At 36.8% G+C, this 144179-nt stretch overlaps 4 protein-coding genes and 2 long non-coding RNA genes across 6 annotated transcripts; 2 read left to right on the top strand and 4 right to left on the bottom strand.

The window, feature by feature from the left end:
- Positions 1 to 2346: 2346 nt before the first annotated feature.
- LOC753843 lies at positions 2347 to 4766 on the top strand. Its single transcript, XM_030993583.1, has 4 exons — positions 2347 to 2446; positions 3431 to 3602; positions 3969 to 4117; positions 4574 to 4766. Exons 1-4 carry the CDS (start codon positions 2437 to 2439, stop codon positions 4750 to 4752), a joined length of 510 nt encoding a protein of 169 aa, XP_030849443.1. The 5' UTR covers positions 2347 to 2436; the 3' UTR covers positions 4753 to 4766.
- A 1187-nt stretch (positions 4767 to 5953) lies between these two features.
- LOC115927544 lies at positions 5954 to 8316 on the bottom strand. Its single transcript, XM_030993582.1, has 3 exons — positions 7881 to 8316; positions 6889 to 7122; positions 5954 to 6406 (listed from the first exon to the last, which is right to left on the bottom strand). The coding sequence occupies exons 1-3, from the start codon at positions 8180 to 8182 to the stop codon at positions 6241 to 6243; spliced, it is 702 nt and encodes a 233-aa protein (XP_030849442.1). The 5' UTR covers positions 8183 to 8316; the 3' UTR covers positions 5954 to 6240.
- A 38613-nt stretch (positions 8317 to 46929) lies between these two features.
- LOC105442401 (MAM and LDL-receptor class A domain-containing protein 1-like) lies at positions 46930 to 124032 on the bottom strand. The gene is made up of 62 exons (XM_030994060.1): positions 124003 to 124032; positions 122665 to 122791; positions 121874 to 122002; positions 120396 to 120667; positions 119750 to 119834; positions 113731 to 113904; positions 112428 to 112705; positions 111662 to 111752; positions 110919 to 111053; positions 109909 to 110171; positions 109485 to 109575; positions 108305 to 108445; positions 106979 to 107098; positions 105151 to 105369; positions 103971 to 104114; positions 102401 to 102675; positions 101640 to 101721; positions 100130 to 100279; positions 99532 to 99686; positions 98702 to 98774; positions 97345 to 97458; positions 96341 to 96478; positions 95375 to 95528; positions 94198 to 94309; positions 92702 to 92786; positions 91761 to 91829; positions 90086 to 90229; positions 88391 to 88902; positions 88139 to 88318; positions 86914 to 86998; positions 85486 to 85632; positions 78970 to 79124; positions 76791 to 76983; positions 75831 to 75968; positions 74358 to 74632; positions 73443 to 73524; positions 73031 to 73204; positions 71925 to 72190; positions 71410 to 71500; positions 71123 to 71217; positions 70552 to 70741; positions 69792 to 70057; positions 68843 to 68933; positions 67802 to 67945; positions 66985 to 67104; positions 64898 to 65119; positions 63128 to 63271; positions 61073 to 61338; positions 59841 to 59925; positions 58892 to 59038; positions 57930 to 58084; positions 56810 to 56996; positions 56071 to 56208; positions 54930 to 55086; positions 53415 to 53520; positions 52489 to 52573; positions 51740 to 51922; positions 51360 to 51389; positions 51105 to 51198; positions 50070 to 50145; positions 48982 to 49041; positions 46930 to 47549 (listed from the first exon to the last, which is right to left on the bottom strand). Exons 1-62 carry the CDS (start codon positions 124030 to 124032, stop codon positions 47469 to 47471), a joined length of 9270 nt encoding a protein of 3089 aa, XP_030849920.1. The 3' UTR covers positions 46930 to 47468.
- On the top strand, positions 80277 to 84327 carry LOC115927543. Its single transcript, XR_004065717.1, has 2 exons — positions 80277 to 80722; positions 82043 to 84327. It is a non-coding gene; the product is annotated as an uncharacterized LOC115927543 (long non-coding RNA).
- A 306-nt stretch (positions 124033 to 124338) lies between the features above and the next one.
- LOC105442403 (MAM and LDL-receptor class A domain-containing protein 1-like) lies at positions 124339 to 136065 on the bottom strand. Its single transcript, XM_030994059.1, has 13 exons — positions 136048 to 136065; positions 135481 to 135667; positions 134697 to 134840; positions 134157 to 134310; positions 132927 to 133041; positions 131868 to 131952; positions 130782 to 130844; positions 129580 to 129723; positions 128396 to 128652; positions 127432 to 127516; positions 126283 to 126429; positions 125227 to 125390; positions 124339 to 124440 (listed from the first exon to the last, which is right to left on the bottom strand). Exons 1-13 carry the CDS (start codon positions 136063 to 136065, stop codon positions 124339 to 124341), a joined length of 1665 nt encoding a protein of 554 aa, XP_030849919.1.
- A 1574-nt stretch (positions 136066 to 137639) lies between these two features.
- LOC115927542 lies at positions 137640 to 140532 on the bottom strand. Its single transcript, XR_004065716.1, has 3 exons — positions 140449 to 140532; positions 139476 to 139622; positions 137640 to 137768 (listed from the first exon to the last, which is right to left on the bottom strand). It is a non-coding gene; the product is annotated as an uncharacterized LOC115927542 (long non-coding RNA).
- Positions 140533 to 144179: the final 3647 nt, after the last annotated feature.

Below are 144179 nucleotides of genomic sequence, written 5' to 3'. Positions count from 1 at the left end.
TCTCGATACACTCTGCTTCTCTGATGGGAGTGTGTCCGGTGCTGTAAGGGTGATGCGTGTGAGCTGCTGTCCTCCGGACCAACGAAGACCAGCCGTGATCTGAGCTATGTCTCTTTCTGCATCATCGATAGTGATATCGATCTTTCTCAAGCCAGGAAGCGATGAGAGCAGACCGTCATAGCTTTGTGACGTCACTCTCTCGGATGATAGCTTTGTGACGGATGGAAGCTCAGGGTGAGATGGAGGGAAACTGAGAGAGGAGTCTGAGATGGTGAGAGAGTTCAGTGAGGTGAAGGATCTGAGACAGGACCACAACTTTGTGGTCATCTCAGTAGACAGCTGGCATTGCTTTATCTCAAGCCTAGTATTCTGCAATAAATATAAACAGACAAACTTGTCACTTTTATTTACATCGATCTAAATATTGAGAATAAGCATGTGCACATACCGAATCCCACGTCAGTGAAGCTGAAATTACAAGCAGTAATATAGTAATATAGTAATATAGTATTAATATTCCGAGAATTAATTGAGTTATTTCAACAACAAAAATGCAACTGTTTTGCAATTCCCTTTAATAACAAAATTTAGAGGATATCCCTTTGTTAAATATTTCAAAGTAAAATGCATGCACCCGTATAGCAAAAGTCACTCACCTGGACGTTGTTCTTTTTTAATAGAGTACCACCTCTACTCCTACAAAGAATATTTGAAAAGGAATGGGGGAAATAATGTGATTCTTGAAAGCAAATCTTGTAAAATGATATTACATTAATAAAGAATGCAAGTGAATTATGCATCCCCTCTTAACAGAGGTAAATGAAAGCAACAATACTAACAATAACAATAATGATAATAATCATATTATATGGTAATATATATAGTAATATAATATATAATAATAGTAATAATAGTAACAAATATAATCATGATAATGATATCAATACTAAAAAAAAAATCCATAACATACAATTTCAATACATTTGTGTTCATGCCGTCTTAAAATCAAAAAGCAAAATGAAGACATAGATCTGCAGTGACACAAGTTCGCAGAGTTTTTTGAAAATATTAGAACATTTGATATTTGATCCATGATTTCCCATATTTTACTCAAATTTATTTATTTCAATTATTAGCACATGGACGGCAAAGTTTTTAACTACAAATTGGTGCTACTACAAAAAAAAAATCGTCAAAGGATTCCGGAGATATCGCGATCTAAAATTCGATGTCGGATTGGCGTGCGCGCTGCAACTCATGAAATGGTCATACAAACAACGAGACCTTAATACTTTGTGCACGGAGGTTTACATCTGATTTATCTAAAAATTCAATCGTTAAAATGTAAGATAGTCTAATTGGATATTTTGCAATGAAAAATATCATACAATCAGTTACTACCAGGGGCGGCAATGTTTAGGGGGATGGGATCGTCCCCCCCCCCCCCCCTCCCCGAAAAATTTGAAAAAGTACACACACAAAAATGTTTGGCAAATGCTGACTACAGACTGAATTTTTTTTTTTCTTTGTTAGGCTCTGGAGGGCCAAGACGGAGTGCATTGTTTGGACTAGGCCTAGAAATCTAGGTCTAATAAAAATGCAAAAATCTTCTCGCTCGGTCACTAGCTACAATCCCTCGCATATGTCCTTCACAATGTAGAAGTAAATATTGCGGAAATTTTGTATTTCGTTGGTATCACGTAAGCCCAGTTCACAGATCACACTGTAAGTTTACAAGATTAAGAGTTAGTCTATAGACCTAGAATTTAGAAATAGATCAGTGCTAACAAAATTAATATTCCGCTCGCTCATTTTAATTTTTATTAGTCTAGATCTAAGTTTTATTTTTTAGGAGTCCCTTCCAACCTGGTTATACAAATATTGTCGCTTGACTTTCTAAAGGGAAATGGAGTCTAGATCTAGATCTAGTGTACATCTTTCTAAAAAATAGTATTATTAAGTCAAACTCAAGGTCCTTCATTACATGACTAGATCTAGACCTAGAGCTTGACAGACTCTAATTAAAGTTTACTAAAAGGTAGACCTACCTAGATTTAGATCTAGAAACCCTTCGCCTCGGACTGCACACTAATTACCGGCAATGTAAAAGTGAATTGTGAAAAAAGCATATTGCTTGTTTGTATACTTTAATACTGTAATGTTTTAAAGACCTTGACCGGAGCAGAGCATTATATAGACAAATTATATACCTACGGACTCGTGAATATTTACTGAATATGATAATGCAAACTTCTCGAGATTCCACGGCCTCTGAAAGAAGTATTTAGCATACGAACCCCAGGATTCACGGATTTGAGAGGGGCACCCCGGAGATTTAGTTTCGGCTGCGCTAGCCGGTGGCCGTTTCTACCCGTTTCTGATGACGTCATAACGTGTAGGTTATTTGGCCACTCGGTATAGCAGCTGGTTCTTCGCATGGTGGTCGGTATGTGAAGTTTTCTTCTCTCTTTTTTTGTTGTTGTAAATATCAATGTCGAAGCTGTATTTGGACATTTTACGATTAGAATGTTGACATTTTATATCTGTATTAATTTCACGCTACGTAATATGGAATATCAACCCCAAATTTCCACTAAATTAGATTGAAACGAATCATTTGCCCGCGCTGCTGGCTGCCTGCCTCGGTCTGCGATTGCACAACTTTCAGCAATCTATCGCTGAGCCTCGCGAGAGCACTCGGGCCGCGGCCGGCCCGGCCTGACTTGCCGCGCCGTGTCATGCTGGTGGTCGTGGAATATTTCTCGAACAAAACTAAGTTTCGCTCGCTTTTAATCGCACAGATAGCCTTTCCTTTTGCATGGTTTACCAGCATTAAATCAAAGAATTATTTAGATCTACATTGTTTTATTGTCTAGAATATAGTCTGTAAACAATGAAAAATAAGAAGAAGATGAAATGGAGATTTTGAAGAAGAATTGGGCCTAAAAAAAAAGAAAAAGAAAACTAGGTAGTTGGTAGAATCTAGGCCTTGGACTCGTGCCGCCCAGTGGCAGTGCACTGCAGTACAGTGAAGCCAGGAACTAAATTATTTTGAATTGATGTCAGAAATCACATGGGTGCCTCTTCTTGATACTTTCTTGTGATGAAAACACTGTTTTTATTCAAATCAAAATGGTCTAGATCTAGTGTTGTTGCCAGGGATGATTATTAAAACAAAATCATCGGTCATTTGTTGTTGACTTTGCTTCTTTTTTTTTTATCCGACTACAGATTAACTTTGCTTTTTTTTTCTATGAAACTAAGTTTAACTAATTTTTGTCTAACTTTAATAGCAATGTTAATGTTATAGATCATTTATTATTTTGTCATTTTATCTTGATCTTGAAATGCCGAGATCATGATTGCTAACTATTTAAATGAACTCTCCTTCACCTTTACCGCATATATTATATTCCCAATCTTATTACAGGTACAAAGGTGTACGACAAGCTTCGAGAGGAATGGCTGAGGACCAGACTGGTGAACGACATTGGGATGATGTCCCCACATGCCCAAACCAGCAAGGTTGAATCATTCCACAACATCCTCCTTCACTTTTGCCCCAAGTTGCTTGTATACTCATATCAAGGGATGAAGTGCAGGTAAATTAGGCAATTAATTCATCAACATTATGCTCCCCTAATATAAATTTAACAAGAACGTCACAGAGGGCAGTGTTGTTTCTTCTTCTTCTTCTTTTGAATTTGATTTTATTGGTTTTATCTTTTAAAGTTATTATTTTCTTTTTGTTATAGCCAGGTTCTTTCTATTTCATATTTTGTTGGGTTTTTTATTTTTTATTTATTTATTATTTGTAACACATGTTTTTTACACTAACTCTTGCCTTCACTTATTGGAGAGTAGGTAACGAGTTTATGATGATAGACATTACATTACCAAAAAGATAAAATCAACTGTCACAAGTATGTTGTTCATGTGACCTTTATTTTTAACTTCACTCTTTTCAGATTATATTTGGCTGTCCTACATTGGAACGAAAATTGTGATAGAGCCCAGGCTGTTGATGCCGAAGGGAACCCAGTGTACAGGTTGAAGTATCCACGCTCGAAGGAAGGAGGCCACACAGTGGAGAGAGTGCTGACAGCTGGCACATGTGGTAAGTAGCCACATGTCTAGTGAATGATATCAATATTCAACAAAAGATCTCAATTATATATAGAAATCTTTTATTACTTCATGATCAATAGAATTCAAATTAGTAGATTCTTGTGGCCTATATGCCCTTAATTTAATCTGTTGATTAAATTGATAATTATAAACATGTATTGGGTTACTTTCTGCAAATGTGTAATATTGAATAGCAAGCAGAAACAGGCATATATGTCAGTCCCCAAGTCAGTGAACTACCTATTCAGCAAAGAACATGTGCATGCCATTGGTATTTGATTGGTCATAGTGTGTAAAATTAGGTAATTCAATATTTGTGAGAAAAAGAGTTTTCTCTTCTTATGTACTTATTTTTCTCTTTTTCTTTTTTCCTCTTATCAAAGTGTATTTTTTTAATACCGTATAGATGAATTTTCAAGGTATAGTTTTGGATTTTATCTTGTAGGTTATGTGAAAGCCCTGATGAGAGTTGTCGTAGAACTGGTGGAAAACAGGGAGCAGCTCAGAGACAACATGGAGGAGCTACAGCCTCAACCAGCACGGAGTGCCTCTCATCATCACCCCGACAATGGAGAAGCCGTGCAAGCTTTTGAACAACATCATCGCTTTGGCGATAGAAACTAGTTCTTTTGGTGATAGAAACTATGATGAATGTGTCAGCTACCTGAACATCCTTGCAGATATAATAAAAATAGTCATCTATCCTGTAAACTTTACATAAAATAAGGATGAATGTAATGTACATGTTGCATCAAAGTTTTTGTTCCAATGGTGCATCATTTTGAAATATATTGCACAAACAGAGAAGAAAATGATTGGGGGGAAAAACCGTCAATGGGATGTTCTGAGAATATTTTGAGCAAAGGTAAACAAAAATTCATCTAAAGGAACACAAATCTTGTTTGTTTATTTCTATTATAGGTGTCTTGTAGGAAGCTTCATAATTTAAAGATGGAAATTGCTGTGAAAATGAGAGTGAGATAGAGAATGTGAAGGAAGAAGAGGGATAAAGATAGATACCAATAGGGATAGAGTGAGAGATGTGAATGTGATGGATGGAAGAGGAAAAAGAGAGATTGTGAAAGAGTGAGAGATGGGAATGTGATGGATGGAAGAGGAGAAAGAGAGATTGTGAAAGAGTGAGAGATGGGAATGTGGAGGGTGGAGGAGGAAAAGAGAGGCAGAGGGAGAGAGTGAGAGATGGGAATGTGGAGGAAGAGGAGGAGGGACAGAGTGAGAGATGGGAATGTGGAGGGTGGAAGAGGAGAAGGAGGGACAGAGTGAGAGATAGGAATGTGGAGGGTGGAAGAGGAGAAGGAGGGACAGAGTGAGAGATAGGAATGTGGAGGAGGAGAAAGAGAGGAGCGACAGAGTGAGAGATGGAAATATGGAAGAGGAAACAGAGAGAGGAAGTGGGATAGAGAGATGGGAATGTGGAGGGTGGAAGAGGAGAAAGAGAGAGGAAGAGAGACAGAGTGGGAGATAGGGTTAAGGTTTATCCTTTTTGGGAGGATAGATTTGATGTAAAATAAAGGATTTCCTGGATTTATTACGATGCTTACCATTTATCACACATTTGAAATTTCGTCAACCGCAATTCCCTTCTCTTACTCTCATTATTCCTCTGTCTATCTTTGTTGTGTCCATGCTGTTATTTCTCTTTCTCTCAATTTCGTTTTCTCTTTCAATTTCATTTTCTCTTTCTCTCCCCTTTTCTGACTCGGCAGGTTGACTGTATATGAAATGCTCAAATTATTAAAACAAATTACATTGCAGGGTGTATAACAAAAGAGAAGGAACAAGGCATGTTGTGTTGTTTTTTTGGTTTTTTTGTTGCTTGTTTATATAGATTTCAACATTCTTCCTCATAAGAAATCGTTGCTTGATCACAGTTTTGCAAAAGTTCGAATATCTGCTCTTGGAAATTAGAATCAAATGTCGAGATCAAAGTTCATAGCAACCATACCATCATGAGAAGTTCAAACAATAGTATTTGTGATGAATATGAAGATTAAAGCCGATGATCACAAATAACGTACAGAAGATGGCTGACAATCACATAGAAGATGACAGTCATTCAAAGTTCGCAAGACAATAGTTGATGTTACATCCTCATCTCAACCGACGCAGGATGGTCCCTTTGTACTGACCACGTCCATCAGGATACGCTTCCATTATTGAGGCATGGACACATGCTGGCAGTTGCACCCTGATGTCCTTCCCGAGCCAGCCCCAACACCATCTCACGACTTTCCTGTAGGCCACATACCTGTATTTTCTGTAAAATAAAAAGCAATAAAAAAAAAAATCATTATTTTTCTTAGGATAGATGATTTGATGTCAAAATATTAATTCTTTATTAATTAATTCAGGAAAATAAAAATGATTAAAAAAACTAAAATGACCAAGGGTTAGTCATTGTTTGTCGGGCGGTGGGGGGCAACATTCAAAATCGCATATAAAGTTTGTGTTTCATAACTACAGATTATTGGGGGGGGGGGGGGGTAACATGCTAAAACTCACAAATCGGTGGTCATTCTTGCCTATTTGTATACATTTCCTGAAAAAGTGCCCCGAAGCACCTGCAGATAAGGCAGCTAGTACACCAGTGGTCACCAGGCAAGAATTTTGGTCAAAACTAGTAATTCATCTTGCGGTGACTCAATTCGTTTTGAAAAGTTTCACCCAATAAACTTTCAAAATCAATCCATTTATTTGTTTGCCCTTGCCAAAATGATGAAAAGGAGAAACATAACTTACTCATTGTTCCTGTCCCCAAATGCTTTGGCTGCTCGGCGCCACCTATCTGTGTACTCCATCCATCCGATGTACAATGTTGTCGCATTTAAGATGGCCGGCTCAAACTCCTCAGAATCCACCAGACAACTTGAACCCTGTCGATTAGCCTCTGCCTTGACCTCTGCAATTTCCTGACAACAGACACAATCACCTTCATTGAAAGATGGAGGCACACGACATCTTCCACATGTACACCTTGAAATACAGAAAGATTCAAACAAAAATCAATACACCTACTATAATTTTATAAATATTTTATTACAGCTTCCTGATAAATATAAAAATGACATCGTTCTCGTAGTCGTAGTATGGTAAGAGTGCCCAAGGCAGTGCCTATGTCTGCGCACCCACGTAAATGCGCGATATTTATAGAACAAAACATCAAACTGACACCAATTTTCAATCTTAACCTCAACAATTCATTTAGATACCAAAATTTGTGAAAATAATTGGGAAGATTAAAAATGAGTTTTAGCAAGTTTCATTTGCCACCCTGAAAATTTCAATCATTGTCAAAAAAGAAAAGTCTGAACAGGGGGTTGTCCTATGAAACTTCACTGTGCTTGATTGAATTGCGTGCAAAATAGTGAGTGCGCAGACATGGGCACTTTTCAGTTTTGCTACACAAAATGACGAGCCCGTCTGAAATTCGTTAAAAAAAATTGTTCTTGTGAATAATTTGTCGAGTTTTTTTGTTTCAGTAATCATTAGAATATGAAGAACGGAATAACAATGATGATTCTAAAAATAATATCTTACTGTGTAATGAAATCGAGGTCGAATTTTAGGTGCGCAGACATAGATCTAGAGAATCATTCTAACAAGTTAACTTTAGAATTAGACATGCCATTTATGACCGAGTCTAGAGATCTACGGTATTTGATTTCAATTTTTGGGGGGAATAAATATTTAGAATGCACAACAAATTCAATAAGCTTATAAGTCTTAATTACCAATCCTCGACATTTTCATGAAGCCGATTTGCGTTGTTGGCCCTTCCAGCATCGCCAACATTTTGCCCAGGTTCACCACGAGGTAAAGGCTCATACTCCCACTCGACGATACGCCCGTGTTCTCCGGCGTCTGCATCACTTGCATCTCTGTCGGTATCACTGCTGCTGCCACTGTCCGGACTGTCACTACTACCACTGACACTGTCATTTTCACCGCTTTCCCCGCAACTGCCATCCTCCTCACACTCAAATTCCATAACTAAATCATCTTGTGCATCTGCCCTGACGACTGGGGTAGCCATTCTCTTTAGAAAGACTTCTCAAAACTTCTCAAACTTCAATCGATAAAAAGCAGAAAGGATTCACGGTACGCAAAATCAATGTAGATCTCGAACATCGCGCGGCGAAGAATTATAGCAAACAATTCGAGTCTACACGGAATGACGTCACCCAAGTCCGTGCGGCGCTGGGGCTCTTGACCGAGGCGAATTTGGGAGGGGGCGGCAGTTGTACTGTAATTTTCATTTTTCTCAGTAATGAAAGGGTATTTAATTTTTTCTTTCTTGTATTTGTATTTTGTGTTTTATTAGCCGTCTGTGGATGTATGGTTGTGTACGCTCCGGTCAAGGTCTTTAATACAACAAAAGTTCAAATAGATCTAGATCTAGATCTACATGTGAAAGTGTAAGGGGGTAGATCTAGTCACTTCCGTCACCTTCACCCCTCTCGTTCACTCGTCTAGATCTACGCCTATGCTCCCTCGCACTTTGTCGCACCGGTCATGAAAAAAAAATCGCCGCCCCTGGTTGGTACCACTTTTTATTTCAAATTTGTAGACATAGTCTACTGTCTAGGTCTATGCTCTCAAAATAAAGTTTTACAAACCCTTGTCGGCAAGTTCATGTTTTTCGGAACGGACGCAAAAACCAAAAGACTACAAAATTTGCCGATCTGTTGTCAATTTCACCTCCAATTAGGCCTAGGATCTAGGCCTAGATCTACACAATTTCGTCTCTCGGTAATTTTAGGTTTCTCTTTCCATTAGTGATATCAGACTTTCGAAATCTTACCGATTTTTTTGACATATCGAACTATGGTCACACCATCATACATCAATAAAGATCTAGACCTAGAGCTAGATCTAATATAGGCCCTAGGCCTAGGCCTAGTAGTAGTACTAGGTCTAGTAATATGCCTACTAGTAGTAGGCCTAGATCTAGTAGTAGACCTACTTTACCTACCCCGAATCCATGTACGTTAGTTGTTTAGTCTTGACAAACAGGTCCACCAAGGCTTCTTCGTCTCTGCCCCTCACCCCAGACACATGCAGCCGTTGTTGGTTTTTGGTTTGGTCTTCAAATAGAAGACTAAGCTCTCCAATTGTCTCTCCTGATTCAATTTTCCTGTCTGTGGTGCGTCCTGTCAAGGCGTGTAGGCCTAGTCTGATATGAACAAAGAACTGTTCATCCATAGCCCTAGTCTGATTCTTAGGCCTGGATGCGGTGGTGATCTGAAAAGTGTTGCTCGTCTCTGCAACATCGATAGAGACATCGATATCTCTCACTCCGGGTATCGTTGAGAGCACTCCTTCGTAGCTTTGTGACGTCACTCTCTCAGCTGATAGCTTTGTGACTGATAGAAGCTCCTGAGGAGATGGAGGAAAGCTGAGAGACGAGTCTGAGATGATGAGAGTATCTAACATCAAAAAGTCTTTGAGGCAGGTCCATAGTCCACTCGTCACGTCGGTAGTTAGAGTAGACCCCTGAAAATTTACTGTCCTTACCTTAAACAGAGAGAGAGAGAGAGAGAAGGTGAGGGGGGGGGGGTGAAGAGAAAAAGAGATAAAGACAAAATGTAATAGTCAGAACATCGATAAGTTGATGAAGATTTCTATTTCAGCTCTAGCCCATAATCTCGCCGGTTATTATATTTCATCTCTATCATATTCTCTGCACTTACTTCGAGCCGCCCAAGATGGCGGTATCATGTCATGTCATGACCCCCAAAGTCTCCTAAATACAATTAACTCGGAATTTTTGGTTCAGAGTTGGATACAAGCCAACAAACTATCATTGAATATTAAAAAGACAAATTATATGATATTTAGCAACACTATTGATCATCTTCCTGGTCCTATTCAAATAAATGGTATCGAACTATAATGTGTTCAAAGTAAAACCAAAAAAAATCCTTGGAATTTATGTTGATCGCAAATTGACATGGAAAGTGCACATTAATTATTTATGTAAATTATTATCAAGAAACATTGGTGTCATAAATCATGTTAAAAATACACTTCCTTTACCGGTTTTATCATCACTGTACACAACCCTTATTTCGCCTTACCTCAATTATGGGATTTTAGCATGGGGAAATCCTTCTAAGACCCTAACTGACCGAATATTAATTTTACAGAAGCGTGCATTAAGAATAATTCATAATGTCTACTTTCGTTCCCACACTAACCACATATTTTTTACAAGACAAAATTCTGAAAATTAAAGACTCGTATTCTTGGTACCTCGGTATCTTTATGTTCCAGCTGATTAATAACGAGTTACCTCTCCCGATTTCCTCCATTTTCCAAAAAATAACGAGATACATTCATACCCCACAAGACAGTCGAACCACTTCCACACTCCTCGAATGAGAACAGCTTTCGCACAAAAGACAATTATTTACACCGGTCCAGTATATTGGAATAACATAGATCCATCTCTTAAACAAAGTATTAGTCTATGCATTTAAAAAAAAAAGTTAAAGACTAAACTTGTAGACACATATAGATGTACATGAAAGAATCTCGGTTTGTTTGACTCTCGACTCAATCTCTTTCTCAATCTCCCTTTTCTAGAGCTTTTGTTTTTGTCTTCTACTATGTTCCTCCATTCATTTCTTTTTCTTTTCTTTTTCTTCCTCATTTTTTCTTCTTTTTTCCTTCTTCTTACTAGCTAAATATTGTTTATTTATTGATCTATAAGCATACTTTGTTTATGTTTTATTGTAAAATTTGCATCTAAAGGAACTAACACTTCAACAAACTCTGCTTCAAGTTAGTTCCTCTTTTCTCGTGCTATTTCCATTATATTTATCGTTTCATTACATATTTGTTGTGATATAATTATTTTTTTGTATTATAAAAATCAATCAAATCAAATCAAATCAATGAACTAGTACACCCTGCCTTTTCGCCGGGCGTAGAAGTCCAAATGTCACGTCATCTTCGGCTTGCAGCACGCAGGGGGAGGTCGCGATTGTGGAGATTATTTTTAATTAAATCGGCCAGATTATGAACTATCTAATGTCCTGTTTTGGTGGTAATCATTAAAGCAAACGAGACTGCGGCTTGATCTTAACTGAGAATATTATTCGCTTAAGTACTGGACGCTCCCTTCCCTACTCATTTACATTAATAAGTTATAGATGTATTTATTCCATGTTAAATCTACAGATCTTATACAGGGGCGGATCCAGGAGGGGTGTGGGCGGCGCATGCCCACCATTTAACCTTTAACAGAAAATATTCACATAAATGTTTAGTTTACTCATTTAGAATGCCTAAGAATGTACCATAGAGCATCTTAATGTTCAACATTTTCCAGGGCCCTTAGGCAGGCCCCCACGCCGTAAAGGCTTCGCGCTCGCAACTTCGTACATTTCACCCCCCCCCCCCCCTTGGAAAAATCCTGGCTTCGCCCCTGCTTTGTTTTACATAGGCATCTTGCTCTTACTGACTCAGTCTCATCATTTTCCCTGTAGGAATAGGCCCTATATGACATAGTATTTTTTGTTTGCATTATTTTTCTCGTCTCTGGAATGAAGTACCTTGATTAAGGTCATAATTGGTCAAACATGCAAAAATTATGGTGATGAATCATACTACTCTTCATCCTTTTATCTTGCATTATTATTTATTAAGATGCCGTCAATTTCAATCAATTGTCTATTAAAACAATGTCAACCCTTTGACTTATAGTTATAGCGGAGGGATGGAAACTTTTTCAATTTTTATGAAATTATTATTGTAAACATATTTTGCGAAATGAAAATGTGCATACCTTGTTTTTTAGTTCCATTGGAAGATTTAGCATCCCAACGACGGTGTAGACAGTCGGTGACTTTAGAACAATACTCTGTGCAGTTACACATCTTTGAACCAACGAAGACACGTTTCCTCCAGTACCCTTGGTCTCTGATGAGCAGTCAAGAAGAATGCGATATCGCTCGCTCTCATCCAAAAAGCGGTTTGACAGGAGTGCCTCCATTATTCGTATGCAAAGTCTATTATCCGTGCCGGCAGCGAATCGGATGAGATTCTCATAGTCACCGATGTTTGCTTTTATTTTGTGCAGCAGTCTGTCCAACTTAGAAATCTTCAGTCGTAACATATATTTCTTCGTTTTAGCAGCGAGGTATTTCCCAGCCGAGTGTTCCTGAGCGAGTTTGTGATAAAACTCAATGGTCGTGGATGTGGTCTCGTTGGGCTGAGGAAGGCCGGTGATTAAATCATTCGTCTTGGATACTATCCCAAGCTCTAATGCCCTATCCAGGATTGCAGGAACTCTACGGAAATCATGAGGCGTGAAGACTAGTTTTTTAGCATCGTCGAGCAGACCAGTAAGGGCAACTTGACCTACTTGAGAAATTGTTTTCCCTAACTCATCGGTTGTGATTGTTACTCTTGACTTTGCTCGGGCGTTCGCATGGTGCGTTAAAAAAACATTCACGCTGTCCAATAATTCTGTGTGAGTAGTAATACACCTGTCCAGTAGGCCCTCGCTCCATAGGTGACACACCATGAGACAAAATAAAGGTGTTTTAATAAGTTCATTAATCAGTGGTTGGTCATCAAGGTAAACCTTCAGACTATGTCCATGACCACCACAAGGATTCGAAGTTGAAGCAAAGAACTTGTCGATGTACTCTCGTGAGCTCTCTTGCGAGAATCCTTCGATCCACATCTTTGTGTATACCCTTGGAAGTTCCGCTTGATTAAAGAAGTTCTCTAGATGAGGGCGCGTTGTTACAAGAACTCTACACTCTGGAAATTCCTCCCAGCGGATGACACTGACAATGTTGCTCCGTAAGCTCCGGTTTGAAGAAGAAATACCCGCATATTCATCTAGTCCGTCTAGTATGATGTGACAGATTCCCTGATTCTCTCTAATAAAACTCTCCAGACCCTCTGGTGTGAGATCATCAACATCACTCAAAAGCTGGGATTTGATAGCTTCTCCGATCGATGTAAGCTGACTTGTGTTTCGGAATTTCACAACAAACAGAAGTGGCAGTAGTTCTAATGCTGACCCCTTTTCCCTGTGAACCCAGTCGTAAGCCATCTTAGCGACAGCCGTGGTCTTTCCTCTTCCAGCGGGGGCCGAAATGAGGATTCGAGCTGGCAGTTCTCCGTTTACTTTCGTTGAAAATATTTCAGCAACAGAACCCTGGAGTATTTCCTTCTTTTTCGTGTCTTGTCCACGAGCGTCCTTCTGCACCATCGTGACAACCGTGTGCATATCTTTTAACTCAGCATAATCAGTTTGATCCCACGGTTTCATTTGAATTTTGCACAATTGATTTCGGTACCTATTCTCCAACTTTTCGCGACATCGCTGAACAGTCAATGATGCCGAGATCTTCTTACTGTAGATATCTGGAATGATAGAATCATATATAAAACCGAATATTATTATACTCCCATGCTCTATAAACCCCTTCGCAATTCTTTTTTTTTTTTTTTTTTTTTTATAGATTCTCGTTGAAACTCCTACGATTTGCCTGTCTTCCATGAAGCAAAGGCCTAGAAACGCACTTTAATAACGCTGCTGTTATCTTTGATACGACTGTATAGATCAGTCAGGAAAACTTTCTCCAAATCGGTATTGAAAATCATGGATTTATTTTCTCCTTTTTTCTTAAAGATCTTTTTCAAACAAAAAAAAGAGGGCAGAGATAAACGGGGTGAAGGAATATGAAATAAAGCAATCCTTTCATATACCATCTTCAAATTTGGTACCATTGTCTCGTCATTTCCTGGATCCTCGCTTCCCAAAGGACAAATTGATGTTGTCTTAAATTTTACGTTGTTAAAACAAATAACGGGAGAAGGAAGTGATTGATAGACCCACCTGGATCACCTGATATCCCCTTATTTGGTGTCACCCTGAGATGTGTATCAGCAAGCGTTACTAGCTTAGCGTCAATGAGAGCTTGTTCCAGTCTATGATGCTGGTCGCAAGGCTTCACGGTCTGTCTCCAGTCAAACAGCATCGCACGTGTTCCCTTGCAAGTCACTAGTCCTTCTATTCTGTTGGTCTCTGTGTATCTATTTATTTCTGCGACCTTGAATCCGAGTGTTCGTCCTAAGGCCTCCATCTGCTCACCCGTCTCGATGTCTTCAGCCAACGTGAAGAGAAGATCATCGGAAATACCTCCATGAACGGCCATACCTAAGAGGAAAATAAACGAAAGTAAAGATTAAGAAACTTATTATAAACATGAATGAATTGCTCCTTATTTAACAAAATGATCGTGCTTGTTTCCATTGATATCAAGTTCCCCTTTTATTGATAAGTCACTGTAACTTAATTCGTAGAATCCATGACACATGCTCCGCCGACGATTGCTCCGCCGACAGTTACTCCGCACTATTGCTCCGTGACATTTGCTACGTGACATTTGCTCCGACATTTGCTTCTCCGACAGTTGCTCTGCCGGCATTTGCTCCGCCGACAATAATATTGCTCCTCCGACAATTTCTCCGCCGACAATTGCTCCTCCGACATTTGCTCCGCCGACAATTGCTCCTCCGACATTTGCTCTGCCGTCAATAGGTCCTCAAAAAAGAAAATTGCCCAGTGGATATGTTCCTACGACGAATGCTTTGTCGACAATATTTCTTCCATGGGTTATTTATTTTTTTTAATTTTTTTATTTGACTTGTTTTGTTGTTGTTAATCAGGGCCGTAGCCAGCATTTTGAGAAAGGGGATGCGTTTTAATTCCCCAATAAGGAGACACAGATGGAAAAAAGTGATAAACGTTTGTGAAAGATGCAATCCTTCTTTTTTTTTTGGGGGGGGGGGGAGGAGGTGCAGAAGCTTTCAGGGATTAATCGATAAAATTTTCTCAACCTTGAGTCGACCTTCTTTAACAATTTTTTGTTTCTTCTTGGGCACAATTATATTTAAGGTAATATTTATTCCGTTTTGGTAAGCGATGGTTTATAGCGAGATAGAGATAGAGAGAGCTCAAATGTAGACTTAATATTAATATTGAATAGCATCTTCCTGCTTAATTTCCCTCCTTAATTCAATGTTTATACCGTAATCTGGGGAGCGAGCGAATTAAACGAAATCATTATTTTCAACAATAATGAGTATCAAACAGAGTTTTCTTGCTGCGGGACGGGTCGGGTACATACATAGTTAAAGGTAAAGACCAATATTGGAAACGCCCAAATTTCAAAAAATGAAATGGAAGCTCTTATTACCAATCATGTGAAAGAATATGTTTTGAATAATACATGATGATAACAATTTTGCCGGGAAATCACCTACTAATTGATATATTTGGTAAATTAGATTATCTATTGGGATGTGAGAGATAAAAACGCACGTGTCGCGCACGTGTGCGTAGTCCCATATACATATTTCTGTGTACAGTGCTTGTAACTTTATGAAGACTGCATGGGCCAAATTTCTTATCATTTTGATGATTCCAGAACCTTGCAGTACATTTTTGCTAGATGATCAACCTTTTCTGATCGATTTCACAACGTTTCTTTCGCAATGCAATCGCATGACCATAACTGGCCTTTATCTCTAAGGCGATGTCATCTTCATTTTAACGAGCGGTTGTAAGCTTATTTTATATTGTATATAGCATTTACCTGCCTTCCGCCCTTCTTCGTCAAATGAAAATGTTTAAATTTATATAAATTTATAATCGCGAGTGAGCTTAGCAAGTGAGCGATTTTTTAACACTTCTCTTTTAATAAATGAGTATAGGCATTTTTCCCCATTGTGTCCTATTGCCCCGTGAAAGGGAGGGCACAAACACATTTAAGGGGACACTGTTTGTTTGTTTTTTGACTAACAAGGAAGGTAAAAATCAAAGTTTATAATATTGAATGGAATCTTCCTACATTACGCCCCTTTTTAGTAAAATGGGCAAGTATTATTTCAGGGTTATTGTTTATTCCTTGTTGGCGAGCGAGCCTGGCGAATGGTCGAAATTCTTTGGCTTGCCATTTCATATTGAAAATCTTCTGCGTGCCTAGCATCACTTATTAATCAGGGATGTACAAAACGTATTACGAACATTATTAAGCTAGTGTAGCGAGCAAGCGAATTTTCATCCTTTTCATATAATAACTGAACAACTATCTGCCTGCCTACCACCCCTTTGCTTAATCAATGATTATTGCATGAGCATGTAGGCTTTCATTTCATACTCCATTTTATTTCTCCCTTTATTTCTCACTTTCCCCGACGTGTCGCGACACCGGCACAATTTACCGACATTTATTATACCAATAACGTTTTTTACACAAAGTTTAATATAGGCCAATGCAAAAATATGGAAAATAAATCTTCCTATTGTCTTTTTTGTGTTTTTCCCCCTTGTCTTTACCCTTTTCTTTTCTCTTTTGTTTTCGCTCCAAAAGGAAGCATTCGTCTTTTACGGGGCATTCCTGATAGTCTGATACGTCAGCAGAGACTTTGTCTTCAACAGTGTACTTTTGGGGTGAAACGATTATTGTCGTAGGAGCATTTTGGGGGCGGAGCAATTGTCGGAGGAGAAAATGTCGGAGGAGCAAATGTTGGGGGAGCAATTGTCGGAGGAGAAAATGTCGGCGCAGCAAATGTCGGCGGAGCATTTGACGTCGGAGCAAATGTAGCGGAGCAAATGTCGCTGGAGCATGTGTCGGGTCACCAATATATATATATATATATATATATATATATAATACTCTTTTAACGCTCAAACGTAAGCCCCTTTAAACATCTTCCAACCTATGAATTATCGTCCTTTAATTCTATACCCTTTTTAAACTAAAGAATGGCAAGGTAATCGTTTTCCACTTTGTCTAAGAACGTAAAGGTGTAAGCAGTGAGGGACTTTTACAAATCAAGGCAGCTTCGCGGGATATGTAAATCGCTTAAAAGGAGACAAAAACCACAATTCGTTCCAAGTCAAGTTGTTTTGCTATGCTCCTCTCACGAAACAAAAATATTTATCATAACCTACGTACGTCCTTTTACTTCAAAGTAACTGAGGGCATTTTTTCTAGACTTTTCTTAAAGTTACCTCGTTACGCTAACTCGGAATAGATATAAGTGTTTAAAATATAGGATTATATATATCAATGTCCCATTTCATATTTTCCACTTCGAGATTACCCTATATGTAGGTGCCTATTTTCCCGAAGGTGACCCTTTTTGTTGGTGCACTCTCCCCACTTTTAAAGATGTTCCGCCGCCCCTGTGCATTGTACATAGATAATAATAAACTTATCAATAATTAAATAATGCATTACCTGAGAGAGCAAGGACAGGAGTAAAGCCAAATGGTAAAAAAGAGAAATCATGTGTAAATCGAACAATAACAAAAATCACATTATTATAGGAGCCATTATTCATATAGTAAGGGTTTCTAGCTCTTTTTTGTTGAATTAAAACTTTATAAACATTGATTTTAGTATTAATACTATATATTTTTGGTCAATTAGAAATTTCAGTTATATTAACTGTTCTTGACACAATAGAAGTCAATGTGCCCCTTTTATAAGGTCATTACTTAGTTAATGTTCCGGGACGATGTAGCATGTACAAATGATAATTTCCCGAATGTGAATCCATCAATATGAAGTCATTACAGGTAAACGAAACAAATGCATTTTCTTTACAGCCAGATATTTTCTAGGTGGGTAACTATATTTCGGACAAAATAGGGTCTATGTACTATATGGAAAACATGAGCCCAATTATTAGGGGCGTTTAACAACTACATCCCAACAGAAAGCAGCGTTATGTATGTAAAGGGGGTGTGTATGTATGTGCGATGAACGTATCGTTTCTAGGTAGCTGAGATCCGCCCAACTACTACCGTGACTGCAATAATGTCGTAGATCATTTCCGCTGCGACTTGAAGCATTGGGGTGTTGGGGAGGGGGGGGGGGCAGCGAGGTGTACGCCGGCGCCATGCACAACATGCTGGACGGGGCGGATGCAGAGAGATATTTACAAGGGTGTGTGAGTCGGTGGAAGACAGAGAGAGGGGGCGGGAATGAATTTGTAAGAAATTGAATCTATAGACGTGAAAGAAAGACAATAATATACATGTATTTTAACAACATCAAACAAACGGTAATCTTGTAATAACTTTAGCTGACCGTTTGATTCAAATCGAACTTGACTAAAGTCATATTAAGTCATTCGTTAAGATATCATATCATCACCTTCCATACCTGAATCACATCTTGAACTTTTGTATAAGGAACTATCGATTATGTTTTTAAAGTATTCATTTCCTTTTCATTATAAAATCTTACACTATTATATATATTTTTTTCAATTTTCGCGCAATTATGAAAGTAATATTTTGAGTTTTCATTTCATTTCCGGAACATAAAGGAGAATAACAATAGCAAACAATACAAGAAAACGAAATACAATAATAAATACAATGACAGGAAGAAAATCAATTAATGCCTGAGGATTACCAAAAGAAACTTAGTTTTTGTAGGAGGCTTTCCTCATTTATACAGTTTGTGGTAGATCTATAAATACAAATAAATACACAGCATGATGTGAGGGCATTAGTAAGAATTACCCTCACAAGATATGCCTACCTCTTGGAACAGTAAACAAGCACTGTTCAGTGACCCAGAAATTTTCTGATATGAATAGACCTAAGGATTAGAATGGTGGGGTATTCTCTCGGGGGCCTTTATTCCGGGACCAGGACATTTTCTAAAAGTTTTGAATGAATTAAATTCCGTTTTAGTATTATAATTCATTCAAATTGATACATTCGGGCGGCATGGAGGTAATCTCGCTATTCATAAGGACCGCTATTCATAACGTGGAACTTCCTATCCCTGAAGGACCGCTATTCATAACACAGAAAGGCGTTCACTATTCGTAAAGGCATATAGACAGTTAGTCATAAGGACCGCTATTCAAAATGTGAGATGAGAGTCACTATTCATAATTCACATTGGGGGTCATTACGCATAAGGACCGCTATTTATAATTCGAAATCGGGGTTGCTATTCATACACATGGGGAAAGAGCGCTATTCATAATTCATGTTGGAGTTCACTTCTCATAAGGGCCGCTATTCATTATACGAAATGAGGGTCGCTATTCATTATACGTGAAGAGGGTTGCTATTCATAATACGAGAAAACGGTCGCTTTTCATAATGCGGAATGAGGGTCGCTATAAATAATACGAGGAGAGTTTCGCTATTCACAACACGAAATAAGGGTCATTGTTCATTTAAAAAAAATAAACACCCCCACGGATGTGGCGTAGCATTGAGGGGGGGGGGGGGGGGTAACACATGTCCCTGAATATTTTTTGAAAACATTTATTGAAAACAAACATTTAACAAACTAAAACAACACTGAACAAATAAAGAAAAAAAGGCGTGCCACACTAATGTACGCGAAGAATAACATAGGCTAGTTAAAGGTTTTGATTGGTCAAAAATAATCATCTCCCTTATTAATTAAAAAGCATGCGGAAACTGTATGATTGTAGTCATATCCGAATTCGGATACTTTGCGCAAACGATTTTCACTTTCATTTAGGTCCTTTATATCACCCATCATTCGGAAGAATCGAGCAATGATATTGCTATATGACTGACATCTCAAATATCACATTGTAAGAATCTTATATGGATCACTGTTATCGGAATAAGTAAAAACGAAATAGTTATAATCATTCCGTATTATGAATTGCTACGAGGGCTAGATATCCCACCCCCAAAATGAAATCAAAAACAAAATTTCACGACATTTTTAATTGTTTTTTTTGTGTGTACTAGACCTTACCAGACCTCCTTACCAACTACCATCACCACCACCACCACCACCATCACCACCACCACCACCACCACCACCACCACCCCTAGCAAAAAAGATAGTAAATGTTTGGTTCATATTCGGGTCGCATTACCTCTTTGTATACGTTATATACATGACGCGAAATCCTTCCAGGTCCAACCGATAGTGTTCAAGCCCCATATCCCCCAAACAAAACACAATTTTAAAGTGCTCCCTCCCCATCCCTCTCTGGGCAGTAACTAGGCTTATGGTACGGTCCAACTCCGTTTGTTTTCGGTAATAGGAAAGTTTCAAGAAATCAAGATTGTGGATTAATGAAGTTAGGTTAATTAATATGATTACAAGTATCCTGAGGTAGGACAATTCCTGGAAAAACGAAAATCGTGAAACTCTTCATTCCCGGCTAAAATTGAAGAGGGGCCTGGTCCTTGACTTCTGGCACTGGATATGGCTAAGGCTATATAATGTGTAGGTCCATAGGTCCGAAGAGTGATAGAGAGAAACAGAGAAAGAGAGAGAGAGAGAAAGAGAGGAAGAGAGAGAGAAAGGAAAAAATGAGGTTGTGTAATAGATGGGATGAGTGTGAGTGTATATCAAGAGCTTGCAACCAAAAAGAACTAAATCCATTTCAGATTTCAACCAAAAGGCGCTATATCCATTCGGCAAACCATTCGGCTAAAACGGTTGCAGTGGAACACAACATACTCAGAAATATGAAGAGCGCCGTCTAGCGCTGATGAATGAAATCTAAAATAAAGTGAATTATAATGATGATAATAATAATGTTTTAAAGTCCACTCCAAATTGTATTAAGTTAAACCGAAAATGGAAATTCTTTTTGCCCAATTGATCGTGAGCCTGGCAGCCACTGAGCAGCGCCAGATCGACGTTGCTCTTTCCCTTTATTGTTGACCATGCCTCCCATCCTTTTAACACATCAGTCACGACGCCAAACCGAGTCCAAACCGACTGACTTTGTTGCCAATGGGTGTAAAATAATTGTTTGATCGATCTTTTGTCGGCCTGTCGGCGGTCTCGTTAGTGTGAATGGGGTTAGCGAGATTTTGTAAGCATATGTATTATTTATCATGGATGAGAATCACTTGTTCTGTGGAGTGGTGAGTATCAAACATCACCTTTAGCATCAGTTTAGTTTAGATTTATTTATTTTCCTTTCTTAGACAAACAACAGTAATAACTGTATAAACTGTTAGTAATTCCATGAATCATACAATTATTATACCAATATACAAAGTTGTGTAGCTCTATTTGCAAATGCAATCATTGTCGATAAATACACAAACATGCAGAATGAATAACGATTCATGTTTTTAAGGGAGTTTGAGCGCCCCCTTCGATTCGCAGTTCAAGTGATCTTCAACAAGGTTGACTCTACTTTCACATAAGTTCTTATTTTCTTAATCAATTGTTTTCAAGTGATTCCATAGTGTTAGTCACAATGTAATTACATGATCACTACTAAAATTTATCTTGAAGACGTACATTATGATAGAGTCGTTCTTATTGATTGCAAGCAAAACTGTTAAAGGACTTCGAGCCCCCTCCTCATTCCTTCAACCCCTCGAAACAAAACTGCTCCTCTTCCAATATTCCAATATTCCATCCCACCCAAATTTAAAATTCTAAAATATATTGGGTGCAAGTAGTTGATGAATAACAGAATTATCAAAAATACAGCCAGCCCCTATTTGCATTATACCTGATAAACAAATATCAATAAGAATGTAAATATCATTTCGTGCCATCCCGCGTCGTTTCTGAGTGACCTTTACGCTTTGCGTAAGATGATTAAGGGTCTACATGTAAATATCATTTCGTGCCATCCCGCGTCGTTTCTGAGTGACCTTTACGCTTTGCGTAAGATGATTAAGGGTCTACATCTCTTACTATCATTGTAAAATCGTAAGTTAAAAGCATTATGACAAATGTTTTCCAGTAGAAGAAGCTAGCTCTCTTTAAATACATGCATCAAACATATGAGAAAAAACGACAAAATGGGATCCATACCGGAATGTGTAAATGTGTTGTTTAGCAAGCCATCCAAATCTTTGTTATTGGAGGTTGAGGGGGTGGGGGAGGAAAAATAAATCATGCCGAAATCGTCCGAATCTTTATTCAAATTTAACCAAGGCAATTCTAATGAAACCATTATGACCATGGTCTAAATGGTTTTAACCATGGATTAAGCTAAACCTCCGACATGAAGTTGTGCCTTGAGATGAAAATTATATGGAGTGCATATCCTTTTATAAAACTGTTGCAGGATGTGAATGGAAGGCCCTCTTAGGCTTCACCCCTCCCCCGAGCTTGCAGTCTCTGTAATTCACCTCATATATAGGTTTAATCTTAGAAAAAAAGGCACGAATTGTCCGACTTCTACTAACGTTCCTAGAAAAGTTTACGACGTGGACAAGGTAGTTCGTCGAACCCCAAGTCCAAAGACATAAGTTGCTATTAATTTCCTTTCACTGGTTAATGTAGAAAGATGTATCACTGTAATAAACATCGTCTGTTGAGAGCCAGGAGGAAGTTATCAAAAGCGCTGTCAGATAATGCATTAAGTTACAGCAGAATATGGGAAAGGGCGTTCAAACATTTGAGCCGTTTATTTTAATCTTTGTAAAATCTTTAAAAATACGTTTTTGCTTTCGTCATTTAATTCACATCTTTTTAAAAAAACACCAATTTTATGTAATTTCGTTAATTTCAAACAATACAAAAAAATTATTATTGATTTGTTCGTTTTCCCCCTTTTTTCTTGTGATTTTTTAATTCATGTTTTTAGATATAGCGGTAACGACAACGGGACATACGGACGGACGCACAGACGGATAACCCGCAAATATAATACCTCTGCGGCACCACCTTCAATGGGAAGAGGCATAACAAACTTTCACCAAACTTGTTATGCTTGTGTACATGAATGTAGTCTCAAATACCACTATCGATTCGCAGCGCATGTGATTGTTAACAAGATTGATTCTAATATTTTCTTCATTATTCCAAAAACTTCATAGTACAAATCAATTATTTTTTTCTTAATCATGGTACTCAATGTTTATGTTTGAGACGTTAATTAGGTTTCAAAGTCGTTCTAGTTGATAGCAAGCAAAGTTTTCGATGGAGTTTGAGCGCCCCTCCTTATTCCTTCAATCCCCCCCCCCCCCCAACAAAAAAATTAAAAATAAAATAAAATAAAAATAAAATAAATAAATAAATAAAATAAATAAATAATAATAATAAAAAAATAAATAATAATAATAATCTTCTTGATTGGCGGCTTGTTTTTATAAGTCTATCCCTCCTCAACAAACAAGTCTATGTTTATTAGGTGATTGCACTTTGTAGTTGATGAATAACACAATTATCACAAATATTTGCAGATTTTATTTGCGTTAAAGCTGATAAAGAATATCAGAATAAATGTAATAATTATTTCGTGCAATTCCACGACGTTTCCGAAGGACCTTTGTAGTTTGCGTAAGATAAGCAAGGTAGTACATCCCTTGGTATCATGTTAAAATTACGAGTTAGAGGCACTATATTATAACTAAATTTTCTTCAAACGAAGTAACCCCTCATTGAACACATGCACCACTCGCATAACGTCCTCATTTTCAGGACCATGTAAATTATTTAAAGTTTGATGACCTTTCAGATATCGTGTACGTTTGTCTAAGATGCTTCGTTCGCAAGAAATAATAAAAAAATAAATACTACGTCTTTGGTTAAGTAGTATATTTGTATATCGCTAACAAAAATGTTATATTGAGACAAGCATAATGCCTTTGAACATGTAATAAAGTGCAGATTTGTACATAATGAGTCCTTTATTTACCCCAGAAACGTGTATACCCACGTGTGTGTGTGTGTGCTTGTGTGTGTTTGTGGGTATGTGAGGTTACAGGGGGGGGGATCAAATAAATTATGAACATTATTCTGAATGTGTTGTCAAAACTAAAGAAAGCGGTTATAATTAGACCATGGTCTAAATTGCAGTTTAAATCTTTACAGTGGACCAAACAAAGTGTAAATGCATTAAGAAACGAACATTACTAACACGTATTAGACATAAAGAAAGAAGCGTATACAAGTTCATAGTAGACGAACACATTCGTGATTTTGTTTTAAAACTTTGAACGGCAGTTTTAGGTAATGCATGGCATCCATCCAAAACCCTTTTAATAATGTCGGTGTGTAGAAGAGGTAAAACGTTTAATTTGAACCAAAAGTGGCCGGGAAGGCCTTTTAAGATGGAAACCCAATTGAATAACAAGTTTTACTTCCAGGCCATAATAACTACTAAAGGGTAATAATTTATCCGAGTTCAAGTACCACGTCAAGGCAGGCTACCTGGTTAATCATGGACAACTGACAAATATATGCATATTGGGTGCTTGTAGTTAATAAATAACAGAGTTATCTAAAATATATGCCGATTTTATTCGCGTTATGATTGATAAAAAGATATATTTATAAATGTAAATACAATTTCGTGCAATCACCGGGTCGTTTCTGAGGGACCTTTGTAGTTTGCGTAAGATAAGTAAGTATATGCATCTCTTACAGCATATTGTTCAGAAACACAGTATTAATTATAATATGTATGCAGATGACTTACAGCTTTATTTTATTTGCAAACCTGTCCAGAAAATGTGAAGAAACTGGATGATTGAGAGCCGCTTAAAACTAAATGATGCACAAACAGAATTCATTTTGCTTGGCAACAGTAGACAGCTCGGGTTAAATTAGGGTTTATTATGTTCAAGTTTGTTCTGCCCCTGTATCTCCTGTACATCATTCTAGGAATCTTGGTGTAATATTTGATTATGCCATTTCACTTGAAACCCATTTTTCAAATTGTGTTAAACTGGCCAATTGTAATCTACGTAATATCCGGGCAATTAAGCGATATCTCTCACCTCAATCCACCCAACAGTTAGTACATGCTTTTGTTACATCGCATCTTGACAATTGCAATTCATTACTTTTTCGACTACTCGCCAACCAAATTAACCGATTGCAAAAAGTTCAGAATGCTGCTGCTCGCCTTTTTAACTTAACTCTAGAAGATCATCACATATCACTCCTATAATCTCAGCACTGGCTCCCTGTTCAACAGCGTGTGAGCTATAAAATTCTACTCTTAACCTATCGTGCTCTAAATAATCTAGCTCCAGAATATATTTAACCCCTTCTATTACCCCACTTTACAGGTCTTTCTGGTTTATGTTTAACACATAATATTAGGCTTAAAGAAATACGTACCCAAAAAAAAATTGGGAGGGGGGGATAGAGCATTTCCATCAGCAGCTCCTTCTTTGTAAAAAAAAGTTACCTTTCTCTATTCAGACGGCCAACACTCTTTCTACTTTCAAAACTGGGCTTAAAACTCACCTGATGCTCAAAGCATGTTGTTAAATGCCAATGTTCTTTTTATACAATGCATGCAGAACGAATAATCACACTGTGTCACATTGTAATTACCATGGCACCATGAAGTGATGTGATCTAACATAACTTTACATTTAATATTTCTTTAATCTTATGTTGAATATTAATTTCAATTATTTATATGCGCCTTGAGCATCTCTAGAGATGGATATGTTGCGATTTATAGATAATGTTATTATTATTGTTATCATTATTATTATTATTATTATTATTATTATTATTATTATTATTATTATTATTATTATTATTATTATTATTATTATTGTATCATGTTAAAATCGTGAGTTTAAAGCGTCCCGACCATTGTTTTCTTTTTAGAAGAAGTTACCTCGCTTTAAATACATGCATGAAACACATGCGAGAAAACAAAGAAATAAGATCCATACTGAGATATGTACAGGTGATGTTTTAAATAACACCATCTGGTTTTCGCTTGTTAGAGGTTGAGCGATTGGTGGAGGCAAATCAAATAATGCGAAATGTTCTTAATCTTCTTTCAAATTTCACGAACGTGGTGCTATTGAAACCATCATTATGTCCTGATATAGAACACATTTGTCACTGTAAAACACTACTTCCCCCAAATATGCATTTTGTGTGTATAAATCTTAATAAGAAAAGCTGACATGTTGAGTAGTAGAGTTGCCTATGTTTATTATGGTGTGAGCTAGGATCTGTAATATTGAACTTGGAAATATGAAGAAATCAAGAGTTTCGAGACCGTAAGGACCTCGACGGAATAGTTAGGGTCACGTTATTTCTTTGGTTGATCTTAACATCATGATATTTTTTTTAATTAAGTGATCATATTTATCTTATATTCGATCTTAACACATACTGGATGTAAACAAGGGGCCTTGTACAAAGCAGGTTTTGAATTGAAAATGCCTCCCTGACTTGGAATAACACGCAATTCGTTTCATCAATGAATACATGACCATTCTACATGCTTGCCGATTAGTTTTCAAATTTGCATCTAGCCTGAACCACAAACATGCTATTCCTGCCTGAAAATGATAAATTTACACCCAAAGAATAACAGTACTTGATGAGAAAAAGAATCTGTAGATTCTGTTTGCATATTATATAGTAAACAATATGAAGACGAATGTAGATGTCACGTTTATGTCCCTTAGGTCAAATCCATTTCCGTAAAGCACTTATAGGTCAAGTCCAATCCAATAATAACATACCTTCAATAGAAGCAGAAAAATCAGACAGACCTATACAAACAAAGTTTGAGCAAAATCGGACAACTAATAAGAAAGTTATGCATTTTTAATGACATGAACAACTTTGAAAATCACAAGACAAATTGACAACTCACTGGTGAGTCTTCTACCTACAAGTATAAGGGACTTTTAGATTTGCGTGGACTGATGCATGTGACGTCCATTCAAGGCAGTGCATTAAAAGGACGTCGATCGTAGCAATCCCCATTGTCTTCGTGCGAATCTAAAAGTCCCTAATATTTCCTCACATCAGCGGTTGATACAGTTATGTTTTCGTGTGAATGCACTAATATAGAATTTTTTAATTTTAATTTTAAATCATAACACATTTGTATTTTAATAAACTATTCATATGCAAATTGATAATTATGAATATTTTTATTTATTTAGGGGAGCCTTCCAAAGTTGCGACTGTGCCGCGATGCGTCGGGGCGCAGAGCAGGATATGAGAACAAAGGAGGCGCCTTTTTGCGCCCATTTGCGCCTTTTTGCGTCGGATACAAGAGGACTTCAGTTGGTTTCCAGCTCATTAAAATCTGGCTATTGTTTGGAGTCTCATTGTTACGAAATTACCCCGCCGGGGCGCGCCCCGGTGAAGCACTTGACATTTGTGAATGGGAGCTTAAACTTTGAATAGCTTTCGCGCCCTTTCGCGCCCGGTCCGGCGCATTAGTTATTCATGTAGTGCCCGCTTGTGTGTCGTTCTTGTCTTGCGAGATTTGACTCTGAAAAACATTACTTTGGCTACTGATTTGTTTTAATATTATTTTACGTACATGACATTGGTTACAATGTTTGTTCTGATTGTTTATTTTCTTCTCAACATCGGCATGAGTTCTGTAGGCGTAAACGTTGGCATGATTGTTTTTTTGTTTTTTTATCTCCTCCTGTTCTGTTCATGATTGTGTTCACTATATCAATTTTAATAGAAATTGATTTGTTCACGAAAAAAACAACTTTATTTTATAGTTACCCTACTCTCTCTGACATTGTCTTCCTCGTGCATGTTTTGACACTTTATTTGTTTCATATTACATTAAAATTGTGTATATTTCCTCCAGCGAAGTTATCGCATGTTTCGGTTTTCTTGTTTTGTTTTCTTTAATTTTCGTTGCATCTTGTAAACAGTTCTGTCGTATGATCATATAAATTATATAATTATATCATCAGTCAGTTATTTCAATACATAGATCCTTTGAATCTTCTTAAAATTAGAGAACGTATTTTTAAATCCGTGATGTTGAAAATGATACTTAATCAAGAATGTCGTAGTTTCTCCTTGAATTGGATTTAAAAAGCGTTTTATCTGTATTACGGGTTTTTTTTAATGCAAATGATATCCGTATTGTCGGGAACATCATCAATATGTTTCGTTAGAAGGAAGACGCTCATTTTCAGAATGTTCTTTCTTTGCAAAACACTAATGTTACGAAAAAAAAATTAAATACACTAGCGCTGTACCCGTATCATCGGGGATATCGCAAAACTCCCAGGGAGTTTATCAATTGCAAATCAACATAGTAAATTATGCCTAAATCGTAAGAATAGAGCATGCATTAAAAAAGAAGAGAGTTACCAGGAAAATGTTTGAAATTTCATCTCGAACATATCTCAAGAAGAAATTAGTTTATAATTCTGTTCCAAAGAATTTTATCGAATATTTCTTTGCGAAGAAGGGGGGAGGGGGTTACATCCGCGGCCAGTTTTAGATCTAGGTCATTGTTGAGAAGAACTAAAATACGTATACAGGGCGTATCATAATAAAGGATATTGAAGTTTAATGACGATTTATATGAAAACTACTGATTTCATAATCAAGCATTTTATGTCTGTTGTAAAGGACAGAATGTCCTCTTTTTAATGACACCCCGATCATACTACTACTGTCACAGTTGACTGAATAACAAAGCATTGCTGTCCACCATGTGAAAGGTGCACTGTGCCAAGTTTGATAACATTTCCTTCTTAGACACATAATCCACTCATTGTTCAGCATTTCAATATGTCTGGGCTGACACAAGCACTAATCTTTATAATTTATCTGTGAATGCTAACTTGTCACAGTGCACCTTTCACATGGTGGACAGCAATGCTTTGTTATTCAGTCAACTGTGACAGTAGTAGTATGATCGGGGTGTCATCAAAAAGAGGACATTCTGTCCTTTACAACAGACATAAAATGCTTGATTATAAATTAGTAGTTTTCATATAAATCGTCATTAAACTTCAATATCCTTTATTATGATACGCCCTGTATATTGTGCTGAATTGGGGCCTCGTGGTATCGAAAGAGCGTAGTGCGTTCTAGAACAAATACAAGCCATGGCAATTGAATTGCTTCTCGTAACAGAACTGTCTCACTGTCTAAATAAGGATCCATCCGGGGGATCCATCATGCACGTGTTGGTATCAAGTAGTAAACGGAATTAATAATGATTGCGTTTTTTGGGGCCATTTTTTTTTTGGGGGGGGGGGGGGGGTGTCTAGCCCTTATTCTTCTTCTACTGGGTCATCAAGACACACAAATAGTGTTGAAATTTTTCGCAATCCCTTTAGCGCCGAGGGTAGAAAAGCCTATAGAAAAATCAGCTGGACAATAGCAATTTAATGTTGGTCAAACAATCAGGGAGCAATACTGGGCAAACAGATATTAGCCCACGTCTTCAATATAATCAGGGAATCCCGATAACTAAGCACATGCTCACAATATGAATATCAAATCTGGCTATTGTTTGGAGACTCATTGTTACTGTCTAGTAAAGGGGTACTTTTCACGCACCAAAGTCCGGCTCGTCTAGTACACACAAATCCGGCCTGTATACACACCGGACTTAGGGGACTGTTTTCAAAAGGAGGGAAAATGCATATGCGTACCCTACATAACACTCATAGTGGGGTGGGGGCGGTGCGCTTAACGGCGAAGCGCCTTTTGTGAATTGTGAATTTGTGAATGGGAGCTTAAAGAAAAGCTTTCGCGCCCGTTCCTACTCACTAGTTATTTATGTAATCCCCGCGTGTGTGTCCGCTCTCGTCTTGAAAGATTTGACTCTAAAATGTTCACTTTGGATAATGTTTTATTATTATTTTACGTACAAGACATTGATTTAAATTGTTGTTCTGATTGTTTATTTCCCTCCCAAACATCGAAGTTGTGTGGGCGTTTACGTTGGCATGATTGTTCATTTCTGTTCATTAATGTGTTCAATACTTGTATTATATTAATTTGTTCACGAACAAAACAAAAACGATATGTATAATTGTATTCCTTCTGTATGTTTTGACACATTATTTGTTTCATATTACATTTATTTTGTTCTGTCATCCGATCAAAATAGGTCATATATCTATATCATCAATCTGTTCTTTCTCATGCAATATCGATTTAAAGAATAGAAACATAGGTTCTAAATCTTCGCAAAATCAGCTATTGTATTTCAAAACCCGTGATTTAAAAATGATACTTATAATCAAAGAGATTGAAAGATTCTACTTGAAATAAGATTATAGGGCGTTTATAAATATCTCATACGAAACAAACAAACATCTGCAAATTAAAGATATTACAAAAATGATAGTCGTATTGTCGGGAGCCTGCATCATCAAAACGTTTCGGTAGATGCAACAATTCGAAATCGCCTATCTGTTCCAAAAATGAAATTCGATCGAATATTTCTTCGCGAAGAAATTATATTGGTGGTGGCATTTGTCGTAACAATTTGTTGTCGTCAATTGTTCGTGACGTTTTGACGTTTCATATTTGTTAGCTAGCGCTAGTAAAGCCTTTTTTTTTTTTTTTTAACGCGCACTGTATATAGTTATAAGGCCTGAACACGTTATGTTCACATTGGGTGTTATAGCATACGGATATTATAGTACATGTAACTTTTACAAGCTCTTAGTTATTGCAATGCAATGACAAAAAGACAGCTCTTTGAGCAGCTAATAGTTGTTGCGCCCATTGTTCCGCTCATAGGCGGCTATTCCCAATTACCGGGCATTATTTGTTATTGTATCATTAGTTTAGTTTATAAATCTATTCATGTTTTTTATCTATTTATTTAGTTTTGGGGAGGGAGGATGTCGTATTACGAATTCATGACCCTGACATAATGACCATGTTCTCAAATTACGAATAGCGGTCTTCATGAATAGTTGTCCAATGAATAGCGGTCCTTATAATTAGCGAGCGGAGCCCTCCTGATGGGCCTCTGCCATTTTGGTCCGGCCGTTCACTTCGCCCCCCCCCTCCCTCACACACACACATAATACGCAGCCTTATTGTAGCTAAACAAGAATCTATAGCAAGTCGGACAATTATAGCGATCAAACAATAGCTTTGCTCGGCCACGTGAAATCCTGCCACGGCATTCTATGTTTTTACCTTTAGAGCGAACTTTTCTTTTGTATTCGCTCCATAGAAGTCTACTTTATCTTACAGCGAAGTGAAATGAAAAGAGCGTCATCATGAGTAGATCTTTTGTTTGATGTTATCCTTCTTCTCCATAGTTAAGCCAAACCTTGAATTTAGGCCTATCCATAAAAGGTAGCTTCCTGGGGACAAACAGGGGACCTGCGCGCGGGTGTAAGACCTCTCCGAACGAAATGTAACGTTGAGTTATGCCTTACCATAGTATATCGACTTGGTTTCTAACCAAGGAGCTCCCGGTTACGAGCTGCTCTACCACTGGGCTATAGCGCCTCCCTCCTTTTAAAAAGATTTTTTTAAAATTTGCCGTTTTTTTTTTTAGAATAAGAATCAAAACATGTTTGGTATGTTTTTGTATCTGTGCGTTATGATTTCAAAATTTCACTTTCGCCACTTAATTATACAAATCTACGAATAAATTATTCAAATGTTAGAGCAGAAATCAATGTTTGTATTTGTGTCCCTGCCCGTTTTGCGATCATTTAGTACATATAGCGCAAAGTAGAAGTCGAATGATAAATTATCACCATGAACTGATTAATGTTTTGTATTGCATTTCCAATTGCTGCTCAACTTTATCACCATCAGGCTACGCTTTTTTTAACATCTTCATGACACACATGTTTTATAATCTCGATATAGTTCCCGGACTCTTTTTTTCTTCTATTTATTCCACTTTTAAAAAGAGCTTTGGAATTATTATGTTTTAAATCGCCTTTTGGACGGGCAATTTTCAAAGGCAATTCTTGGGCGTGAAATCCTGCCACGGCATTTTATGTTTTTTCCCTGAGGCCACTTAACAAAATATACATGTTTAGCGTCCCCGCCCGCTTCCTTTTTGGGGCCGCCTCCTATTTTTTATTTTTGGGGAATTTTCTTGGAATTTTTTTTTTGTATTTAATTTTTTTTTAATAATTTTTTTTTTTTTTCTTCAAAACATGAAAAACACTGCTAAAATGGATCTATTACTGATTTAAAAAAATAAAAAATAAAAAAATCGGCGGCCATCTTGAAAAATAGCCCGACTGTCAGGGAAAATGTACCGAGCGGCCATTTTGAGCGGCCATTTTGAAAGAAAAAAGAGGGCCTCCTCCTTCCTATTTTTCGAAAAAACAGGACGCTAATAAAACATTTTTTAATTTTTTATTTGGCCTTAGAGCGAACTTTTCTTTTGTATTTGCTCCGTAGAACTCTACTTTATCAAACAGCGAGGTGAAATGAAAAGAGCGTCATCTTGAGTAGATCGTTTGTTTGATGTTATCCTTCTTATCCCTAATAAGCAAACCTTCAATTTATTAGAACCAAGTCATGGGAGGAGAAAAAAAAAAGATTTGACTGACAAGATATAAATTCTTCCAAGCTCAGGCTGTGGCGATGTGCAACGCGTAGCGTGAATATGAATGACGAGAGAGAAAGATAATTCCTTTGTCCATTATTACGACGCTAGAATCATATCGCGATTTGAGAATTATACAAATATGTTGATAATCATTCAAATTACAAACATACACAAGCGACCCAAACAGTAATCAATTTGCCGACTATAACCGCAAACATGTAGTCATTCACATCATTCGTCTTTTATTTTTTGTTGTTGGGGACAATTAAGCTCGCAATTAAACAACCATTTATCGTACATAGTCATCTTTATTTCACATTTCATACAGTCGTCACAATAATTAAATTTATTCTGATCAAGATGAACGAGTGTGTTGATTGCCCCCCCCCGAAACAAAGACCATCCCACCAGACAAGCTCATGCTGTGCTGTAGCAATGTACATCGCAAAGCTTCGCCACTATGATTGGAAAGATAATACCCCGCCCGTTACGACGCAAAACGGCGCGAGAAGAATACGTCGCGACGCGTGAAGAATACATAATTTTTTTTTACAAACAATGGAATGTTTATCAGAACGAAAACCGGAAGAGGGGAAGACAGGCTTTGGCCGACAAATACTTTCTGTATATCAAGTTTAAGCTGTACCGCGCATCACGAGCGAGAACAATGACGGGACAGATAATCTTCCATCGCCTGGTGGGGCGCAAAAGGGCGCAAGAAGAATAGAGCGGGTTTATACCAACAATAGACAGTTTCTTTTCATATGCAAGAATCAGGTGAGGGTGACTATTGCGCCCCTTCGCGCCCCTTTGCGCCTCAATGCGTCTCTTGGGACGCGACTGTTCTATTCATCGCGCCCCGACGCGTCCGGGCACAGTCGCAACTTTGGAAGGCTCCCCATACAATATTCCAAAAATTATATCAATTTTCAAAGTTCATTTGAGAATGTGACATGCAATATGATATTTGATAAAAATCATATGACCTAGGCAAAGGCATGCGGAAATCAAGTTCTTTATGATAAAATGGGAAATTAATGGGACTAAAAAAAGTAAATGTATGTATTTAAAAGCAAGTGAGGCAATGACGTCACAAACTAATAACCAGGTAAGCAATTTGTGTAGTGATTTTCAATGCTCCAAAGTTTGTCATACTTTACCCCAAAATCATAACTTCCTTATTTGTGATCCAATTTTCCTCAAACTTAATCTACTCTGTTTCTCATGTTTTTCTGCATCTATTGAAAGCAAGTTATTTTTGGAGTGGATTTAGCCTTTTTACTATGATAGTTTTCATTTCCTTCTGTAACCCTATTTTGTGCAGTACTATGCCTGGTGCCAGCAATTCAACCCCACAAGGTCAATTTACCTACAAAACCGCGAGTATTTGAACAAACCGTTTACGCTGGAATTCAATTTAAAAAAACGTGGAATTTGGCTGCAAAAAGAACTTCGCAGTTGTTGAGGACATACTGTGCGCATGCGCATTATGTCTTCCTGAAAATGTTCGTCCCTGGTGGCGTGCAGAAAAAAAATCCTCCTTGTTTTGCTTTGCAAAACTCTTTATGAGTTAAACCTAAAAAGGCCGGGCTATTATGCACCCCCCCCCCCCTAAGATCTTAGCTATGAAACCGCCGATCGTCGCGAAAATGTGTACGCATGTCAAGTGAAGTCTATAGAATACTATGGTCAATTTATTTTTTTGAAAAATTCACCGATTTGCATATTTATGGTAATTTATTCAAATAAGGTCACAAAATCCACCTTTTTACCCATCAATCCTATATTCCTTATATTTAAGCATTTTTTTTTCACTACATGTATTCGTTGGACCATTTTAAACAATAATACGACCACAAAATTGGGAGAGCTAGTTTATTCCTTATGTTATCTCCTGTTTTGATAATTTGTTATGTATTTCAGTTTGTTTTTTAAAATGTTATCTCCTTTTCTTTTAAATTTCTTATGTATTTCAGTGTTTTTAAAACGTATGTATTTTATTTGTTTTGTTGTTTTATTTCATTTCTTACTACAATTTAACTATTTTGACTCCCAAAACAATCACCTAAACTTTAAACCAGACCAAATAACCAATGTTTTATCTCTTTTTATGAAAATGGCATTTCCATATGTTTTGTACACAAATTACGAACATGAGCGACTGTCGAGCTGACATGCAAAAACAAAAGCATAATTGTCTTTGTTACTGTACGTCCGATTTTCAAGAAAAATTAAAAGGATGCGCAAGAATCGAATGAAAAAAGTCAGCGAGCGGCAAACGCCATCCGTATGCGCTCCCGTGGAATCCGAGCGTTTGGCACTCGGATAACCCGTCACACGTGGGAAGATTTGTATCAAATCATTGACCCGTCGGATATGTGTCATTTATTTTATAATGTTGTGCGAGAACATATTGATCAGTCCCTACCTACTAAGACTATCAAATTTCATGAAAGTGATAAACCTTGGATATCTAGTGAGATAAAATCGTTAATTAAACGAAGACAGCAAGCTTGGCACTCTGGTAATAAAGAGCTGTGGAAATATTTTAGAGACAAAGTTATAGATGCAATAATATTAGCTAAGGACTCATTTTATAATAAAAAAATTCATACACTTAAAATAAATAATCCCGCTGATTGGTATCGTCATATAAAACTCATAACTCAAGGACCTCAAGATCAACCATCCATCGACATACCAGGTATTGCAACTGATCAGCCTGAACATTTTAAGGAAGCAGCCGATTGCATTAACGATAAGTTTTTATCTGTGGCAGCAGACCTACCGAAACTTGATAAAACAAAGTTACCAGCATATATACCTTCACCTGTGGATTGCCCAATAATAGAACCGAAAGAAGTGTATGATCTGTTACGTAAACTTAATTTACAAAAATCGACTATTTTAGGCGACTTACCTGTCCGAATATTACGTGAATTTGCTTATGAGTTATCTTTTCCATTACGTTATATTCTTAATTTTGCATTTAAGCAAGGGGTGTTTCCACAAGTATGGAAGTATGCTGAGATAGTACCAGTACCCAAATCATATCCACCAACTCTACTTGAATTACGGCCCATAGCCCTAACTTCTTACTTTGCTAAAATAGCTGAAACTTTCATTACTAAGTGGTTGTGTGAGGATATTGGTGATATTATTGATAAAAACCAGTATGGAAATCGTCGTGGTCTTTCTACTTGCCATTATTTAATTGCAATGTTACATAATTTATAAAAAAATGCAGATAAACAAAAAACAATTTCAACAATAGTTTTAACCGATTTTTCTAAAGCGTTTGACCGGATTGATCATAATATTTTAATTTGTCAACTTGTTAAATTGGATGTACGACCATGTGTCATTTCATTAATAGTAGATTTTTTAGAATGCCGCCAACAAGTAGTAAGGTATAAAGGTCGTATTTCAAATGTAAAAAATAACAATGTAGGAGTTCCTCAAGGTACAAAATTGGGGCCTATATTATTTTTAATTATGGTTAACGATGCGTGTCATGATTGTTTACTCCCTTTTTTATAAGTATGTGGATGATTTAACTATAGTAGAAAGCCGGACTTGTACACAAATATCAAAATTGCAATCGGAATTATTGTTATTAGAAAATTGGTCTTTACTTAATAATATGAAACTTAACCCAACTAAATGCATTGGTATGACAGTCTCTTTTATGAAAAATCAAACTAACCAACTGTTGTATATTGATGAGACACTTTTAGATGAAGAAAATGTAATCAAAGTTCTTGGAGTTCAATGTGATTTAAAATGGAATACTCAAGTAAAGGAAATGTTAAAGAAGTGCAATAGAAAGTTATATATGTTACGTACCTTGAAACGTTTTAATTTACCTATTATTGATCTCGTTATTGTTTATACTGGATACATAAGACCAATTTTAGAGTATTGTGCACCACTTTTTCATTCCAACCTAACACGTATACAAACAGATAATATTGAACGAATACAAAAACGGGCATGTAGAATTATTTTGGGACTTAATTATGAAACATATAATCATGCTCTAGAACTGTGCAATTTGTTAACGTTGGAAGAACGTAGGAATAAACTTTGTTTTGATTTCGCCATTAAATTAGAAAAGCATGATTTGTGTTCGTTATGGCTACCAAGTCAAAGAATTGTCAAATTTAATTTACGAAATGTACAGAAATATTCTCAATTTATTTGTAAAACTAGTCGCTTTAATAACAGCTCTATTCCCTATTTTGTTCGTATCTTAAACGATTATTATTCAAAAAAGTAAGCTTCATATATTTTTGTATATGTTTATGTTTAATGATGTTGCCTATTATGTGTATGAATGTGTCCAGTATTTTTATCCTTTTATATGTCATTAATTTTATTTTATGTCAACATGTATAATGCTCAGTGTATTTTAAATATCATGATGTTTTTACCTTGTACAAATGATCTGCAATTCAGCTTCGGCTGCCAGAACATCATACGAATAAACCCTTATTGAATTGAATTGAATGAATTGAATTTGAAAAAATTGAATGAATTGCATTGAATTGAATTTGAATTGCATTGAATGAAAATGAACAATTAGAAAAATCGCGGAGGGGGGGGGGGCACAATTGCTCCGGCCTTATTAGGGTTAAAGTGTTTGCCAAGAACTCGGAATTTAAACATAATTTTCTCCATATTAAGAATGTATTTTCTCCTCTCCTTTTTATTGGCTGAGGAACATCTGACTATAATGTGTTACATGTACATACAATGTTAAGGGTTAGTATCTCTTAGATTTAGACTTAAACATCGTCTCTCATTTTTTGGAAACCAAACATGGATTTACTCTGATGAGTGCTTGCCAAAAATATTTACTATGTCTGTGCGTGTTGCTATTCTTCGATTTTGTAGCACCAATCTTTTCTATGTACATGCATATTCATTTAAGTATTTATTTACACTTTTCATTTATTTGAAATACAATCCGAAGTGATTTTGGTTATCTGTTTAGTTTTGTATAAACTGAAATCACAGACCTCTGACATAATGTTTTTAATTTCGGAGTTGATAGAAACATTAAAGTTGTTTGTCACACTTCAAGTTTAATGTGCTCACTGAGTAAACAAGTTTACTGGCAGGAATGCATGTATATCTAACGTCAGAAGTAGGGTAGTGGGATGCAGTACCTCCCTCACTTTTAAAGTACCCCAAGCGTGCCTTTTTTTTTTACTTTGGAAAAGCGCAAACATTTAGTTTGTGATATGTTCACCCTTTTTACACTTGCCCCCGTTGCCCTAAAATAAGTGCTCCTATTGCAAGCTAATAATTGCGCCATTTTTTTTTTAACTCATAATTTATTATGCTCACCAGCCCAGTTCGCCGGGCGGCGTCATTTTTTTCTGCGGCACAGATTGGGGCTTTTTTTAAGAGGTCTTGATTTAACCCTAACCCTAACCCTAAACTTTCCCATTGGCTCAACACGCACCTAACCCCAATCTGTGCTGCCGAAAAAATTAACGCCGCCGGGCGGCACGTCCTTATTTAATGATCACGCTCTCATCGGCTGGCGGTACGTAAGTAGGGAGAGGTAGCATTGAAAAAGGAACTAAAAAGCGTTGGTGTGGTGGAGATCAAAATTAAATAGGCCAGATTCTGGACTACTCCTTGGAGTCTCAATTCAAATCTGATAATTGCTAACTTTTACTCTGACAAGTGCCTTTTTAAAATTTTCGTAAGAGTCCCTTTTTCTTCAGATAGATGATATTTTCCAAATCTAATGTGTCATTTTTCAAATTTGATGAATGCACCTTTAATATTAAATGTGTTATGTGTTCATTTTCAACTACCAAATGTCAGCCTAGTTCCTTTTTGAAAGTTGCCCTCGTCTTTCCTTTCTAAATTTGTTCATTGGATCTTCCCCAAGCCCAGACGTTGACTACAGCAGATTCCACTCATATCTGTTATCTGCCATTCTAGTAAATTCCTGCATTATTATTTTATTCTGGGTATTACGTCTTTCTCCAAGGTGTTCTATTCTGTTGTATCTCCTACTTTTTCTTCCACCGAATATTTCAAGAGACAATGTTGTATTTTAATGTTACCAAAAATTTTTTTTTCTTCTTTCTTTAAATATTCCTACAAGGATATTCTGTTTAAGAACCTGACTTTATGAGTTAATTTTGTGCTGGGTTATTGCAATTATTGACCGGCTCAATTAAATGGCCATCTAACTGTCCACATAGTATTGGCTGTTCCTCTGCCTTACTCAAAAACGTAGACGTGACGTTCCTATAATTCATATTCAGGCAAAACTCTTCACTTGTTTGAGTATTCAGAAATTATTGAATATGTTCCCCCACTTCGGCACAACAGCGCAAATCACTGATGTTCACAACTCTAGCACTGACACTCTTTATATCCGAAATTTCCCTGAAATATCAACTCTGTGCACGGGTTGAGCCGAGTTGGGGATAATAATCTTCTTTTGAAATTTGTAAAGCTGGTGATGTCATCATTGATTTTGATTGGAGCTGTTTGCTCCCAACGCAGTTAGGAGATGCGATGTATATTCGAATCCAAAGTTATCATTTGTGAGTGACTCGTCCCCCTTCTTATTGGTGCCTCCCCCTCCTTGGAAAGGTGCGCCACCCCCCCCCCCCCCCCCCCCCCCACCCCCCACCATACTCTGCCAGTTATTTTGTATGTCAAAGAAGAGAAAACCACATACATCCTTTTGCCTCCCAGAAAAAACAAAATAAAAAATAATGGATGTTTTATCATAACTTAATCACAATTAAAATTAATAAATGACACATATTTGTAAAGCTTAGATCCCCTTCTTTCATTTAAACAACTCATATGATGTATATGTAACGCATAAGTGATACAAAATAATTTGAAGAGGGGGTACCAACAAGTCATTTGGCGGGCCGTATCTGAATTTCAAAAAAGAAAATCACTTTTCTAAAAAGTTCATTTTCTGCCCTTTCATATGACACCTCATTCAAGAAAAATGAGCCAGGAATACCAAAGTTATGTTTGTCTATAAAAGTAAAGCAGCATTTCCATAATTTGATTAAACGAATTCCTTTTCACTGGCTGCCTGCCGTAGCAACAAACACAGTTGACAAATCTTTCATCAAGTCTTTCATCTAAGCTTTACAAATGTGTGTCATTTATTAATTATAATTGAGATAAAGTTATGATAAAACATCGTTAATTCTCGGTTCATTTCTTCTGGGACGCACTGTATAATGTCTAAACTCATGCAAATACTCATTTGCTCATACTTATGAAAATGAGTGTCTATTCAACATTCCTTTCTGTCTCTCTCTGTCTCTCTCTCTCTCTTTCTGACTTTCAGCTCTCTTTCTCCTCACTTTAATTTCCCTTATTCTCACACAGATTAAAAAACATCAATCATTAAATTCACTGTGTCGGTCTACTCCCCTTTTCCCCCTCTCTCTCTTTCTCTTTTTCCCTTTTTTCGATTATCTCTCTCTCTCTGTACCCTTTCTTTCAATATTTCTTTGATATTACGCGCATATGTCTACTGATTGAAAGCTCTTTATTGTATATTCTATTTGTTTTCTACTTCATGACACTATTGTCAAAATCAATTTTGTATATTGTTTTACACATAGCTGTGGCGTACACCCAGTAAATATGATCGATTGATCTGTAATTGAAAAACGAGTCAGAACAAAATCTTGGAACCAAGAAGCATTACATTTATAAACAAAATGAATATGTTGACTCATTTAGTATACACAAATAAATCAAGGAATAAATAAATATTTAAAAAAGTATATAATTATCAGCATCATCATTATTATTACTTTCAGTTTATAGTCAACTCTTTTACTGTAACAGTCTCTTTCTATTAAATACAAATAATTGCTTTTTTCTTCTAAAATATGAAACAATAAATTAACTACTACTCACCTTCCGTGTATATCAGTAGGCCTTTGAATGCAGATGAATGACGTCTTTCACCGCCTTTAGTTTAGATGATCTGAACGACGAGGTGTTTCGATGTAATAATAATTGATGATTAATGATCTACGAACTAATGTTAACACGTCTAATGATATAGTCCGTAATGACAGTCTGTGTAGAAAAATCCTTGCTTAATAACACGGCGGTACCTGCGGCTCAAGTATATGTCAACTGGGAGAATGATGAGACGAATTATGTTAACAAGAGTCTCCTGAAACAATTTCTGTATTTTGATACTATGAAAGTCATGTTTGACTGTCCGGGTGCGATTGCATTTGAATCATCTAATGTGTTCAATTATCCTGCTTGATAAAATTAAAATCAACAAGTTCTCAAATTGCGGTACCCAGCTCCAAGCAAACCACTTATTATGGCGGTCCACGAGGAAGAAATAACATGCATCGTCAGCAAGTCGAACCGAACGGGATCAAGTCAAAGTTTGTGACTGGTTTAACTTTTGCACGTGATGGTGATGTCATAAAACTCGTAACCCAGACAGTATTGTGATTGCGTGGGTTGGGGGGGGGGGGTGGTAATGTATTTTGGCAGCCCTTCATAGGTAGATCCACGGAAATTTTAAAGATCATTTCCCCTGGAACTTCAAACGCTTCAGTTTAAGGAAATCAAGCGAATAAAATGTAAAAAAAACGAAAGACTTCATGCATGGCTGATAGTCAACGAAACGGAGTTAAGTCTTTTATCAACTTTGTTCGTTGCTACAGCACAGCCAGTGAAAACGAATTCGTTTAATCAAATTATGGAAATGCAAGCATTACTGTAGACAAACAGAACTTTGTTATTCACATCACCGGTGGGCATTCCGGTGGGCAGAGGCATAACAGAGCTCAAAAGCTTTCACCAAATGTAGTCTTATATACCCACTGTCGATTTGCAGTGCATGTGATTTTCATCAAAATTGATTCTGATATTTTCTTCATTATTCCAAAACTTCACAGTACACATCAAATCTTATTTTCTTATTTAGTACTCATCTTTATTTTTGAGACCAACATTAGGCTGTACAGTCGTTCTAGTTGATTGCAAGCAAACTTTTTAAGGGAGTTTGAGCGTCCCTCCTCATTTCTTCAACCCCCGAAAAAACCCGTTCTTCTTGATTGGCGCCTTGTTTCTAATTCCATCCCGCCTCAACAAACAAGGATATGTTTATTGGGTGATTGCACTTTGTAGTTGATGAATAACAGAATTATCACAAAATTTGCAGATTTTAATTGCATCATAGCTGATAAAGAATACTAAAACAAATATAAAAATCATTTCGTGCAAACCCACGACGTTTCTGGAGGACCTTTTTAGTTTGCGTGAGATAAGCACATTTTATCGTGTTAAAATCACGAGTTAGAGGCATTATAATAATTACTAATTTTCCTTCAAATGAACTTACCCTTCATTAAACACATTTGAATGGGGACAATGGGATCCATGCCAAAACATGTGAGTTTAATGTTCTACGAGCCATCCCGAATCTTGGATAGGGTGTGTGTACGGTATTAAACCGAGGACACCCATAAGATTTATACACTCACCTCCATGACCACTCGCTAAACGTCCATCTAAAATATTCAAAGTTTGATGACCTTTCAGATATCGGATACGTTTATTTAGATCCTCCGTTCGCATGCTGAAAAAGTTTTTTTTCTTCAATTACTAGATCCTTGGCTATGGGGTTATCTTTCAAATCGTTATTAGAATGTTATATTCAGACCAAAAAAAAAATGTTTTCGAACATGTTGAACATAAAGATGTGTACTACTTCTGGCATGCAGAAACGCATGTGTGTGTGTGTTTGCATGGGGGTGTGTGTTTGTCTATTTGGCTGTCTCTGTTCAAAACACTATTTTATTCCTCACCCAGCAACTTGGCACAAGTGAGATCTGGCAGTCTTGTAAAGATTGTCTGATGTTCAGTCATGCATGCAGGGATTCAAATTACTGGGAGGATCAAGACATAACTATGTACTCTATCAAGACATATCATGAAAACCATGATTACATATTCATACTTCAAACAATACATTTTTTTTTAATTGGGACATTTTTTTCTTACTCACTCTGTATATCTATATCATGATGGATGTAAATACAATGGTTACATCGGAAGCATTTAAACAAAATGTAAAGAAATATATTTTAACGTGAAAAATACAAATATATGATACATGTTACTTCCACGCCATAATTAGGACAAAAGGTCGATAAATCATACAGCTTCAACTAACATTTCAAAGCAGGTTACCTGATTAAGACATGGACAACTGAAAAGTCTATATATATTGAGTGATTGTAGTAAATGAATAACAGAGTTATCAAAAGTATATGTAGATTATAATTATTTACGTTATGCCTGATAACAAATATCAAAACCATGTAAATATAATTTCTTGCAATCCCGCGTCGTGTCTGAGTGACCTTTGTAGTTTGCGTAAAATAAGTAAAATATATATTTCGGTATTGTGCTAAAATATATAGTTAAAAGCATTATGACCATAATTTATATTTTCTGTAGAAGTAGTTATCCCTCTTGAAAAACATGCTTCAAACACATTGAGAGAAAGACAAATGAGGTCCATACTGGAATAGGTAAATGTGATGTTCAACAAGCCATCCAAATCTTCGTTTTGCTTATTGGAGGTTGAGGAGTAGGGGGAGGCAAAAGAAAATCATGAGAAATGTTCTGAATCTTCTTTTGAATTTCACAAAGGTGTCTCTATTGAAACCATCATAAATTCCCTAATATAGAGACAAGATTTCTTACTGTAAAACACTACTTCCCCCAAAATGCATTAATAATAATAAATAAGAATAATTGCATTTATAGGGCGCTTAATACGGCCGCGGCCGGCCGTTTCTAAGCACACAGGTGGTATTGTCTAACTCAGTATAATTATTCAACATGTTCAATAGCTTAAAAGCAACAAAATGAAATAAAATATTACTAATACAATACAATTCAGTTAAATTAAATTAACTACTTGTGTGCGCCTTCAGTATAGTATAACTGTACAAATCTAAATAAAAGATGTTCACATATTGGGTTTTAGAGTTGCCAATATTGAGCTTGAAGAAATCAAGAGATTTGAGAGCGTAAAGATCTCGACGGAATAGTTAGGGTTGGGTTTTATTTTGTAGGTCTTAAAACCACCTTATCTTTTATTATACCCTCTCTTATTTATCACTGTAGTATGTTGAGAGCCAGAAGTGTTAACTCTGTGTTAAAGTATGAGTTAACGCCCTTCTGGCTCCAAACAGAATTACAGTACGTACTCTTTCTCTAGTTATTTACCTTTTTTTCTCTCTCTCTCTCTCTTTCTCTCTATGTCTCCCTCACACTCTCTCTCTCTCTCTCTCTCTCTCACACACACACACTCTCTTACTCGTGTCAAACATAATTATGAAGACAACCATGCACACTTATATATGCTCATGTAAAGGCTGGCATCTGTCTGCCACCATTTACAACTTAGATTTAAGTTGTATTTTGCGAGCTGTTGCTGCGGACAACCAATAACATGTACATGATGAATTGAATGTAACATGAAATTCACACCACTTTCTTAAAACAAGAAAAACAGAACTAACCAAAACCACGTGTATCTTCATTTAAGTATACGAAGAGTATATTTATTTATAATCCTTGTTGTACTTTTCCTTCAATTCAAGTCTATTACCAAACAAAAACAAAGGAGGGAGGGTTATAGGGCCTATGGAAAATTTAGAATTGGAAGGGCGTCCTGGATTAAAAATGTTAACGTCTGGTGGAGAGGGGCCAGGCAAATGTAAACAAAATCAGTGGCGTCGAATGTGAACAGAACAAGGCAACATTGAAATTTAATTGAAGAGGGGCACAATATGAAACATCATTGAAGACGAGGCTAGAATGATTAATTAATCGAACACTAAAAATATGAAAATATTACTTGTTAAGTGGACTAACTGATATCTGCAATATGAATAATAACCATTGATAAACGAAAGAATTAAACATACAAAAAACAAAAGGTCCAAAATAGATTAAGATAAACGATGAAATGGGGTCATTATTTTTGCCTTCATATACTGAACTGAAATTTGTTGGTGTATTTTCCATCCTGGTGACAGTTTCTATCCCTCAAGTTTACCGTTTTAAATTTTATATACCCCTCCCCCTAACTCTGACCTTTGTTCTAAACTTTTAGTTCAGATCGATCATAACGCATGCGCATTGTCTATTAAATCAGCTAAGAAGAGCCCTTGAAGTATGCCCTCAGCCTAGTCTCACTGTGCAGACACTGTTACGCACAGTGACTTACAGGATATATGCCTAGTACAAGTTAGCCTTTAAACAAGGCCACTTGTCTGATAGACGCCGAGCGACTAAAACGAGACTAATCGCGAAAACCCAAGTGAACGCGAGAGCGAGGAGCCCATCCTAGTGGCCTTTATCAATCTGATTTGGATTTCTTATGTTAACACTTGTTTCCGACTGGAATTCGCTCCAGAAAATAGAGCGTCCAATCAGCGAACGTATCCTCGCACGACGTCAGCATATAGTATCCATCACACACACACACACACACACACACACACACAGTAAACTCTACGTAGTGCGAACATGGACCTACATGCTATGAACTATTACGTACGTGCTAAGACCACTGACCTCTACATGGAACGAATCAAGAACGAAGCCAACTGGGAGATCGCCGTTCTGATTGGTCAATAAATCCAAAGTAGGCGTATTGGCATGTTAATATGTATCTATGAATAATTCATGCGCAGCAGTGAAACCCACTTTTCAAAAGGCCTCGTGACGTTCCGTCACTCGGTCGCGCGTTCACTCCGGGTATCTAGACTCATCTCAGCCGCTTAGAGTCACGAGGCCTTGTCAAAAGGCTAAGTACAAGTATGCCTGCAGCAAATATAGTACACTTTGTTTGCGAGATCATGGTTTGTGAATTCCCCCATATTTTCACAATGTAGGCATAATTATGCCGAATACCAGGTCGGTGTTATTTCCTGTTATTTTAATCTCTCATGATCTTTCTTCCCTCATCCGGAAGAAGTCACTTCAGATGATCTAGGGGTGAACAGAGTCTACAAAAGATCCAGAGAACTATTAAAAAGGTATATGAAAACCAAAGAGAGAGAGAGAGATTGAGAGAGAGATATTGAGAGAGGGAGGGTGGAGAGAAAAAGTGAGAGTGAGAGAGGGGGATATATAGAGAGAGAGAAAGAGAGAGAGAGAGAGAGAGAGTAAGGAATTATTGCCTGACAAAGTCTACGTAGTCAGAACAAATTAATAAAAGATTGGAATAAGAAAGAGAAGAAAAAGGTAACATAATTTTCATATACACGTCAATGTATACCGCTTTGTTTTGCCTTGTGAAGAGTTATTTTGTAATACTTGGTGCTTTTAAATGTAAATGAAACTCATTATAACTGTCTCTTAAAACCACCTTATCTTTCATCATACCCTCTCTTATATATCATTATAGTCTGTTGAGAGCCAGAAGGGTGTTAACTCTGTGTTGAAGTATACGAGTTAACGCCCTTCTGGCTCCAAACAGAATTACCGTACGTACTCTTTCTCTAGTAATTGCCACCCCCAATCTCTCTCTCTCTCTCTCTCTCTCTTTCTATCTCTCTCTCACACACTCTCTCTTTCTCTTTGTCTCTCTCTCACACTCCGGCTTTCTAGTGTGAAACATAATAATGAACACAACCATGGACACTTATATACGTTCATGTAAAGGCTGCCATCTGCCTGCCACCATTTACAACTCGGAATTAAATTGTATTTTGCGAGCTGTTGCTACGGACAACCAATAACATGTACGTGATGAATGTAATGTAAGAAGAAAAACACTATGAACCAAAACGATGTTAATATTCATTTTAGTATATAAAGAGTATATATATTTCTAATCAATTTTGTTTACTTCCCTTTCAATTCAAGTATATCCCCCCCCCAAAAAAAAAAAACACAACAACAACAACAACAAAACACACCAAAACATCAACAACAGACATGAAGTAGAAAAATGGACAGCAATGCAAATTTAAACGGCATTTGGATATAATCGCTGAAGAAAATTGATATAAAACAGCCATTATTCAAGAGCGGGAAAACAACACAAAATACATTTCAACATAGAGAAATGATATCACTTCATTAAAAACTTACTTATTTGGCGGTTCCATCCAACTTTCTCTGACTCTGAATATAGGCCTTTTATTGGAAAACCTAGATTTAAGGCCTAGTCAAAGAGTAATCAATACTCTAATCAATGCAACTTATCAATGTTTGCACTTTTTGCAACGTATTATATCTGTTATGTTATAAAACAAAGCTTCCGTGTGCTATTTATCATTACATTAATTAGCATTGGTTCAGTATAAGTATGATAACAACAGTGGCAAATGATTTCTAAACGGAGATTAATCTAGATAGACAAAAAGCAAGAAAGTACACATGTATAAACCTAGTGGAAGTGTCGTTTATAACACCTGACTGGACATTTTATCTGCATCGCTTCTTTAGCTCCACTGAGGTTTATTTGGTGGAATTTCTTTCTAAGTTTCGAAACAAGAGACCCCTATGCGATAAGCACAACTAATGCGTTTTTAAAATTGTTCTTAATGAGTGTAATTGGTTCTACGACCGACTTTGAGGCAATTATACTCCCACTTTGATGATTTTTGCTCAGTTGTATAGTGAAAAGGCGATTGATTGTGCTTTACACATTACCCAAGTCTGCAATGTGAATCGCCTAAAGTTGGTCATCCATATATTAATTTCCCTCGATTGGGCTTTATTTTCATCTGATACTTTGAATGATGTCCTGTTCTCATGAGACATGTAAGAGGTGAGGATATGACGTCACATTGTTACAGAAGAAGAAAATCATATGATCCCTGGTGGACTATGTTTATAATGACGTCATTTATATATCGGTGTCACCTGCTGACCTCATGTAAGAGGCAAGGATATGACGTCACATTGTTACAGAAGATGAAAATCATACGATCCCTAGTGGACCATGTTTATTATGACGTCATTTATATGTCGGTGTCATCTGGTGACGTCATACGTGCGTAGGTAGGGTTCTCAAATCCCTCATCCGTATGGACTACGGGAGCCTGTAATAAAAAATACAAAAGAGAAAAACAGATAGCTAATAAATTGTGGAGTATAAAATGAATATGATGTGATGTAACAGCATACAACTTTGCTATGTATCACTCTTACATGGACCTAGGCTCTAAGAATGCTTACTCATCGTGTGTATACTCTGTTTCTTAATATTTATTATAGAGAGGTCAAAATGAATGTCCAGTTTACTGGCTTTTATCGACCCATGGAATAAACAGGCGGACTCTTTTGAAATACTATACTTCATATGATATTACACTCTACTGAGTGTTTCGATCCATATCAATTTTGTTTTAAATATGACAACATGAATGCAGAAGTATTATTTTCAATATCTTTAAACGAACATAAGAATTGGCGTATGTCAATGGTTTAAAATACAAATGAAGTATACTGTTTATCAATATTGGTTTGAAATCTCAATACATGGATTAAGTTGTTGTTGTGTTTTGGCTTATTGGCGATTGGTCAGTAATTTGACTATTGTCACCAAAATACTTTACGGCACGTGTTATATCTCTCATTTTTGTATTTAAAAAAAATATATTTATTTCGTTTTATATTTATCTATCTTTTAAGATAGTATCGAAAAATAATATCGTAAGCAAAACATTCATGGGCTTTGTTAGTTATATTAAGGCTGAATTATGGGATGGAGAAATCGCGGGTGAGCAGGGAAATAACTGAAATGTGACTGTAATCATAGTTATATTAATTTGTAACAAGCATTTGATATCCTTTAAAATCATTCTAATGTTGTGACAAAGGAGAATGGGGCGTGGCCTCCTCACATCAACACTATTCTTCAACCTATAACACGATCGCAAATACTTTTGTGAAAATCAACCTGTTTTCAATAGCTGATGACGTCACCTATTAGAATGCGTGAACATGATAATGACGTATTACGTAACCTGAACATTATTTATATGGGTGGTATTCTCGAAAGAGGACTAACTTTAGTCCATGGTTTGTTCCCCCGGTGTACATGGGTGGTATTCTCGAAAGAGGACTAACTTTAGTCCATGGTTTAATCCCCCGGTGTACGTGGGTGGTATTCTCCAAAGAGGACTAACTTTAGTCCATGGTTTAATCCCCCGGTTTACATGGGTGGTATTCTCCAAAGAGGACTAACTTTAGTCCATGGTTTAATCCCCCGGTGTACATGGGTGGTATTCTCCAAAGAGGACTAACTTAATCCATGGTTTTATCGCCAGACTAAGTATGGAATGCCAAGTGTCCATATGAATATATTTTTGAATAATTTTATATGTCCCTAAATTACCATGATAACATAATTATTTCTTAGTTATATTGTCGTTCATTAATTATGTTATTACATTTTATTGTAATTTAGTGACAGATTTTTTCGAAAATAGTTTTCAATAATTCTTGAGCAAGAGCAGAAACGAAACTTACAAAGGACTGGTAACGTGGTTCTATTTCTACCGGACTTTTCTCCATGTCTCTCAACACAATCTAAACAAATGAAAACATCAAAGATCGTTTGGCAACATTTTTTGGAAAAGTAAGAAATAAATATGACTTAGAAGACGGAACAAGGGAGTTAGTTAAACAAAATTGCACAAAGTCATCATTATTATCATTAATAGCAAAAAGTAGTAGTAGTAGTAGTAGTAGCAGCAGCAGCAGTAGTAGTAGTAGTAGTACTAGTAGTATTAGTAGTAGTAGTAGAAGTAGTAGTAGTAGAAGAAGAATTAGTAGTAGTAGTAGTAGTAGTAGTAGTAGTAGTAGTAGTAGTAGTAGTAATAGGACTAGTAATAGTAGTAATGTTAATGGCCGCGGTAGTAGTAGTGGTAGTAGTAACAGTAGTAGTAGTGGTAGTAGTATTAGTAGTAGTAGTAGTAGTAGTAGTAGTAGTAGTAGTAGAAGTAGTAGTAGTAGAAGTAGAAGTAGTAGTAGTCGTAGAAGTAGTATTAGTAGAAGTAGTAGTAGTGGTAGTAGTCAGGGGCGGATCCAGCCGGCGACAAGAGGGAGGGGGGGGGGGGCGAATCGTAAGAACAAAATAAGCAGCGGATCAGCTAACCGGTGGGGGGGGGGGGGGTTAGAGCACGCATATATTTTTTGTCAGTTCAGTCCGGCCGGTGAATAAGCGGCGGGGGTGGGGGGGGGGGGGAAATACTATTTTTTTGCGGGTGAAATTTGTTTGTTTGTTTGTTGTTGCTGTTGTGTGTGTTTTTTTTGTTGGGGGGGCGATTTTCTTTTTTGTTAAAAAAAGGGTAACATTTCAGATACTATCCCATTTTTTAAGAACCGTTTGGGGGTATAGCGGGGGTGGGGGGGGGGGAGGCTGGGCCTCTACAATCGGCCCGTGGATCCGCGCCTGGTAGTTGTAGTAGTAGTAGTAGTAGAATAATTACGATAAATATTATCATTACTTTGTTGTACTTGGTGTTGTTATTATTATTTTTATTTTTTTGCCGTTACTGTTGTTGTCAATACTATTGATAATATAGTTTATTGTGAATGTTTATATTAATACTTACATCTCCCCCGAGCCCGTCAGGGTCATATGTGGGGTTTTCCATGTTAGTATGAAGGGTTTCTATCTCCAGTTTATAACTACACAACAAAGAAAGAAACACTTGTTGAAGTATAACCTTAACTCTTTCTTGTTAATAGACCATTTTCTTAATGTAACCACATTAACGCACCATTCTTTCTTTGTTAAGTGCCTCGTTACAAATTATTCCATTCGACTTTTAAGAAAACAATTGTATTTCAATATATTGCATACATATTGTTGATGCTAGGTCGGACAAACAGTATGGCTTGTCCTACTAGAAAACAATTATTTCTAACAGGTGAATGAAAGTTGGTTACATTACAAAAATGGCCCATTGGAACAAGAAAATTCACAATCGTCACAAATAACAACATGCCACAAAAGTTTGGCAGCAGTTTAATTACACAATATTGTCATTACAGCCCGTTTCGGTATCTCTCCTTGTTGGGTGTTAATGGCCACTATTTGAGAACAATATTTTCCAATAGTACAGAATTATGCAACCTTTCTTCTTTATCTAAAATTATGTAACATTCAAATTTATTGTACATGTAATTTCATTAAACTTACAATTTCTAATAAGCAGACTAGTGAACTAATTCTGCAGCTGTAAAATGCTTTTTAAATATACCGGGCCAAGAACAAAAAAAAAATCTTGCATTTCCATTTAAAAAAAAGATCAATATCACGACGTAGCAAAGATAACATTATTGCAGGTAAGAGACGGTCATAATCGACTCCTAGAGCCCTGAATAAAACTAACCTTGAGCCTCTTTTAGTAATGAACCAAGCAACGATCACCAGTAAGATGACGGCTAAACTAACCTTGAGCGTCTTTTAGTAATGAACCAAGCAACGATCACCACTAAGATGACGGCTAAACTAACCTTGAGCGTCTTTTAGTAATGAACCAAGCAACGATCACCACTAAGATGACGGCTAAACTAACCTTGAGCATCTTTTAGTAATGAACCAAGAAACGATCACCAGTATTAAAGATGACGGCTAAACTAACCTTGAGCGTCTTTTAGTAATAAACCAAGCAACGATCACCAGTAAGATGACGGCTACGATCCCGCCAGTCACCCCAAGGGCTATAGCTAGAGGCTCTGTAACACACAAAAAAAGGGTGTGGATATATGGCGTTATCTGTGCATGAACGGTTTTTCTTTCCCCACACAAAGAATAGCAAAGGGGTTATTAGCGTACAGACGTGTTCGCTTAATTAAAAAAGATAAGAAACTAAACATATTATGTACAACATACATACCAGCTCCCTTTTGGCCTTCTGTTCGCATCACTGAAATATGAGGGAAAATGAAATAAATGAAACATGTAAACTATATAAACAACAACAAGAAACAGTATCATAATTATAATTACCATGATCTTAACGCAAGAGCTTTAAAAGATAAAAATATATTTATATTTGTACTGATAACAAATGGTAGGCATAGTCTACCATACCTTATTACAGGCGCTTACGCAAGGGGGGGGGGGGGTGTGTTTTTTCATTTTTGCAAAAGGGTGCAACAAAGTAAACAAAGTATTCCTTACAAAACATTAAATAATGATACAAATATTAATCAAACATTGTAAATATATACATTTTATACAAATTCAACTGCTTGCAACAAAAGAATTACTAACCATTGGTCACAGTTGTCTCTGTCTTGGGCTGCTCTGTCTGACCCGATGTGGTGAACGTTGGCAGAGGTGCGCCCTCTGTTGCCTTGGGAGTTCCAGTCCCAGAGCGTGTTACTGACGTAATAGTTGTACGGGGCATTATGGGTGATGTGCTGGGGAGTTCAACCCTTGCCGCAGGTGGAGTTACTACAAAGTAAAATCAGAATGATTAGTCAGGTTTATTAATCTTTCTCCTTATTTGGAGCTGGTTCGACACGAGGTTCGCATGGGTTTATAGGCAAAATTGAGTGATAGTAAAAGTTACAGAATCAAATTTACCAAGGACCATGAAAGAAAATATAATAAGTCTTGGCATAGTTTTAAATCAAAGGTGTACGACAATATTCAAGCAGTTTTGTTCCGGTTAACGGTTGGTAATACTTGTTTATTCAAATGTATAAACAGGGCATTCTTACCGTCACATGTTCGTATGAACAGGGCATTCTTACCGCCACATGTTCGTATGAACAGGGCATTCTTACCATCACATGTTCGTATGAACAGGGATTTCTTACCATCACATGTTTGTATCAACAGGGCATCCTTACCATCACATGTTCGTATGAACAGGGCTTTCTTATCATCACTTGTTGGTATGAACAGGGTATTCTGACCATCACATTTTGGTATGAACAGGGCATTCTTACCATCATATGTTCGTATGAACAGGGCATTCTTACCATCACATGTTGGTATGAACAGGGCATTCTTACCATCACATGTTCCTGATACAGGGTTCAGATCATCTAATCCAATATCACTTCGGTTTCCATTACCAACGATACCTTGGAACTCAAACTGTGGATCAAAACAAGAATAGGAGGAAGGAAATGTGTTTGATATGAATACGGAGCGACAGGGTAGAAAGGGTTGTATCGTAGAGGGCAGTATAAAGAAGATCAGCCTAGAGAGGCTCAAGACACATAGAGGATAAGCACTTTGCTGATCTAAATATCCAAATCTGTATCGAATGCTGTCATATTCTTTTTAATGAATCCATTTATCATCTGCATCTTATCAAATGTACAATTGGGCATTTTCAAAGGGCTAAGATTGAAACATTACACTCGAATCTTGAGATAATGTAATTGTTATGACTATCATCTTTGACAACGGACTGACAAAATACAAATAAATCACATTACATCACTTCTAAAACATTTAAGGAAAATTTTCAGAAAAGATGACGGCTTATAAAAATAGTCAAAATCTATCGCCAGCCATTATGTTTTTATTTATTTTGTAGAAACTGACGAATCATTGCCTTAATATCATATATAAAGTACTTTAAGTGATTGATTTATAAACGGCCATTAATGTTGGCGTTACTGGATGAATTACATCATTGAAATAACTTCCTAGGAAAGGTCAGACACACACGTCTAACACGTTCATACCGTTTACATGATAAATAACCTTGAATCATGTCAGGGTGAGCTTTACATGTACAAGTGTAACTGACTAGAGTGAGGCATTTGTGTTGTGCTGTTTTGTGTTGTATTGTCCTATGTTGTACTGTGCTCTGTATACATCCATTTGATTTAATGATATGTTATTACTGTATGCGATGTCGTTGAGTTTTATTTTTCGATTACAAAAAAATTACCCCAAAAAAGAAGAAGAAAAAAATCGTTCATACCGTCGCAGCTTTGCTGTAAGGTACGGTAGCTTGCAACCAACCGGAAGAGCTCTGTTGACCTCTCAGCCTCCAGATTAACGTCTTACTACCACCTTCCATTTCATCTCTACAGGGAAAGATATGAAGACACAATGATAGGAAGAGAGTGAGAGAGCGTGTGTGTGTGAGAAAGAGAGAGAGAGAGAGAGAGGGAAAGGAGGGGATGAAAAGAAAGAGAAATAAAGAAATAAAGAAAGAGAGAGGGAGAGAAATACCACAGAGTGGGGGAGGGAGAGGGGGGGGGGGGGGGTTGGTAGATTAAAAAAAACCCAAACACATTGTTTGAGATGAAGGGGGAATTGTCGAAGATCACATGAACATACATTTGTAAAAGAGTGAAAGAAGGGAAGTAAAGAAAGAGAGAGAAAGAGAGAGAGAGAGAGAGAGAGAGAGGGGGGGGGTGAGGGTAAGGGGAGGAAGAGACATCAACATCATCATCATCATAATCATCATCATCAACATCAACATCATCCTCATCATCATCATCATCATCATCATCAACATCAAAATAATCATCAGCATCATCATTATAATCATTAACATCAACATCAACATCATCATCACCATCATCATCATCATCATCTTCATCATAATCATCTTCATCATCATCTTCATCATCATCTTCATCATCATCTTCATCATAATCATCATCAACATCAACATCATCATCATCATCATAATCATCATCATCAACATCAACATCAACATCATCCTCATCATCATCATCAACATCATCAGCATTATCATTATAATCATTAACATCATCAACATCTTCATCATCATCATCATCAACATCAACATCAACATCATCATCAGCTTCATCATTATAATCATTAACATCATCATCAACATCAACATCATCATTATCATCATCAACATAATCATCAGCATCATCATTATAATCATTAACATCAACATCAACATCATCATCTTCATCATCATCATCATCATCATCTTCATCATAATCATCTTCATCATCATCTTCATCATCATCTTCATCATCATCTTCATCATCATCTTCATTATAATCATCATCAACATCATCATCATCATCATAATCATCATCATCAACATCAACATCATCCTCACCATCATCATCATCATCAACATAAACATCACCATCAGCATTATCATTAAACATCAACATCTTCTTCATCATCATCATCAACATCAACATCAACATCATCATCAGCTTCATCATTATAATCATTAACATCATCATCAACATCAACATTATCATTATCATCATCAACATAATCATCAGCATCATCATTATATAATCATTAACATCAACATCAACATCATCATCTTCATTATCATCATCATCATTATCATCATCTTCATCTTAATCATCTTCATCATCATCTTCATCATCATCTTCATCATCATCTTCATCATCATCATTATCGTCATCATCATCATCATCAAATGCCTCCTCCCAATAAGGGGAAACCCTGATGGATTAGAAGGACGTACCTGAAGAGTTGGAGCGTTCCTGTGTCGCTTCCAGTCATACTGTACCAGAACGTAAGACACATATCTTGAGCCTCGGTGGAAGGAGAGAACGTTGTCCAGAGCTTGGCAGACTGACCAAACTCATGCGGATCAGCAGAATTCATTAGAAGATAAAAACCTATTAACACAATTAATATAGAAAGCTTACATCTGTCAGTGCCAAATGGGTTATTTGATGATGCAGATCCAAATCAAATGATTGGTTGAGAGTTGACACGTGACCAGCTATTTTTTTCACCCGATGCGTAACCGGACAAGAGATTCATACTAGCATTCATCAGTCGTTGTCAAATAGGCGATATTAGGGACTTTTAGATTTGTACAACGACAACGTGGATTGCTACGATCGACGTCCTAATAATACACTGCCTTGAATGGACGTCACACGTATCAGTTCACGCAAATCTAAAAGTCCCTAATATTAAACGTGATGACGTAAAACCATAATGAAATGATTGATTGAGAGTGGACACATAAGCGAGCATTTACTTTTTTTGTGATTTCGTAGAAAATTTTAATATAATTAGTCATTAGAATTAACGACTTGCCAGTCATTCGATAAGAATGCATGTCAGTTGACTCTTGATCTGTGACATTATGGTAGAGAGTGATTTATCTCATGACAAGGATCCTTCTGGAGTAAGAAGAATTATCCACCCTTCGTACCTTTGAAACATTCTCACCCACCCTCGGCTTACTTCTCGAGTGCCAGGCTGATCTACAGATGCTCTAGACAATCCCTACTAATTAACACCCAGACCTCGCCTCGCCTCGGGGTCATATCATGATGTAACGTACCCTTGAGCCTATATAAACAGCCATGCCTCTCATAGCAGTCAATATATCATCTATACTAGATAATCTAGAGTTATAACAACATATATATTTGTTGAACGGAAGGAGAGTCGCCGAAAGTACCCCACCCCTTCCTCCCCGTACAATTTGCGACCTGTGATATCATGGAGTCTCGATATACCTGTTTCATGAGACTTGTCATCAATAGCGAGACAACATTTATTATAAACTACTGACATTATTTTATGTTATAGATATGGGTAAGGTCTTGTATCATGAAACAGAGTCTTTAGGTTTCCATATTCACCTTCAGGTGTTCTAAGGGTGTGGTCCGTATCTGGTCCTGTTCCAGGGGTGGTAGTTGGTCCTTTCCATCGGATCCAATTAAAGTCACTGCCCTCTACGTTCTCCCAGCTACAGAAGCTCTCCTCAAAGTCACAGCTCACTACAGATGGAAAGGGAAAATGTACATTTTTAAAAACAGGCGTTAAAGGCATCGTTTAACAATATTACATCTGACATGCATGGCCCCAATGTGTTACTGAGTTTGTGATATGGTGTAATATTGAAGCAATAAAGAAATTGCGCCTCAACATGATCAAGAAGTGCCTCAATAAAAGTAAAAAATCTTTGAGTGACCAGTTTTACCACAATAGACTGCAATGTTATATTAAGAACTGTTAGGAAAACGGAAAATGAAATTTTGATTTCCACTCATAAATATCTTGATAATCAGACAGGCGATCGGCTTGTAAAAGTCATGGGATTCCTGACTGACCTACAGGTTTATAATTATGATTGCAGCATGTCTGAGCTAAATCCAGGATTTTGTTTCAGAATCTGAGGCAATGTTACCGAGTTACTTTAAGACTTGCGAATGTTGTCTCCTGGTTTCATTGGTGACAAAGATGCAACATATTACAAAGCCAAAGTATGTGGACTAATATCATTGAATCGGAATATTACACGCATTGGGTATTCAAAATAAAATATATTTTCCGAACAAACTGGAGTCACTGGAGTAATTAACTCGAGACGAGACTTACAACAACTTCTTTCGACGGCATCTACGGAGTCAATAGCGATGTCGCCCTCTGTTCCATTCCCGACCACGCCCCGAAAGATGATTTCATATCCATTAGAATGAACCTCAATCGATTCCCTCTTCCAGTACGGTCCCTGGTTCCCAGATACAGTCATCAGTGTGGAGGGGACGGCGGAATTAGCGTTCAGCTGGAAAAAAAGAGTGATAAAAAAGCATATATCCAGTCCAATCCGGTAATTTTTGAGAGCGCTATATCAAAGGCATTACCAACGGTGCTGATAAGAAAGAACAAAATACTGTCAACGATTAACCCGAGAATAGTATGGGGTATTTGCTAGTTGTAAGCAATATGAAATAGGTAAGTCTTAAGTTGACGTTTGAAAGCAGACAACGTATTACAAGTAATCATACAAATATATAAGCCCGAATGTTTTACAGTAAAGTAAAAGTAAATCATTGTGTTTCGAGGACTTCGCACGTAGAGCAACTCAGTTTGTTATCAGACTCGCAGAGTTTCAATAGATTGAACGGACAAGAGAAGTCAAGTGAGAAGGATATCCCACCGCTGCCACTAGAATGTAAATGAAGTAAAAGATAAGGCCTTTTTCCGCAAGAAATCCAGTTTTTGATAAAGGATTTATCATTAAATCATTGATAAAATCAAATTAAAAATAAGACAACAGCCAGACAATGTTAGTATGTTTCCCTGCTACCACCAAATTTTAAGTCACATCTTTAATAAAGGTTCATAACCATGAGCGCGTATACGGGGATGGAGGGCTTATGGGGCGTCCGGGTTCTAGCTTTCACATTCTACATATGCCTTGCGAATATTAGGAGAGGACGGTTTGATTTTGATTTGTATTTACTTATTTATTTATATGTTTATTTATTTATTTTTTTATTTTTTTTTATTTATTTGTTTGTTTGTTGGTTGGTTATTGTTGTTTTTTTTTTTTTTAATTTATTTATTTATGTATTTATTTATTTTTTGTATTTTCTTGTATTTTTGGTATATTTGTTTGGGGGAGGGGAGGAGGGGGGGGGGTCTCCATTCCCCTCCTAACCCTTTTAAAACCCCTCCTATTCATAACTTTCAGAACAGACAGGTGGATTCCTACCAGGATTTCGAGACTGCCAATGTTCTTCCCGTTCATGTAATAGTAAAACGACCAGCATGATGACGTATCTGAGTCATGTGACATGTGTGGACCAATCAGACGAGCCGTATCACCCTCAAGTTGAGGCGGATCAGCTTCAATATACATGTAGTGACCTGGAAGTGAAAAAGTAATAACACGTGATAATCCATTTATGTTAACGAATAGGCAGTTACTAAAAAATGACAATTTAATGACATAATTTCGTCGCTCAAATGCGAAGGAAAAGTTTTGAATACCATACAAAATATTATACAGCTTTCATTTATTTTTCCATCAATTGGATTTTCACTAAATCTATGAGACATTGTTGAATTAAAACAACGACAATTAAGACATTAGAAAAGTGCGCAAAACTTCATACCGTCATAACGAGTTTTGATATTGTGCCACTTTTTAGATCTTTCCAGCAAGAAACCATTTACTTGGGTATAGTTATTGTTTCATTGTCAATTCACGTGTCGACCTGCATCACTATAATAAACGTTTAATCCTTGGTGGGAATACTAGTTAGGTAGCTGGTCAATCATTAATAGGGACTTTTAGATTTGCACAACGACAACGGGATTGCTACGATCGACGTCCTTTTAATGCACTGCCTTGAATGGACGTCACACGTATCAGTCCACGCAAATATAAAAGTCCCTAATAATGTATTGGTTAGCTTCCCCTGCATTATCCTTCCAAAAGAGGGATAATTTTGCCGGTGAACGCGTCGCATCTCTCCCGGGCATTATCCGGATAATGCCGGAGAAAGTCAGTTTTTATTAGGACAAATTTATCCCTTATCGGCCATTAACCGGATAATGGTTTCGAATAGAAACACGCTGTATGTTTGGAGGCAGGAGGGCTTTCACTCTGAATATGATAATATGAGTTATTGCTCTTCGGGTTCCAAACAGACTGAATATTTAACTTCCTACCGTATTGTGTGTTATACGTCACATCCTCTGAGGGTCCTGTATTGTCTGTGGGCGTGGCCCCAGACCATCGCAACCAATCGAAATCATCGGTTTGGTCGTTACGGTAACCACATATACTTGGGCTTTCAAACTCACAGGTCGATGTTGCTGATGAGGAAAAGATTTCAAGATTCAAGATTCAATATTTCAAGATTTATTCATTCCATTCAATAACAAACATATATGTATATAAAAGATAATACAAGTGCAAAAAATGAAAGAAATACAAGTTATACAAACATCAGAAGGTCACTGATCAGTACATTTAAAGGCAAAGAAATTAAATGGAATTTGGGTCACTGTAAAAGTTCAAATAAATTTGAACTTGTCGAGGCTGTGCCAAAGGTTTGAATTAAAATAAAGAGAAATGAGGATGAAATCATGTTATACAACAGTTATTCAACCATACAAACAGTTAGAGGGATTGTGACGTTTCAATACGATATACAGTAAATATCATCGGCTTTAAAGCCTATCTGCACTAGTTTGGCCAGGCGGGGTTAGACCTTCCTGCGTGGTCACTGACAGGTGGTTATCTAAAAAAAATCAGCTCTCAATTACCGTAAGAAAAAGGGGACCATGGGGACCAACGGGTACCTCTTTGGCATTGTTTGCTATATAAAGGGCGTAAGTAGCTATTAGTAGTACAGTGGGGTTTTAATATAAAGGGAACTTCCGCGATGTTTAGCCAATGACTAAACTATCATTCTAGCGGTGAGGTGACGATACTTCCAAAGTCCAACGAGCCATTATATATTAACCTCGGCATCGAGCCAGGGTGGAATATGACGTCACTCGATTGCCAGTTCATATACCTTCATTTTAATCCTAGGTAAGGTACATTTTATATGAAAACATTTATAATTATCAAGGTGATATTAAACATCAATAAAATATTAATAGTAATTACCTGGACATTGTCCATCGTATATACTAACATCATCCAGGGCTATATCCCCGAAGTAGATCTGACCAACCACTCCTTCGAAAACCACCTGATCAGACAACATGCAAGGATAACAAAGTATGAATGTTTATGAGTTCAATAGAACATTTTTTTTTATCAACGAATGAAAATATTCCCAATTTTGACTAACTAAACAAATATATTTTTGTTTTATATAACATCTAATAGAAATGCACGCTGGATAAAACAAAAATGCACGGCGAATATAACCAAAAATGGATACTCAATGACGTAGTAGTTCAATAGGTTATTTCTTGAATATCACGTGATCAACAATCCTCCAATCAAATGACAAGGATCTAATTAGATGTTATATAATTCTTACTATTACATGCGATATATTGAATAGAGGTGTGCTTGAAGACTTATTTCGGGCTGTGATGTTTAAAGAAAAAAAAAAAAAATATATATATATATATATATCTATTACATCTCTAAACAAATGAGATATCGGAGAGATACTAAATTACACAATAATAGGACAGCAGTTTGGGCGGAAGGAGTGCTTCTTGATTCTTAGCGAGCTCGGGCAGCAAAGAGAGACAACTGGGTGTTACTTAAATTGCGGTATATCTTTAAAATGCCTACTTTATATGACTGAGGAGACAGTAGTACAAACACTTTCCTGAAACTTTTCAAATGTTTTTCGCATCAATAAACTGGACAATCTAATTACCGCTTGACTTTTATGAAGGCATATACTAGTTGGAATTTACATTATAATTACATTGCAAATAATATGATAGGATGATCGCCAACTGTGAAATAGAAAAGTTGATCCTTCAAATTGATTTTAATAGGTGTTCTACTACGCATTGATTTATTCAGCAAAAAAAACAATTATGTTATGTGTGTAAAACTGAAAGGCAATAATGGATGGAAAAAGAAAATATGAAGAGAAGAAGAAGAAAAAAACATGGACGGAGCTGCAATATTCCGTGTTTATGATGTACTTACATACACGTATACAAGAGATTCATGGTACAGTCAAACCTGATTTAGTGACCACCTGTCTACAAAGACCACATTTTTTGTTTTCCCTGAAATTGGTTTTTAATCGAAACATGTACTAAAGTAACCTGTCTACAACTACCACTTGTTTTGTTTCCCTTGGGCGTTCGCTACAGACAGGTTTGACTACAATACATTTATAATACATTCTGAAATAAACTGACCTGATATCTGATTGGTTCATTGAGCTGCACGTTACCTAGCAACCAATCACCAGACCGCTCCCCTACCATGGTCCATACAAGTCTAAGCTGCGGCTGACCATCATTGCGTCGGGTATAGACATTGAGGGCGTCCACTGCCATACCATACATGTGATACCAAAACGTCACACATTGACTCGCTGAGGATTGAACCATGGGCGTGGTCAGACGAGCCTTGTTATTAGCCTGGCGTCCAGAGGTTTCAATGAACACATAATAACCATCCGCTGCATTCAGGTGGAAAATCATGTAAGAAGAAATATAATACACTGTTTCACGATTTAAAGAGTGCGTATGCGCGTACATGGGCGCCATTTTAAATTGCGAGTAACTTTTATTTGATGCAGCATGCACAACTCGTGTCTATGTGATGTGAGCGCGCAGCCCAGGCAGTGACGCAACAAAAAATGCTCGTCTGAAAATATTGATGACGCAATGTTAACTCGCAAAATAAAATTGCGGCTTTAACCGTGAAAGGGTGTATAAATTGTTAATGATATAAGAACTGCAATGTGATTGAAAAATAATGATGTCACATTGTATGTTGATAGCAGGACGGGCATTAGGGCCAATATATTAACACAGATTGAATGCACTTCTGGTAATAACAATAAGCGATATCTACAGCTCCATCTACGGTAAAAATAAGAAAACACTCAGAACTATTTGACGGCAACAAATGAATTCCATGCAAATGAAACTGAATGGTTTATATAATGGGTTCATACAATTCTTAATTAATGGCCTAATGAGTCACCACCATTCGAATGATAAACGTTTGCCAATGTGCATTCCTTAATGAATTATGTTTAAATGTTACGAGACTATTTGAATATTTATGTTATTAATACATCTCTTGTATACAAGCGTTAAAAGGTATTATTTAGGAAGCTAAACGAGAAGGAAATGATTTTGTGTTGCACAAAGCAGCTCTTCTGTTAATTGGTGCCAACATGTTTTGTGCCAATCAACACTCAGCACAATCGACACTCATGAGAAACGAGCGACTGTGCCTATTGTTACATGTGTTAAGTAAAAAGTTAAAGTCAATTCTAATAATAATATTGGGATCTTGTATATCGCTCATATCTGTCAGAATTAAAACTCCTGCCGCTCCAGATTATTATTACCCTGGCTTGAGCATGGCTGCTATTGCGGCGCTCTAGCATTTCAAGGAAATAAATTCTGCCGGGTACCTATCGGTAATGTCGCCTGGGTTGTGTGTGGCGAATGTAAATCAATATTTCGCCAAAGGACATGAGTGCAGCAGCGGCATTCGAACCACGGATCTTGTGATAATAATAATATTTAGCTTTTATATAGCGCTTAATACAAACATCTCTAAGCGCTTTACAAAAATACTATTACCCCGGTCATTGGATTCAGTGTTTGCCCACATAAACTATGTGCACTATCTCCACTCCCTGGGGAGCATTCCACAGTGATCCACAGTCCGGTGACGTATCAACCCAACCACGTCACAATAAGGGAGTTTACAGATACAATCTGCGCATGGGCAGATAAAGGTCATTTGTACCAAAATGGTAAAACCCGCAGAGATGAATACTCGATATGCGCTCATGAAAGTTATGTAACATTATTCATTTAGGTGACACGACATTTGCTCCTGCGACAATTGCTCCGGGCTTTATTTCGTCTAAGATGTAGGGTTAGGGTTAGGGTTTCAATAGGGTTTTATGTTAGGTTTAGGGTTAGGTTTAGGGTAGGGTATAGTGTTGAATCCAGGGTTGAAGTTAGCCATTCGATTAGTGTATGAAATTTACAGCGGAGCAATTGTCGCCAGAGCAAATGTCATGGAATCTTCATTTATGCACCAACGGTACTTTCTATGATACGCAGGTGGAAGTATTCTTTTCAAAAGGTCAAACAAAAGGTATTCACGAGGCACATCTAGGACTTTGGCAGTTATCATTCTAAGATGCTCAAAGTGGAACTTCTCCATGTGTAAAAGATCTGTGGATATTTTGGGTCATTTGTACCATCTGCTATTCTCACCTGTCTCTGTAGTATGGTCAACCGAAGGACCAGTCTCCTGTGTGGGTGTGGCTCCACTCCATCTAGTCCAATCAAATTCATCATCAGTCTCTTGAGTGTACCCACACATACCAGCCTCAAAGTCACAAGCGATGGCACCAGTATCTGCACCGTCAATGACAAGTCAGATTAGGAAGAATCTTACGTTCAGTATAATTACAATAAACTTAAAAACCACTACTACTACTACGACTACTACTACTACTACTACTTCTATTACTACTACTACTACTACAACTACTATTACTACTACTACTACTACTACTACTACTACTACTACTACTACTACTATACTACTACTATTACTTGTATTACTACTAATACTACTAATATTACTACTACTATTACTTGTATTACTACTACTACTACTACTACAAATATTACTATTATTACTACTACTACTACTACTACTACTACTTCTACTATTACTACTACTATTACTTGTATTACTACTACTACTACTAATATTACTATTAATACTACTACTACTACTACTACTATTATTATTATTATTACTACTACTACTTTTACTTCTACTACTATTATTACTTCTACTACTACTTTGTGCTACTAATATTATCATTATTATTACTACTACTACTACTACTACTACTACTACTCCTACTACTACTACTACTACTACTCCTACTACTACTACTACTGCTACTACTACTAGCCTACTACTACTTCTACTACTACTCCTACTACTACTCCTCCTACTACTTCTATTACTACTACTACTACCACTACTACTACTACTACTACTACTACTTCTATCACTACTACTACTACTACTACTACTACTACTACTCATACTACTACTACTACTACTTTTACTACTACTTAAACTAATATTACTTATACAGTCTACTTCTGCTCCTTCCTCTTGTTGTTGTTTTTTCTTCTTCTTAGGAAGTATCTTTCTTTCAGTATAAATTGTAATTACTACTACTATTACTACTTCTACTACTCTCTCTTCTCCCTCTTCTTTTTCTTCGTTATATTTGTCTTCTCCTTCTTGTTCTTCTTATTTATGATGAGTAACAGAAATCAGCGAGCCAATTTATTTGTCAGCTCAAAAAGGAGATCGACATTCCCAATTGCAGAATTGTTTTAATGATTAACCAAATTATCTTGTTGAGGCTGAATATTAGCAAAAGACAAATAAAAATAAAAATAAACATTATGCTGTTGACTGGCAGCTAATTCCAACCCAAGAATCTTGTCCGTTAAAAAAAGACTATGGTACTGACCTCGAATTAGATGCTCGCATACCGTATTGCTATTTTAAGGTAAAGTGGATAGTTTTGTTTATAGACGCAAAATCTTAACCAGAAAAAATTGCTTACAATCACATTCTCTGAAAAGCGCAACTCATATCTGCAGATTTAATGACACCATTGCGTAACGACGTTTTGTCGAGACGACGTCTTCCATATTCTAATTTTACTCTCATATCTAACTCCGTTTTCTCTCTAAAAAAATGTCTTTGGATAATTACCCTGGCTGCACCCTGTCCTGGTTATCATTCGAAGCATTCAAGAAAATTACATAGACTGTATACAGATATGTAAACGTGGATAAATGTCCAGCAAAATACACATAACATAATACGCATTTTCTTCTAGTTGAGTACCGGCCTCTTTATAAATAGAGTATATTTGTACTTTGTGCTGTGCTTTTGTTCCATTTGCGGCGTTTGGCTGCAAACCATGTCGATTATAAGCTCACCATTGCACAGCCCTGTCTGTGTTATAAAGGTATCATCTAAGGCCACATCTCCCGCAAAACTGCCTCCGAATGTTGCCTCCATGATGATATTGAAGGAGTTCTGGCTGGACAGAGAGATCTGACCCTCCAACCAACGATCTCCATGGTCAGCGCTCTCTGACCATTCTAACGCCATCTCTTGGTTGACTTGGTCTCTAGTGTAGACGTTGAGGGAACCCGTACCTAAATTGATGATATTAATCAGTTCAGGGGGGTGTTTCACAAAGATCCTTAGTTGAACTTATCTCTAAGTTGGACTTAAAAATTATGGAAAGCCGATAGCGTCTTTGAAAATGTTTTGTAAAAATTATTTTTAAAGGCATAAAATGTTGATTCAATTCATTCATATTTTCTAGTATCTTGGGAGAATTCATGTTCTTGATGTGGAATTAATGAAAAGTCTAAAATACTTGAATTTTGCTTTTGAATGTATTTCATTATAAGGCTACAAATGGCTATCCATAATATTTAAGTCCAACTTAGAGTAAAGTTCGACTTAGAATCTTTGTGAAACATCCTTCCCCCCTCCCAGTTTTCAGTTTCAGTTTAAGTTATTTCTCGTCAAGAGATCAACAGATAAAAATACATATATAAACAGACAAATGTATGACAATACGTGAGATGAAATATAAAAGTGAGGAAGGCAGTGGCCAAAAAGGAAACAAACCTTGTAAGAGGCCAACCCTTTAAGTAACTAGATATACAATATAACATAAAAACACATACAAAAAGGAACATAAAATAAGATAAGTAACTAACCTAATAAACAAACTAACACAAGGGCCTAATACTGAATCTAATATTTAGATAATCAAAATGCTTTGTATTTCCTTCTAAAAACAGATACTGATAGAGAGAATCCATATCAAACACAGCACAAAGTACCAAGCCCTTCGGCAACATTGAGGGTACTCTCTGCCTTCGGGAACATTGAGGGATAAACCATCCATCCTCGAGGGAACTTCTTTGACACAATTAATCTTCCCCCGGCTCAGGGTGAGTAATGTTCTCTGACCTCATGTATGTTGATCTCACTCTTATTTTTATTATTATATATGCATGATTTATTGAATAAAGAGCTGATGTATAAGTTGTGTGTTTATTATAAGTTTTGGTGAATATTTTTTTAGTCAGACTATGGTGCGCTTAGAGACACCAATATTAAGCGCCTAATAAATATTGTGTACCATTATTATTATCTCTAAATAATGTTCCATATGATTTCGAATCGTTGCTGATTGTCGTTGAACCTGCATGAATTCCCCAGGTCCTACGTGAGAGATTTTTTTTTTTTTTTTTTTTTTTTGGGGGGGGGGGGTGTTTCACAAAACTTGTCATCAGTGACAAATCACAGTTATTGTTATAAGCTACTGAAATGCTTGTTTCTGATTGGTTATCAGCAGATTTGTCACTGATATTTGGCATTTGTTATTGAAAAAAGGCTTTGTGAAACGGGAACCTGGTGAGAGCACTGGTTAACAACCTTGAATCTCATCAGGTTCGACCCTTCCTCTGAGCTATCATCCTTGAACAAGGTGTTCTACAAACATTCCACCGGCTGCCTAAAAGATGGCCTTAAGATATGTGTATGTGGCAGTATCGACCTTCTTGCGATCGAGCAGCTGACAATTTGTTCTTAATCCCGCCCTCATCATGATGGGGGTAATAATTATCATTGTGCCCTCAGACTGATGAGTGTGTGTGTGTGTGTGTGTGTGTGTATTTGGGGTTTTACAGACGTGTATCAATCAGATATAATTAGTTACGTATGGGGACCGACCTTTAAACGTCACCATCCGAAAGACGTGACTCAGTTTCGAACCTGTGTCCTCATTAAAGGCGCACGCCATAACGCCTAGTTTAACAATTGTAATAACATCATTATTAGTATTATCATTGTTATTGTGGTAAGGGTTAGTGAATTATGCCGGTGTAATAATAAGCACAGCTCCCTCAGACTGATGAGACAACACTGGATATATATATGTAAGTACATATTATACGCAACTCCTGCAATGCCAACTTCAGTTCCTATTATGACGTCATACCTTTGCCAAACATGTGGTACCAATACTTGAAGCAAGTATCTGCTGAAGGGAGTGTCTCACTCTCAAGCCAGGCAGTGTCACCTTGTCTGAAATCGGTAGCATCAATATAAACGTAGTGTCCTGCATAAATAAACAAGAAAACAAGCAAAAATCTCAGTTACTATGGAAACCAAACATAATAATGCTTTGAATTAGGCCAACTTACATATGATCAGATTCTTTTCATAAAAACATGTCAGCATTTAGTCCGGGTTTTTAGTCTCTCTTGAAAATAACTCATTCTCAAAATATCATTGACAAAATGGCCGTCATCAGTTTAAATCTCATCCAACTTTCTGTCCATACCATTTATTGCCCTATTGTCGCCCTTGATATAAATATTTTAATCCAGGGGTTGAAGGTACGAGTCCCCACCTTGCACTTACGCAATACAGTAGTACACGTTTGCCACTCTCTACCCAGGTGTATATACTAAGAGCATTAATATAAATGGCCGCACGGCTGTATTATGACCAGCGATGTAATGTTGAGCGCAAGGCGCTTCACAGAGTGACGCACATGAACGCTTTCCCTTACCCCAATGACAATGCTAAGAATAACAATAATTATATAAATAAAATAATAATAGTAAAAACAATAATAACAATATCTGTAAAGCGCGTAGAGAGGGTATTAAGTGCTATACACATTCCGTATCATTATATTTCATTATTATTATTAACATTTTGCATTGTCAGAAATAAATAAATGTGAATGTCAGTCAATTAAAAAAAATACGGCCAACATCAATTAAAATGTCGCCCTCCTTAGTTAATACCTTGATTAGTGCCTGTAGTATGATCTTTGCTTGGTCCTGTGTCGTCACTTCCTGTAGATCCACGATTCAGCTCCCAATCTCTCTCATCTCCTTTCTTCGTATTGGACCAGTAACAGTAGTCATTGTCCTCAAAATCGCAAAAACCTATTCATAGAATAAAACATAATGAACTATGTATCGTATCTGTACAACTAAACCTTGTATTTCTTTACCCCCTGCTTAAGTAAATCCATTGTAGTGGGCCATATATGCTATATAAAATGAAACATAATGGACTATGTATCGTATCTGTACAACTATACATTTTTGGTTTAAACACACGCTTAGGAAATCCATTGTAGTAGGCCATTATATGCTACAATTATTGTGATTTATCTTCGTATGCGATCTATTTGTACAAATGTCTATGTTGTTAAAGTGACTCGGTATTACATTGTTGAAAAAATGGTGCGTGAAAAGTACTTTTTTACCGGACATTTTGTGAACACGCATGCGGTCATTCCGACCCCGGAGTGGGGGGGGGGGGGGGGGGGGCAAGTAATACAAAAAAATGAAAATAATTTTCTGTAAATGATAACTGATCAAGTGGTTTGCTATGAATAATCCATACACGTTATACCTGCGAAGAAACTCAACCATGGCAAAGTACTGTTTGTTATATAAGTCGACCACAGCGAGTACAGACTTAAAGATGGTTTGTCCCCTTTGCAGACCTAAAAACATGAAGCTCCATGAAGTCAGTGGTATGTTGAAGAGGTATTTTATAAGGAATCTCCCACTAAACAATGTAAAAAATGGAAGCTGGCTTTCAACGAATATATTTTGGATGTTTTATTTCAGATTTTTTTTTTGTAGACTCGAAAAATTATTCAAACGTAATTCAAATTAATTTGTCTGTTACGTATGTTGATTTGGAAAAAACCTTCCTCTTCCTCAGCACACACGAAATCTCAAAGATATTTCTTTAACACTCGCCAAGTTTCATGGAGTTTGCACAAATCTGCAGAGAGATTAGGCTACTGCCTTTAAAAGGTTACGTACCCGGATGCGGACAAGGCTCGCTATCAATTATGACGTCATCAACGGCCAGCCATTGGTCGGTGCTGTCACTCAATTGGGCTTCTAAAACAACCTGTTGCAAAATAAAAAGAGGCAAACTTCTTCTTGTTCAGAATTTACAGTTGGTCTATGGTTTATATGCATGTCCAAGACCGATTTGCAGTTGTTCCTAATTCTAACGGATCAATACTATTTTTAAGAGATCTGCACTGACTACCAGTAAGCCAAAGCATATTATTTAAGATTATGTTGATTGTCAATAAAGCACTTATCAGTCAAGCCCTTATTTATATTGTAGAACTGTTGAAACTCAAGTCTCACAAACATGCTCATAACCTGCGCAGCTTCCAAGATACCCTATCATTGCACACTCCATCACAACAAAACAAAACAATAACATTGGAAGATAGAGCATTTACATGCGCAGGTCTAGAACAGTGAAATAACTTTTTATTATAAATTATGAAAACACCATTGTTAAGTACTTTTAAATCACAACTAAACTCACATCTTTTCATTTACCAGGACATCTTATAGCGCAGTAGAATATATTTGCATGTTGTCTGCCCCTAACAAATGTATATTATGATCATTATATTCTATGATGATAATACATTTTATTACACTTTTTATTATGAAAAAAAAATGAAATGAAAACGGTTGTAAAAAGTGTTCTGAGTTCTCTCTCTCTCTCTCTCTCTCTCTCTCTCACTCTCTCTCTCCCCTTGGTCACTTTACATGTATGTAGATGCATCAATATTATGTTCATTTCGGTAGGTTAAACAGATAATACAAAAAACAAGAACTATTATGATAACATTAAGAATGATAACAATTATTATAATAATGATAATCATAATAAGGATTTAAAAAAGTAATAACAATCATCATCATAATCATGATAATAATAATAAAAATACAATGTATTTACCTCAAAAGCAGAGGTGGCCTTGACATTGGTCTTCGCCTGCATCCAGAAGTTAGTCTGAACACCAGACCCTGACATCCAGTATGGCCCAACAAGCTTGCCTTCGATCAGCTCCCATACCCGTATGCTACCCACTGACCTATCTGCACTGGCTACATGATACCAGAACGTCATACAGTCGCCTACAGGTGTGGCATCGAAGGGTCCGCTGTAGAGAAGGGCTCTGTCTCCTGCCGTACCAAGAGACTGGTCCGCATAGATGAAATGACCTGATACAACAAAATATTACAGTGTGCTCCTGTTATAATGAGACTCCCCAAAACCTCAGCTCAAAATTCGTTATTATTAAACTTTCTCGAATGGCCAGTAATTGTTAGTTTGTAGACAGACTTTTTTTTACTTTTAATGAGGGAAATGTTGTCCAATCCATCTGCTTTTTTCGAGGGGATGGGCCTAAAAACACACACATAGTTTAATTAAATAATGGGCAACTGATCTCAAGATTAAAATAATTGTACACAGCTTTCAATTACAAATAGCATTAACATGTTAACTTTTTCTTTTTCTGGACCCTGGCTGGAATTTTTGTTTAAAGTATGTTAGATCCGGGCCCTATTTCATAAAACTTGTTATCAATAACGAATGATAAATTTCTATGACAAATCTGCTCTTAGCCAATCAAATGTCACCGTTTCAGTAGCTTATAACAGTTGCTCTAACTTGTTATTGATAATAAGTTTGATGATTCAGGGCACTGACTGACCTGTGTCTGAGCCTGTAGTATGATCAATGAAAGGATCGTTTCCATGAGGTACGTCACTTCCGGCATCTCTAGACCAATCAAAATCATCCGTAGAGGGCTCCTGCCGCCATCCACACAATCCAAGCTCAAAATCACATGTTCCTAGAAAATATACAAAAGAAAAGACAGAGATAGAATCATAGACAACCATCTGTTTTCATTTTAATTGGAATATACCAAACCTGCTTAGATGATCAGCTGCATAACCATACCTATGAAGACCATATCATTTGTTTCCCTTTAACAGTAATTCAATAGCATCATAATACATAATCATGTGCTTGTCAATATTGCTTTTTGTCTTCCTGCAGGTTTCTTTATGCAGGTAATTAAAGTTCTATAAATGGACTTCAGACATTTTAATCTTTTTTTCACTACTTCGTTATTATACATTGTTAGTAGTCGTAGTAGTAGTAATAGTAGTCGTAGAAGTAGAAGTAGTAGTAGTAGTAGTAGTAGCAGTAGTAGTAGTATTAGTGTTAGTGGTAGTAGTAGTAGTAGTAGTAGTAGTGGTGGTAGTAGTAATAGTAGTAGTAGTAGTAGTAGTAGTAGTAGTGGTAGTGGTAGTAGTAGTAGTAGTAGTAGTAGTAGTAGTCGTCGTCGTCGTCGTAGTAGTAGTAGCAGATTACTTTGGATAACATGGTATCTAATGTTAATTACAAGGCTAATCTTAACTGATAACACGTCTACTTGTTTTATTTTTGCTTTATATTCCAGGATTCTGGACAGGTAAAGTACATCATCGTTTCAAACTCCGAGCTATTCTATAATAATTAGCAATCAATCAAATGTCATGGTAATTACAATCGTGATACTAACTTGTAGGTGGACAGAACCCATCACTAACAGTAATGCCATCAACAGCTAAATCACCGGCACTAGTCGATCCTCGAACGCCTTCAAACACTAACTGCAATCATAAATAGATGATCAAACATAATACTTTCAGTCGTAGAAAAGAGCAATATTAAACTTCCTAGAATAAGCCTCTTTCCTGCTTTTAATCATCGATTTCATCATCAAACCACTTGTGTATAGCAATTTTATTTGAATGGTTCATTAATACATCAAAATATTATTCTTCATATTTCACCAGACTAACAATAAATGATTTGGGAATAAATGAAATAGAATTGCGCTTTGTTGCTCAATTTAGGAAATATATCACAATAATTATTTCCTCCTTTTCTACGATTAACATTCCCTGATATAAGCTATAAACAAATCCATCTCATTTTATTATGTCTAGCACTGCGAACTAAAAAAAATCAATTAATTTTGTAATCGGAATATCCATTAAACAAATAATACTAATAAAGGGGTGAATTACTTACATGAAACTCGACATCGTTCGGTATAACATTCACAAAGGCCTCGTTCCACATATCGCCCATGTCACTCCCCCCTTTGGTGAAAATGGTCTCGCCCGTGCCGCCTGCGCCCACCGATCTTACATTCAGTGTCCCCATGCCATTACCATACATATGGAAATAAAACTGAAGACACAGCACCGATTCACCCGTAGTGTCACGTGCCGGTGATAGGAGCCTTGTGACGTCACCTTCAGTTTGCTGTGAAGCATCGACATAGATGTAATACCCTAAAGGAGAATGTTAGGGTTAAAGTGAGAATTTGAAATCATTTAATTTATTGAGAAGATGTGTCGTAGTGGAGTGATTTAAACAGCCAATACAATAGCCTAATAATCAAATTCCGCTTATATAGCGCCTGATACAATGTCTCTAAGCGCTTTACAGATATACCATTACCCCGGACATTAGATTCAGTGCTTGCCCGCACACACTGTGTGCAAAATCTCCACTCCCTAGGGAGCATCCACGCCAGGTGTTACTTAACGCACACAAAACTGTTTGACCAATAACGACGGTCGCATCCTACCGGGTACCCATTTAACACCTGAGAGGAGAGTAGCAAGTGAAGTTTAATATCTTGCTAAAGGATATTAGTGCAGTGTCGGGATTCGAACCCTCGACCCTCGCATCTAGCATCTAGCCTAGCTAGTCATTGATCCGAACACTCCATACCAAGTAGGTATCGGTATGAGTTGAATACTAGCTTTTTGCACTGAACCCGACAGCCTAGCTATGTGATCCTAATCATGATTGGTTGAAAGCGTACACGTGACCAGGTATTTGTTTTACCTAACGCATAATTTGAATATTGACCGGTCATTATCAAAATCATTTCATAAAACACAATTTTATAAAACAAATAAAACATAATCTTATAAAACAAATAATACGCCTCATTTTGTTTAGGCATTCGTAAAATAACCCACACTCGCTACCTTCAAAACACCCTCGGCTACCGCTTCGGGTGTGTTAGACTGTTCCAAAGGTACCTCGTGTGGGAAATTCTTAGTAATGCCCTCACTGTTGTGTATTATTTGTATATTATTTTGGAGGAGGGGTATATTAACCTGTTCCTGATTGGTCCCTCTCTGGTCCTGTCTGAGATGTGTCTGTATCTTCACTGTTTAAGATCCAGTTAAAATCATCTTCACGGTCTTGAGTCCAGCTGCATAGATTGTTATCATCGAAGTCACATGACATGGGTTGTATGCCTGTCGATGGGTCTGCTTCAGGAGGTTGTACTAAGAACAAGAAAACAAAATATATGACGAATAGAAGAATAGAATATTATTAATATTGTTATCATTATTATTAATATTATTGTTTGTGTTATTATTCATTATTATTAATATGTTTTATTATTAGTAGTATTATTATTATTATTATTATTATTATTATTATTGTTATCATTAGTGTTTTTATTATAATAATTGTTGTTATCATTATTAATTTAGACCTACTCGGTGTGGAAATACTCACTGTCACACATGCCTCCATCAATAGAGATATCATCTAAAGCCATATCTGATTTGCTAGACCCAACAACACCAACAAAATAAATCTGAAATACCAAACAAAGCCAAAGGCAAAGATTAGGATAATATGAGATGAAGATACACCAGAACGTTCAAAACATAGATGACAATACTCTTACAATACGTCTCTTATTTCGAAAGATCTTTTCATATATTAAATATATGAGTGTGGAATAGATTTAGGCAACTGTTACCTGTTTAGCAAATTGTATTGATTTATATAAAGATGTAAACTGATTTATTTAGAATATTCATTCACTGTGTGATATGTCTTAATACGAATTTAAGATAATTTTACTATAGTTTATTTATGTTTGTATAATTATTTATGTGATTATACGCTAGGTACACAATTCTGCAATTTAGTCATCTGGCTGCAATTTTTTTCTTCAATCAAACCATTACCATAAAGGCAAACAAACGGAGCAAACATCTCTCAAACTTTGACTACTTTTAAATTCATGAATTGTTATCACTATCAAATTACCTATTATTATCGTTATTTGTATGAGGGTGATAATTGATGGTGATGGCGATTATGGTTTTAGTAGGTATTACTCACTGGCGTACTAATAGGGGAGGGGTATCGGGAAGGGGGAAAGGGGCAGTCCCCCCCCCCCCCCCACCCCCAATACAATTAAAACGTGGTATATTTCTAGTTCGATATACCAGTGATTTACAAAATATATTGCTGAAATGACATGATTGTCCAGGTATGTACATGAGGTTTTATCCTCTTCTATTCCACTACGAAAATAAAATTATTGTAATAACTGAAAACCCTTCTATCTATCTATATATTTATGTACGTACGCCATCCTAAATATCACCATCATGGGTATCGATTAAACTGACTTACTTGACTTGCAAAATCAAAGTCGACAGCGACCTGTCCATGAAGCCAGGTATACTGATCCTCCGATTGGCTACCGACCAGTCGCCACATATCCCGACCGGTTGGAACCAGTATGGAGGAGTTAGACGTGTACACCAGGAGTTCACCCATACCACTGCCTAGCATATGGAACCAGAATCGAAGGCATTGTATACCAGTCACATCCGGGATACCGAGGTAGAGAAGGGCCTCGTCGCCTGGTCCCTGGGGTGAGCTGGACTCCGTGTAGACGTAGAAACCTGGAGGTGTTTCACAAAACATGTCATCAGTGACGAATGACAGTCATTGTTATAAGCTACTATAATCCTTGCTTCTGATTGGTTATCAGCAGATTTGTCACTGGTTTTTGTCATTTGTCATTAAAACAAGGATTTGTAAAACGTGTCCCTGGTCAGAAACATCATGTTAGTCACGATTCATGAATGTTAGTTTAAAAATGAAGTCATTTTACTTTTATATTTTCTGTACAGCTATATCGTTTTTTTTAATTAAATCGAGCATAAATGTATTACCTATGAATATAAATTGAGGAAAGTACCTTTTAAGTCATCAAAGTTAACATTTCTGTGTAACATTTGTCGTTATACCAATTCTTAATGTGCCTCGAACCAGTTTTTAAGGCTTTGAAACATTCAGTGAATTCCTTCATAGCAAACAAATTGTGGAAAATGAGTATAATGTCTCGGCGATCGATTTGCATTGCATTTGATCCCGCGACTTAACCGACGAACATAATTGCCTGTATAAAACAATTAACCAGGTGACTTCTGATTTCTCACATTCCCTATACGCTAAATACAGAATACCACCCTATAACAGTAGCCGATGGGTTAACGATATGCTTGAGTTCTGGTAAAGACATACAATAAATTCTCACATAATCCAAACAAGGAATGTTCAAGATTACAAATAAATGTTATGTGCAAAGAGATTTTAGTAGAAAATGTATAGGGAGTGAATAAAGAGCATAGAAAGATAAGGAATCTAGGTAAATAGGCCCGACACCATGTGCCCCTATGTGCAAATGACAGTTGTGGTTTTTTATTGAAGATGATTTCCAGCAAAGTTTATTGTGATGTATTTGTTATTTTACTGGTTCAAACAATCAATCTACTGCAGGATAACAATCCAGACATTGTAGCCATGATCTCTTGACATATAACTCCCATACCAGAACTCAATATTAGCGTTAAAGCCCGTCTGTACTAGTTTGGCCAGGAGGGATTAGACCTCCTAGAGAGGATCATGGGGGACCAACAGGCACCGATTAGGCATTGTTTGCTAAATAGAGGAAGCAAGTAGCTATAATTAGTGCAGTGGGACTTTAAGCTATCGACTAGTGAAACTCTTATTCTGGGGGGCTCCCAAAAGTTCTTGAGGGGCTTTAAAATTAGGTAATGGGTTGAAAGTATGTGACTCTATATGTTCTTTACTTACCTTCAACAGTATTTTTGGTATGATCCACATTGGGACCGGTTCCAGAGTCTGAAGTAGATCCCTGTTTCCTTTGCCAGTCAAAGTCGTCTCCTGGGATATTCTGCCAAGCGCACATCCCATCTTCAAAATCACACGTCCCTGTTTAACAAATAAATAGCAACTTGTTAAGAAAAAATTCAACTCAAAGGCAAGTTAATACCCTATTGTACGTCCCTCAGACAATGATAGATATCATATAGGATAATGTTATACGACATTTTTATTTTCTCTCGTTTCAATATGTGACGCATAATCAATTAAGGCTATTGAATTGCGGCAGGTGGATTTTTCGAGAGTAGTTTTGTTGGAAATTAAGGGACCGATTATAGGCCGAAACATATAGATATAGATGTGATTCCATATTCATAATATATCATTTCCATTCATAAATATAAGTGTGTATTGTGTAAAGAAAATGCGTGCATAATATGAATGAACCTTACTGCACATTCCCTACTTAAGTTCTTGGAGAACGCTGCTTCTATATAATGTGTTTTGGTACGTTCTCTTATTTCTCCTGTCGATAACTCTCTTGTCAATGTGTGTCCATTTCTCCAACTTTGTGGAATGCATCCGACTGTCACTGATTCAACATAAACCAAGCACCATGTTACAGTGTATTAGTTTAAATCTTAGCTGGCAGATTTAATGGGAGGGCACAACCAGCCAGTGCGCCCCTTCTTGTAATTTCAATGTAAGACTCTTAGAGTAGGCAAAATACTTCAATATTCGTTTGTTTGTCAGTTTTATCTGCTAAATTTGCTTTTCAGAGGATTTCTCATCTTCAATGTCCAATACGATATCAGACATGCACGTAACTAGCAATGATAACAAATAAGACTTATACAATAAATGGTGGGAGGATTTCTAGAACAATTTTGAGAATGGTTAAAAGCAGTTAAAGGGGCGTATACAAACTACCTCTTGGATCGCAGGAGCCCTTCTTGAAGTCAATGTCATCGATGGCAATATCACCGGCTGACCCTTGACCTACGACCCCCTCAAAGGTCAAAGTATAGGTCACGAAGCTAGTGACGTTGAACACTCCGTAGAACCAGGCATCACCTAGGTTGCTTCCACCGAGTGACCAGATAGGGGTGTCATCTCCATCGACCTGGGAGGGACAAAATGTGGTTGAAAATGTTTACTCATGATATAACTGATCAGCTGTATATACCTGCATAATTATACGTATAAACAGGTGATTAAAAAACACCTGTTTCGGGAAACTGCCTATTCAAAATGCACCCCTACATACACAAACATACACCTCCTCTACAGCTCATAGTCTCAATGAACCCCGGTATGATGAAAAATCTTGGAGACTTACAGATTTATAACTTTATTGTTATACCAAAACGATGAGGGATCACGTGACCTTTTCCATCTCAGCCTCAGCATCGATGAGGCTTTATCCATCACAAAGCTAGCCTATAATCTAGGCGGAGTGCCGAGCTTTTTTCTTTGCTGCTAGACTAACCTTAAGCAGAACGTCTGATACGGCGAGACTACGAACCGTCTATAATCACTGGTCTAGCTTTAGTCGTTGTTTTTTTTATTATCGACCATGAATCCGTGGCAGTTTTTCGTACGAAAAAACCTCATGAATACGAAATGAACTCAACCAATCAGAAACACGTATGGAGAAGAGTCTATGCATATGCATATTATAAATCACGTGACATTACGTCATTTTCTTCATCCAAGATGGCGGGTAGTTCATGCGACGACGATCTTCTGCGAGAAAGTTTATCATATGCGGCCAACAAACTAGGCATTCCTAATAGAAAATTCAGAGAACTGCAGGAAGCTATTCGTAGCGTTATTGAAGCCGGCAGGGATATTTTTGTTGCATTACCTACTGGTTTTGGAAAGAGTGCAATATACCAAGCAATCCCCTTTTGTGCTGTGATTTTCTACGCGACCGCGCAATCTTTTTTCGTTGCGGTTTCTTACATCTGATTGGTCGAACGTAACATAGGTGTACCTTATTTGGTAGGGCTGTTGAATGATTCATAGATCCGCCATTTTGAATATATATGAATATTGATTAGCTAGACCAGTGATTATAGGCGGTGAGCCGCTTCGCGACTCACGGTTCGTAGTCTCGCCGTATCAGACGTTCTGCTTAGGGTTAGTCTAGCAGCAAAGAAAAAAGCTCGGCACTCCGCCTAGATTATAGGCTATCACAAAGCATGTCTCCTGGCCTTAACCATGTAACCCTATAACTCTGATATCATTAGAAACTTAACTATTAAAGTAAAGGCAAAACCGAACTTATTACCCTGACATTAGTATAAACTGAACTAAGGAAAGGGAAAAACTAACTTGTTTATGATACTGGGAAGTTCCATTAGGTAGGCCTACTTACAAAGACATCGAGCCGAACAATATACTTACTTATACAACTTCCAGGAATGTTCTGTAATGTGATTGGTTCAAATCGGGTCACGTGACATTCAGTGGACTGTATTGTAGCATGCAAATGTACTATACCTGCACTCGTCGGAGTGCAGGTAAAGCGCTTTTGGTATAGCACATTTCCTGCAGTAAGTCGCATGCAATGACAGGGCGTGTCAAAAATTCAAAGTGTACGCGCAATGATGCTCGGATAACCAATCAAACTCAGGAATGCCGTGCGCGTACTAAGCGCTAAACGTAAAGTCCTAAGTTTTGCGGTATATCTAGGTATGGTAGCGAGTCCAGCATGACAATACAATTTGTTATTACTGTTGGTGTTGCATCTCAGATTTTAAATGACTGAAATTGGATAGACTTTGCATCACTTTCTAGTCAACGGTAAAGACCGAAGCGTGAGCGTAAAGGTAAGAATGAAATGAAATTATTTATTTATTGGATTTTGAGGGGCAGCTCAGTAAAAACGGGAAGTTAAAACAAGCATTGCACGTTTGCTTGTGCATTTGTGGGCCGAAGTAATGCACTCTGTGCTCGACTTGCCACCTGGATACCGCACTTGGTCCTGCGGACCTCGAAGCGGTATATCAAGGGGCTCTTCTCGCACATCGCGCATTATTTAGCCCTGAATGCACTTGCTATCGTGCGTTATCTGTAGGCCCTAAAGGCCGACCAATATACTTACAAAGACATTGAGCTGACCAATATCATCTCCGAACATATGATAGTAGAAGCTCCAGCACAGATCTGTTTTAGCATCAGAGGGGTCTAGATCTGGTGTTCTCATTCTGGTTACGTCTCCTGTAGACTGTTCGCTGGCATCGATGTACAAATAGTGACCTATTACAAAGATATATTACAACAAATATATATATATACAACAATCACGAAGATATATTACAAATATATATTAGAACAAATATATATACAACAATCACGAAGATATATTACAAATATATATTAGAACAAATATATATACAATAAACACATATCTAAGGTTTAAGAATCATATTCGGTCTCTATTACAAAGATGTATGATATATAGCTATCATAAATATTTCTATATTTTACCATGTATATTCGGTTTTATATTATAAATAGTACCCATATTTTTATCTTAAAGCTTATCTGTACTAGTTTATAGGAGGGATAAGACCATTCAGTAAGGTCATTGGATAGGTGGCTATTTCATCAACTCAGCTCTCAATTAACATGAGAAACAGAGGATCATGGGGGACCAATGGTCACCGATTAGGCATTGTTTTCTATATAGAGGGAGCAAGTAGCTACAAGTGGGACAGTGTGGCTTTAAATCTACAATCTTATTTTCATATTTGGATTCTCTAACAAATAAATATTATCATAAATATACATATTACCGTCGAATGTCTGGGGTTTACCGTAGTTATTTCTTGTTTGTATCATGTTATTCATATATTCTCATATACAAAGATATATTATAACAATCATAATGTATTACCACCATATATTTCAAATTTTTATATTGTAACATATAATACAAATAAACATGCAATATTTGAAACTTTTATGTTAAGACATGCTACATGACGTGTTAGAAGAAGGAGGCGATTATTGCAATGATGTCTTAAGGTAAAATCATGTACAATTATAGATTCTATAAAAGTACAATAAGCAGGACCGACCAGCTGAAGCTCTCCACATGGCCAATCAAATACTTTCTTCTTCTTCTTCTTCTTAGTCTTCTTTTTCCCAGTCTTCTTCTCCTTGTTCTTCTTTTTTTCTATCTCTTCTTCTTCTTGTTATCATTAAAATAAATGATTATTATTATATATTATGGTCACTATCGACATCACCATTCGTTTTATAACAAATATCATGATTATTAGTAGTTTAGATTATGATTATTTTATTATTTGTATCATTGTTATCAAACTATTATTGTAAGCATTATTATCATCGAAACAGGTGGTTGGAGTAATAGTAGTGGCAATATAAGACATATTAGTACACTGTAAAAATTTGCTGTAACTCATGCAGTAAAATACTGTGATTTACAACAGTAATATGTTGTAATAACGATTTTACGATAATTAACTGTATAAGTACGTTGCTGTACAGTATATTGCTGTAAACATCAGTGTCGTAGAGCATGGGAACAAATATCTACAGTAAGCTAGTGTAAAGGAGCGTGCAAAAAGCATTGTGGGATACAGCGCACATGCGCATTAGGCGGATCGGCTGCATATATGCGCGTATGCGTTGCACGTGATTGGCTCCCGCGCTAGCCCGCCACGCCGCGCCGCCATTTTTAATTTTCTGCAAAGATTTGAGCTGAAATATATAGCTGAGCTGGCCGGCCTGATCCTGAGCAACGAATCTGAATCTGTTCTGTTCCTGGTCCTGATCCTCGAGCTGGGATATTGATGACCAATAAGTCAATTCCAAGGGGATCCGAGGTAAGTTACAGATTGCCAATTATCAGAGTCATGATTTGATTTGTATCCCGCTGAAGTGAAGAATTGTCAGACTGTGGAAAGTATAGGGATTGTGTTTGTAATTGTTCCGTCTACGGTATATGTGTACTGTACGTGCTGTGCTGTGGTGTGTGGGACAGAGTCGGTAGTGTTAGTGCAGCACATGACACTGTACTGCAGTACCAGCGTACAGTGTCACTGTCAATGCGATGCCATTGCACATGGATATGCATGCTCACGTTAAATTGGAAATGTCTAACGTCAAGACCATCAAGACTTATAACTTATAGGACACCGCACACACTACGATCGACTACAGCATCAGTCCATCATGAGCACACTGCGTGATCAGTTGAATACGCACAAGTCTAAGCTCATGTAGATCTAGACATCTAGTGTAGTCTACAGCACGTTACTGAAGAAATTACAGCAAAGTACTGGCAATCCTGCTGCATAGTGTAATTTTACTTAAAAGTTAAAATATGAAATAAAATTACAGTAAGTTACTGTAAAATTACTTAGTATTTTACTGTTACTTAGTAATTTACAGTAAGTTACTTTAAAATTACTGTAATTTACTGTAAAATTACTGTAATTTACTTTTTTGAAGGTCGCAGCGTTGTCATAGCAACCAAATAGGCCATTCCGTAACTGGCAGTAAGTTACTGTAAAATTACTGAGTAATTACTGTAAAATTACTGTAATTTACAGTAACTTACTGCTAGTTTACAGTAAATTACAGTAATTTTATTTCATATTAATTTTGAGTACTTGTCTACTGTAATTCACTGTAATTTTAATTTACAGTAACTGTAGGTTATATCTACAGTAAGTTACCATCAATTTTTACTCAAAGTATCTGCCTGTAAACTTTCCTACAGTAAATCACTGCATTTCTTAGAGTAAATTGCTGTTACCGTAGGTTCTTCAAATACTAACAGTAAATTACAGTAATTTTTGTCTTTAAGGATTGTAAATTTGTTTTACAGAAATCTATTGTAGTTTCATTTACCGCAAATGAATGTTAATTTCACTTATGTAGTAACATTCATAGCCGTGAAATCAAATGTTTTTTTGCTGAAGGTTTCGCATACAGTCATCATCAGGAGGCTCGTGACAACTGGTTATATTTGATGAATTTATGTTTTTCTTTCGATTTTCTTTTGTATTTTTTGTCCTTTATCTTTTTTTTTATTATTCATTTATCATTTAAATAACTTTTAATCTGTCAATGCTGTACATAAAAAGTTATGTGTACGTATGCATATTAAAGGTATTGTTTTCCGCTCTTCTTTCTTGCAGTATGCCATGGATTACTGCTGAAGTCACACAGTGTGCATGCTGAAACACTAATCAGACGGATGCTCTACATGGACATCATATACCCATGTACGTTTGTAAGCTATGTAATCATTCTTCTGGATCATTGAAGCGGTTTTCTGAACACTTTTCAGTCCATAGAAATGTGGTGAATTTCGATTTCCCGTGTGGTGTTCCTGGCTGCAATCGAACATTCAGAAATTATTCATCCTTCAAAACCCATGTGCATAGGGATCATCAACCATTTTCAAGAAAAAAAGATGCCCAGTTTTTCTGCGTTTCTACCTGGAATTGTCCACTCTGTGCTGTAAAATGTGAGGAAATCCATGACATACTTTCTCATCTTAGAGTTCATATCAAACACGGAGTTGAAATACGCTGTCCTTTTGCCAATTGCAAAAAACGTTTTTCAGTGAGGTCGTCTTTTGCGTCACATATATCAAGAGTTCACAATAAGTTAGACCAGATTCAGTTAGACTCAACTTCAAGTGAAACTGGTACTGTGTTAACTGAATCCGCCCAAGAAAATAATCAGGAGTTTCCTGGAAGACTGCACTCAAGTGACGAGGAAAGTGTGACAGATGATGAAGTAGATGTATCCGCTGACTCATTCAAACACAGCTTATCCTTGTTTTATCTGAAGTTGGAGGCAAAATTACTACTGCCCAACTCTACAATTCAGGAAATAATTGACACAGTTCAGGATATTCATGCATTAAGCCAACAAAATTTGATACCAAAATTAAAAAAGAAACTTTAAGGAATAGGAATTACCGATGATGAGGTTACCAACGTTTTAACTTTATTTAAATCTGAGGATTTGTTCAGTGCTTCAAATTGTAAAGAATTTCGATCAGAGTCTACAAGAAAATCACATTTTAAAGCAGTTTTTGATTATGTTTCCCCAACTGAGATATATTTAGGAGAAGATCAGTTTGGCAAACAGCGATTTTGCCAATACATTAAAATTCAAGACACACTAAGAGCATTATTCAAGCAGAACTCATTTATCAAAGATTACAAAGAGACTCATAAAGCTCAACCTGCTTTACAAAGGACCATTCTATGTGATGTTTATGATGGCAGAGCATTCCCAAAAGATGAGCCTTTGCATAAAAACTCAGCAGTAACACTCATATTGTACCAAGATTCTTTCGAAGTAGTAAATCCACTAGGCAGTGGGAAAAAAAAACATAAAATTCTAGCTGTGTATGCTACCCTCGCTGATATACAGCCCTACAATAGATCAAACATTGATCATATTTTCTATTTTCTTTGTTCATTGTGCACATTGGTAATTCTATTTCATTAATTTCTGTATATCATGTATATTTTCTTATTGTCAAGTATGTTTTACGGTTTTTGTTATTTTGCACAGCCCCTTTGTAAACCAGCCGAGTAGCTGAATAGGGCTTTTACCGTCAATAAATCAATCAATCAATCAATTGAATGACAGCTCATGAAGTTGAAACAAGTTTCTGTGCAGAATTGGCATGTAAATGAGACAAAAATACAGAAGAATATGAAACACGTATTAAAGATTACAAGTTTAATATAACAGAGCAACTCAAATTAAATGGGGTATTAGTTCAAAAGATAAATTAAACAAAAATAAAGTGAGTAATGTCTTTTGGAGAGATTCTACCAGGTATAGAGAGTTTTCCTTGATTCTGCCAGGTATATGGAGACTTTTCATTGATTGTATTCTGATAGTAGTTGTCGTTTAATAGTGGCTTTAAAGGAAGATAAAAGTGTATAAAATATGTCTTGTTTACAATTGAAGATAATTCTTTACAATAGTTTTTTACAATTCAGAATTTTAAAGTGAACATATTGTTGTCTGTTCGACAAATAATTTTTGACCCAAGAAAGTGCAGTGCCCCTAAGCCATACGTTGTGATTTAGCATATCAATGCCTTAAAGCCGCTATGTCTGCACAATTGCATGTGTTATTCTGTCGTATAATTAAATTAATGCTAGGTCGGGTGAATGATTTTTTTTAAAGCCATATTGGTTGGGATTAAGCAAGTTATGTGTATTTCAGAATTGGTATAATCTAAACAATTTTTTCAAGAATTTTTGAGATACTGGAAGGATGACTATGGGTCTGTAGATTCTTGAGTACTTGAACTTTTGCAGTTTTTAGTGGTTTTACTTGTTTTAATGTTTTACTTGATAGTTTCTTTGCAAGCATTTTCATAATGTTACACTATTTGAGAAACTTGTTTTATGGAGCGTTGATTACCCAATAAAGACTTTAATAATGATTTTTGTGTTCAGAAAGCTTGTTTTTTCCTCAAATTAACAGGATGATGCTGCTAATGTCAAGTTAGAATACTGTACTTATTACATTAACTTAATGTAAATGAGAGAAATAGATTAAAAAAAATAACAGGATGATACTGCTAATGTCACAGTAGAATACTGTACTTAATACATTAACTTAATGTAAATGAGAGAAATAGATAACAAAATAACAGGATGATACTGCTAATGTCACAGTAGAATACTGTACTTATTACATTGACTTAATGTAAATGAGAGAAATAGATACAAAATTAACAGGATGATACTGCTAAAGTCACAGTAGAAAAGCTGTACTTATAACATTAACTTAATGTAAATGAGAGAAATAGATACAAAATTAACAGGATGATACTGCTAAAGTCACAGTAGAAAAGCTGTACTTATTACATTAACTTAATGTAAATGAGAGAAATAACATTAATTTACTGTAGAGAAAAACTTACAGTACATAACTGTAAATACATTTAAATTACTGTGAATAAAATTACATTAATTAACTGTAAGAAGAACTTACAATAAATACTGTAACCTTATACATGAAAATTTCTTTACAGTAAGCTTACAGTATTTTAATGTCTTACAGCAAGTTACTGTTGAAAAACTTACAGGAAGTTACTGTAATGTCAAAGTTACAGTAATTTACTGTGCAACAAAGTTGCCAGTAATTTACTGTAATTTCTACAGTGAAATTTTTAACAGTGTATCATTATCATTATCATAATTATTGTGATTATGATAAGGCCTAGACAAAGATTTTGTATTGCTCTTAGCGATCGACCCAAAAATTGTGGAATCTACGGTCGGCTTTTTTTCTAAACCGTTTTTTAGAAGAAAAAATGTTTAATGAATAACAAAATAAATATTGAAGCAAAAAAATGAGAAATGTCAGCCCAAAGAGGAAGAAAACAAAAAGTATTTATAAGAAGAACATGTTAAATGAATAACAAAATAAGCATTGAAGCAAAAAAAATGAGAAATATCAGCCCAAAGAGGAAAAAAAAAAAGTATTAAACAAAAAAGTTTCCGACCGACTGACCCATGTTTTGGAAACTATATGTCAAGGGCAATACAACAATATTTAGTTAGGCCTTATGCTATTATCTGATTTGGATTCCTACCTTCCATTGTGCCAGTAGAGACGTCTTTAGAAGGTCCGGTATAAGGGGTCGCAGTGGAACCGCTGCCCCAGGTCCAATCAAAGTCATCAGACGTTAGCTGCACATACCCACATAGGTCCTCATACTCGAAGGTGCATTCATGGATTCCTATAATATTTGTATTAATAATAATAATAATAATAACAACATTTATAATGCGCACATATCCACCCCAAGAGATGCTCAAGGCGCCTAACAAGGTAAGTACATTAAACTTAAGAGAACGAAAATAATTTAACATAATTAAATATAATTCAACAACGTTAATTACATCAGATTGTGAAATACACTACGTCTTAACTAAGGAATTCAGACATTAGATAGGTTTTCAATTTTTTGGGGAACAAATTTTGATTGGCTGACATTTATATTTATATTTATATTTATTGACATTTATTTCCTAGGTTTGTGTACGCGTTTTGACGCGTTTTTTGACACACCTGGTTTGTAAAAAAAACGTCGAAACGCGTCATATGTCGCACGAAAACCTAGGTTTGTCGACAAACCTCCTTTGTAAATTCGGGCCAATGTTTATATAAATTATATATGTAACAATGATTTTAACATAGAGTATGCAGTAAATGATTCAGATAATAGAAGGAGGCGAAAACCCGACAGCATAGCTTGAGTTGGGAACGCCCATAATAATATGAAAATGAATTGAAACCTAGATATCTTTGACTGGCTATAATCACGAAGGTCTCCATTGTGGGAAGTATATTCACCATGATTACAAAGGCTCCTGAGAGATCAATTAAAGGGTAATTTACCCCTACAACCCCATTGCATGCCCCTTATAAATAATGTTCAGGGGCCCGTTTCATAAAACTTTTTATCTATAACAACTGCTAAATTTATATGACAAATTTGCTCTCAGCCAATCAGATGCCATGATTCAGTAGCTTATAACAGTAGCTTGTAACTTGTTATTGATAAAAAGTTTTATGAAACAGGGCCCAGATTACGTAATATGTTATTGCAACGTTCGCACATTTCTAAAGGTGATGTACAATGCCCATTGCCTCAGGTTCAATATTCAGATGTACATATAGTTGTAATCGGGATATTTGAAAATTTCCTAGGGTATAAAAATCACTGAGATCTGCAGGTCTACAAGTTGTACCCACAGCGATCTTCTAACTCCAAAGTAAATGGACTCGTACATAGTGTGAAAGTACATTGCAACGTTGAGTGTCTTCATCATATGGAACTTTATAAGAGGGCTTGCGTTAAGAAAAGAATGTCAGATACACTATCTTTCGTCTTCAATTGCAACAGTATGAGTATGCTCTTTCATTGTAATCGAAAAGTGAAAGAATAAACTAGATCCATGAGATTCAGCTCGATAAAGATACAATTAAGAGACAAAGAGAAAAGAATCATTCGTACCTTGGCATTCACCAGCGTATATTGTGACGTCATCTAAAGCCATGTCGCTGTAATAGTCCTTACCAATGACACCTTCAAACACAATCTGAAGGAAAAACAACAACAACATAGGATTGGAATATCTAAGAATTATCAGCCATAAAGGATGTACAATTATAATTGAAAAGGGGCCACGTAGGAGTAAGCAATACAGTTACAGGGAGAAGTATAAACGAAATTCGTTAAGAATAAGCAAAATGATTTGTTTTAATTGTATTTATTCTATCATTTTGATTTACGGTTTATATCAAAGATAAATATTAAGTATAGTTTCCAGAAAGAAGTAAAATTAATAGCAATTAAAAAAACGAACATAGCAAGCCATTGCAAAAATGCACGGAAACAAGAGAGGCAAAGACAGAGAGAAAACATAATACAAGAGTGCAATGACGACAGGAAGAGGAATGCAAAGTTGACGGGAATGGGAGGAAGAGGAAACAAAGAAAACAAAATAAGCACGAAAAATACATGTTCTTAGTTTAATACAAAGAATAACACATTTGGTGCAGTCAGATTCTTTGTTCAAAGTAAGTATAAGAAAGCCTTCAACATATTTTCGTTTCGAAATGCAGAAACAAAGTGAAGCGAGAATAAATTTCTTGTTATTCGCACTCCCTCCTCCTTCATTTTCCGGTACGCCTAACACAAAATGTTTTAATATAATAGTTTTACAATCAAATAATACAGAATAAGAGAACATCTAGGAGGTGAGGTGACAATAATCATGAATTTACACATGAACCTTGTTTTGAGGTTCTGGAGTGCATGTAAACTCTAAATAACATTACGAAAACTGAGGTGTTTCACAAAGACTAATATAGACTAAAGTTGGACTTGAACTATGGAATGCCATTCATGCCACCAGTTGCTCTCATCATTATGATCTTTAGATAACATTTTTTTCAATAATGAAGTATCAAAAAATGTAAAATTCTGTAGATTTGTGACCACAATGTGTACGTCCCTTGAACAATGAACAATGCAAGTATGGTGAGAGAAAACAGTGGCATGAACGGCCTGCCATAGTTTAAGTCCAACTTAAGTCGATCTTAGTCTTTGTGAAACACTCCCAGGAAAAATATTTAAAAATGAATAAAAAATGTAATAGAGATCCCTCCTAGTAAAAAAGAAAGAGGTAATGAGAAAAAAGGAATTGATTTTGCTTGGCGTTAGATATTCTTCTTACCTTGAAGTCTTGAGTTGAGTGGTAATCAGCTTGTCCATGGAACCATTTATCAGACTGATCATCAGACCTGGTCCAGATAGAACCCATCAGATCATCTCCAATCTTAGATATTCTATAGATTCTAACCTTGAAGTCTTGAGTTGACTGGTAATCAGCTTGTCCATGGAACCATTTATCAGACTGATCATCAGACCTGGTCCAGATAGAACCCATCAGATCATCTCCAATCTTAGATATTCTCTAGATTCTAACCTTGAAGTCTTGAGTTGACTGGTAATCAGCTTGTCCATGGAACCATTTATCAGACTGATCATCAGACCTGGTCCAGATAGAACCCATCAGATCATCTCCAATCTTAGATATTCTATAGATTCTTACCTTGAAGTCTTGAGTTGACTGGTAATCAGCTTGTCCATAGAACCATTTATCAGGCTGATCACCAGACCTGGTCCAGAAGGCTCCTTTCAGACCATCACCAATCTTAGATATTTTATATATTCTTACCTTGAAGTCTTGAGTTGACTGGTAATCAGCTTGTCCATGGAACCATTTATCAGGCTGATCACCAGACCTGGTCCAGAAAGCCCCTTTCAGATCATCACCGATCCTGGCCTTGATATTAAGCGTTCCCATGTTTGCACCGTACATATGGAACCAGAAATCAACACAGACCCTTGACATACTGGCAGTGGGAACGATGCCTGACTCCAGATGGGCTATGCTGCCCGGTGCAACCTGTGTTGCCTCCGTGTATATATAATAACCTGTGGAACATGTAAATGGTAGGCCTGTGATTGTGAGAAGGATTTCGTCAGATTTGGGATAATGGTTCGTTTGTTTGTTTCTTCCACATTCTAAAGAAGTCTCATAGTAGAGTTCAGATGAGAATGCATAAACTTATTATAATGACATGGAAATTAATTATAGAACGCATGATAGGTAGTTAAATTCTCTATACGCTTTATATGTTGGACGTAAATTAATACATTGACGTACATTGTACTACTTCAGAACACTATTATTTGTTGGTATTATATATATTTGTCCACAACTTTTATTTTCATAACAGGTTTCAATATTATAAGGAGAAGTAGCAGCAAAAGCAGCTACAGCAGCAGCAGTAGTATAAGTCGTAGTTGTTGCAATATTATTTTAATAATTATCATCAGTAGTAATAGTAGTAATATCACTCGTAGTATTAGTGGTATTACTGCTAGTAGTAGTATTATTATTAGCTGTTGTCGTATAGTATGAGGAGTAGTAGAAGTAGTGGTCGTATATTATTATCATTGTTATTAGTAGCAGTAGTAGTAGTAGTAGTAGTAGTAGTAGTAGTAGTAATAGTAGCTAGTTGCAGTAATATTATTAGGAGAAGTAGTAGTAGTAATAGTAGTAGTAGTCGTAGTAGTAGTAGTAGCTAGTCGTAGTAGTAGTAGTAGTAGTAGTAGCTAGTCGTAGTCGTAGTAGTAGTAGTAGTAGTAGTAGTAGTAGAAGCTAGTCGTAGTAGCTAGTCGTAGTAGCTAGTCGTAGTAGCTAGACGTAGTAGATAGTCGTAGTAGCTAGTCGTAGTAGTAGTCGTAGTAGTAGTAGTAGTAGTATTAGTATTAGTATTAGTAGTATTAGTAGTAGTAGTAGCTAGTCGTAGTAGCTAGTCGTAGTAGATAGTCGTAGTAGCTAGTCGTAGTAGTAGTCGTAGGAGTAGTAGTAGTAGTAGTCGTAGTATTAGTAGTAGCTAGTGGTAGTATTAGTAGTATTAGTAGTAGTAGTAGCTAGTCGTAGTAGCTAGTCGTAGTAATAGTAGTATTAGTAGTATCTAGTCGTAGTAGTAGTCGTAGTAGTAGTTAGTCGTAGTAGTAGCAGTAGTAGTAGTAGTAGTAGTAGTAGTAGAAGTAGTAGTGGTAGTAGTAGTAGCAGTAGTAGTAGTAGTAGTAGTAGTAGTAATCTCACCTGCTCCAGTAGTATGATCCTGGGATGGGCCTGTATCATATGAACCGGTTGGACCTTTTTTTCTCGTCCAATTCATATCATCGTCTACTGATTGTGAGTAGATGCAGAAATCCGCTTCAAAATCACAGCTGTATGGATTGGGAGCTGAGCAAAGGGATTCCAAAAGATTATCATTAATACTTTTATATGTGAGTCACGGATTAAACTCGATTCCTTCAAATTCATTGACAGTCTATGTTTGATTTTGTTTCAGCAGTTTTAGAACACGTTGTTGTTTTACTGACTATATTTGTAGCTGCAAGACATGACCTTTTGGAATTGCATGATAAATGTCATGATAAAATTCTTCTATAACCTTATTTCATTAAAACGTACTCTACCATACTCTACTAGACAGTCCAACCACATTCGAATTCCAAAATATAAGTATGAATTTTCCCGTACCACAATCAAATTTAGTGGTTATAAATTGTGGAATAACATTGGGTCGGATATTTAAAAAAAAAAACGCCCTTCCTTATCTAGTTTTAAAAGAATATATACATCTGATCTTGTTTAATCATACACCCTCTGAGTCTGCAAAGCGGTACGTTTGCCTTGTTTTTTTTTCTTCCTGTTGTACCACTTAATTTATACTTAATTATTTATATAGTTTGGGGACAAGCCTTTGATAGGCCTTTGGCCTTTGTTTGTCCCCCCTACACATTTTGATTATTCTATTCTGTTGTGGTATTTGTTTGAATTGACTTTGTATTGTAAATGTTTGTTATTGTGATTTTTATCATAGTGTGAAATTAAAAAAAAAAAAAAAATGAAACGTGTGAACTTTATATTCCAACAAAGGTAAATCATTAATGGCTTATATCTGGGTAATATACATTTTACAAATATGTTAAATATAACGCTCATTAAAGAGAACAAAATATTTTAATTTGCTATTGTCTCTGCTTTATCTAATATACTATACATTACATCTCTCTCGGTAATTTCCTCTTTATGTCTCGAAAATGTGTACATCTTATTATCTTCTGTCTCTTCTTCTTTAAACCTTCTTGGAATATACATCAGATTGTGTCAGTAACAGTAAATGGTGGAGTTCGCCCACCGCCTCTCATTTTAAGCCCCCCCCCCCCCCCCACACCACACCACAAAAATAATAATAATAAGCGAGGCACAATTAGAAAATAAATGCGAGAACCCCCATGCCCCCATTCTCACCGCTCCCCCTCCCCCCCCCCCCAAAAAAAAAAGCTTTCTCGAACCACTTCTAGGTCATACTTCATAAAACCTAATATCAAGTTACGATAATTGTTTGAAGCTACTGAAATCATTGCATTTTATATGCTATGAGCAGATTTGTCATATATCTGGGCCTTCACTATGGAATACTCTCCCTCAATGGATTAAGAATAGCGGTTCTGCTGAAGTGTTAAAAAACAAGCTTAAGAAATATCTGTTTAATTTAGCTTATAACTGATTACCATAACCGTTCATGTTTGTACCTTTCCTATGTATCGTGAATTTCATCTTGTTTGCACAAGCTGCGCCTTGAGCATTTGACTGTCAAGTTGATTTGGCGCCTTATAAATCTTATGTATTATTATTATTATTATTATTATTATTTGTTTTTGATAACAAGTTTTATGAAACTTGGCTCTGGATTGGCTGATCTTACCGGGTGTGGGTGTCGTTGAAGGAATGGGCGTGGTCTTAGGGGGTAGTAGATCAGCTTCCCTGGGTAACACTAAAATGAGATACAAATAAATCAAAGCATATATTTTGTATACATGTTAATGGCACATACATAAATACAAAAAGTGTCATTGCTTTAATAAGCAAGGTGAATAGCATTTCAAGGTACAGAGAAGAGCAAGAGAAATGGATATATTACAATTTCAAAACAGATGGCACTCTGTTTATCTTAATTACCCACTCCATCAGAAATCTGCTTTTATAAACATTATACATGAAGAAGAATATAAGACAAATTTGAAGCAAACACAGATACTTGAAAAGGCGCAAAACAATTACTATTATTACCAAAAAGGATATAGACAAATAAGAAAACAAATACACTAAAATATTTAAAATAATGTCCGTGGCAAATTGTGAATCAGGCAGATTGAATAAGCAGTTAGGAACTTTTAATTACAAATTAAATATCAAATGCAAAATATATCTGGTGATCATAATACTCTGTAGCTAAAAATCTGTGATGATTATGATTGGGTATCTTTGCCTCAGATTCTATAAAAAAAATCCTTGATTTAGCTCACGCGGCATTCATTATTATAAACATTTGGGTTAGTCAAGAATCCCATGACTCTTACGAGCCGATCGCCTGTCTGATTATCAAAATATCTATGATTGCAAATCAGAAAAAAAAAAAACGTTTTCCCAATGGTTTTTATAACACTAAAGTCTATTGGAGGAAATAAGTATGGTAAAGCCGGTCACTCAAACATGTTTGCTTTGTGAGGCACTTCATGACCATTTTGAAGCACGATTTGTTAAGGGCTTCAATATTAGACCATATCACAGACACTGATAATACGTAGGGCCATGCATCTCAGGCGTAATATTGTTAAACGATGCCTCTTAGAAGACGTCTCTTACCTATACAGTCTCCTGGTACAAACAGGAAGTCATCCAAAGCAATATCACCACGATACCCAGGACCAACAGTTCCGGTAAAAGCGAGCTAGAATATGAAATAGAAATATAAATATACTATGAATATAAAAATAGTAATGACGGTGATGATGACGATAACTACGACTATATCCATTAAAACATCTCAATAAAGAGGCGCTGCAAAGGGCAATACAAGTAAATAAGAGGGAGCTTGACATATAAAGGAGTTACTAAAAAGATAAGCCGGACATTAAGAGGAGGTGTGGGCTACAGAAGATATTACTTGAAGGAATGATAGAAGGGAAACCTTGCTTTCGAGAGGTAAGAACAAAATCTCTTGATAAAGACGATGCAAATCTGCACATCTGCAAAACCGCAAATCTCATCCTGGGACAGTGCCATAATAATAAAAGAATTATCCCTGACTATGTTCAAGATGCCTTCAAAATAATTGTTATTATTCTATTCTTCTGTTATCCAAGCTACATACACACATTCTTCATCCACAAGTATCTAATTTTGCATAGTTCATTGGAAGAGGTATTATCGAATATCAAGGGGGGGGGGGGTATTGCTCCTTCGTTCCCGTAAGAGTCGGCCCATTTTTTACAATGTTATTACAGATAGATTGCCTTGCTCAGATATGCAAAACCACGGTGCTATATTTTAGTTTAGTGACGTATAATATATGTATCTTATAACACGGAACTTATTTCTTACGCGTAAGACCTTTGTTTTGCGTGATTGCCATTCATTTACACACAACAACAACAAACTGCGACGGTGTTTCTCGGCGGTTTACCGCGTAATGTCTGAGCGGGCCTTTAAAGCTAATCTTGAGCTCTGGAATGGGAATCGCATGTCGAGAGAACATTGGTTATCCTGCAGATAAAAAACCTCACACAAACTTGCTGGAAATTATCTCCAATAAAAACCACAACTCTCATTTGCACATATTGACCTTTGTTAAGCACACATGTCGGGCCTACTTACCTTGATTTTCTATGCTCATTACTCAGCCCCTATACATTTTCTACAAAAATCTTTGGCACATGTCATTTATTTGTAATCTTGAACATTCAGTGTAAGTTTTGCTGTATTATGTGAGAATTGATTTGCTATCATTACCAGAACTCAAGCTTATCTTGAATGTGTATCCTTTTTAATAGTAAGAACGTGAACACACGTGGGGAGTTTTTCACAAAGACTAAGATCGACTTTGAGTTTGACTTAACTATGGCAGGTCATTTATGCCAATGGTTGCTCTCACCATTGGTCTCTCAATTATGATCTTTAGGAAATATTTGTTTCCTCCAAGAATAAACTCTAAAAAAGGTAGATTCTGAAGATTTGTGACTACAATTTGTAATTCTCTTCAGAAACCAATACTAGGAATGGTTAGAAGAACTAGTGGCATGAACGGCCTGCCATAGTTAAGTCAAACATAAATTTAATCTTAGTCTTTGTGACACACCCACCAGGTTGCTTCCTTGGATTGGGATCTGTCCTTGAAGCCAGGTTGTTTGGTCTGCATTCTGACTCCCTCTCAACCTCCACACGAACTCTACAATCCCAGTAGCACTAGGTGACCTGTTTAACATTTCAAAGCAAAAAGGAGTCCAAATATAAATCATTTCATATTTCGTTCGACTTTAAGTGTTGTTATCCGTTTCCGAGATTTTTTAAACAATATAAAAACATTTTTATGCTTACTTCTAAAGTTTTATAATGAGTTTGTATCACCATAAGAAATATTCAAAATAAATGGGAACAATATATATTAAAGCCTAATTTGAAATAACAAAATGATGTACCTTCTTTTATAATAATTCTTACCTAATCAATTCCAGCTCCGCAACCTCGTCTCCAAACATAATTATGAAACCAGGAAGGTATCATATTACAAAAGGAAGTCCTAATACTCCTTACCTAATCAATTCCAGTTCCACAACCTCGTCTCCACACATATTGAATCAGGAAAGTATCATATTACAAAAGGAAGTCATAATACTCCTTACCTAATCAATTCCAGCTCCGCAACCTCGTCTCCACACATATACTCCTTACCTGATCAAGTCCAGCTCCGCAACATCGTCTCAACGCATGTACCCCTTACCTAATCAATTCCAGCTCCGCAAACTCGTCTTCACACATATAATCCTTACCTAATCAATTCCAGTTCCGCTACCTCGTCTCCACACATATAATCCTAACCTAATCAATTCCAGTTCCGCAACCTCGTCTCCACACATATAATCCTAACCTAATCAATTCCAGTTCCACAACCTCGTCTCCACACATGTAATCCTTACCTAATCAATTCCAGTTCCGCAACGTCGTCTCCAAACATATAATCCTTACCTAATTAATTCCAGCTCCGCAACCTCGTCTCCACACATATAATCCTTACCTAATTGATTCCAGCTCCGCAAACTCGTCTCCACACATATAATCCTTACCTAATTAATTCCAGCTCCGCAACCTCGTCTCCAAACATATAATCCTTACCTAATTAATTCCAGCTCCGCAATCTCGTCTCCACACATATAATCCTTACCTAATCAATTCCAGCTCCGCAATCTCGTCTCCACACATATAATCCTTACCTATTCAATTCCAGTTCCGCAACCTCGTCTCCACACGTATAATCCTTACCTAATCAATTCCAGTTCCGCAACGTCGTCTCCAAACATATGAAACCAGAAGGTGAAGCAAGCCATTTCATTATCAGCTGTTTCAAACACGTTATAGACGTGCGCTAATTCACCCAGTACTCTAGGTGCACTCGTATCGAAAAGGAGGTAGTGGCCTGACAAAGGAACAATACAAAACATGAACCAGAGATGCTAAATTCATTTGTTATCATGATAATTCTTCTTTGGGTATCTATTTGCATTTCCAAAAACAATAAATTGGCCTTAGTCAAATATTTTGTTCCCACTTAAAAAAGAAAAAAGAAAAAAGGTGTTCAATCTGTTCACTCTAGCCGCAGATTTACATATATTTGCACTGGGCCCTTGGTATCGGGGGGGGGGGGGTAGGCTACTATAGTGTAAACTCCAAAATGTAAAATGTATACGTAATCAACCCATGCTTTTTTTAATAATATTTTTCCTAAATTATCATTAAAATTATAATTATGATACTGTAATGTTTATTCCGAAATTCAGACTCTTATCTACCGAAAACCGTTATACAGAAGTTGTTCGAAAACATGAAACAATGTCTCACTTTCCATAAGAGAATTAATCTGTGTGTGCAGCGTTTTGTAATTGCAGTGAAAAGGCGATATATCTTTATCTTTTGGATTGCATCAGATTGGATTGGATTGGATTGAATTGAATTAGATTGGATTGAATTCGATTGAATTCGATTGGATTGGATTTGATTGAATTGGATTGGATTGGATTGATTTGAATTGGATTGGATTGAATTCGATTGGATTGGATTGAATTGAATTGGATTGGACTGAATTGGATTGGATTGAATTGAATTGGATTGGACTGAATTGGATTGGATTGAATTGGATTGGATTGGATAAGATAGGATTGGATTGGATTGAATTGGATTGGATTGGATTGAATTGGATTGGATGGGATTTGTTTGGATTGGATAACCTACCGGCTTCTGTCTGTCTGGTATGATCATAGGCCGGACCGGTGGCTGATGTAGAAGCTTGACCTCTCCATCTGACCCAGTCAAAATCATCTCCTTCTGAGTTGACCCAACCACACCAGCTACTCTCAAAGTCACAATCAACTGCAAAGAAATGTCAACCATATTAAAAGGAGTGGGTAAGTTTGCCTCAATTTCTTAAATAAAATCCTTGATTTAGCTCATGCTGCAATCATAATTATAAACCTTTAGGTTTTTCAGGAATCCCATGACTTTTACAAGCCGATCGCCTGTCTGATTATTATCAAGATATTTCTCGACTTTATACTCATATTGTTGCCCAGGCGAGTACGCAGGGGGGGGGGGGTATTTTTTTATTACTCCCTCCCTTGAGGTGAAAAATGAGGGAGGGGGTTAACCCTCAAAACATCCCCAACCCACCCCAGCGTACGCGCTTGGGCTACAATATGAGTGTTAAGTCGAGAAATTGACGGTTGCTATCATCAAAATGCCCTCCCCGTGCATATATGTATTCATTTTTCTTTTTTTTAATGGTTTATTTCATTCGAAAACATTCGCGGCCCGAGAGCCGAATTGCAATTTCTTTTACAATGTATACGTCAGTTACAAAGTAAAAATACGGGTAAAACATATGCATGGTAACATTATGGTAGTAAAATTGCAATTCTTCTTGTACATACATTATATAATTGTGCTTATGGTAAAAGTCAATTCACGCACACGTGATCCATTTAGATGCTTCTCATTGGCTCCATTCGTCAACGCATTTTATCATACACTTTATGTCATCATATCATGAGGCGTTTTAGAACGCAGCTTTACTTTTCAATTCGGAATTGGATTCAGTTAGCATTTGATAATACGTGAACAAAAATGTAAGTTCTTCAATTTAAATTAACCTTAATATTACATTCCTGGTATTAGGAAATGTAGAACCTTTTTCGGCAGACAATATTATTTCAAAGGTCAGAGTAGCAAAGGTCACTCACCACATCGTCCTGGTGTCATGGAAACCGAGTCGAGAGCTAAATCGCCTTCATCTCCGCTGGTATAGTAACCAGTAAAGTACATCTCATAGCCATTGGCAGTGACCTCCACTTGACCTGCATAGTCAAATCCATTCAATTAGTTCAATTAAATTTAATTTAATTCAAGTCTATTCAATTAAATTTAATTCAATTAAATTTAATTCATTTCAAGTCAATTCAATACTTTTCATTTGAGTTCATTTCAATTTAATTTCCTCCGCTTAATTTCAGTTCAATTCAATTCAATTTAATTAAGCTAAATTCAATTAAAATCAAATGTGCTCTATTTCGTTCGATTAAAATCAAGTCAATATTAAATGTTTTCCATTCTGAATTAACAGGATTGCAAAAGCTTTCGAGTACATAGAATATGGCATTTTCAATAACTTTGTCGATTAGTCCACATTTCAGTGAGGTATTCAGTAATCTGAACTTGAAAAAACTTTGAAAATGCTCTTGAAATTATTTCTCGGAAATCTTTGCGATAAAGTAATTTTTACAATTTTAAAGAGCACTCAAATGACATGTAGATATTAAGGTCTCGACAGCAATTTCTTCCATGTTCTTTTACTCATTCAACAAATCTCGAATATTTCTTCTTTTTTTTTCTTCATTTTGCTTCAGAGCAGTTCTTTCACAATGTAATACTCATCTTCAATTATAATAATATAAATAAAAATAATGATAATGATAATTATAATATTATTTACTATACAACAAGAAATCTAGGATTATCCCTCGTCACCTTCAACTCAACAAACTTGATAATAATAATAATAACAATGATAATACAGAAATCACCTACTACGTTTCTAAGCGCTTAATAACATTGAAATTACTATAACCCTGGTCATCGGATAAAAATGCTAATCAGGCCAAGTGCTTTTTTACAGGCGCACACGTACCAGCCCTACCACACCAACGTCCATATCATACTGGCTACCCATTTCACACCTGGGTGGAGAGTGGCAAATGGAGATTAACATCTTGCCAAAGTAAATTAGTGCCTCGGAAGGACTCGAACAATGAACCATGTGATCCATGTGGAGAGCCATTTGTAGCCTTAAATGAAATATATTCAACAACAAAAAAAAACTAGTATTTTAGACTTTTCTTAAATTCCACATCAAGAACATGAAATCTCTCTGATGATAGAAAATATGAAAGATTTGAATCAACATTTTATGTCTTTTAAATTAATTTTTACCAAATATTTTCAATGATGCTAACGGCTTTCCATACTTTTTAAGTCCAACTTAGAGTTAAGTTGGACTTAGAATCTTTGTGAAACACCCCCTAGCATTGCAATGTAGCTTACCTTCCTTCCATTCGTTGCCCTGATTCCCTGATAAAGTCGCTAACGTGTTTTGAACGAAATTCATATCACGGTACTACATAGGAAATATAAAACAACAAAACAGACAGAAATGATACAGCAAAAAAAAAATCGTCTCTTGAGAGGCGGAATGGCTTTAACTCAGTATACTTTAACCTATATATTATTGCCCTCCTGTCTCTCAACATGCGAGGTACATTTATAAAGCGCTTAATAGAAGGTTTATTAGCGCTTAACAAAACATATACAAGTAATACTAACCTACAAATTACAACAGTATTATACATGGTATATAATGACAAGTTCCTATTAAATAACAATCATATAATAATAATAATAATTAAAACGATAACAATATTATATTTGTTTACCCAATGTTATTATTCCTGAGAGCAGACAATTATCACTACCCCAGCAAGTTCTACTTACACCTGGGTGGAGAGTGGTAAATGTGAATTAATTTCTTGTCGAAGGACATTAGTGCCAGGCTTGAATTCAACTCCTTAACTCTTGGATCGAATGAACCACTATACCATAAAATGGTCATATGTTAGAAACGGCTCTTATTTCTTTACTCTTTATTCCGGCTATAGAAATATTTGAAGAGAAAATTATTAATGTACCGAAGCAAAGTATCTCTGTTGACCAAACTGATGTACAGGAAATAAATACCTTCAAATTGATTAACATCGTCTAGCTGGTTGGTTATACAGAAGATAGACATTTATATGTTCATTGGACACAATACTTTCTTCTTTATGGTAGGGGGATTTGTTAATATTAAGTTTGAAACGAATTGAATATTGACTTACTCCAACTTGGAATATCCCGGCATCCCGTCCAAACATATGGTAGTAATACCTCCAACAAACGGTTTGTGTGGTTTCCATGGAAACATGAGGGCTGAAAAGCCTCGCAGAATTACCATAAGACCGTTTTCCAGAGAGCTCCGTATACATGTAATGACCTGCGAGGGTGTGTATTTGCACAAAAATAGAAATAATATTATTAATTTTAAATTTTTACCCAGAGTAACCACATAAATAAATAAACGCATTCACTGTTTGGCTCCTCCCTAACTATCTGAACTTATAACTATACGGTAACCATCCAGCTATTCCCTTCGCTCCTCTAGCTCAAAGCATCACACTGAACCACCCATCTCCCAAGATGCTACACACACTTGGTGACAGAGAATTCACAGCTGCCGCTCCTAAACTGAAGAATAACCTACCGATATCTCTTCGTAACCAACAATATGTCAATATTTTCAAGCAATATCTAAAATCTATCCTCTTCTGGTAACAATATAACTGCATGTGAAATGTGAAACCAATAAACTCAAACTCAAACTCAAACTCAGATCAATCATATTAAATTTGTCTGAGGACAGCCAACTAGTATTCTCACCAAAGGTGGTGCCGTATGTGACGTCAACAGAGGGTCCAGTATTGGAAGTGGGCGTGTCCCCAGACCAGAAGGTCCAATCAAAGTCATCCCCGATCGTGTCTTGGACGTAGCCACAAATCTGAGGATCCTCGAACTCACAGCTCAACGTCCCTATCAAATAACAAGAATTTAATATCATCTTTCACATAATCATTAACTTATCCAGTTATAAGTTAATTAAATTATTTATAATGCTAAATATATTACTCATTACGGATATAAGCTCACGCACGCCAGCTATTAGGGACTTTTAGATTTGCGTGGACTAATACTGTGACGTCCATTCAAGGCAGTGCATTAAGAGGACGTCGACCGTAGCAATCCACATTGTCTTCGAGCGAATCTAAAAGTCCCTAATCTCCACTCCTGACGACGGATAGTCAACCTGTTTGAAACGTCGAGCCACTCCCGTCACCCATCCTCTCCGAGCGCTATAGTTCTCCTTAGAACTATAAGCTAAGAAAGATAACCAACAGTCTTTTTCAAGACTATACCAACAGTCCTTTTCAGGACTACACACCCTCAAGAAAGATTACCGAGAGTCTTTTTCAGGACTCCTCAATCCTCCCCCTCTCTTTCACATGGTGCACCCGCAAGCCTACTGTATATTGCGGATATAGTACCGAAAATAATAGCGCTGGTGACATTCGTTTGTCTTGCAATGTATGGTCAACAAGGGATCAAAAGATCACGACGTTTCGTGCGCCGCTGCAACACTTCTTCGGCGCACGTCGTGATCATTTGATCCCTTGTTGACCATACATTGCGAGAAAAACGAGTGTCGCTAGCGATATTATTTTCGATTATTCATTTCTTCATTCATTTATTTATGCATTTAGTAGTTGCTAAATTTGCACTGGGTAGAATTATCAGTAGCAAAGCTGCTTTCCACAATGGCCGTGTTGGCCGTAGACTAAAGAGAAGGTTGAGTTCTAGGAAGAGGTGAAAAATAATTTGTGAGCGTTATCATCGCTATTATGCAAGTGTGGAAGAACATCACAGAAAAAAATATTCCCTGAAAAGCATGGCTTTTCAAATGCCTTCATATTCTAAACATGACAAGTAGCAGCTTAAAATGAGGGCCAATTTTAGTGGCACATCTTTGTGAAGTCTCAGATACATCTTTCTGTGTACGGCGCTTGTTCCTTTAACCAAGACTGGGCAATAATTGTAATCATTTTGATGGCTCAAGAACCTTGCAGTACACACCAATACGTACATGCTACATTATCAACTTTTTTTCTGATCGACTCCACACCATTTCTTTCACAATGCAATCGCATGACCAGAACTCATCTTTTCTTTAAATATGTTAACAACATGTAAAAAATATGTATATATATATATATAAATATAGATAATATAGATAAGATAATAGATAATGAGGTATTACGTAACCTGAACTTGATTTATATTCAATTGCCTCTGAGTTTATTTCTTGAAAGTTCTTGCGATCATCTTTTATACTTACGTTGACAGTCTCCTGAGTACATGCTGATATCGTCGATAGCTATATCGCCCTCGTGCCCATAGACGATGCCTTGAAACACCAACTATGATAATACAATTAAAAAAAGGAAGGTGACATAAAAACGGACTATAACCTCTGAACAATAACACTCTGAGGACTATAACCTCTGAACAATTACACTCTGAGGACTATAACCTCTGAACAATTACACTCTGAGGACTATAACCTCTGAACAATAACACTCTGAGGACTATAACCTCTGAACAATTACACTCTGAGGACTATAACCTCTGAACAATTACACTCTGAGGACTATAACCTCTGAACAATTACACTCTGAGGACTATAACCTCTGAACAATTACACTCTGAGGACTATAACCTCTGAACAATTACACTCTGAGGACTATAACCTCTGAACAATTACACTCTGAGGACTATAACCTCTGAACTATTACACTCTGAGGACTATAACCTCTGAACAATTACACTCTGAGGACTATAACCTTTGAACTATTACACTCTGAGGACTATAACCTCTGAACATTTACACTCTGAGGACTATAACATCTGAACATTTACACTCTGAGGACTATAACCTTTGAACTATTACACTCTGAGGACTATAACCTCTGAACAATTACACTCTGAGGACTATAACCTCTGAACAATTACCCCTTATGCCAATCACAGCCATGAGTAATAACACCGACAAATAAAAACCAATGAATTAGATAAGGAGTGAATTTAAGTAGTACCTACCCTGAATGAATCTGGTTCGCCTACGACCAGTGTTCCTGACATCCATTGGTCACCTACTTGACCACTCCGTGTCCATAGTACTGACCCAATGTCCGAAGGTCCGGCGGACTCGCGACGCGTGAGGACATTCAATGTCCCCACTTCACGGCCAAACATATGGTACCAGAAATGAAGACATAGTCGTGTGGTGAGGTCAATGACCGGACTGAGGAGACGGGTTTCCATACCTGCCATGTTAGGGCTTGATGCCTCCATGTACATGTACCAGCCTTCAGCTACAGGGTATCGAAGAGGGACAGAAATATCTTGTTATCAAAATTTGTAATAATAATCATGGTCTTGTTACCAGGGGGTTGAATAAAACTGACCATTGATAGTAACTTTGCCATCAATGGCATCTACCATAATAATAATAACAATAGCTCGTTTTTATATAGCGCTTTTCAGGACCGGAGGCCCTCTCAACAGCCAATCAAATTTAAGGTTTCTGTCGTGGTAGTTACCATTGATGGCAAAGTTACCATCAATGGTAAGCTTTGTGCAACGAGGCCCAGGGATGCCTCAGCAGCAGCATCAATGCTGATCTTCCTCATTCAGGACGTTAGTGCCGGGCTGGGATTCGAACCCTTAGCCCTTGGATTGCGAGTCAAGTGAATAAGCAACTATACCATGACACCTCAGCGTCGCTTTACCTCACTTTTCCGACTATTGCTTAGCTCCACCATTTATTCCACACTCGGTAAAACTCAGTAACATAGTATATCTGCGAGCTTTCAACGAAGTAATTCAAGATATGATAGAGTTTGCGATCTTGAGTTGTTGTAAAGCTAAATGTGATAATTTCATTTTTTTTGGGGGGGGGGGGGGGGAATTATATTTAATCAAGACTTTTGCAAGATGCCCTTAATTTAATAATTAGTAAAATTTAGTTTTTATATAGCACTTAAAACAAATGTCTCTAAGCGCTTTACAAATATACTATTACCCTGGTCATTGGATTCAGTGCTTGTCCGCACACACTGTGTGCACAATCTCCACTCACTGAGTACCTCGACACATTTTTGTTAAAGTTATACCTGTTTAAACAATTACTGAATTAACTTGGATTGTATGTTATATCACACATTCCACTACCTCCTCTATGGTCGTTTTCATATCTGCCACTCTCTCTCTATCTTTATTTCATTGCAGTAGAGTTTGGGACATGTTACATGATTCCCTTCAGGAGTCGTAGTGCACTGCACTGCTTTAGAGTGCTATATGCTCATTATGTCAAGGTGGTATGGTCGTAGGCAGGTCCTGTGCTATCAGAGGGGGTTTTCCCTCGGTTATCAGAGGGGGTTTTCCATTGGTCATCAGAGGGGTTTTTACCTTGGTTATCAGAGGGGTTTTTCCATTGGTTATCAGGGGGGGGGGGGTCCCTTGGTTATCAGAGGGGGTTCTCCCTTGGTTATCAGAGGGGGTTTTCCATTGGTTATCAGAGGGAGTTTTCCCTTGGTTATCAGAGTGGGGGGGGGGGGGTTCCCTTGGTTTCTCAACCAATCAAAGCTTTAGAGTGTTCAATGCTTACATGTCATGGTGGTATGATCGTAGTCAGGTCCTGTGTTATCAGAGGGGGTTTTCCCTTGGTTTCTCAACCAATCAAAGTCATGACCTGTAGCCTGTTCGTAGCCGCACATGCCATCCTCGAAATCACAGTTAGCTGGACTGGTATCTGAGAATAAGAATGAACATCGAAAATAATATCGCTAGGGATATTCGTTTGTCTCGCAATGTATGGTCAACAAGGGATCTAAAAGATCACGACGTTTCGTGCGCCGCTGCAACACTTTGTCAGGTGATAAAATATAATGTAAGCAAGCGTGTTTTATACTCTACGGGCGGATCCAACGGTCAACGAATGAATGAACATAATTGTTTTATCCTGTACTATCCTGTACTTTTGACATTTCTCTTGTACATATTTGAACGGTATATTATCAACTACCCCCGCCCCTTCCAAACTACCAACTTGTTATTTCCATGATATGTTGTGTTGTGCTTGCTTATTGCAGTGCACACAGTTAAGTGCTCTACCATCTATGTAGTCATGTAAAATTAATCCACCAGTCAACTAAATGATCAACCCAGGGGGCGTTTCACAAAACTTGTCATCAGTGACATATGACAGTTTTTGTTATAAGCTACTGAAATCCTTGCTTCTGATTGGTTATCAGCAGATTTGTCATTGATATTTGTCATTTGCCATTGAAAAAAGGGTTTGTGAAACACCCCCCTGGACATCCTTTCACGATACCACCATAAGAATAACTTTGCCATCATCCCATTGAAACAAGTATTAATTTGCCAGAAGATCTCAGCATAGTTACACGTGTATTTAGGACGGTTGTTGTGAAACACTGCCACGTCGCTAATAAATCAAGACAAGTACGGGCATCACTTACATACATAAGTGTTCTGTTGTAATTTGTTTTCTTCTATATCCATTGGTTTTATGGAATATCATATTTGTTAAAGCCCCACTGCACTACTTATAGCTACTTGCGCCCTCTATATAGCAAACAATGCCTAATCGGTGCGCGTTGGTCCCCATGATCCCCTTTTTCTTATGTTAATTGAGAGCTGATTTGATGAGATAACCACTTATCAGTGACCTTGCAGAGAGGTCTAATCCCCTGTACTAGCAAAACTAGAACAGGCCGGCTTTAATAAGAATGAAAGAAAGAAAGTATATACAATCATCTACCTACCATTACAAAGCCTGCCCTCAGCGACCATTGTGTCATCGAGAGCGATACTGCCATCTGGGTTTCCACTGTAGAGTGCTTCTAAGATGATCTGATACGCGTCAGGACTAGACAGAGAGACCAGGCCTTGGACCCATCGATCTCCTAGGTTTGCAGACCTGGTCCAAGCGAGGTCCTTCACGTGATTTGATTGGTCCTCCGTGTAAAGGTTCAGAGATAAACCTTAAAGGAATCAAATATGGGAGCAACTTGAGAATACCACAAAAATTGACCAAACGTTCGTAGGGTACCAAATACTTCACCAATAAAACTAAATCTCAAGAGTTAAGTAATAAGTAACACTAAACATAATCCTAACCCTATCCCTAACCCTAGGTCTTCAACGTTTAAGCAGGAAGCTGTAATGAATGGAGATCCCGTCCAAGAGGCCCCTTTGAAGTCATCCGTGGCACCGCGCGTCTTTTGTTTCCCCTACCGTAATCCCCTTAATCCCCCTCCAAAACCTTACAGCTCCCTAGTAGCACTAAGTCCTCCCTTTCCACACACAGCCCAGCCCAGCGAGCACGGCGGCTTTTGCTTTGCTGGCCCGTACTTTGGGTGAATAGTGGTGCTAACTTGACAACTTCTAGCCCTAAATCAATAAATGCGCAAACATATAACACAATTTCATTTAGTTCTTTAGGAAGATAAACCTTGGACTACCTTCCTAGCTATGTACAAATTTCGGAAATTTTCGGAAAATGTCAATAATTAGATGAGAAAATCATGATTATGAAAATCTTTCATTCGCTCTAAGTCATGATTTCCTTGGTCGATTTCGCTGGTTAAAATGGCCATGTCTTCAGTAGAGCTATCCGAGAACGGAAAACGCATTTGATGACTAATAGAAAGTTGCATTGGTCATAATGTTGTGAATTCTGCATTTTATATGTTATAGCTAAATACATCTTCCATGAACATGACTTAATTTGTCGGTGCCACGCATGGCTTCAAAGCCCGATGCTTGCATATTTTTGCAAACGAGTGAATAGAGAACTTAGGGAAGCAGATGGCGTTGCGTAACATTTCGTACTATTTGGAATGCCAGAGAGGGACTGTGCATTGATATGGACAGCTGTTGATGGAAATGATGGCTGGAGAGGGTTACATTTCTTTTTGTTAAGCCAGGTTAATCTTGAATAATTTTCCCTCGGAAAATTCTTTCGAGACGGTATCTCCATTCATTATAGCTTCCTGGTTTAAGTACATTAATCCTATTGGTGGGGTATTCAAGGTTAAGCCCAAATATGCATTGATGTAAGCAATCCAAATGAAATTATTCCATGTGGTGTTTTCCATGTTTGATTCCTACACTCGAAATATCAGCTTTCAATTTCACTACATTGAATGTCAATTTTTACTCCATTTTATTTTCTACAAAGCCTAACAAAGAAATGGCGAGAAAGAGATATTTTTAAGAAGAGATGTAAACTCACTTCGTTATATATCCAATATTGAAACATGCATATCTGAACTTAAAACTCATCTTTTCAAATTAGCACATCAATAGTATTAAAGGATAAGTAATGTTGTATTTTTTTCTTTTTGTTTACAAATATAGCACTTCATTGTTTTCTATATATGTTTCATCTTCCTTTTATGATCGTGTAATACTTTATATTTGTATATTGTAAAGCGCATTGAAATGTCAACAGACTTGAAATGCGCTATAAAATTATAATATAATTATTATTATTATTATTGCATAAGACCTGTTAGGGTATTCCATCTATTGGGAGAGTAAATAAATGTTGTAACATTGACCTGTTGACCTGTTGACCCTTGACCTTACCTGGACCGTTCATATGCATCCAGAATGAGAAGCACACATCACCAGCAGGATAGACCTCACTCAATAACCATGCCACATCAGTGTCGCCCATACCAACAGCATCAGTGTACACGAACGAACCTGATGAAGAAACAAAACAAGACGGGAGAATAAAGTACCGAAATGATAAGGTCATATTCGCTCGTTGTCCAGTTTCTTCTTCTCGGGTCACTACGCCACTCTTGATTAGATTGTCCCAGTCCTGGCCCCCGATTCCGGGAACAGAGGGACCGCTTTCATGATCCCTAAATCTCCGGTAAAAGGGTAGTTTTCAAGTAATTATGTCCGGCTCGAAATACACACCAAAATCGGCCCGTATTGACTTTACACACCGGACTTAGGGGGATGCTTTCAAAGGGAGGGAACATGCAAACGCGTGACCTAAATAACACTGAGTGGGGGTCGGTTCCCAGTCCAGTGTTGGATGCAATGCATCGTGCAGGGGTCGGTGCTTCCAGATCTTCTTAGGTGGAAGGGTTTGGTAGATGTGGGCAGCAACTCTCTAGGGGATGTTGAATGGTTCTAAACAACGGATCCTAGTCTGATGTTCCACATCCAACCACTCAAGCATTATGGGCTACATGCATGGAGGCGGACACATTCAGTGGTTGGGACTGGTGTGATCACCACGCCATTGTATAGCACAACATCGTTTGGTACCACCAACATTGACAACCTGGCCATGCAGTATGACGTCACACCTCGGTACTCTGTAATACTTGTGCCCATGGTACATTATCATTGATATTGCCTTTGCTCTCACCAAGCAAGTGAAATAAATAAGCCTGAATACCGATGATTGTTTAATTGCATTGTTCTTTTGTATTGACTCGTACGATGTCACTCTCACCGGTATCTATATCAGCTGTTCAGTATACCAGAATGGCCATGCCGAAAAATCTACGTAGGGTTAACGGTAACCACATTGGTGTACACATCAGGAAGGACACCAAGGCCTCGTGCGCACGAGGCGTCGTTTCGATTACGACTATTGCGCCAATGAAGGTAGTTACTGCATGTACCAGTAATTCTCTACAGTTTTTGGATTGTTCGTGCAAGGCATCTGTTTTTGGTAATGGCGGGTAAGGGGTCTTTATCTAATTATCTTAAGGTGTGCTTTTTTGTCCTCTTGATATGTTTCTATTTGACCCCCCCCCCCCCCCATGTTTCTCTCTTGTTATCCTTTTTCCACCTGTCTAGTTTTGTTCTTCATCATTTGATTAAAGGGGCATGTGCCTTCCCTCTATGCGCCTGGGTCGGGGATAATGTCGTGGAAACCTTTCTTACCCAGCATAGCCCCTGTGGTGTGGTCTTTGGTAGGTCCTGTCCCAGCACCTACAGCAGCTCCATTAACCCTCACCCAGTCTGAGTCATCTCCAGAGACTGCATTCATCCAGGTGCAGTAATCCGTATCAAAGTCACAAGAACCTGAAAGTGGATGAGGTGATGGTTATTTTACTTGACTGCTAAGAAAGCATAAATGCTTCTTAGTACGCAACCAGAGGACCGACGCCGTTATGTCTTCTCCAAGGGACCTGGTAATGAGGATTAATGCCGTACCAAAGTGTAAGTTCCTTTGTTTCGAAACCGGGTGGCCGGATTACGAGACCACTGCTCTACCAACTGAGCTATCGCGCCTCCTCGAAAAATTGAAAACAATGTTTGTTTGTTTTTTGGAAACATCTTTAATGATGAATTTGGCAATGATTAAAGCTAGGTATACTGTTGAATGTACATGTCTCCAAGGTCATTGCTCTTTTAATCATATTCAAATGCACAGAGATCCCCTTCAAAATCACAAAAGCCCTAAACTCTTTTTTGGTTAGTGATTATTTCGAATCGTTGCCGTCTGTGATTTTGAATTTAGAATTGACTTCATAATCATCACATTACTGTAAAAAACTTTTCATTTTCAACTATATTCCAACGATACAGTGATCCCTGTCAAAATAACTATTTGTTATTTCACTGTAAATCGGAGAAGATTTCCATTTGAATCTTAAAGCCCGTCTGCATAGTTTGGCCAGGGGGGATTATACCTCCCTGCAAGGTCACTGTCAGGTGGCTATCTCATCAAATGAGCTCTCAATTAACAAAGGGAAAAAGGGGGATCATGAGGGACCAACAGGCACCGATTAGGCATCGTTTGCTATAGAAGGCGCAAGTAGCTATAAGTAGTGCAGTGGGGTTTTAACATCACAAATCGACACGAACAATTGGAGGTAGAAATGTCATAACAAGAGGCGGATGCAGACTACAAAATACAGGAAGGCATTATGTTCTGCAACTTAACAAGTTGACGTTGATCGATGCATAACGCCGATAGCGAATCACTTTCCAGTAATAATAGATGAGTAGTTCAAGGCATATGCTAGTGTTGCTTCTACACATTTATCTTGATCCGCCTACACATGTTATTCTTAATAACTTCATCAATAAATATTTTTGATGAATAGAATCAGCTTACCTCTCGGAGCACAAGGTTCTTGCTCGACCTGCAGGTCATCTACTGCGAGCTCAGAAGTCGGGTCGTTTCCTACCTCACCAACGAGGGCAATCTTCATATAAAGGAGACAGAAAGATATTAGACACACAAGTCATAACCATAAATATTTCTCTCTTTCTCTCATTCATTCTTTCTCTCTTATTCTCTTTCTCTTCCTTTCTCTCTCTCTCTCTCTCTCTCCCTCTTTCTCTTTCCATTTCTCTCTTCTCTATCTCCCCCCCCCCCTCTCTCTCTCTCTCTTTCGTAACGAACCTTATTATACAATGAAGTCATAAGCAACAGGAATATTTATATCTCTTTCTCTCATTCATTCTTCTCTCTTTTTCTCTTTTTTTCTCTCTTTCCCCCTCTCTCATTGCTCGTCCTCTCTCTTCTCGTAACGAACCTGGAAAGACGACTTTGATTTCAGAGTGACAGAAGCCTTCCACCAGTTATCACCCTCATTGACCCCTGTTGACCTCCAGTACGGGCCGACAAGGTTCCCATCTATGTACTCATACACACGAAGCGATCCGACGTCATTGTCCCCGTGAACGTGGTACCAGAACGAGAAACAATCTCCGGTAGAGGTGGCGGAGTAGGCGGGGCTTAGGAGGGTGGCGTAGTCCCCGGATGTTTGAGTGCCTTGGTTTGCGTATAGGATGTAGCCTAAGACCAGACCGGAAGGAAAGAGGTAGAATTGATATTCGATTCCATTCTTTTCAAATCGGAACCGAAAGCTTTTTTAAATTCAGATTTTACATAGTATTCGAATGATATTGTATATATTGTTTAGTATGTTATTGTATTTTAATGTGTTGACTGGATGTATCTGTGCTGTCTGTATTTTTTGAGCTAACGTAGGTTGATTAGTAGTTTGTAATATGATACTTGAATGAATGTACTATTGTCTGAGAATCGCCATTTCTCGATAAAGCTGTATTTGAGGAAACAATAGTCATATAAAGAGAGTCTTCTTTTGTTTTAATTAAACACGTAGAGAAAAGCCATAATTTAGGATGGACTTCAATGCACAGAATCACCGGATAACATTGTACACAACACCATTGGTAAGATCGGGTCATAAGGTAGCACTACAGTCTTACCAGAGGGAACCCCATTGGCATGATCGCTAAGATCTGATCGTAAGGTAACACTACAGTCTTACCAGAGGGAATACCATTGGTATGATCCTTAAGATCGGGTCGTAAGATAACACTACAGTCATACCAGAGGGAATACCATTGGTATGATCGCTAAGATCTGATCGTAAGGTAACACTACAGTCTTACCGGAGGGAATACCATTGGTATGATCGATAAGATCGGGTCGTAAGGTAACAATACAGTCTTACCAGATAGAATACCATTGGTTTGATCGTTAAGATCGGGTCGTAAGGTACCACTACAGTCTTACCAGAGGGCACACCATTGGTATGATCGTTAAGATCTGATCGTAAGGAAGAGGCTGTGTCCCTGGTCCAGTCAAACATATCATCGGTGTAATCCTGCTTCCATCCACACCACATGTTTGTCTCAAAACCACAAGTTCCTACCAGGTTGAGATAAAAGGAAAGGAGATATTTACAAAGGATTATATCTCTGGGAACACAAATAACGAAAAATCATTTATTTCAGACACTGCTCGTCAAATTGTGACTTCCGGAGCTCTTTCAAAGGATATTTAACCTTGCAAACAAATTGAATCACACCTAGAACTTTATTGGTAAAATTGTAGCCCCTTAAATTTTACGCACTTGTTGTAGTAAATTTGCTAAGCCTGGAGCATGGAATTAAGTCATGTAACGCATGAAACAGGTAAACGTCAAAGAACGTTTAGCTACTTTGTTAATCTCGACTCTAGACCAAACTTAAAACATATATCGGGTATGAAATGGATTGAATTCGGACTTAAAACGTAGAAATAAGTTTAATATTTCCTTCTTTCTTACGTTAATCAGAACATGTGTTGAACTGATTATTCTCACATACCATCAAAATGAATCTCTTTAATTACAATGGCTTAAAGCTCTTTCAACTTCAACATTCGTATTTTAATATCAGGGTGTTCTATCCAACTGGTGGTAAATGAATGCGAATAAATACATCAAATCAGTTCACTCTGCCTTCTCTCTTCAAGTAAGGTTTGTGTGTACTTACGAAGAGGTGGGCATGTTCCGTTATGATATGTAACCTCGTCGATAGCAATGTCACTCAATGTTGAGCCTCCACGGACTGCTTCAAAGATGAGCTGTAAAAAAGCAAGCAAAATATATTTTAAAAGTTGCTTGTGATATAATTTCAAACCACTTCCTACGCTCAGAAATGGGGATGGATAAGATGGCAATGATGATGATGTGGAGGATGATGATGAATATATTGGTGATGACGGTTGCAATTTTGATACTGAATATGCGATAACGATAATAATAATATTGAATGTGCACCATCTCCACTTCCTGGTCACCGTGAGGTTATAAATATGACAATTACTATCGCAAAGGCTTTCGTCATCCTACCAGGTTCTCAATCCTCTCATGTGTATGGGGTGGCAAATATAGATTCATAATTTTCCAAAAGACATTAGTATCTGGAATCGGACCCACAACTTTTTCATTTCCAGTCAAGAGCTCAAACCACTTGATTTCGACACATGTATGATGTATAATGACGGCGATCAAAATACTTCTATAAACAATAATAATAATAATAATAAAACGGTGCTTATAAAGCGTTAACCACCGAGTCTCTAAGCGCTTTAAAAAACAAAATACAATGATAAACAGTTACATATTAAGCAAAACTAAAAGAAAATGCAAATATACCTACAAATTACGATACATATGAGATCAATGCAAACAGAGTAAGACAATCATCAAAAGCAATTTTGAATAAACACCCAAGGTCAAACTAAGGTCAAACTAACCCTATAGAAGCCGTCTCCTGGTTTGATCCCGATGTTGACCTGAGCGACATGCCAGAGGGCGCCCTGGTCTGATCCACCCCTCTTGAGGATCATCTCTGTCTCGTTCAGATCAGTCCTCTCGACATACACATACAGGTTACCCATGTCAGCACCGAACATGTGATAGGAGAACTCGAGACACGTTTCAATCTGGTTTGCTGATTCGTGTTCTAGAGGGGACAGAAGACGAGCCCTGGAGCCTGGAGACACCAAGTCAGCTTCGGCATAGGCGTACCAACCTGGGACCAAATGGAATCAAGTCGAAATTGAAGGTTTCATATAGATAGATAGATGAATGGATTTTATTAAGATTTTCGTGTCTGGCAGTTAAAACTAAAATGAACATGAATTACAATACAAATTTCCAAAGAAAATTCACATAATAATATGAGATACCAATACGTCACTTTCGCAATGCACTCAAATGCAATCGAACGGAAATATCAACGAGCTTTCACACTCGCCCGCCAAGGGATACTTGCACTCCAATAGCGAATACTTTCATGAAAATAATTATATAATACAATCAAACTATTCTGAAAAATGATTAATATTAGTATAGTTCAGTTTAGTTCATTAAAACAAAAACAGATATAGCAATCATGACGAGCAAACTTGATCCAAATTGAGACCCCCAAAAGCTATGCTTGTGAGTGGGGCTCCTGAGAAGGATAGACCTCTCAATCCCGGCGGATTGGCAAAGAGACCAACGTGTTTCAAGGATCTGCGCAATTCAAAACTTGAGAGATAGGGTACGATCATGTAATGCCAGTAATCCCCCCCCCCCCCTTCCCCGGGAGCGTCTTTTTCCCGTAAGATAGCCATCCTAGAATGCATATTAATATTTGAATATATGAATATTTGCGTTGGTACGGTGATGTGGAGATCAAATTCAAAATTAAATCGGCCAGATTCTGGACTAAATTAACCAGTATGTCGCAATGGTTACGGACAAGTTAAGATCTTGGAAGTCATTCGTTTACGGTAAGCCTCCCGATTTTGTCGCAATGTCACTTATTTAAAGTAAACTTAGCTTTGCATTTGAAATCTCATATTTGATAAATTATCTCATCAGATTCTGTGTGCGTGCGTATCATGAACATTGATGACTAGCGCATGACGTATGGGTCCTATTGAGCCAGTCAAATGCAGCGACAGGATGGCTACCTTACGGGAAAATGACGCTCCCTAGAATGGCAGCTTATACCCCTTACGCTACGTCACTGACTCCAACTGTCAAACTAACTAAAGCCTTATTCCTTACCTGATTCTGAGTTTGGATCGGAGCTTGGGCCAGTGTTTGGTGTCGGTGTATTAGCCGTCCATAGCTGCCAGTTATAGTCATCAGTCATATCCTGGTTCCAGTAACAGAAAGTCTTCTCGAAATCACAGTCGATGAGACTGTAACTGGATCCAGGGCTGGCCTTGGCCGGATTCACTACAACGAAGATAAATGTCGTTTTAACTAAATGTACACCTGACAGATTTATTAATTGGGTTACACAGTTTCATAAACTTTTTCAGTTTATAAAAACGTTCCATTTATATACAACAACAAAACAAATCTGCACACGCGTTGTAACTATATTAATATTAATCATTTTCCAGAATAACAAGGTAACAAGTATTGCAAATCTGAATATGGGTGTTTAAATTTGATATATCTTTGATTTTATAATGTAATCAATATATCAGCGTAAAGTAAAACAATCAGCAATTTCTGTGACATAGATCAAGATCATAAAAAAGTACCCATCGTTTGCTCGTGTTATATTATACAACTTTCGTACTTATTGATGTTGCTTTTGGCTGGATGCCTAAAAACTGGTGTTGAGTACTAGTGTATGTCTATTACATAATCTGCTAAAGACTTACATGTAATAAGAATAGATATAAGAGCAGTTTTAATGATCTTTTTCCTTGTTATTGCGGATGCATATAAGAAAAATGACAAATCTTCTTGAACGAAGCTGAATGTTTTGTTCTCTTGTATCTCCGGGCAGAAGGTACGAAGAGAAATTGGTTCTTTTTAAAATAAAAAATTGCTGTCTCTTTCAAAGAGAAGACGTTATTTAATCAGTAGTTTTAATCATATGAAAGCAACGTGTTCTACATAGATTAATCCTTTTTTTGAAGATATCAGAATATTGATGTGAGACTTATGAAATGCAAGAGATCATACAGTTTTCTTGTTCTTTAATTCTAAGAAGCAGTTCCACTTTATAATTTTAAATACGTTGATAATCATTATAAATCCGAATACGGAGGTTAATATTTGATATATCTTTGTTTATATATTTATATCTTGTTATCCAAAGCCATGTTAAAGAAATATCATATAGCAATGTATATACATGTATGATACAAATTAAGACTATGATCAAGGGCTAGTCGTTTCCGCAAAAGTACTACGGTCAAGCTATCGATCGTTTTATTATATTTGACCTCTTCTGTGAAAGGGGAGTGTGTGTTTAGGTTACCCGTGTGAATCATCGGAGGTCGCATATTTGTAAATATGTAAAATAATTAAGTGTATACATTTCCCGGACATGACATCATACAATCAGCAGGATTGTGTTTGATTTAAGCCGGTGTGCCTTCTTTTCAAGGGAGAAACGTTTGATACATTTTCCCTCTTATTTGGATTGGTGGGGTTTCGGGGATCCACAGCAAATATGTGGTCACCTGTGGCTTTCTTGGTATTGCGTCTTGTCTCGCTATCAGAGACATATGTGTTTTTGTTTTGTAGTTTCGTTTGTGCTAGACATCGCTGTAATTGTCATAGGTGTTGCAGTATAAGTTGTTTTGGTGGACTAGCGCATAGTGTAGTCAATGTTATTTGTTTGATGTTACAAAAGAAAAACTCCACAGGATTTGATTTTCATAGTACCGCGGTAAATTTGATATTCAATGGCTAATTTTAGTATTGTTTCTTTGAACTGTCGAGGTTTGGGAAATCGCGAAAAAAGAAATGATGTTTTAGAATTTGTTAAGTTAAACAAGTTCCAAATATGTTGCTTGCAAGATACACATTTTGTAGCTGAAGAAGAAGTTTCTATAAAACGATTTTGGGGAGATAGTTGTTTTTTCAGCCATAAAGCGTCAAATGCCAGAGGTGTTGCTATTTTGTTTGGGGAAGGGGTGCAATTTAATGTAAATAAGATTGAGCGATCAAAAGAAGGGAATTTTGTTGCGTTAGACCTACAGATATATAGCTATGACATAACATTAATATCCTTGTATGGTCCTAATCACGATAGTGTCAGTTTTTATGCAGATATTGAAAGACTTGCTTTGGATTTTGATAATTCATTAACAATTTTATGCGGAGATTGGAACTTGCTTCAAGATTTTGATAAAGATACATATAATTATATTCGTCTTAATAATCCTAATGCCAAGAAAAAAGTCGATCAAATGAAGAATGATTTAGATTTGATAGACCCATGGAGAGAATTACATATCCTGGAAAAAATGTTTACATGGCGTCAACCTACTCCCTTTAAGGCGGCTAGATAGGATTATTTTTTGGTCTCCACCGAGCTACTGTCACTCGTTAATAAAATAGAGATTTTACCTGGGTACAGATCCGATCATTCCCTGGTCAAGTTATCTTTGAATTTAAATCATTGTAGGGTAGGTCGAGGTTACTGGAAATTCAATAATTCGTTGTTAAGGGATGATAGTTATGTGGAAAAAAATAAAGATGTCATTCAACAAACGATTGAGACCTATTCAGTCCCTAGATTTGAGGTAGAAGGACAAGATACACAATATGAATTTACTGTAAATGATCAGTTATTTTTTGATACGTTGTTGACCATAATTAGAGGTGAAACAATTTCATACGCAGCCAGAAAGAAAACAAGATTGATAAATTTAGAATATGATTTAGAGAAAGAAATTACAGATTTGGAGAAAGCATTGATATCAAAAACGGACAAAAATAGAGCTTTAGTTATATTAAATGAAAAGAAAGTTCAATTAGAATCATTAAGAAAAGAAAAAATGGAAGGAATAAAGATGAGGTCTAAAATTAAATGGATGGAATATGGCGAGAAACCATCGAAATATTTTTTGAATTTAGAAAAAAGAAATGCTGTGAATAAACGTATATGCAAATTGGTCACTACTGAAAACAAGGAGATAACATCGCATGCTGATATTATATCAGAAATTGTATTATTCTACTCTAAATTGTATGCAAATAATCCTGTTGTTGATTTAGACTTAAATACAATATTAAATAATCCAGTTATAAGTAAATTAACCACTTCAATGTCACAGAAGCTCGAAGGAGAACTCTCCATTGATGAAGTTCATCAAGCACTTATAAATATGAAAAATAATAAATCACCTGGTTTAGATGGATACACCGTCGAATTTTTCAAACATTTTTGGAAAGAATTACACATATTTTTAGTGAGATATTTGAATTCTGCATATTCATCAGGAATGTCCTATACACAGAAATTAGGAGTCATCTCTTTAATTCCCAAAGGAAAAAAGATAGACATTATTTGAAAAATTGGAGACCCATATCTTTATTGAACGTGGTGTATAAATTAGGTTGCGCTTGTATAGCAAACAGATTAAAGAACGTACTTCCTTTTCTTATACATGAAAATCAGAAAGGCTTTATGTCAGGGCGCTTCATTGGAGAGAATATCCGTTTGTTATATGATATATCACTGTATACTGATATCAATGACATTCCTGGTTTATTGCTGCTTATAGATTTTGAAAAAGCATTTGATTCTATTTCTCATGATTTTATTAGAAAAGTATTGCACCTTTTTAAGTTTGGTCCGTCTATTGTAAAATGGGTTAATGTATTCTATGAAAATGCTCAATCCTGTGTATTAATCAATGGACACCTGTCTCCAAGATTTTCAATAGAGCGAGGTTGTCGTCAAGGAGATCCCATGTCAGCTCTTATCTTTCTATTATGCGCCGAAATACTAGGTCTTTTGTTTAGAAATTCCGATTCCATTGTTGGTTTGAGCTTACCTGGTAGACAACTTAAATTAATTCAATATGCAGATGATACTCTTCTAACATTGAATGGGTCAGTAACGGAATTAAACAGTGCATTAAACATTTTAGATAAATATAATGCAATGTCTGGTTTAAAAGTTAATATACAGAAGACACATGCGATTTGGATTGGAGGATTTAAAAACAAGAAAGATGGTGTTCTTTTGAATAGAAATCTAAATTGGGTGTTTGATGATTATTTCAGATATTTAGGTATAGACTTTTGTACGGATTTGCCCAAATTGATAATTCACAATTATAATGAAAAATTTAAAGAAATCAAAAGTCAAATGACATCGTGGTTAAGGCGATACTTAACTGTTCTTGGAAGAATCACTGTCGTCAAGTCATTGTTGGTATCCAAATTAAACTACCTTTTTTTGTCCCTCCCTAATCCTGGTGAAAATCTTTTGAAAGATATAAATGCTCACTTTTATAGATTTATATGGGGGGAGAAACCTGATAAAATAAGTAGAAATCAAATGTCACAAAGTTACTCAGACGGAGGGGTTAAAATGATAGATATATACAAACATTGCCAATCATTACAAATTTCCTGGATTAAGAGATTAGTAATTGGCTCAATGGATAGCAATATCCTCTGTCTTTTGCAATCTTTCTTGCCTGAAGTGCAAGATTTAAAATTATATATGGGAAACAATTATTTTCGGGAACTGGCAGGTAAAACAAAAAACCTTTTTTGGAAAGATATGTTCATGGCTTATAGTACGCTCTTGTCCATGCATTGTGATAACATTTCTTGCCAGCCCTTATGGAATAATGACTACATTAAAATAGGCAATAGCTCAATATATAATAAAAAATTGTGTCAAAAGGGAGTTCGTTTTGTCAATGATATTTTAGACAAAAATGGTGATTTTTTTCTCTCTGGAACACTTCCAAGAAAAGTATAATATTCAAATAATTTTTTTTTTTTATCGTGGATTATGCGATGCAATTAGACAAGGGTTTAACAATTGTACTATTTTTAACAAGGTGCCACAACCTCTTTTCCCAGATACAATGGCATTCGTTATGAAACGTATTAAAGGATGTTCACATATTTATGCAATTTTATTAAAGAGAAGGAAAGGACTATGTAAAAGTTTTCTTAAATGGAAATGCATTTTCGACCTGAATGATAAGAGTTGGGAAACATATTGTTCTATTGGATTTAATTGTACCATTGATGTGGGCTTACGATGGTTTCAGTTTAAAGTCATGCAACGCATATTATATACAAACGATCTACTGTTTAAAATGAATTTATTCCCAAGAAAAGAATGTACATTTTGTAATGAACAGATTGAAACAGTCATACATCTCCTATGTGATTGTACGCATGTTAAAAATATTTGGGGTAGGTTAGAACACTTGATTAATACTAGAACCGGAAATAAATTAACATTTTCATTACAAGATAAATTATTTGGTTTAAAAGGTTCAAATAATTATGCATTGAATTGTATACTGATTGTGGTGCGACAGATGGTGTATACTTCCAAAATAAAGAAACAATTGCCCGACTTTGATAACATTAGAGTTTCGATTATAAATTACTTCAAAAACGAAAAGTATATTGCAAATTCGAATTGTAGAAATAATAAATTCACAAGAAAATGGTTTCAATTCAGGAATTTGTTTACTTAAAATTATATTTTTTCTGTATTTGTTTTTCTTTCCATGAGTGTCAGAAATGAATTATTGATTTTTTAGTTTTCTCAACAGTTCAACAATACTTGTATTTTTAAAAGCCAATTTCATTTATGTTATAAATGTAAATTACCTTGGAAATATATTTTTGTATGTGTTTCAAATGAAAATCAATAAAATCCCTGTGGAGGGAAAAATATGGAAGAAAAAAAAATTTCCAGAATAGTTTGGTTGTATTATATAATTATTTTCATGCAAGTATTCGCTCGTATTTGGCGAAGATCTGTTCGTGATAGACAAAATAAATATACAGAAATCAATAAATGTCTCTTTGTATTCATTTTAAAATCGTGCACTAAAATGTTTTACCTGAATGGACAAATATCTGAAAATTGTACAATATTGTCATCGTATCCACAAACATAATTTTGACACAACTACTAATTGCTTGAACTGTAGGAAAATGGAAAAGATTTGTTCCTTTTTCACTGTATTTTGTATGTGTCAGGCTAGAAGTTCTTTGATAGTTTGCGATATATCTTTCTTTTTGTATATAGCTATGCGTATGTTGAGTTGAAAAATATGAAACTTACAATCACAATTTCCATTCACGATATCGATGTCATCGATAGCTATATCGGAGTAGAAGGAGGAGCCGAGTATCGCCACGATGAATACCTAGATCGGGTCAACACAAAGAAAGGTATTAAATGACTGTCAGACAATGAAGCCCATTTCACAACAGGCAGTAATCTAGCCTATGAAGGCAATCAGACCTTACAGAGGATATTACGCTCTCCAGTCATTTACTTTATCATTCTTGCTTTTATATATTCCTTTTCCCTTTCGGTATGTATTGGTTTTATATTGTGATTTGGAAAATGAATCCCATATAACAAATAAATACCATATACCATAAGCTAGTAATAATAATAATTTTACCAAGACATTGAAATAAAGAGATGCGATGAAATTGGCAACAATAGTCGAATGAAGAAGAAGAAGAAACCATGCTATCCGAATGCATTGTTCAAATTCGCTTATATGACATAAATGGGTAAAGGTAAAATGGCACACAGGTTTGTTTCATGTGTTCTGTTTTTCCTCAATATAAACTTTAAATTAAGGTGTATATCCTATAGGGCACGTCGAGAAGCGAGTATGACCCCCCCCCCCCCCATTCCAAACAATATATAGCCCCATTATTTGTTAATGTGAATTACAAAGTACAAAACTCACGTCATCAACCTCATCGAAATTAATAGGTACAGAGGCTTGCTTCCATTCCGTCGATGTTTTACTCTGCTGACCTTCAAGCATCCAGACCAGGTCCCGGGTGGACAGGTCAGAGGCTTGGGATGTATAGACCAGGAGCTGGCCCATGTTTAGACCAAACATCATATACCAGAACTGAAGACATTTGACCCCCGTGGCGGCTGGGGCACCGAGCATGAGGTAGGCTTGTAGGCCCAGGGCGCTGGGCAGGTTGGAGTCGACGAACAGGTAGTTCCCTGAGAGGAGGAAAAATGAAATCAACGAATGTTTAATGACGGCGAGGATGATTATCATCATCAACACCAATTTCATAGCTACCATCATCATCATCATCATCGCCATCTTCGTGTAAATCAACTTTATCATTATCATCATGACTACCATCATCATCATCACCACCAAAGTCAACCAATTATCATCATTAATGTAAATCAACTTCATCATCAACACGTCATCATCATCATCATCATCATCATCACCAACGTCAACCAATCATCATCATACTCATCATTATAACAATTATCATCATTGTACTTTCAGTACCACCATAGGCAATTTTCTGTCATTGTTTCCATCACCTTCATTAACACTTCGTTTGCTTTCTTCGCCTCTCTACATGGTGAACTATTTCCCACACGTGCAATTTCGCACAATATAATATGTTTCAATTGACAGACGGTTTCCGCTGTGCAAAACAGTGACTTTGTTAAACACCAATGTCCAGCCTTGATTGGCGTCATGGCAATCCTTATTCACACTGGTTTAGATTAAACTTGCACTAGAAACACTTTGAAACATATTTTTTGAAGGCTTTAATATATCTATCCCATGATAAGTAACATGTGTCACAGGGAGAGTATGTGTGAGGAGTATGTTATCATCATTATCTTAACCATCTTCAGTATAGAGTACAGAAGCTGTGACATCATAATGTTATGGACCAAAGCACTATAACACTGAGTGCCCATATAGGACATCTTTTTATTCAGATGGTCATATCTCAGCCAATACTTAATATATTCAATTTTTTTTTCGACATTCGGACATTATTTTTGATGCTCTTTCGGAAAATGAAGAAAAAATGAAGAAATTCCAAAAATAGATTGTTGATAAAGTCGCACTTCACCACTCTATAACAAACAAGAAAATACCCTCGTTTTGTAAAATTTCCAAAGGATGCAAAGACGGATGCCTCAATAGCTATCATTCACCGGAATGTGACGTAATCGAATATTATATACACCTGCATTTTGTTTACGGTTCTAATCATTTCATCTACTTTAAAGCCCGTCTGTACTAGTTTGACCAGGGGGAATAGACCTCCCTGCAAGGTCACTGACAGGTGGTTAGCTCATCAAATCAGCTCTCAATTAACATAAGAAACAGGGGATTATGGGGGACCAACAGGCACCGATTAGGCATTGTATGCTATATAGAATTACCTGCTTCTCCCGGTGTATGATCAACGCTAGGACCTGACATACCGGTTGCCCCTTCTCCTGTAATCCAATCTAGATCGTCTCTATCTATGTTCTCCCAAGAACAGGTACCACTCTCAAAATCACAATCTCCTAAAAGTACAAAGAGACAAAAGCGGCAAAGATTATTAATAGGATGAATTATTTAGGAGGCTGTTTTCAAATTAATTCTCAATTATCTCTATTTTTTCTCCCACAAAAGATGCCTCGCCCTCAAAATCAGTCTCCTTAAGGTGCAAAGAGACAATAGTCGTACGGATCAATCCGATGATTTGCTTTTTTAAATGTGTAAAATACTCTTTAAATGCGTTAAAAACAACATTCTAGCAATTATGGTATCAATAAGATGAACTTATTTCCGTCTCCAATCGTTTAGACCAAATAATAATAATAATAATAATAATAATAATAATAATAATAATAATAATGGGTTATTGTGTAGCCCTCAAGTCAGTCAGATTTGAACCTCCTCGCGCTCTCAGTATTTACTTCTATATTACTCGATAGAGGTTATGAGCTCTAATTTACTAAAGACTTTATCCGAGAACCACCGTGTTCCCGAGGGCAATATGTTTACATTAACCCAATGCTTACTGGAACCTGGTGGTCCCGGTGTTAAAGTCAATGTGAATTAGATAATTCAGTAGCCGACGGGTTAAGTCTATTCAAGCTAGGTTTGTACTTGCCTAAGTCATGGCAAAGTCCATGGGAAATTATGACATCGTCAATAGCTATATCACTCAGCTCTCCAGAACCTGTTACTGCTTCAAAGACGACTCTGAAGGTGAGGGCGCTAGACAGGCTGACCTCTCCCAGGTACCAATGATCACTCAGATCCTCCGCACCCTGGGTCCATAGGGGCGCACTCACGTCTTGGTTACCCTGAGTGGAGTAAGGTGGGTTGTGTTGAATGGTAATGGAAGTGGAATCATGGAAAGAAAACTATTATGGGCACATTATTTGGAGATCTGAAGGTGTTGAGAATCAAATACTGCAAGGAGCAGTCGAAGGAAAACGGGGTAGAGGTCGTCCACCAATATCTTGGATTGATGATATCAAGAAAGTGTATAGACAAGGAATGAAAGGTGCAACACTAATGGCATGTGAAAGAGCTGCATGGCGTGCTCTTGTGAAGACCACAGCAGCGCTTTACAGCGCCACCTTAAGTTGATGATGATGAATGCACGTGAGAAGAACTGACACCCTGTAATTTTCCTTTAAACGTAAAGGTGCTTCGTCATCATTCTAGAAGTATCATTTGACACAGAAACCGTTCGTTTCCAAAAGATGACCAAATAAGAAGGATCTAACCTATTCTGTATAGCAATGATTCTGGTAGCAAATTCAAATGACCATCGCTATTTAACGCTTGGGCTGCATCCCTTGGCAAGACATTGATCTACATTTGCCACTCTCCACCCAGGTGTTAAATGGGTACCCGGTAGGATGCGAAAGCTAATGTACTTAGATTACCAAGTGTGCGCTTGTAAAAATGACGCCTGGCCGGAATGCTCCCCAGAATATGGTGAATGTGCATACATTGTGTGCAGGTAAGCCTGAATCCGATGACCGGGGTTATAATATATATAGCTGTAAAGCGCTCTGAGAGGGCCTTCGGTCCTGAAAATCGCTATATATAAACTAGCTATTATTATCATTATTATTTTCATTATCCCTGAATGTTTTTAAAATGCAATATTTAGGCGTCCACATCCTCATACTAGGGCTCCTGTTCTCCTCTTATTATGATGGTTTAGTTTAATGTTTGTCGTCATATTCTGTACGCTTACATGACAACAGTACAATTCCCTTTCGATAAATCGTTGACCTGTGTGATCTATTCATTCATCCCCCCTGAACAATAGGAGTTACGTAAGGATTGACGCCCATGGAGGGGACCATGGGGGACCATGGGGGACCAACATGCACTGATTAGGCATTGTTTGCTATATAGAGGGCGCAAGTAGATATACGTAGTACAGTAGTGCTTCAATATACCGCTTATATCATGTCATGACCTCTCACCTCTTTGATAAGGACATTGAGAGTACCCATCTCTGATCCGAACATATGATAATAAAATGACCTCTCACCTCTTTGAGAAGGACATTGAGAGTACCCATCTCTGATCCGAACATATGATAACAGAATGACCTCTCACCTCTTTGATAAGGACATTGAGAGTACCCATCTCTGATCCGAACATATGATAACAGAATGACCTCTCACCTCTTTGATAAGGACATTGAGAGTACCCATCTCTGATCCGAACATATGATAATAGAATGACCTCTCACCTCTTTGATAAGGACATTGAGAGTACCCATCTCTGATCCGAACATATGATAATAGAATGACCTCTCACCTCTTTGATAAGGACATTGAGAGTACCCATCTCTGATCCGAACATATGATAATAGAATGACCTCTCACCTCTTTGAGAAGGACATTGAGAGTACCCATCTCTGATCCGAACATATGATAATAGAATGACCTCTCACCTCTTTGATAAGGACATTGAGAGTACCCATCTCTGATCCGAACATATGATAATAGAATGAGCTCTCACCTCTTTGATAAGGACATTGAGAGTACCCATCTCTGATCCGAACATATGATAATAGAATGAGCTCTCACCTCTTTGATAAGGACATTGAGAGTACCCATCTCTGATCCGAACATATGATTATAGAAAGACCTCTCACCTCTTTGATAAGGACATTGAGAGTACCCATCTCTGATCCGAACATATGATAATAGAATGACCTCTCACCTCTTTGATAAGGACATTGAGAGTACCCATCTCTGATCCGAACATATGATAATAGAATGACCTCTCACCTCTTTGATAAGGACATTGAGAGTACCCATCTCTGATCCGAACATATGATAATAGAATGACCTCTCACCTCTTTGAGAAGGACATTGAGAGTACCCATCTTTGATCCGAACATATGATAATAGAATGACCTCTCACCTCTTTGATAAGGACATTGAGAGTACCCATCTCTGATCCGAACATATGATAATAGAATGAGCTCTCACCTCTTTGATAAGGACATTGAGAGTACCCATCTCTGATCCGAACATATGATAATAGAATGAGCTCTCACCTCTTTGATAAGGACATTGAGAGTACCCATCTCTGATCCGAACATATGATTATAGAATGAGCTCTCACCTCTTTGATAAGGACATTGAGAGTACCCATCTCTGATCCGAACATATGATAATAGAATGACCTCTCACCTCTTTGATAAGGACATTGAGAGTACCCATCCCTGATCCGAACATATGATAATAGAATGACCTCTCACCTCTTTGATAAGGACATTGAGAGTACCCATCTCTGATCCAAACATATGATAATAGAATGACGCACACAGCTGGGGGTGATCAGCATCATAAAGTATCTCTTTGGATTGTAGTCGAGCTTGGTCTCCCGGGAGCCTCTCTACAGCACTGGCATAAACATAGTGACCTGTGTAAGGAAACAGCACATAATGTCTTTATTGTTTGGTCTTTATGAATAAGAAGCGTTCAAGGAGGATGTGAAATTTCATGTAGTTGGATGAGCAAGTGTGCGCTTGTAAAATGGTGACTGGCTGGATTGCTCCCCAAGGAGTCCAATATATGCATACACTGTGTGCAGATAAGCCTGAATTTGATGACCGGCGTAGTATCTGTAAAGCGCTTAGGCACATCGTTGTATCGATGTATTGGGCGCTTAATAAAAGCGGAATATTATAATTATTGTGGGATCATTGAACAAATCATTTTTGGCAAAGAAGGAAATTCCTTCTTCAAATTGGCGAGATTTGCCAACTCTTCTATTTAAGCTTATTATGAGGCTGAAAACGAGTGCATGAGCTAAGTTGTTTAAATTCCCAGAAGAATATACAAACAATACCTCCAATTTGTATTGTAACAGAGAGCTATTGCAGTATAATACAATGTATGCTTTAAAATATTTAATACCTTGTATGTGATTATAAAATATATACAGTTCAACCATACATCTGCTAAATTGAGGAGGCGCGATTGCTCAGTGGTAGAGCAGTGATCTCGTAAACCGACAGGTCTCGTGTCCAAAACCAAGTCAATGCACTCGTGCCTTTTGGTATTGAATTTATACTCTACCCAAATCAAATCCATTGGAGAGTATTTGTAATAATAATAATAATAATAATAATAATAATATGTCTTGTTTACCCAGAGTAGCCTCATCAGTATTCATACTGTTCTCCCTGTGTGTGTTTGACCGATATGTCATAACAAGTACTTTGTTCTAATGTAGTGTCTTGTTCTTGCTCAACAATGATTGAATAAAAATCTTCTTTGGAAAAAGAAAAAAAAAGATCGCCAAAACTGACCACTGCTGGTCCCGTAGGTGACGTCATTGGACGGTCCGGTGTAGAATGTAGGTGTTGGTCCACTTGCCCAGGACCAATCATAGTCGTCCTGAGGATCCTGCATGTAGTTACAGAGGTCGGGGTTCTCAAAGGTGCATAAATCAGTCACTGTGGATCAAAGAAAAAGTGAACTCTCCGTATTGCTCTGAGGTTCTTCGACGTGAAACGAAAACAGAACACTATTTGAAAAGTTGAATTCCAAAAGGAGCTAAATCCATTTTTGTAACTTCAGAGAAAAAAGAAATTTTTTACCATAGTTTGTAAAGGCGTCTATGAAAAAATGTTATTAGAAGGTGCATTTGTTCACGATTGCTCCTAAAATTTATGTTAACCGTTTTATTGAAAGAAGGGTACTTTAGCCCATGTTCTGATATTAATAACTCAATTTTCATTAAAAGTGGATTTAACTCCTTTTGGAATTAGGCTCTTCATGTTGTCTCTATATAGATTCGAACTCGATATTTTGAAACAACATATCAGGTAATTCTTAGCCCGTGTCCTTAGCATCGTAGCACTATCAGGGGCGTAATAAAACAAATGGAAATAATGTTATGTCATTAGGCATTTGTATGTATACCTGAAGTGAAAACGCACGATGAAATCTATATTGTAATTTAGTGTTTAAATGTGAGATAATAAGACATCATAATAATTGTAACTCAAATTGTTCATGTAAAGATGAGTGCAAACGATACAATAATAACTAATATAACAAGTAAGGAGTAAAGTATCGTATTGGCATTATATGTCTTTTGTTACCTGGGCATCTTCCATGTCGTATGTAAAAACATCACGGAAAATCTGATAAACTGTCTGTTTATCACCACCCGAAAAATGACTGAAATTTTCGATCAGTTGGGAATCGCAGACAAAAAGCACTGTATGATGTCCGCGCTCGCTCAAAGAACATTTTAACACATAAAGCAATGGGTATCGCAGCAAGATTTATTATTTTTCGGTAACTGGAATTTTGCCGGGATTTTACTCTCTGACTAATAAATGGTTTGGGCATTTGTCGTTTCTTTACGGGAATGGCTAAATTCACGACTGCAATTTCGACCAATCAGATGGCTGGATTTCTTAAGTGCGGTATATAATATTGTTTGTTACCTGGGCATCTACCAGGGTTTATGTCGATGTCATCTACAGCCATATCACTCTCCTGTCCAGGGCCAGTGAGTCCTTCAAAAACGATCTATAATAAACATAATTTTGTATGCAGAAATTGGCGTAGCAATGATATGCACCCTTTCACCCCCCCCCCCTCCTCTAAATGTCCCACTCCATTCAAACCCGTGCCCCCCCCCCCACCACCACCTCCTCTAAATGTCCCACTCCATTCAAACCCGTGCTCCCCCTCCCCCCCCCCCCCCCCCCCCCCCCCCCCCATATCAAGACTTTTTTTGAGCCATCGGTGGTAATATCAATCAGATTATTTTTTTTAACTTACGGTTTAGTATTACAAATATTGATATCTTTAAAAAAACGAATGGAGTTTTAGGCTAGGTCGAGTGTCAGAGTTAGTTGTTGTTGTTGTTGTTGTTGTTTTAGTCTGAAGGGCGTGTGTCATTCAATTATGAATGTTTACGCCGAATTCAAGTTTTTAATAATTTTAAATGGAAGCAGAAACAAAGGAGGAAAAAAAAAGAGTTTTTGGTTAGTGTTAGAAATCAGCCGAGTAGTTTGTGTCATTTAGTCTCATTTGCCATAACAAAAAGATTTGTTTCTTCTCCGAACCAATATTTGTTTCATGAAGAGTGCAACATTAATGAATAGACAAAAGATGAAAACGTATAAGGGGTTACAGTTCCTTTGTATTAAGAATCATTCAAACTGAAATGTTAACGATTACAAAAAAAATAATAATAATGAAAGTAATACATAACATTTATTAGGCGCTTAATACGGGTAATTCTAAGCGCACCATTGTCTGACTTAAAATTACCAACTAAAACTTATAATAAACACACAAAATACAAAAAAGTTGGTCTAAAGAGTAATATTAATGTATACTAAAATAAAGTAGGGCCTACATTTCCTAAAAAAAGTAGCTAGCTCAGATGATGATGCTTACCATGTAGTTTGTGTTAGGGATATACTGGACCTGAGCCTCAAACCACTGGTTCCCTTGAGATCCTTGTTTGGTCCACAATACTGGACCTAGATCTGATCCCTCCTTGCCATAGACATTCAGCTCACCCATGGTGGTACCCCACATGTGGAACCAGAACGTCACGCATGACGTCATTGTGACGGGGAAGAGGCGTGATTCAAGACGGTGCTTCCGGTTGATAAAGAACGTGGATTCCGTGTAGATGTAATAACCAAGAGCTGTGGATGCAAGAAAGAACAATATTGCCAGCTGTGAGCTGAATTACGACTCCGCGGTACAATATGAAAGTATTGTTAGCGTTTGCAAAATCAAATATTTGTATGTAATTAACTATAATCATATTATTAAACATAAAATATACAAAAATATTACTATTAAGCTTACTTCTAAACAAAGCTACTTATGAATAATTTCTCTAATCCCTTGTATCCACTTCAAGAAGTATCATATTAAGGGGCAGAAGGAGTAATAAAGCTTTACTTTATGATCCCACGGAGCATGGCAGTCTCTGGTGTTGAGTTTGGCCCTTTAACCCGGCCGTTTCAAGTACTATGATGAACAGTATTAGACCAAGAGGACTTCCCTGTAAGGCACCACAATGCGAGAATCAGATATTCTTACTGTCTACCATGTACTTCCAAACACTACTACTTATGAATAATCTCTCTAATCCTTTGTTTCCACTTCAAGAAGTAACATATTCAGGGTCAGAAGGAGTAGTACAGCTTTACTTCACTACCACACGGAGCATGGCAGTCTCAGTTGTGCGATGGTACTGTCTTAGGTTCTGAGGTTGGCCCTATACCCCGGCCGTTTCAAGTATGATGAACAGTACTGGACCAAGAGGACTTCCCTGTGGGACACCGCAATGCGAGAATCCAATATTCTTACCGTCTCCTATTTTACTTCCAAACACTACTAATAATCTATCTAATCTCTTGTTTCCACTTCAAGAAGAATTATATTGAGGGGCAGAAGGAGTAGTAAAGCTTTAATTCAACATCACGGGGAGCATGGCAGTCTCCATTGTGCGATGGTACTGTCTCAGGTGTTGAGTTTGGCCCTTTACCCCGGCCGTTTCAAGTATGATAAACAGTACTGGACCAATAGGACTTCCCTGTGGGACACCATATTGCGAGTCTTACCGTCTCCTACTGTGTGATCTGCTGATGGTCCTGTGTTTGATGTCAGGGTTGAGCCTTGTTCTCTCCTCCAGTCAAAATCATCGTCAGTAGCTTGGACGAAATCACAGAAATCTCTCTCAAAGTCACAGCTTTGTGTCCCGGATGCTATAATGCAGAATGTGAAAGTTTATAGAGTGGTGAAGTGTGACGTCATCAAAAAACTATTTATAACATTAGGAACCAGAGCACAATAACACTGAGTTCCCATAGGACATATATTTATTCAGATGGTCATATCTCAGCCAATACTTAATATATTCATTTGGTTTTCGACATTTGGACATTATTTTTGAAACTCTTTCGGAAAATCAAGAAAAGAATTAAGAAATTCTAAAAATAGATTTGTATGATGCCACAGCTTCAGTCCTCTATAACATATAAATTACTGCATCTACGTTCGATAAGATTTACCCTTGCTCATGTGAGAATTCCATTCCAGTTGACATAGGCATATATTCATTTCATTTGCATGTTCATATGCTGTAATCTCATGAAGTCTCATTTAGCAAGAAATTTACTGTAATCGACTTTTAAAAACTACTTAGGTACTGAGGTAAGTTTATTGAATTTTACTATAATCAATATGTAATATTGCTTCAATTGAATATTTACCAATATGGTTAACAAAACTCAGAATGCTATTATACAAATTATGTAAGTAAAATCATCATCGTTAATACTCGTCTACTCGATATTCCACAGACATCGACTCGAACTGTTGAACAAAATAAAAATATACATTTTAAGGAAAGGTTTTAAGGAAACCTGCAAAAAATCCTGAGGAGGAAAATAGTATACAAATAATACACAACAGTGAGGGCATTATTAAGACTTACCCACACAAGGTACATTTAGAAAGGTCTAAAACGCCTGAGGCAATAGCCGAAGGTGTTTAGACTGTTTTTAAGGTGCCGAGCGTGGGTAATTTTACTAATGCCCGAACAAAATGATGTGTATCATTTGTTTTATAAGATTATGTTTTATTTGATTTATAACATGATTTTACTAATGACCGGTCATTAGCATTTGATAATGACCAGTCATTATCAACATTACGTGTTAGGCGAAATAAATGCCTGGTCACGTGTACGCTCTAAACGAATCATTTGATTGGAATCTACGTCATCATCTTATAAACCAAACTATATAACAGATTTACATACGTGGCGGAGTGGTTGGGGGCACTGGTGTGGTGGTCGGTAAAACAGCTGCTTCAGGAGGGTAAGCTACGATTTGATGAAAAATGACATAAATAGTAAAAAGAAAATGAAAAATATACGTATTCATAGTTGCATCATTAAGTAAACGGTAGGGTCCTAAAATATTATCAGGGCTAAGAATAAGTTCACAACTAGCAATCACTAACATTGAATTACGTTACTCTAACGTAATTGAAGCAAATGTTTAGGTTTCATTTTTTTATATATGGTTCATGTTGAAGTTTTGTTAACTCTAACAAAGTAGTGAATATGTGCTCATTGATGAACAGGGACCTTCAGAAGAACAGCCTTTGGCTGAAGTTGGTGACGTGAAAAATAAAAATGAACTGGATGTTATTTAATTTTTGCTCATTTTTTTTTTTAATAATTAATGCACAAACTATTGACACGTTTCATGAATTGATGGTGAAGTATTGTATTGAAGATGGGGAAACAGGGCAATCTCTGAATCATCCCCATCACTCTGGAAGCGGTTACTTTAAAATACACATAACAAGATTGCTCCATCTTGAACGCACACATCTATTGTGTGGGGACATTATATCAAAGAAAGGCATACTCTTCATAATTTTCCAGGATGCAGACTGTGGGTGGGGTGACATGCTTTCGAGTAATAGCAATTTAAATTGATATTGTCACCCCTGACCTACCCATCAGATTGTATCTTACTCTCTCTCCTCTCCACTTTCCTAATAAAAGCTGTTTGCATGTATTAATATGCAATGTCTATGTATTATCTGATTATTATACTCATTTTGTGTTTTCCGATTGGTGAAATAAATAATAATAGTAACATTTCTTATCTTGACTTTGACTTTACAAGATATTTGATTTTGTCTTTGCAAACAAGTAACCTAGAAATTTGGTTTCCACTGGCGTCACAGTAATATTTAAGAAAATACATAGTTACAAGAAATAAATACATCACGTTTTTAAAAATAGTTGAAATAAGGAACAATGCAAAAGATAACGAAGCGACAAAAAATGGTCATTGGTATTTCAAATCAGAAAGAAATTGATTTGACCTACTATCACATTCTCCTGGTATAAGCCTGATATCGTCCAGAGCAATGTCACTCTGATGACCTGGTCCTATGACTCCAACGAACTCCATCTAAGATACCATCACCAGAAAAAAACGTGGTTAAAAAAAATGAGTTCCTCCATTTTTTAAAATAAATTTCCATTTCACTTTTCACGAGTCCGGGGAAGGGGGGGGAGGGGTTAAAAAAAATTGTCATCAGTGACAAATGACATTTTTTGTTAAAAGGTACTAAAATCCTTGCTTCTGATTGGTTAGCAGCAGATTTGTCACTAAATTTTGTCATTGTCATTGAAAAAATGCTTTGTAAAACTGAAACTCCCTCCTTCTTATTATACAAGCTAGGAAGGTTCAAGCCGGGCATCTAAACTTATCTTTTCAAGCAAATGTTTAGTCCATGACTATTGGAGAAGCGGACGCCTTTCAATTTTTGAAACAGATGAATGGTGCCAATCCTCATCATCACCATCTGGAAATTGCTTTGCGCTAGCAACCTAGCCCCTGGCTTTAGTTTGTCAAAGATATAGGCCTTGGGTAAGGATTAGGTTAAGGTATAGTTTTTGATCTAGGGTTGACGTAATGAATTCTGTTAACGTATGACAGTATCTCCGTGGAGCAATTGTCATTGAGTATGTGGGGTATAAGTTCTGTGAAATGCATTTTCCTTTAAATCCACACTGTACTACTTGTAGCTACTGGCTCCCTCTATATAGAAAACTTCCCAAATCGTTGCATGTTGGTCCCCCATGATCCTCTTTTTATTATATTAATTGAGAGCTGAATTAATGAGATAGCCACCTGTCAGTGACCTCGCTGTGTGGTCTAATCCCTTTTGGCTGAACTAGTACAGCCGGCCTTTAATGAATATGGTTTGAATTATGTTTAGGTGCAGGTTTTGGTCTAGAGTCCCGGATGCATATATGCCCTGTAACCTGTGACATACATATTCCGTCCAAGGAATAGGCTAAGGTACAGTATATTAGGTTCAGGATCACGTGACTATGTCGCATACAACCCGTGAAACGCAAAATGATTTGATTACATACCTTGACTCTGTCCTGCTTATCGCTGTACTGTATCTTGCCTTGCTTCCAGACTGTATCATCATCATTTTGCTCTCCTGTTAGTCTCCATACCATCGCCTCCATGCCGGCCTCGGTTCTGATCAAAAACAAATGTGACTTGAACTAAGAACACTGATCAAACGCTAAGCAGGTATCACTTCATGTGGTGAAATTCATTTATGTTTGCATTATAGTACAGGGGCCCGTCTCACAAAGAGTTGATATAAAATCGCAACGTATTTGCAATTGATATCAATCGCAACTATGTACAGATAGGATATTGCAAACATGCCATTGGTTGGAGGACTTGCGATAGATTTGGATCAATCGTAAGTCTTTGTAAGGCGGGGCCTAGGAGTAGATAAATCATTAGTTTAGTGACATTTTAAGTAACTATGTCCAATATCATCAACCCGACATATATTAAGACACCCTCATGTAAATCTGTACTGGGGCCCGTTTCATAATTTTTTGTATCTATAACAACTGCTAAATTTCTATGACAAACTTGCTCTCGGCCAATCAGATGTCTTGATTTCGGTAGCTTATAACAGCAGCTTGTAACTTGTTATTGATATCAAGTTTTATGAAACAGGGCTCTGATGTCTGGGAAAGACTATAGGCTACATGCATAACAAACATGCATAACAAACATTAATACATGAAGTACTATTAGATTGTTTGTTTTGTTCTGATCATGATAAATATAGATTTTCGTTAGCTTTCAACTCAGTCAAAGGGAGCGATTTCCCCGGAACAACACGAAATATGAATAGTAAACATTTGAAAACGCCCCCCCCCCTCTCAAAAAATGAAATGGAAGCTCCTCTTACCAATCCTGTGAAAAAATATGTTTTGCCCTAATACGTGATGATAACAATTGATATATTCGGTAAATTATTATATCTATCCGGACTGGATAGATATAGGGTAGTCCCATATACATGTACATCTTTCTGTGTACAGTGCTTGCAAATTTACCAAGACTGGTCCTAAGTTTCTTATCCTTTTAATGATTCCAGAACCTTGCCGTACACACCTATACTTATATGCTAGATTATCAACCTTTTCTGATCGATTCCACTACGTTTCTTTCACAATTCAATCGCATGACCGGAACTGGTCTATACTTTTAACTGTGGGCATTAATGTATGAAGTACATTTTTTTAAATATGAAGAAAAATAATATATGCAAACATTTTGATGCTTACTTGATGAGTTGGAGTTCACCAACATCCTGTCCATACATCATGTACCAGAAGGAAAAGCAGGTATGGTCATTAGTCACTAGTGATACAGTTGAACTTATCTTAGCCATGTATCCTGGCTGACTAGGAAAGCTTCCATCAATGTAGATGTAGAAACCTGTGAGGGTAATAGTAAGGTATGGTCATTAGTCACTAGTGATACAGTTGAACTTATCTTAGCCATGTATCCTGGTTGACTAGGAAAGCTACCATCGATGTAGATGTAGAAACCTGTGAGGGTAATAGTAAGGTAATATTTGTCTAATAGCGATGTTTCCAGGCTGACTAGGAAAGCAACCATCAATGTAGAAGTAGAAGCCTGTCAAGGTAATAGGAAGGTAATATTTGCTTAAATTAATTTAGCAAGTTCTCGAGTGTGAGACAAATTAACATTAATTAATTAACATTAATCACCACATTACCCGCTGGTATTCCAGTCTGTGCCGACGTAGATGGCGTTAAGCAGTATTTGTCATTATACACTCCCTTTAATATAACTCTTACCTGAATCTGAGAGGGTAGTATGATCGTACTGAGGTCCGGTTATTGTGGTAGTAGTAGGACCCGATAACCTCTGCCAATTCAGCTCGTCTCGTCCATTCTCTGCATTTATCCATCCACAAAAATCCGTCTCAAAGTCGCAATCCTCTAAAATTATAAATATAAACATATCATACATAAAATTCTGAACAATATATATATATATATATATATATATGTATACACATAAGTGTATATATATATTTCTTTATACAATGAGCTTCTTCAGTCAGAAAATGGTGAAATGCAGGTTTATACTTATTATAATATAAATTTGAATGTGTGTCATCACTGCTTTAGTTGCTAATTTCATTCTTTTTACCAGTATTATTATTGTCATCATCATCAAAAGCACTAGTAGTAGTAGTAGTAGTAGTAGTAGTAGTAGTAGTAGTAGTAGTAGAAGTAGTAGCAGTAGAAGTAGTAGTAGCAGTAGCAGCAGTAGTAGTAGTAGTAGTAACATGCTTTTGAGGTATTCTGAGGCGCACAAGGAAAATAAGAGAAACGATCATTGAGTGACATACATGTATCCTCGCATCAAGCAAATCTATTCAACTCTGATTTGAACTTTCTAATGACCTTTAAACTCTCAACCTTAAGGGTTAAAGGTCATAGTAAGAGTAACGGTGGCTGAGAAAGCTCTCTCGCCTATAACGGATACGTACTCTTGTCGGGATTTTTATAATGTTAATGCATTGATCTAAAGACTACGAGATGATGTATACAAGTTAAATAGAAAGAAACCTACCGCAACTGGTTCTTGTCATCGATATAGCATCGATAGCTATATCTCTCTGCCCATCATCTCCGAGTATTCCTACTATCAGTAGATCATATTCTTGTAAACCGATCTGAACAGCGCCCTCATGCCACTCGTCCCCTTGGTCGTATAAATGGGTCGTCAGGACCTCTTGCCGATTGTTACCGAAGAGGGCCTAAAGGAATATGGATAAGAGATAGCACACTACTTAAACAAACAAAAAAAAACATTAAAACAAATGCAAGCATCACTTTAAATTTACTTATGCGTCATATTCTATCACAATTATATAAATCACTCGAACAATATAGCGTGAAAATTATAACAAAACACAATAGCGGACTCAGAATTCCTTGGCAAAAGATGAGGGGCATAAGTCAGAAAAGAATCTTATACATTGTAAATGTGTGCACACAAATAACGCCCATATTACTTCACTGTTATAATAATAACGCCGAATACATTTTTTAAAGGTTAACGAAACAAACAACAAGGTTGCTGCAATCTCTAATGTATTGACAATAGATGAGCTTGGCAAGTAGATGAACAACATACAACCTCACTCACTAACATATCAATATTCTACTCATTTAGTTATACCCGAAGCCGGATCTATATATTTGACCACGTTCAACAAGGGAAAGGTCGGACATTAGAATATCTTCCCTTTTTAGACCCGATTTTGGACAGGAATGTTTTTAGGGCTAAATTTTCTAATTGGCAATTATTTTTTTATTTTTTTATTTCTGCATTGTTAAATAAAATTAATATCTCTGGAAACATTTTGCATGGGCGGTAATTTTTGTTGTCACAATATTAAAATGACCTAATTTGATCTATTTTTTGATTAATTTTTAATGTGTTACCAATTTAAGGGTTTTCATAAAATAAAAATGGATGCAATATTATTCAGAAATATTAGCCCTTTCTACTCATGTATCTTGCATATTTGAACGGCCTCTGCATCAAGAGGTATTGAGCCAAACGTTTAATGTGGAATGATTGGCGCGAAAGGGTTTTAAAGGTAACCCCCCCCCCCCCTCCTCTCAAAAAATGAAATGGAAGCTCTTAGTAGGCCTACCAATCATGTGAAAGAATATGTTTTGACTAATATACGTGATGATACACATTTTGCCGGGAAACCGCCTACTACTTGATATATTTGGTAAATTATTATATCAATACGGCCTGGATGGATATCGCGAATGCACTTCAACATTGTAAATTTGGGAATATATTTCTGCTTTTTTTGCGAATTGAGATTGAAGTAATGCCATCTAAACCTAAAGGCAATATTTAAACAATATTGAATGGATATTTTGCACCCAAAACCCTTCAACCGTTATTTTACCACTTCCGGTCTATATCTTTAAACGCAGTGGTGGGTGTAATTACTAGCAGAGCAAAGGCGATTATATTATTATAATTGGTTTGTTTTATTGAAAATCATCTCGCAACTCGAAGGCTAAATTGTGTGACATTTTACAAATTGATAAAAACTTTACAATACAATAAATACATGTGAAATCAATATTATATGATATAAATGCAAAATTCGTTCAAGTTTATATTAGAAATATCAAATATTAAGAAATATATATAAACATGTACATGTCATAATATTTCCTCTCCGATATTAATTGATTTTTAACGGGCTGTGTTTGTTTGAAACCAGACCGGCTTTTTAAAAAGTAGTAATATATTTTAAAAGGGAATAATTGCGTGATTTTAACAGATTTTAACAGATTAAAAAAATCAGTAAAATAGAGTGATACATTGAAAATTTACCTCAATTTGACCAAAAAAAAGTTGAGATTTACAAAAGCAAAATATAGAGTATCGGAGCTGTGACGTCATGAAATCTATTTTTAGAATTATGGTAAGGAGCCAGAGCATATAGCAATGAGTTCCTATAGGAAATATATATTCAGATGGTCATATCTCAGCCAATACTCAACATATTCAATTGGTTTTGGAAATTTGGACAAAATTTGTGATGCACTTTCGGAAAATGAAGACAAAATTGAGAAATTCTAAAAATAAATTTTTGATGACGTCACACTTCACCACTCTATAAATATACTTTTAATATTGATGGGTTTTATACGGATCATCTTTACTTACTCGTAGTTCTAAGACATAGACATCTTGACCCCACATGTGATAATAGTACCTCCAGCAGTGAACTTCATCAGGCGTATCGGATGTGACGTGAGGTGAAATCAACCGGGCTGCGTCACCTTGGTACCCCTCACTACCCACATACAGATAATGACCTGGTGACGTAATACATGACGTCATAGTGTTAGTTTTTTAATTAAAAAGAAATGAAGTTGTAGCGAGCACTGTTTCATAACCTGAAGCACTCGAATTTTAATGATTTGTTTATATTTTAAATAGTATTTATTGTCTCAGAAGTCAATACAAATACTACATATTGATATAAATTTTTCTATAACCAAATTTTAACATAAAAGATGGCATTCATTGCTATTTTTAAATTTTCTGAATATCACTAATAATATTAATAATAATATTTAATTTGTATTTAGCGCTTATTACAAATGTCTATAAGCGCTTTACAAATATACCAATAGTATGAAGGCATGTTTTGTCAGTGTAACATTATACATTTATTTGAAGGTTTCGTTTTTTTCTCCTATTTACAATCTGAACTACATAGAATATCAAACAATCGCAAACTGGACAACGGAATATAAAATATGGTGTATAATTTTAATGCTAAATAAAACCTAATAGGCTATGTAAAGAAAGGTGAAATCATTTAAAATAACATTATTAATACCTCTAAGTGACAATTCCAGGAGAAAATATTGAAGTCATAAGTAAAGAGATGAATCAAGCTTGTCTTTGGGTGAGATTCACGATGCTCGATTCCTTTAATTCCTTTAAATACTCGATATTATAGTTGAAATAGTTGAAATATTTATTGGTTACTGAATCATCATAGGTTATAACAATAATGTGACAATGTCTTTACATGAGTATAAAACATAAGTTAAATTACATTTCCACATTCAGTAAATCATAGATACATACGCTCGAAGAGGTGATGATACAGAAGGGCTACAGCCTAAGCGTGACAGCTTGATACGCTTGCAGCCCATTACATTTAAAATCATAACGATTGTAATGTAAAGTAAATTACAGTACATAATTGGGGGAAAATAACAAAAAATAAACAGTGACTTGCAACCAAAAAAAAAAATGGGATAGAGGGTGCATGGGAGGGGGATTTTCCTGCTATATCAAGGAAATGCTGACAAACATATATGATATCATGTGTTAATTTAAGAGATTTGTCAATATTTGCTCAATAAAATTGATTTCACACTTTTCTTGAAAGTATATACTGACTTCAAGTTACGGATGTCAACGGACAGTGAGTTCCAAATATCCGGACCAGAATGTCTTATAGATTTCATAGCCATTGTTGTTTTAGGATTACATAAATGGTATTTATTTGATTGTCTGGTTGGGTATGTATGAATATTTCTATTCAAACAAAACATTGGTGGGAAGTGGGAAGGTAGGGAATCATTATGTAGACGGAACATGAACAGTGCTTTTTGTAAAAAGTTAATATCAGTTACTTTCAGAGTTTTTAACCTCGCGAATAGGGGATCAGTGTGATCGCGATATCCAGCATTGGTACACACACGAATCGCTTTCTTTTGTAAAAGTAGCATTTTATCAGTATATACTTTTGAGTCTGCCCACAGTATATTGCAATAAGACATGTAAGGAAGAATCAAGGAATTGTATAGCATATATAGAATATTCAAAGGCACATAATGTTTTAACTTATACAGTAAACCAACAGTGCGTGACACTCTCTTTGAAACGTAATGTACATGATCACTCCATTTCAGATTTTCATTGATGATAGTTCCAAGAAATTTAGTATTTTGTTTTTTCTCCAAATATTCACCATCCAAGATATATATTGTACATGTATATACCTGCCAGCGTTCCATAGGTGACGTCATATGATGGACCGGTGTTTCGTGTAGGTGTTGCTCCAGACCAATAGATCCAATCTAGATCATCGGTAGGGTCCTGTGTGTAACCGCATAGGAACGGATCCTCAAAATCACATCGCGGTGAACCTGTATATATAGAGTGACGTCATAAAGAAAATATTATACATTATATTCGTCATTTATATCTTCATGTTCGTTGATTGGTTTAAAGTATGTCACATGATCAAAAGTATACATACTTTTTTTACAAAAAGTACTATTTACGGCTCCTAAGCCTTAAATAGTATTTCAACTAAAGTGCTATTTACATCTCGATTAATGATCGCTCGAAAAGCCTAGCAAGACAGTGTATATTTGTATACCATATCAGCCTCGTTCGTATGTTATAATCCAAGCATAAACGCAGGACTAAAGATCGATAAAGCCATATATAAATATGAAGTATTTGCATTCAAGTATGGGTAATTTTCCAATGTATTTCTTATAATTTATACAAGTATGTATATGTAATTGGAGTTATGGTTTTGGGGGATAATAAATCCAGCAATTTCATTCCGACATTTTTCAATATTTCATTTGACTTAGAAATATTACGAGATGGAAAGATAGTCAACTATTTCAGTCTCTAGATGACCTGGGGAGTAAGACTAAGATTGATTGTAAGTTAGACTTAACTATGGCAGGCTGTTCATGCCACTGTTTTCTGTCACCATTTACTGGCATTGGTCTCTCAAGGGACGTACAAATCATGGTCACAAATCTACAGAATTTACATTTTTATATAATTCTTTATTGAAGTAAAAAAAATATATTATCTAAAAATCGTAATGATGAGAGCAAATAGTGGCATGAACGGCCTGCCATAGTTAAGTCAAACTTAAGTCGACCTTAGTCTTTGTGAAACACTCCCCTGAAGCAATATTGTCTGGTTTGATATCAATCTTCTAAATACCTGCACAATACCCGTGGTACATTGTGACGTCATCGATAGCTATATCTCCGGTCCAGATACTACCAACCCGACCTTCAAACACAATCTTTATCAAATCAAAAAAAGTCAATTAAGTTCTATTTTTATTTCATTCAGTTTAACAAAACATTACATATAACAATCAGATTGTTTATATATAATACACATTTAAAACATATTGGACAAGAACGTAACAATACACAGAATAGGATGCAGCCTGATAGAAAACATAATCCTTATATAAAGCGGAAATGTTGACGTCAGAGTATCAAAGTTCATTGACTTTAACTTTCAATCGTGAATAGGAATGTATTTACTTAATATGATACCTATTATCTCTCAAAATGTAATGGTTTAGAATTATATAGACATTTTTCTGTATCATTAGATTTTCATATATTGATTGATAATAAGAAAGGCAATGCAATTTATATTCATGTATTTAATCGTGTTGTAATTATCACGTTGGAAATGTCTAAAGGTTGCACTTAAAGTAGTCACCCGAAGAATCAAAAGTGTTTCGAGTTGATACAAAATTCATATCATTGCGAAGGTGAAGCCCTACTGATCAAATATAACAATTTCCTTCTTCAAAATATGTTTGGGCCCCGCAGTAATCATCTTTCAAAAATGTTAATTTTGAGATCCAGATTTTCTGCCTTCAGCGGTCCTCCGTATAGAGCGTCAAGATTCGTGACGTCACATGCCAGACACAGTTAGCCACAAAATTGCACTTACGCCTCTCTTTTGATGATATCTATAACATTGTTCAGTAAATTATTCGGGTGACAAATTTTAATGATTGATAAACGCACTCTAGTGTTGATGTGTTGGTGTTACCTGGGCTTGAAATTCCCTATATAGTCGCATTACAAAAATAAACTTCAACTTCTCCTTTCAATTTTATATGATTAGTAATAACAATAGTAATATATTTCTATATCGCAAATTGCATATTGCCTCTAAGCGGTTTAGAAGGAAAATAGTTGATAAGTAAAGGAAACAGAATGTCCATTTCAAATTACATCAATTCTATCAACATTAAAACTTTGCGAGTGAAAATAATACATGTACACAATTACAAATCACTTATAACCAAAATAAAAACAGTTCATAAAATTGATCGTATCCTACGTTAATTTCCACAAAAATATAAAAGATTGACTTGCCTGGTAGGATACAGCCTCTGCGACACTGATTTGGGCCTCTAGCCAATCATCAGACTTCTCTCCTGTCGTCGTCCATACCAGATCACCCACATAGCTCTCATTAGCATCGCTCCGCCTCACGTACACGTTCAAGGTTTCCACAGAAGCGCCAAACATATGGTGCCAGAAAGTGAGGCATTGTCGTGACGTAACGGGCTGCAGAGGGCTGAGGACGCGGGCGAGGTATCCGGTACGCTCTGCAGAGGTGTCGATATAAATGTACCAACCTGGGGAAGAAATAGAAAGTAAAGAATAGAAAGGTATAATTAAACGAAATGCGAAAAATTAAAGCTGAAAAATGATTTGCAGTAGCCGCATCAAAGACTTGGTTGGAACAGCATTCCTCCTGGACATCAACCCCCGGATAACCATCCCCAGTCAACTACATCCAAGGAAAACTATTCCCTATGACAACCACCCTCTTGGACAACTAACCCCTACGACAAATACCCCCGGAAAACTACCACCGGACAACTAACCCTAGGACAACTACCCCCGGACAACTATACTAGGGGTAGTTGTCCGGGGGTGGTTATCCGGGGGTGGATGTCTAGAGGGAAGGTGTCCGGATAAGGTGTTAAGGATATCATCTAGACATACCGGATGCGTCACCGCGCGTGTGGTCGACCTTCGGGAACTTATCACGAGGTTGAGACGAGCCTTGTATCCTCCTCCAGTCAAAATCATCGCTTGTATCCTGGGTGTAGGCACACCAGCCATCCTCAAAGTCACAGTTGACGGGACTAGAATCTGGATATAGAGAAATATAGATAAGTGATTGAATTCTGAGAACTAATTTTGCATTTACACCTGTACAAGTCGGTATGGTCTAATACTATAATTACTTATTATTCTAAAAAGTGCATTAAATTGGCCGTAATCTGGTCTCAGCAATAACAAAAGTTCAATCATGATGACGCGTACATGAGTTTAATACATCAATATATGTATATATATATATGACGTCAATAAGTTGGTACCCTATCTGGGTAACTGTCAGGTAAACATTGTTAATGGTGCCAGCCAAAGTTGGTTTGTTTAAAGCGTTGGTCTTTCATTACTCTCCAGATAACAATACGACGTTGGGCCAACAGTCATGGTCGGCACGGTTGCAGTTGGCGAGCGAACTTCAGCTAAAATTGGGCCATGGCACATGGTGGAAAAATGACCTCAATAAGCTATCGGTCTTCCACACAAAGAGTCTGAGAAGATTATGCCGTATTTTTTTAAAACACCATTTCAAATGAAGCACTGTATGCCCAATGCCATCAAGATTTATTGTTTATTGATTTATTGTTTATATGATTTATTGTTTAAATTAAAATTGTTTATTAATGAGCAATGTGTAACTTAAAATGTGTTAAATTTGACCTATGCTCTATATACTGTACATAGTTGTAACCATGTGAAAGAAGAATTTCCACTCAATGTGGACAATAAAACAAATCAATCAATCAATCAATCAATAGCATGGAGAACATCATCACGGGAAGAAGGTGGAGATGGATCGGACATGTTATGAGAAAGAACATAGATGACATCACACGAACAGCCCTCCACTGGACACCAGACGGCAAAAGAAAGAGGAGACGTCCTAAAAACAATTGGTGGATAACTGTGGAAGGGGAGATTAAAGACCTTAACCACACATGGGATACCATCCAAAGACTGGCCCAGGATCGGAAGGAGTGGAAGACTTTTGTTGCCGCAGCACTAATGTCCTTTGGCAAGACATTGATCTACATTTGCCACTCTCCACCCAGGTGTTAAATGGGTACCCGGTAGGATGCGAAAGCTAATGTGGTTAGATTAGCAAGTGTGCGCTTGTAAATATGACGCCTGGCTGGAATGCTGCCCAGGGAGTGGAGAATGTGCATACATTGTGTGCGGGTAAGCCTGAATCCAATGAACGGAGTAATAATATACTTATCTGTAAAGGGCTTTGAGAGGGCCTCCATGCCTGAAAAGCTCTATATAAGAACGAGCTATTATTATTATTATTATTATGTGCCAGGAGGCATAATGGGCAGTAAGCAAGTAAGTACATGGTGGAAAATGCCGGGTTTGGCATGAAGTCAGCTCGACGTTGGCCCAACGTCATGTTGGTGACGTTGGGCCAACGTCGTATTGCTACCTTGGTCACTCACCGTTACACATTTGACCGGGCAGGAAGAATGTATCATCAATGGCAATGTCCCCTGCGGAACCCGTTCCTACGACACCTTCAAAGATCATACTGAACCCTGTGACCTGGTTAAGGTTAATTTGACCTTTTACCCACTGGTTGCCTTGGTCGCCAGTCATATTCCACTCTAGGGCTTTGACTCCACTCAACAGATCCTCCGCATATACGTTCAGCTCTCCAACACCTGTTTAATTGTTTCGAAAAAATCAAACAGTTTCATTTCATTGTTTTATGAAAGCACGCTGGTTAATTCCATATTTATCGTAAAACAATAAAAGTGCTATTATAGCAGAGCTTTAAAGACATTTTAAATGGTTAAA

Source organism: Strongylocentrotus purpuratus, unplaced genomic scaffold, assembly GCF_000002235.5.
Source record: "Strongylocentrotus purpuratus isolate Spur 01 unplaced genomic scaffold, Spur_5.0 spur5_scaffold_20, whole genome shotgun sequence".
Lineage (NCBI taxonomy): Eukaryota > Metazoa > Echinodermata > Echinoidea > Camarodonta > Strongylocentrotidae > Strongylocentrotus > Strongylocentrotus purpuratus.
Note: the sequence above shows the minus strand (reverse complement) of the source record. Positions and strands in the feature narration are given on the sequence as shown.

What these genes read in the sequence shown, in the direction of transcription:
- LOC753843 (XM_030993583.1), top strand. An exon ending in TATCAAGGGATGAAGTGCAG is followed by an intron (nt 3,603 to 3,968) that starts GTAAATTAGGCA and finishes CACTCTTTTCAG; the next exon opens with ATTATATTTGGCTGTCCTAC. An exon ending in GCTGACAGCTGGCACATGTG is followed by an intron (nt 4,118 to 4,573) that starts GTAAGTAGCCAC and finishes TTTATCTTGTAG; the next exon opens with GTTATGTGAAAGCCCTGATG.
- LOC115927544 (XM_030993582.1), bottom strand. Translation starts at nt 8,182, where the DNA reads ATGGCTACCCCAGTCGTCAGGGCAGATGCACAAGATGATTTAGTTATG. An exon ending in CATGAAAATGTCGAGGATTG is followed by an intron (nt 7,123 to 7,880) that starts GTAATTAAGACT and finishes CTGTATTTCAAG; the next exon opens with GTGTACATGTGGAAGATGTC. An exon ending in TTTGGGGACAGGAACAATGA is followed by an intron (nt 6,407 to 6,888) that starts GTAAGTTATGTT and finishes TTTATTTTACAG; the next exon opens with AAAATACAGGTATGTGGCCT.
- LOC105442401 (XM_030994060.1), bottom strand. Translation starts at nt 124,032, where the DNA reads ATGGGTACTCTCAATGTCCTTCTCAAAGAG. An exon ending in AATCAAAGTCGTCTTTCCAG is followed by an intron (nt 109,576 to 109,908) that starts GTTCGTTACGAG and finishes CTTTATATGAAG; the next exon opens with ATTGCCCTCGTTGGTGAGGT. An exon ending in TTGGCAGTCTCGAAATCCTG is followed by an intron (nt 56,997 to 57,929) that starts GTAGGAATCCAC and finishes CTTTTTTTCCAG; the next exon opens with CTGAACGCTAATTCCGCCGT.
- LOC105442403 (XM_030994059.1), bottom strand. An exon ending in GATGACAAGAACCAGTTGCG is followed by an intron (nt 134,841 to 135,480) that starts GTAGGTTTCTTT and finishes TTATAATTTTAG; the next exon opens with AGGATTGCGACTTTGAGACG. An exon ending in TACTACCCTCTCAGATTCAG is followed by an intron (nt 134,311 to 134,696) that starts GTAAGAGTTATA and finishes TTACCCTCACAG; the next exon opens with GTTTCTACATCTACATTGAT.